Source organism: Bos grunniens, chromosome 6 (genome assembly GCF_055505025.1).
Source record: "Bos grunniens cultivar Pamir isolate PY7600 chromosome 6, Bosgru_T2T1.0, whole genome shotgun sequence".
Classification (NCBI taxonomy): domain Eukaryota; kingdom Metazoa; phylum Chordata; class Mammalia; order Artiodactyla; family Bovidae; genus Bos; species Bos grunniens.
Genome location: NC_141170.1, coordinates 7,765,131 through 7,909,309, shown reverse-complemented (window position 1 = coordinate 7,909,309; position 144,179 = coordinate 7,765,131).

Below are 144,179 nucleotides of genomic sequence, written 5' to 3'. Positions count from 1 at the left end.
CATGGCTGTGCTGTGTCTTATTTGGATTCCGTCATCCTCATACTATCCCATAACACAGGGAAAATCAGCTGTGTCTACAGATAAAGAAATTGAAGGTCAGAGAGGTTAGGAAACTGCCTGAGAACAGACAGTGAGCAGAATTTTGCTTCCTACAATAAAATGGGACATAATAATATCAATATGATTCTTAAAATATTTAAATAAGATCATATCTCTAATGTTTTAAGGGCCATATAAATGTTATCTGGATTTGTTTTGTCAATAACTTTTCTCTAAAGGTTGACTTAACCAAAATAAACAAAATTTTAATGATAGGCACCTTTTTTCTTATACAAAAAATAGAGGTTATCATTCCTTAAATGGATTTGATACCCAAAGTAAAAGCTCTTTGGGTTTAATTTCATGATCTTTCATCAGAACTTTTAATTTAAAAAATGAATATGATGCAGAGTTCAGAAATCTTTTAATTTTCCATCAATTATGCATGCATAGAACCATGCATATGAGCAAATATTGCAGGACCAAAATAATATTTTATCCCCATTTTTCTAAAGAATGTCAAGAATGATAAATTTGAATATTTGCAGTAAACACTCAGTGAAATGTCAGAAACATTACTTCTGCAAGACATTGTCTCACTGTCAGCTCTTTGTAATCTGTTTAATTTTTATTGAGAAAAAGCAACAATCACAAATCAGCCTTCTTGTGTCCTTTGAATTCTTATAGCTGCAAATGAGGCTTCCAGCCGCTTCAGTTTCATTTTGCAAAGGCCCCATGTTGAATCATTAATTACCTAAGAAGGTACTGCATTCTCATCTCCTTCTGGTAGGAAAAAAATATAAATCAGATTAGAACCTGGGGCTGTGAAGTCATTTTTTTCTTAAAATGCCATCTGCCAGGTTCCACTTCAGAACATCCAGAAATCATTAAAGGTGAGGAAAGGAGGGAAGGGGGAGGGTGATGATACACTACAGCATTGGGGTTTTTGTCTTGGCAGTCTGTGTTGTCCCAGCTTTTCAGCCTGTCCCACCCCTCACTCCCAACCTTGGATTAACGACACAGCCTCCTTACTCATCTCCCTGTGATCAGTTCTACCCATCAATCAGTCTGGGTGGTCACTCTGTAATGCCCATCTGATCATGCTTATTTCCTGTTCCTAGTCTTTCAAAAGTCTTCCCATCCCTGTGATAAAGTCAGGGCTTTCTGTAAGATCTGCAAAGCCATTGATTTCCAACCCTGTTTGTCCTTCTATGTCCTGATCTTGCAACATTATCCATCTGATACACCATACTACCTTGTTGACCTTTTGAAGTCACCTTAATCTGATTTTGTTGTTTTGGTAACCTCTAATGGAGGCAAAGTTTGGAACTTAGTTTGCGTTCTACATCCTCTAAGTCTTCTCTCTGACCACCAGTCACCATGACTCAATCGCCATATCCAGCAGACTGGAAATGATACCTTATAAATGTAACCTTTGATAATTATCTCATGTTAGAGTTGTCTTTTGCCTTGTTTTCATCTTCTAACAGATTAAAGATGCTTAAGAGCAAAGATCATGTTATGATTGCCAGCACAGGTGTAGTCCCAATATGGGGACTGGCAGGAAATAGATGTCATATGGCTGGCAGGAAAGAAGTGTCATCTATGAAGGTATTTGAAATGAAAAAAAAGGGAGAGAGAGAGAAGGAGAAAGAAAGGAAAGGTAGAAGGAAAAAAGGTCTAAATAGAGGAGTGTGGTGTGAAGTGGAGTGGACTAGATGACCAATTAGTAAACTCTTTGTGCATACATTTCTGCATCTGTAACATAAGAGCTTAAAGAAGCCCTAGGGTGTATTTTAATTTGAAAATACTGATTCCATGACTCCATGTCATCAGTCCCAGGGTGATTTTAACAACAGGAAAAGTCAGGACTTCTGCTGAAACTGGACATACCTATCCCAGTCTGCAAGCCCAGGAACTGCCTTGACACACAGACTTCATTTAAGTTTTCAAAGAATCTTTGTGAAAATCTGTGAGCTAATGCTAGCATCCTGAATATTCCACATTTGTCAGTGTTGTCAAACACAATCCAAGCACTTCTAGGTCCTTAAATACTATGACAGTCTGAGCAACTGAACTCACACCTGGGAAAGATTGGGACCCCCTTGGAGCTTGACACAATGCCATATTTATGCATTCAACAAATATGTATTAAGAATCTATTTGATGACTAGTATTATTCTGGGTCTCCAGTATTCCTGCCTGGACAATCCTATGGACAGAGGAGTCTGGTGGGCTACAGTTCATAGGGTTGCAAAGAGTTGGGCATGACTGAAGCAACTTAATATGTGATCATGCATGCACACTATTCTAGGCACTAATGGAATAATTAAGGATAAGGCCTTATCCCTTCACTCCTAAAGCTTTAGTTTAGTATCAAACACAGACACTAAACAAATGTATCTATCTTGATGATTTTTATAACATCACAGGAAAACCAACTCAAACCAGATAAGCAAAATAAACATATTGGATATATAACTAAAGATCCTGTCAGAGATCTAGTTCAGGTATAGATTGATCCAAGTACTTACATGATAATTATGTAGAAGACACATGCATGAATACACACACACACACACACACACACACAACACACTCCCCTTTCTCTTTCTTCACTGTAAGCTGGCTACTTTAGTTCCAGCCTCTATATCTTTCATGATTTATGTCCACAAGAAAAACTACTTGCCCGATTGCATTATCTATGGCCCAGAACTGAGTTTCATTTGTCTACACTATCCTGATTCGAGTCTGCTAGAGGATAGGGGTAGGGTTCAATGATTCTCTCAGTCTATCTGAGTCATGCAGTCCTGCCCTGAAACGCTGGGATGAATGAAGTCAGCTTTGCGTAAAGCTCACAAGCCCTCAAAAAACCAGTCACAGTTCTCCTGAACCAAGAAAATGCTGGTCAGAAAACCCTATAATATGTGCTGCTAATATGTAAATGTTAATCAGTAAGATGAAAGAAAGGAATTAATATGGAACAGAAAATTGGAGAAAATGCCTAACTTAGCGAGCCTAGCCTTGGAAAATCTCCCAAAGGGAGGACATCTTTGAGGATCTTTTGAAGGACAAGAAGGAATCAGCCATATGGAAATTCCTGAGAACAACATTTCAGGCCAAAGAAAGAACACAAATGCCTTGAGTCTGAGAGTTTGGCCACTTCTGGATACAAGGAGACAGGTGTGACTATACTGCAGACAGGCAGGAAGAGGCCAAGCAGGAGGTGAGAGGTCGGCAAGGACTCAAACGAGGAGGGAATTTTAATTAGATTCTAAATAATAGAGGGAGCCACCCGTGGGTTTATTCCTCTAACTTCCTAGAATTGCTGAGCTAATTATTCAGCATATCATTACATTTGACTTGAAGTGAATTCACTCAGTCATGTCTGACTCTTTGTGACCCCATGGACTCTGTAGCTTATCAGGCTCCTCAGTCCATGGAATTTTTCAGGCAAGAGTACTGGAGTGGGTTGCCATTTCCTTCTCCAGGAGGCAGGGGGTGGGGGTGGGGGGTTCTTCCTGATCCCCTGGGATCGAACCCTGATCTCCTGCATTGCAGGCAGATGATTTACCATCTGAGCCAGCAGGGAAGCCCTATATTTGACTTACTCACTAAATAAATGTATTGAAGATGCCCAGAAGCAAGCGTGCTTCTGGCCTTCAAGGAGTCATTACAGTCTTTTTACAGTTTAATGAGTAGGAGAGACACAAGGCAACAATGTAGAGAAATAAAAAGAAGAGTCATATCTGAGCATCTTTCAGATACCAGAAACTGGGCTAGATATTGCATCAAGTTTTCCATGGATTCTTACAACCAATTTGCAAGATAAACATCATTTTTCAGAAAGAAGAGAGTTAAGTATCTAAAAGTTAAGGAACTGGGCTAAAGTCTTACCCAGATTAAGTGGTAGAGGTGAGGTTTGAATTTACGTCTGGCTGACCCTTAATAATACAAGTCTACGTGAACCGTGAACTTCCAGATGTTCAAGCTGGTTTTAGAAAAGGCAGAGGAACCAGAGATCAAATTGCCAACATCTGCTGGATCATCAAAAAAGCAAGAGAGTTCCAGAAAAACATCTATTTCTGCTTTATTTTTTTATTTTATTTTATTTTTTTTATTTCTGCTTTATTGACTATGCCAAAGCCTTGACTGTGTGGATCACAACACACTGTGGAAAATTCTGAAAGAGATGGGAATACCAGACCACCTGACCTGCCTCTTGAGAAATCTATATGCAGGCCAGGAAGCAACAGTTAGAACTGGACATGGAACAACAGACTGGTTCCAAATAGGAAAAGGAGTACATCAAGGCTGTATATTGTCACCCTGCTTATTTAACTTATATGCAGAGCACATCATGAGAAACGCTGGGCTGGATGAATCACAAGCTGGAATCAAGATTGCCAGGAGAAATATCAGTAACCTCAGATATGCAGATGACACCACCCTTATGGCAGAAAGTGAAGAGGAACTAAAAAGCCTCTTGTTGAAAGTGAAAGAGGAGAGTGAAAAAGTTGGCTTAAAGCTCAACATTCAGAAAACTAAGATCATGGCATCTGGTCCCATCACTTCATGGGAAATAGATAGGGAAACAGTGGAAACAGTTACTGACTTTATTTTTTTGGGCTCCAAAATCACTGCAGATGGTGACTGCAGCCATGAAATTAAAATACGCTTACTCCTTGGAAGGAAAATTATGACCAACCTAGACAGCATATTAAAAAGCAGAGATATTACTTTGCCAACAAAGGTCCATCTAGTCAAGGCTATGGTTTTTCCAGTGGTCATGTATGGATGTGAGAGTTGCACTATAAAGAAAGCTGAGCACTGAAGAATTAATGCTTTTGAACTGTGGTGTTGGAGAAGACTCTTGAGAGTCCCTTGGACTGCAAGGAGATCCAACCAGTCCATCCTAAAGGAGACCAGTCCTGGGTGTTCATTGGAAGGACTGATGTTGAAGCTGAAACTCCAATACTTTGGCCACCTGATGCTAAGAGCTGACTGATTTGAAAAGACCCTGATGCTGGGAAAGATTGAGGGCAGGAGGAGAAGGGGACGACAGAGGATGAGATGGCTGGATGGCATCACCGACTCGATGCACATGAGTTTGGGTGGACTCCGGGAGTTGGTGATGGACAGGGAGGCCTGGCATGCTGTGGTTCATGGGGTTGCAAAGAGTCGGACACAACTGAGCAACTGAACTGAACTGAATTGAACTTCATATTATTATGAAATTAATTAAACAGTTATTTACATATAGCTTCTGCTAGTTCTGACAATAATTTCACAGTCTATGGTACCCTTTCTTTAATAAGAAAATCAATATGGGGTCAAATAATAAATATATTGCCAAGGTCACATAGCAAGCACATGAAACAGCAAGATACATCAAAAGCAAGGTTATCTGGGTCCAAAACCAGGGTCTCTCAAACTGTCTCTTCACATTGCTTCTAAGATCCCTAAATTAAAAGTACTTTGCTCTTTCAAAGTACTTTGAAAATGTGGGTGTGGATCCAGCTGAAGAATTAAGGGAGGTCATTACAGAGTAGTGAGTAGAGGTCCCTGTGCTATATAGTAGGTCCTTATTAGTTATCTATTTTATATAGTAGTGTGTATTCTGAATATTAATCTATTACTCAAGTAAATAATAGGCACTATTCCTGAAAATATTGTGGAGGATTTTATTTGCCACTCTTTTGTTTGTTTTGGTACATTTGAATCTCTATGTTCATCAGTGGAACTGGATTGGAATTTTATTTTCTGGACTGTTTTGCACAATTTCATAAGGCTGTGTTTGCTTCGTAAAATGCTCTGATTTGGGATAATTTCGATAAATGATTACTTACAGGCTCCTTAAAAGTGGGAAATTCACTGTAAAAATGCCCTGGGATTTTGACTTTGAATTTATTACTTTGAAAGCATTCAATGAATTTGCAATTTATTCTAAATGCACTAGGAAGAAAGAGAAGGTGTCTAAATAAGTGATATTGATCTCAGCGAGGCAGCAGTGAGCAGTGGCATGAAACAAGATCTTTATTTCCCGCCCAGGAATTGAACCTGGGTAGCCTGGATGAAAACCAGGAATCCTGGTCAGCAAACCAGCAAGGGCGAGAGGTTAGAAGCCAATTTTCCTTGGATCTTTGTGCCCAGGGGAAAAATGCACTTATCACAGAGGAAGAATCTGTAAACACAAGTACCAAGTTTATTATGAAAGACATAACACAACAAGTGGAACAGCACACAGAGAAAGTTTGTTTCATTGAGAGAGAAGCTGGGCAGAGATGCACACCACCCGGGGAGAAAGGGTGTGGCAGCCCTGCTAGTGAGGAGGAGCCCCGAAAAGAGAGAGTTAAGTTTCATTTGCATAGGTCAGTTCTTCCAGGTCTTTGTCTTCCTTCAAGCCTAATGCCTGGCTTCTTTTTCCAAACTTGACCTACCCAGGGACCCTTCTCTGGGATGCACACACACAGCTCAGCCAAGATGGATCTCAAAGTGAAGTCTTCTGGGAAGAGCAAGACTCACTATGGCCTGGAGTTATCTCCGGATTTTTGACCCCAGGAGTATTTCCAAGTGTTTGTAATCTCTCTCTTATCCTTTACTCAGACAGGGTTTTTGCCTTTCTTCCTCCTTGCCATGATTATCCCCTTGAGATGTTTACACGAGACAAAGACTGGCTATTTACCCTGCTTCTGTTTTTACTTCCATTTCTGAGAGCAAACAGGAGGCTGGTTGTAAATTCCTCAACTGGAGTTCACTATCACTTGCCTCAGGAAATGCAAAGAGGAAGCTGGCTGATTGTGAATTTCCAACCTGAAGCCAGTCTATCTCCTACCTCAGTATCAAGCTTGAACTTCCATTTAAAAGGTCTTTTGCCATGTGGCACCAAGGAAGAGAAACTGAGTAGCCACATGAAAGTTTTTGCCAGGGTGGGTATAGTCCTGCATGCTTACCTGCCTGAACCTAAGATCCTTGTTTCTTTATGCATCTCACTACGAATGTCACAAGGCCATGTCTAAGGATTCTAGTTATGACCCCATAACATTAATTTGATGGGTGAGACTCTGATTTGAACATTAGTTATTTAGCCTTATTTTAGTATTGCTTTCATTTCTCTTATTCTACATATCACTGATTTTCTCATTTGTCATGTTTTTATGATTTTCCTTGAGTAATGGAAATATATTTGAATCAACTTCTCAAATACCAATATATTTACTTCTGCCTGCTACATTGATAAAGAAAAGAGGATTGAGGTTGTTTTTTTTTTTTTTTTTTTTTCTTTTCCTTTCCTGAGAACAAAGAAAACAAAATAGAGAACAGTGAGCAGGCTTGAACATTCATTCCTACTTGTTTCTTTGTATGTTGTTTTGTTTGTTTGTTTGTTTTTACTTTAACTCCCCCTAACTCTTAAAGAGATGGGAATACCATTCCACCTGACCTGCCTCTTGAGAAACCTGTATGCAGGTCAGGAGGCAACAGTTAGAACTGGACACCGAACAACAGACTGGTTCCAAATAGGAAAAGGAGTACATCAAGGCTGTATATTGTCACCCTGCTTATTTAACTTCTATGCAGAGTACATCATGAGAAGCGCTGGGCTGGAAGAAGCACAAGCTGGAATCAAGATTACCGGGAGAAATATCAATAATCTCAGATATGCAGATGACACCACCCTTGTGGTAGAAAGTGAAGAGGAACTAAAAAGCCTCTTGTTGAAAGTGAAAGTGGAGAGTGAAAAAGTTGGCTTAAAGCTCAATATTCAGAAAACGAAGATCATGGCATCTGGTCCCATCACTTCATGGGAAATAGATGGGGAAACAGTGGAAACAGTATCAGACTTTATTTTTCGGGGCTCCAAAATCACTGCAGATGGTGACTGCAGCCATGAAATTAAAAGATGCTTAATCCTTGGAAGGAAAGTTATGACCCATCTAGATAGCATATTCAAAAGCAGAGACATTACTTTGCCAACAAAGGTCCATCTAGTCAAGGCTATGGTTTTTCCAGTGGTCATGTATGGATGTGAGAGTTGGCCTGTGAAGAAAGCTGAGTGCCGAAGAAATGATGCTTTTGAACTGTGGTGTTGGAGAAGACTCTTGAGAGTCCCTTGAACTGCAAGGAGAGCCAACCAGTCCATTAAAAAGGAGATCAGCCCTGGGTGTTCTTTGAAAGGAATGATGCTAAAGCTGAAACTCCAGTACTTTGGCCACCTCATGTGAAGAGTTGACTCATTGGAAAAGACTCTGATGCTGGGAGGGATTGGGAGCAGGAGGAAAAAGGGACGACAGAGGATGAGACGGTTCGATGGCATCACCGACTGGATGGACATGAGTCTGAGTGAACTCCAGGAGTTGGTGATGGACAGGGAGGCCTGGTGTGCTACAATTCATGGGGTCGCAAAGAGTCAGACACAACTGAGCGATTGAACTGAACTGAACTGAACTCTTCATATGGACATCACCAGATGGTCAACATCAAAATCAGATTGATTATATTCTTGCAGCCAAAGATGGAGAAGCTCTATACAGTCAGCAAAAACAAGACCAGGAGCTGACTGTGGCTCATATCATGAACTCCTTATTGCCAAATTCAGACTTAAATTGAAGAAAGTAGGGAGATTCACTAGACCATTCAGGAATGACCTAAATCAAATCCCTTATGATTATACAGTGGAAATGAGAAATAGATTTAAGGGACTAGATATGATAGAGTACCTGATGAACTGTGGACAAAGATTGGTGATATTGTACAGGAGAGGGGGATCAAGACCATCCCCATGGAAAAGAAATGCAAAAAAGCAAAATGGCTATCTGAGGAGGCCTTACAAATAGCTGTGAAAAGAACAGAAGTGAAAAGCAAAGAAGAAAAGGAAAGATATAAGCATCTGAATGCAGAGTTCCAAAGAATAGCAAGGAGAGATAAGAAAGCCTTCCTCAGTGATCAATGCAAAGAAATAGAGGAAAACATCAGAATGGGAAAGACTAGAGATCTCTTCAAGAAAACTAGAGATACCAAGGGAACATTTCATGCAAAGATGGGCTCGATAAAGGACAGAAATGGTATGGACCTAACAGAAGCAGAAGATATTAAGAAGAGGTGGCAAGAATACACAGAAGAACTGTACAAAAAAGATCTTCATGAGCCAGATAATCATGACGGTGTGATCATTCACCTAGAGCCAGATATCCTGGAATGTGAAGTCAAGTGGGCCTTAGAAACCATTACTATGAATAAAGCTATTGGAGGTGATGGAATTCCAGTTGAGCTATTTCAAATCCTGGAAGATGATGCTGTGAAAGTGCTGCCCTCAATATGCCAGCAAATTTGGAAAACTCAGCAGTCGCCACAGGACTGGAAAAGGTTAGTTTTCATTGCAATCCCAAAGAAAGGCAATGCCAAAGAATGCTCAAACTACCGCACAATTTCACTCATCTCACACGCTAGCAAAGTAATGCTCAAAATTCTCCAAGCCAGGCTTCAGCAATACACGAACCGTGAACTTCCAGATGTTCAATCTGGTTTTAGAAAGGGCTGAGGAACCAGAGATCAAATTGCCAACATCCCCTAGATCATGGAAAAAGCAAGAGAGTTCCAGAAAAACATCTATTTCTGCTTTATTAACTATGCCAAAGCCTTTGACTGTGTGGATCAAATAAACTGGAAAATTCTGAAAGAGATGGGTGCCGGGGTCCAGCCCCGGCTGATCCAGGGTATTCGAAGGAGAGACGGCGTAGGCGAAGATCAGGAAACAATTGCTTAATAAAATGTTAATTAAGGATATAAAGAGTAATAGAATGAGGATAGCTCAGTGAGGAAATTCAGTGGAGAAAAGAGGCTGAATAATTCAGCCAGAAGGTAAGAGAAAGAACGACATGGTGAGACCAAGTTTTGGTGAACAAGGCCCGCACTTTATTTTCCAAAGATGGGAATACCAGACCACCTGACCTGCCTCTTGAGAAACCTATATGCAGGTCAGGAAGCAACAGTTAGAACTGGACATGGAACTACAGACTGGTTCCAAATAGTAAAAGGAGTGTGTCAAGGCTGTATATTGTCACCCTGTTTATTTAACTTCTATGCAGAGTACATCATGAGAAACAGTGGGCTGGAAGAAGCACAAGCTGGAATCAAGATTGCCAGGAGAAATATCAGTAACCTCAGATATGCAGATGACACCATCCTTATGGCAGAAAGTGAAAAGGAACTAAAAAGCCTCTTGATGAAAGTGAAAGTGGAGAGTGAAAAAGTTGGCTTAAAGCTCAATATTCAGAAAACTAAGATCATGGCATCTGATCCAATCACTTGATTGGAAATAGATGGGGAAACAGTGGAAACAGTGGCTGACTTTTTTTGGGGGTGCTCCATAATCACTGCATATGGTGATTGCAGCCATGAAATTAAAAGACGCTTACTCTTGGAAGGAAAGTTATGACCAACCTAGACAGCATATTAAAAAGCAGAGATATTACTTTGCCAACAAAGGTCCATCTAGTCAAGGCTATGGTTTTTCCAGTGGTCATGTATGGATGTAAGAGTTGGACTGTGAAGAAAGCTGAGCACTGAAGAATTGATACTTTTGAACTGTGGTGTTGGTGAAGACTCTTGAGAGTCCCTTGGACTGCAAGGAGATCCAACCAGTCCATCCTAAAGGAGACCAGTCCTGGGTATTCATTGGAAGGACTTATACTGAGGCTGAAACTCCAATACTTTGGCCACCCGATACTAAGAGCTGGCTCATTTGAAAAGACCCTGATGCTGGGAGGAAATGGGGGCAGGAGGAGAATGGAACAACAGAGGATGAGATGGCTGGATGGCATCACCAACCCGATGGACATGAGTTTGGGTGAACTCTGGGAGTTGGTGGTGGACAGGGAGGCCTGGCGTGCTGTGATTCATGGGGTCGCAAAGAGTCAGACATGACTGAGTGACTGAACTGAACTGAACTCTTCATATCTGTAACTAAGTTTGTCTTTCTGCCCCTAACTCTGCAAGAGCTACATTTTACACCTATTATTCTTTGACTCCATAAATATATCCTACATCTGATGCCTACTTTTATAAAACTCTTTTCCTTATAGTTGAGTATAGGCTATAGTATTAGCTGCTCAGTTATGTCTGACTTCCCCTGTGGCTCAGCTGGTAAAGAATCTGCCTGAAATGTGGGAGGCCTGGGTTCAATCCGTGGGTTGGGAAAATACCTTGGAGAAGGGAAAGGCTACCCACTCCAGTATTCTGGACTGGAGAATTTCATGGACCGTATAGCCCATAGGCTATAGAGTTGCAAGGTTGGATACGACTGAGTTACTTTCACTTTCACTTCACTATGTCTGACTCTTTGCAGTCCCATGGACTGTAGCCCACCAGGCTCCTTTGTCTATGGAATTCTCCAGGCAAGAATATTGGAGTGGGTTGCCATTTCGTTCTCCAGGGTATCTTCCCAACCTAGAGATTGAACCCAGGTCTCCAGGATCACAGGTGAATCCTTACCACCTGAGCTACCAGGGAAGACTTCTTATGGCTTTTCTTTTTTATATATGAGAAAGAAGGCAGTGGAACCCCTGAACCACCAGACTCAATTACTAGGTTACTGACACTAGCCTATGACTGTTTTTGAAACACTGCAAGAAGAAAAGGACAAGATCCTAAATCACCAACTCTTGACTGCAAGCCCTTGCCTTGTATGAGCACCTGGACTCTTCATAGAGAGAGGCGCACAGTTCTTAATGTATGCGCCTACTGTGTACCCCTATAAACCAGCTGAAAATTAAAGCCACCTTTCTATTTTTTCCAAATTGGGCCTCCATATTTTTTATTCAGTTTCAGTGGGCAGAGAAAGACAAAATTTTGGCCAGCAAGAAAACCAATTCTATCTACTGGCTCCATCACTTTTTTCCTCAAGAAATCATCTCTCGCAACTTTCTAAAATTTTCTGGTTTTAAATCATCCCATTTCATAATCATCATTGTTTCTGTATTGCTTTGATGTCCCCTCAAATCTTTTTGAGAATATGAATGAGAGTATCCTAAAGAGATCTCATATTTTTTCTTTTGCTTTTTCAATCCAATTTCTTACCCCCTTCCACTCTTTTTAGTTCATTTCCCTCTATTTTCATAACCTTAATCCCAGAAGACAAATGTATTTAATATTGGAAGCTGATACTGCTTCTGTCAAAGATGGTAATTATCTCTGTACATAACATTCTGATCCTGACATTTGAGGTTAGAGACGATAAGAGAAAACCCACTGCCTGGGAATCTGAAGGCACGAATTTGTGACCTACAGTGCAGTTCACTTCTTTTTATTGACTTACAGGTTTCTCTTCCAGCTCAACCAGATTAGGGTAAATTTCAGAATGCCCCTCCTTCCTTCCGCACTGGCTGATTGATAAGATGGGTCAGACTGACTTGATTTTTTTTTTTTTTTCATTTTTAGATTTGGTATATTATTGAAACTTGAGACAAAGAGAAACAAATAAATGTTACTGCAGCAGGGAAATGTATGTTAAGGTGGCAATTCATCTTCCATGAGAACTTTAAGAGCTCTTTGTCAGTGGACATCACCATGCTTTCTCAACCTTTAGTACCAGCATTGACAGCACTCTCCCCATATACTGAGAACTACATCCTTGATACCTTTGGTCTCTGGAATCCAAGAATGTGAATGTAACACTGAAAAGCAGAGTCAGTTGAGTTCACTCAGTCATGTCTGACTCTTTGCGACCCCATGGGCTGCAGCACATCAGGCCTCCCTGTCTATCACCAACTCCCAGAGGTCGCTCAAACTCATGTCCATCGAGTTGGTGAACCCATCCAACCATCTCATCCTCTGCCGTCCCCTTCTCCTCCTCCCATCAATCTTTCCCAGCATCAGGGTCTCCTCCAATGAGTCAGTTCTTTCCATCAGTTGGCCAAAGTATTGGAGCTTCAGCTTCAGAATCAGTCCTTCTAATGAATATTCAGAAAAACAGAGTAGCCACTATCACAGGTGGCTATTTAAATTTAAATTAGCTAAAATTCAATACACACACAAAAAAGAATCCAGTCCTACAATCAAAACAGACACATTTCAAATGCTAAGCATCACACAGAGCTAGTGGCTACAATAGCCAAGATGTGAGACAACCCTTAAAATGCCCTTCAACAGATGAATGGGTAAAGGAAATGCAGTAAATACATATAATGGAATATTCCGTTCAGTTCTGTTGCTCAGTCATGTCCGACTCTTTCCAACTCCTTGGACTGCAGCACACCAGGCTTCCCTGGCTATCACCAACTCCCAGAGCCTACTCAAACTCATACCCATCACATCTGTGATGCCAGCCAACAATCTCATCCTCTGTCATCCCCTTCTCCTCCTGCCTTTGATCTTTCCCAGCATCAGGGTCTTTTCCAATGAGTTGTTCTTCGCATTAGGTGGCCAAAGTTTTGTAGTCTCAGCTTCAGCATCAGTCCTTCCAATTAAAATTCAGGACTGATTTCCTTTAGGAAGGTTTGATCTCCTTGCAGTCCAAGGAATTCTCAAGAGTCGTCCCCAACACCACAGTTCAAAAGCATCAATTCTTTGGTGCTCAGCTTTCTATATAGTCCAACTCTCACATCCATACATGACTACTGGAAAAACCAAAGCTCTGACTAGATACTTTGTTGTAAAGTAATGTCTTTGCTTTTTAATATGCTGTCTAGGTTGGGCATAACTTTCCTTACAAGGAGCAAATGTCTTTTAATTTCATGGCTGCAGTCACCATCTGCAGTGATTTTGGAGCCCTGCCACCCATCAATAAAGTCTCTCAGTTTCCATTGTTTCCCCATCTATTTGCCATGAAGTGATGGACTGGATTACATGATTTTAATTTTGCAAATGTTGAGTTTTAAGCCAGGTTTTTCACTCTCCTCTTTCACTTTCATCAAGAGGCTCTTTAGTTCTTCTGCACTTTCTGCCGTAAGGGTGGTGTCATCTGCATATCTGAGGTTATTGATATTTCTCCCAGCAATCTTGTTTCCAGCTGGTGATTCATCCAACCCAGGATTTAGCATGATGTACTCTGCATACAAGTTAAATAAGCAGAGTGACAATATACAGCCTTGATGTACTCTTTTCCCAATTTAGAACCAGTCTGTTGTTCCATGTCCAGTTCTAACTGTTGCTTCTTGACCTGCATACAGATTTCTCATGAGGTAGGTCAGGTGATCTGGTATTCCCATCTCTTCAAGAAATTTTCACAGTTTGTTGTGATCCACACAGTCAAGGCTTTGGCATAGTCAAAAAAGCAAAAATAGATGTTTTTCTGGAACTCTCTTGCTTTTTTGATGATCAGCAGATGTTGGGAATTTGATCTCTGGTTCCTCTGCCCTTTCTAAAACCAGCTTGAATATCTGGAAGTTCATGGTTTACATACTGTTGAAGCCTAGTTTGAAGAATTTTGAGCATTACTTTACTAGCATGTGAGATGAGTGCAATTGTGCCATAGTTTGATCATTCTTTAGCACTGCCTTTCTTTGGGATTGCAATGAAAACTGACCTTTTCCAGTCCTGTCGCCACTGCTGAGTTTTTTATATTTGCTGGCATATTGAGTGCAGCACTTTCACAGAATCATCTTTTAAGATTTGAAATAGTTCAACTGGAATTCCATCACCTCCAGTAACTTTGTTCATAGTGATGCTTTCTAAGGCCCAACTGACTTCACATTCCAGGATATCTGGCTCTAGGTGAGTGATCTCACCATCATGGTTATCTCTAATTTTCTTGAAGAGATCTCTAGTCTTTCCCATTCTATTGTTTTGTCTACTTCTTTGCATTGATCACTGAGGAAGGCTTTCTTATTTCTCCTTACTATTCTTTGGAACTCTACATGCAAATGAGTATGTTTTTCCCTTTATCCTTTGCCTTTATTTTCTCTTCTTTTGTCAGCTATTTGTAAGGCAACCATTTTGCCTTTTTACATTTCTTTTTCTTGGGGATGATCTTGATCACTACCTCTTGTATAATGTCATGAACCTCTGTCCATAGTTCTTCAGACACTTTGTCTATCAGATCTAATCCTTTGAATCTATTTCTCACTTTCACTGTATAATTGTAAGGGATTTGATTTAGGTCATACCTGAATGGTCTAGTGGTTTTCCCTACTTTCTTCAATTTAAGTCTGAATTTGGCAATATAGAGTTCATGATCTGAGCCACAGTCATTTCCCCATCTTGTTTTTGCTGACTGTATAGAATTTCTCCATCTTTGGCTGCAAAGAATATAATCAGTCTGATTTCAGTGTTGACCATCTGGTGATGTCCATGTGTAGAGTCTTCTCTTGTGTTACTGGAGGAGGGTATTTGCTATGACCAGTGCATTCTCTTGGCAAAACTCTGTTAGCCTTTGACCTGCTTCATTTTGTACTCCAAGGCCAAATTTGCCTGTTACTCCAGATGTTTCTTGACTTCCTACTTTTACATTCTAGTCCCCTATAATGAAGAGGACATCTTTTATGGGTGTTAGTTCTAGAAGGTCTTGTAGATATTCATAAAACCATTCAACTTCAGCTTCTTCAGCATTACTGGTTGGATCATAGACTTGGATTACTCTGATACCGAATGGTTTGTCTTGGAAACAAATAGAATGGAACATTAGCCTTAAAAAAGGAATGAAATCTACCATTTGCAACAACATGGTTGAATTTGGAATAATTATTCGAAGTGAAATAAGTCTATAACAAAACTGACAAATTCTGCAAGTGTTCACTTATATGAGTTACCTCAAAGAAGGCAATGGCACCCCACTCCAGCACTCTTGCCTGGAAAATCCCATGGATGGAGAAGCCTGGTAGGCTGCAGTCCATGGGGTCGCTGAGAGTCGGATATGACTGAGCGACTTCACTTTCACTTTTCACTTTCATGCATTGGAGAAGGAAATGGCAACCCACTCCAGTGTTCTTGCCTGGAGAATCCCAAGGATGGGGGAGCCTGGTGGGCTGCCTTCTATGGGGTCGCACAGAGTTGGACACGACTGAAGCGAATTAGAAGCAGCAGCAGCAGTAAACTAGCCAAGGGACTTCCCTAGTGGGTCAGTTGGTAAAGAACCCACCTGCCAATATGAGACACAAGAAATGTGAGTTCCCTCCCTGGGTTTTGAAGATCTCCTGGAGATCATCAAAGGGCAACCTGCTCCAGTTTTTCAAGGCAGCCTGCAAAGTTTCATGGGCAAAGGAGCCTGGGAGGCTACAGTCATTGGAGTCACAGTGCGTCAGACACATTTGAGTGAGCACACGCACGGGGCACACACAAACGAGCCAAACCCGTGGAATCAGACAACAGAATGAGGCTCTCTAGATGTCGAGAAGATAGAGAAACTGGGAGTTATTACTCAGTAGGTATAAACTTTTAGTTATGCAAGATGAATAAGTTCTAGATCTGATGCATAATATAGAGCCTATAGTTAACAATACGATGTCATATACTGAAACACTTCTTAAAAGTGTAGATCTTCTGTTGTGTTCTTACCACAAAGGTAAAAGGAGAGAGAGGGGGGAAAAAATGACACAGGAAACTTTTGGAGGTGATGGACGTGTTTAATAAATTGGTTGTTGTGTTGGTACCACAAACATATGCATATATCCAAGCTTATCAATTGCAAACATTAAATGTATACTTTTTAGTATATCAATTATGTATCAATAAAGTTTTTTAATGGAAAATGTCTATAGAATATTCCTATCATCCCAGAAAGTTCTTTAGGACAGTGCTACACTAGAGGATTAAGTTTTAAACTCTTACGACTAATCTGCCTTCAGCCCAGCTGGAACCCCAGCTCCTGTTCGTAAATCCTAAGGGTTTAGTGGGTTTATAATAGGCATAACTCCCACCTACTCTCCAGGAGAGCTTCTGTATATTGACAAGGTAATCTTCTAGAGACTCCTGAAAGCTTGTGCAAAGTGGTTGATCCACTTACAGTACTTGTTCACCTCAAAAATCTCATTGTATTTTAATGGGAACTAAAGTTAAAGAGGCCAGTTACCTTAAACTCTGTACCTAAGGGCCTCGGGGGTAATACTTCATCCTAAAAATCAGTCTGCAAAGGAGAAAGAGGGGTCATCAGGACAGCTAGTCAAATCCCCTGGCTGAGCTAAATGAGGAATCTAGAAGGGATGTGATCAAGATAGGGTCATGAAGGCAGACCTCCACACTCCCAGCCAGTGTCTTGGCAGTGCCATGTAAGACTGAAGAGATAGGCTGGGACCACAAGATAAGAAGCTCAGCTGTCTCATCTATAATTTAAATGATATGAGCCATCCATCATAATAATGATAATATTAATAAAAAAATGTCACTTTGTTCTTTGCAACAACTATGAACACTTAGTGGAGGTGATGGATTCCAGTTCAGCTATTTCAGTCCTAAAAGATGATGCTGTGAAAGTGCTGCACTCAATATGTCAGCAAATTTGGAAAACTCAACAGTGCCACAGGACTAAAAAAGGTCAGTTTTCATTCTAATCCCAAAGAAGGGCAACACCAAAGCATGTTCAAACTACCACACAATTGCACTCATTTCATACCCTAGCAAATAACGCTCAAAATTCTCCAAGCTCGGCTTCAACAGTATGTGAACCAAGAACTTCCAGACGTTCAAGCTGGATTTAGAAAAGGCAGAGGAACCAGAGATCAAATTGCCAACATTTGTTGGATCATGGAAAAAGCAAGAGAGTTTCAGGACAAAAAAAAAAAAAAACAAAACATATCTTGTGCTTCACTGACTATGCTAAAGCTTTTGACTGTGTGGATCACAACAAACTGTGAAAATTTTTTCAAAAGATGGGAATACCAGACTAGCTTATCTGCCTCCTGAGAAACCTGTAAGCAGGTCAAGAAGCAACAGTTAGAACTGGACATGGAACAACGGACTGGTTCCAAATTGGGAAAGGAGTACATCAATACTATATATTGTCATCCTGCTTATTTAACTTACATGTAGAGTACATCATGTAAAATACCAGGCCAGATGAAGCATAAGCTAGAATCAAGTTTGCAGGGAGAAATATCAACAACCTCAGATCTACAGATAACACCACCTTTATGGCAGAAAGTGACGGGGAACTAAAGAGACTTTTGATGAAAGTAACAGAGAAGAGTGAAAAATCTGGCTTAAAACTAAACATTCCAAAAACAAAGATTATGGCATCTTGTCCCATCACTTCATGGCAAATAGATGAGGAAACAATGGAAACAGTGACAGATTCTATTTTCTTGGGCTCCAAAACTGCTGCAGACAGTGACTGCCGCCATGAAATTAAAAGACACTTGATTCTTGGAAGAAAAGCTATGACAAACCTAGACAGAATATTTAAAAAAGCAGAAATAAAATAAAATAAAATAAAAAAACAGAGACATTACTCTGCTGACAAAGGTGCTATAGTCAAAGCTATGGGTTTTGGGTAGCTATGTATGGTTTTAAGAGTTGAAACACAAAGAATGCTGAGCACTGAAGAATTGATGTTTTTAAACTGTGGTGTTGGAAAACACTCTTGAGGATCCCTTGAATTGCAAGATCAAACCAGTCAATCCTAAAGGAAATCAGTCCTGAATATTCATTGGAAGGACTGATGCTGAAGCTGAAGCTCCAATACTTTGGACACCTGATGTGAAGAACGACTCACTGGAAAAAAAAAACCCTGATGCTGGGGAAGACTGAAGGCAGGAGGAGAAAGGGATGACAGAGGATGAAATGGTTTGATGGCATCACCAACTTGATGGACGTGAGTTGTGAGCAAGCTCCAGAAGATGGTGAAGGATGGGGAAGCCTGGCATGCTGCACTGCATGGGCAGCAAAGCCATGGGCTGTAAAAAGTCAGACTGACTGACTAAACAGCAAGGATACCACCTAACCCTTAATATAATCTAGTTACATAAGAGGCAGGCAAGATTCCCCAGCTTCACTGACAAGTAACTGAGTCTCAGAGAGACCGTGTGCATTGTTCAACACCATGTATTAACAGAAATTGATGGGGCTTACCAGGTGGCACTCCTGGTAAAGAACCCACCTCCAGTGCAGGAGACGTATGAGATGCTGGTGCTATCCCTGGGTTCAGTCTGGCAACCCAGTCCAGTATTCTCGCCTGGAGAATCCCATGGATGGAGGATCCTGGTAGGCCACAGTATGCACAGTCCTAAAGAGTCAGACATGACTGAAGTGACTTAGCACAGCTGCACACCAAAGGATCATGAGTCAAAGCCAACGTCTTGTATTTATCAAGAAGAATGACAAAGACTGCAATAAGAGAGGGAAAAGAACAACAGGTCAGAAAAACAGATCAGAAAGGATTGAAAGAAATCTAGGAATCAACGACTGGAAGAACTAAAAACACTAAACAAAGGAATTCCTGCATGTAAAAACTCAGAAATGAACAACAAAAAAATCAAGAGGCAGATGAATGGCTGGATGGGTAAAAACATTCTAAAAATGGAAAGGAGAGAGGGCCATCTTACTGAATCAGGTAAAATCTTTGTTTTTGTTGGCATTGTGCACATTGGAGGCAAAGATGGATCTAATTAGCATCTGGCCTCTCGCTCAGTTGGTAAAGAATTTGCTTGTAATTCAGGAGACCCGGGTTCAACCCCTAGGTTGGGAAGATCCCCTGTGGAAGAAAATGGCAACTCACTCCAGTATTCTTGCCTGGAGAATCCCAGGGACAGAGGAACCCATATAAAGTTCATGATACTAATTCATTGTGACTATTTATCTCCATGACTTTTTCACCCTCCTCTTTTACTGAATCAAAGTTTCCTTAATGATAAAGTAAAATTGTTTAGCTAATTCCTTTCCGAAATCCATTCTAGCTTGACAATTATAGAATATTATGAGGCCCTCCTTGAACAGCAGCTCCTGTTGCTGTTCAGTTGCTAAGTCATGCCCGATTCTTTGTAACCCCATGGTCTTCAGTATGCCAGGCTCCCCTTTCCTTCACTGTCTCCCGGAGTCTGCTCAGATTACTGTCCATTGACTCAGTGATGGTATCTATCCATCCCATCCTCTGTTGTCCCCTTCTGTCAATATTTTCCAGCATCAGGGTCTTTTCCAATGAGTCAGCTCTTCAATTAAGTGGCCAAAATATTGGGGCTTCAGATTCAGCTTCAGCATCAGTCCATGAAGAGTCCTTCAGATGAAGAGTTCATTTCCTTTAGGAATATCTGGTTTGATTTCCTTGTGGTTCAAAGGATTCTGATTTTTGACAGTCTTTCAAAGACTCAGAGCTCTCTGTCTCCTTAGGTGAAAGAGTTTTCTGTCAGCCTTGAAATTTTGTTGTTCTCCAATTTGCAGGCTCTGATGCCAGCCACCACACCTAACTCAGGCATGATCTATCCTTGATGGCTGTCTAGATCACTTGCAGCCCATCAGGTCTGGAGGGGGCACACACCACATCTTCCCTCCGTTATAACCGCATCGTATACTGCCTGCTGAGTACCTGGCATATTTCAAAGAGAAAGACCTTTTCTTACAGGAAAGAAATGGATAATTTATTATAGGAGAGTCATTCTAGTAGAATGAAGTTTTCACTTTGAAATTTAACACAAGTAATTATTTTTATTATAGAGAATGCACATAAGGAAAAAGAAGAAAATGAAACTGCCCATAATTCTACCATCTAGAGGTCACTAATATAATATTTATGTATAATTCATTTCCAGTGATAGATAGGTCACGCTGTACTGTTCTATAATCTGCAATTTCCCCTAACATAATATGAACATTTTCTATGTCAATTCCTAGAGCTCCTACCTTTTAAATGACTGCAGGGTGTGCTTTTCTAGAATGTGCAATAGTTAATGAATCTAATCTATATGGTGGCATTTGAGTTCTAATTTTAGCTATCTTCAACTGTATGAAAAAGTGCCCCATACTTATGTCTTTGTATGTTTGTCCAATCATCTACTCAAGATAAATTCTCATTAAAATGGAAGCTCCGTGTGAAGAAGAGTTTTTAAAATCTTGTTTGTTTTTATCTTCAGTGTTTAGCTATAATATCTGCATATTACACAAGGCAAATATTTACTTGCTGAGTAAATAAAATTTTTGAGGAGGAATCGTTGAATCAAAGGATATGCATGTTTTATATTTTAACATATGTTGTCAAATTGCATACAGAAAAATTATACAAATATAACCCCATCAACAATATCTGGAGATGTCTTTCTTTCTCTGCTCTTGCCAGTGTTGGAAATCATCAATATTTCAACCTTTGCCAAAATTACAGGCAAATGATTATCTCACTTTACTCATCTCTCAGATTTCTTGTGATATGAAATGTATCTGCTTGTGTTATATTATTTGTCTTGTGTGTATTTTATTTATCTGTTTATGTTGCTTGCCCATTATTTCACTGAGGTTGTCTTTTTCAAATTTATTTGTAATTACTCTTCATATATTCAGGGTATATTACATTCAGTTTGTCATTCATGTTAGAGATATTTTACTTAATGCTATCTTTTAACTTCATTTATCATGTTATTTTTATATATATACACACACTGTTTGAACTAAAATATCTTCATCTATTTCGTTGTGCTAGAGAAGAGGGCTGTATGAATGCAAATGCCTTCAGTACAAGGCAGGTACCAGAAATGTATAAAAGGACTATTTATAATACCACTCAATATTTTGTTATTGACACAAAGGAAGAATGGTTTGCCCTTGGGTCTTCTGTTTCAATTATTTTTTTTCCTTCCTTCCTCTGCCTCTCCCTCTCTCTTTTTCTGCGTTGAATGCATCCATGGGCAGAATTTGAGTCACGCACCATCAGTTTGTGACATCTGCTTTCATGACTCTTTGCATTTCTGCCCTGCTATGAAAAATCATAACCAATCCAGGACTGGGGAGATTAGATACAGATATTTACATACGTGTACATCCTCCTGATGTTCTCTTGATATTTATCTCCTTTTAGGTTCACATTTTAAATACATTTGCTGCTAAGTCACTTCAGTCATGTCTGACTCTGTGTAACCCCATAGACGGCAGCCCACCAGGCTCCCCCGTCCCTGGGATTCTCCAGGCAAAAACACTGGAGTGGGTTGCCATTTCCTTCTCCAATGATGAAAGTGAAAAGTGAAAGTGAAGCCGCTCAGTCCTGTCCGACTCACAACGACCCCAGGGACTGCAGCACCAGGCTCCTCCATCCATGGGATTTTCCAGGCAAGAGTACTGGAGTGGGGTGCCATTGCCTTCTCTGTAAATACATTTGAAATCCATTTAAAAGGACGATGTGATAGACAGACTTGACTTTGGTTGGTTTCTAAATGAGGAGTCATTTGCCTCATTGCCATTTTTTTTTTTTTTTACTTATCCCTCTTTCCCCAGGGGTTTCAAATACCTGCTTTTACCATATACCAATTTCTTATATACACAGGTTCTGTTCCTATGTATTCTGTCCTTTCCTGTCAATTTCTCTGTCTCTAAGTTTTTTCATGTCACCACATCTTTATTCTAGTTGCTATATCTCTGTAGTAGATCTTTAGTGTCGCGATCCCTAAGGTCATCGTACACAGCCAGTATTGCTCATATGAAAGAAAGCATCAGCTGGTTTAGCTGTGGGCTGGCTGGACTAAGACATCCTCAGCTAGGCTCGAGTCCAACAACGTGTCGCAGAGTCCAACAGAAAGGAAAATAAGCAAGTTTTCTGCAGGCTTGGGCTTGGAATTAGCAAGACATATCTATCACCACATTCTAGTGGTCAAAGCAAGTAAAAAGTATCTAGCCAAATTTCAAAAGGAAGAGAAAGTTCTCCTAGTTTGGTTAGAGGACCTGTAAAATCACAGTTGCAGGTAGAAGAACACAATTTCAGACATTTTAGCAATCAATCTATCATACTAAGTGATGAAGAAATGACTCGTTTCACACACATCTTATGCAGCCTTGAACAGCTGAGATTATCTCTAAATGCCTCCTGCTGCTGTTTTCCAACTCAGTTTAGAGCCATCCATGCTAGAAGTCCATTTATTGCTTTAATACATTGTTTTTTCAGTCTGATATGCTTCCTATATATTTTCTCAAATAGCACTACTTGGGGACTTCCACTCCTGGGAAGATGGAGTAGAAGTCATTTTTACTATTTTTTCAGCGAAGTACAATAAAAATATAATACTTAAGTGTAAATCTAGCAAAATATGCACAAGACTTGTATGCTGAACACTGAAAAATGCTGATGAAGAAAATTAAAGAAGTTTTATATAAATGAAAATGTATATTGTGCTTATGGATTAAAAGAAGATGTAGTTAAGATGTCATGCATGCATGCTCAGTCACTTCAGACTCTTTGTGACCCTGTGGACTGTAGCCCACCAGGCTCCTCTGTCCATGGGATTCTCCAGGCAAGACTACTGGAGTGGATTACCATGCCCTCCTCCAAGGGATCTTCCCAACCTAGGGATCGAACCCTCCTCTCTTACATCTCCTGAACTCGCCAGAATACTGGAGTAGGTAGCCTTTCCCTCCTCCAGCAGATCTTCCCAACCCAGAGATCAAACCCAGGTCTCCTCCATTGTGGGTGGATTCTTCACCAGCTGAACCACAAGTGTGGCCCCCTGAACTGGCAGGTGGATGCTTTACCACTAGCACCATTTGGGAAGCCCAGGAAAAATGTCAGTTCTCCCCAAGTTGATGTGCAGGTTTAACATAATCCTTATCAAGACAATAGCAAGATTTTTTATAGGTATAGGCAAGATTAGTTTTACATTTATGTGAAATGGTAAAAGAACTAGAGTAGCTACAACAATTCTGAAGAAAAATAAGCCAGGATTAATCACTCTATTCAATGTCAAGATATTATGTAACTACAGTAATCAAGATTGTGTGGTATTTATGGAGAGACAGACCCTTAGTTCAATAAAACAGAACAAAGAAACTAGAAATAGCCTCTCACAAGTACAACCAACCGACTTTTAATACTCATTTTGTGTGACAGACTATTAGTATCCCAAATATATAGAGTAATCACAAATGCAATATGCAAAAAGAAATTCAATGGAAGAGGGATAGGCTTTTTAACAGAAGAAACCTTCATAAGCAAAATAAATAAATAACATTGCACTATAATTCATATGTTTTATTAAGCCAACAAAAATGGACCATAGGTTTAAATGTAAAACAGCACAGACTTTAGAAGATATTATAGAAGAAAATCTGGGACGTAGTCTTTGGTGAAAGGTTCTCAGACATGACACCAAAAGCAGAATTTATCTTCAAAAATTTATAAATTGGTCTTCATCAACATTAGAAAATGTTTGCTCTGTAAAAAATTTATGAGAATAAAAAGACAAGCTACAGACTGGAAAAAAACATTTTCAAGCCACCTATCTCACAATGGATTATATCTAGAACAATAAATAATTCTCAAAGTTCAACTTAAGAAAATAAATTATTCAATCAGAAAAATGAGCAAAAGACATCAGAGAGCAAAGGTTTTCATCAGAGAAGATACACAAGAAAAATAAGCACATAAAGATGTTCAAAATCACTTCTGCTGCTGCTAAGCCGCTTCAGTCGTGTCCAACTCTGTGCGACCCCATAGACGGCAGCCCACCAGGATCCCCCATCCCTGGGATTCTCCAGGCAAGAACACTGGAGTGGGTTGCCATTTCCTTCTCCAATGCATGAAAGTGAAAAGTGAAAGTGAAGTCGCTTAGTCATGTCCGACCCTCAGCGACCCCATGAACTGCAGCCCACCAGGCTCCTCCATCCATGGGATTTTCCAGGCAAGAGGACTGGCCATTAGGAAAATGTAAACTAAGGTCATGAAATATCACTACATACTTACTAGAATGACTGAAATAAATAAAACATATAGTGACAATTCTAAGTGTTGGTGAGAAGTCAGAGAAAGCAGACCTTTCATTAATTTCTAGTGTAAATGTAAAGTGAGACAATAACTCTTGAAAATGGTTTACAATTTCTAAAAATTCTAAATGTACACCAACCTTATGATAGAGTAATAGCACACCCAGATATTTATCCTAAAAAAAAGAAAAAAGGAAACATATCTAAACAAAGATCTTTTACGAAATTGCCCATAACGTCTTTATTTATAATAGCCCCAGACAGGAAACAACCAAACTTTTCTTCAGCAGGTGAATGGTTAACTGTGGTACATCCATACCACGTGCTGTGGACTGACTATTTGAATCCCCGCCAAGTTCATATGTTGAAACCCTAATCCCCAGTATGATGATATTTGAAGATTCAGCCTTTGGCAAGTAATTAAACCAGGAGGGTAGATCTTTCCTGATGGCATCATCTCCCTTTTAAGAAGAGACCAGAAACTTATTTCTTCTCTCTGCACTAAGAAGATACAGCAAGAAGGAATGCATCTGTAAACCATGAAGAGGGCTCACACCAGACACCATATAGGCCAGTACCTTGATTTTGGACTCCTTAACTTACGTAACTATGAGAAATAGATTTCTGTTACTTAAGCCATCCAGTCTCTGGTATTATGTTATAGCAGCCTAAGCAGTCTAAGACACCATAAGTACTACTCAACATTAAAAAGGAAAGAACTTTTTAAATGATGGTTTTCTCAGGGTATATGCCCAGTAGTGGGATTGCTGGGTCATATGGTAGTTCTACTTTTAGTTTCGTTTCAGTTCAGTTCAGTCGCTCAGTCATGTCCGACTCTGTGACTCCGTGGACTGCAGCACGCCAGGTCTCCTTGTCGATCACCAACTCCCAGAGTTTACCCAAAGTCATGTCCATTGAGTCGGCAATGCCATCCAACTATCTCCTCCTCTGTTGTCCCCTTCTCCTCCTGCCCTCAATCTTTCCCAGCATCAGGGTCTTTTCAAATGAGTCAGCTCTTCACATCAGGTGGCCAAAGTATTGGAGTTTCAGCTGCAACATCAGTTCTTCCAATGAACACCCAGGACTGATATCCTTTAGGATGGACTGGTTGGATCTCCTTGCAGTCCAAGGGGCTCTCAAGAGTCTTCTCCAACACCACAGTTCAAAAGCATCAATTCTTCAGTGCTCAGCTTTCTTTATAGTCCAACTCTCACATCCATATATGACTACTGGAAAAACCATAGCCTTGACTATATGGACATTTGTTGGCAAAGTAATATCTCTGCTTTTTAATATGCTGTCTAGGTTGGTCATAACTTTCCTTCCAAGGAGTAAGTGTCTTTTAATTTCATGGCTGCAGTCACCATATGCAGTGATTTTCATTTATTTCAACATAAAATAGGAACAGAATTGGGTCATTTGGTGGCTCAGAGGTTAAAGCATCTGCCTCCAATGCAGGAGACCCGAGTTCAATCCCTGGGTCAGGAAGATCCCCTGGAGAAGGAAATGGCAACCCACTCCAGTGTTCTTACCTGGAGAATCCCAGGGATGGAGAAGCCTGGTGGGCTGAAGTCCACGGGGTTGCTAAGAGTCGGACACGACTGAGTGACTTCACTATAGATGCACCTAGAGTCTGTTATACAGAGTGAAGTCAGAAAGAGAAAAACAAATATCATGTATTAATACATGTATGTGGAATCTAGAAAAATGGTACAGATGAATCTATTTGCAGGGCAGGAATAGAGACACAGATGTAGAGAATGGAGATGTGGAACAGGGGTGGGGGAAGGGGAAGTGGGATGAACTGGGAGATTGGCATTGACACATATACACCACCACGTGTAAAATAGTTAGTGGGAAGCCACTTTATAATGCAAGGAGCTCAGCTCTCTCTGATGACTCAGGTGGGTGGGATGTGCGTGGAGGAGGTACATGAGGGAGGGGCTAGATATAAATATATCTAAATTCTTAAAGAGAGGGCACATCATCACTGATTGCCTTCTGTTGAATGCTCAGGCTTATTCCATCACACCCAAGTTGACAGTCTGAGTTTAAGGAAAATCTATAGGAGTATAGCATGCTTACAAAATATATGCAAAAGTATGAAGAATGGTTGTTTGGAATAAGAGTATATCTTTTTTAGAAACAGGTTATAGTGAATATATTTGCATCATAGAGTCAGCTTGCTCATTGTAAAGAGGAAATTTTAGATCTGGACAATCTTTTTGGCTGACCTAAGGTGACCAGTGCTTCCAGAAAAATCACTGCATTGTCGGTGGTGTTGGTAACAATTCAGACATCTATCCATGTGGGTCATTTAATTATTTTGCTCCCACAATGATTCCAGCCTTTGAGTTTTTGTTTTTTGGGGGGAAAAAAAGTTTCAAATGTATACCTTCCAATCAGTAACTGTTGTGTGAGTTGCTTTACAAAGTGTGTTAAACCTGTCTGCAACCTTCAGTCTTACCATGTCTCTGTAACATCTCCTGCAGCTGAACCAGCACTCAAAGGCCACAAGGGATTAATGATCAAAGTCTCTGTAGCTGAAAATGCCAGGATTTCCTCTGCATGAAGTCCTGGGCCCAGGTTCTTCAAGATAATTGGATTTCCCCATCTTCCTTTAGCATCTACTCCAGGAAAGAAAATTGATTGGATGACAGTGAAAACCAAAGAGAAGGTAAAGAAGCAATCAGCCCCTCACCTTTTTCCTCCAGTTTAACTCTGATCCTGTCCTTTGAACTTGATATATGATCTGGGTCTCCTCAGCTTCCGCCCTGGTACTCTGTAAAGACTCCAAGTAGGTTTGCAGTTTGATGCTCTCAATCTTGGTTGCCTTAGGTTTGAGAAATGATCTTCACTCTTGCTTGGGGACAAAAATGTAGTCTGGGCCCACCAAGGACAATATTTTAATAGAAAGGTAATTGGTGAGAAGCAAACAAGAAAGATGGTGAGAAGTTGCTAAGAACGGAGTTGAAGAGGTTCCATGCTGATGTCATTGGAGGTCATCTCTTAGGGAGTATATTGGTCAGGCTAGTTATGAGAATAGGCTTTAGTAGAAACTTAGCAGACAAATGTGAGAAGAAGCAATGACTTATTTTGCAGTATTTGTCTATATCACACTTCTTCTCTTATATTCTATCCTGTCTTCTTCAAGAGTTTGCTCACTGCCTCTCCCCTGGCATAAGCCATATTGTGTATTTAAGTGACTTTAGAGATAATTTTGGATTATGGCCAGATGTCCACTTTCTACATTTTGGAGTGAAAGGGTATGTGGGTCAGATTGTATGGTTTTCCTATTTGATTGAGGGCAGGAGGAGAAAGGGGTGACAGAGGATGAGATGGTTGGATGGCATCATCAACTCAATGGACATGAGTTTTAGCAAACTCCAGGTGATAGTGAGGGACAAGCAAGCTTGGAGTGCTTCAGTCCATGGGTTGAAAAAAGTCAGACATGACCGAGTGACTGAACAACAACGAAATCTGTATACAGCCTATCTGTAGCATGTGAAGTTTAGCCCCATACAGAGCTGGGGTTTGGTTCTTGGTGGTCAGACTGGATCAGGTAGCCAGGAATAAAATGAGTCAACCAAACAATGGAATAAAATGTGTCAACTGACCGAAGGGTCAGTTGGAGGTAAAGTCTTCAGAGGATGTCACAGAATCCAATGGCAGGTGTCTAGGCCAACCAAGAACATTGTTTTGATCATCTATTTCTAGAAAATATCCCATATCAAACTTAGTGGCTTAAAGCAACAATGATCATCTATTTTCCTTAGAAATCAGCAATTTGTGTGGAGCATATATGGTATAATGGGGGCTGGAGGAACCACTTCAAAGATAGCACATGTACATGACCGGCAAGTTAGTGCTGGTGTTATATGGTAAATCACCTCCACCCTAATTTCATGTGTGGAACCCTAACTGTGTACTTCAGAAAGTCATCTTATTTGAAAATAGCACCTTTACAGAGGTAACCAAGTTAAAACAAGGTCATAAGTCCAGGCTCAAATCCATTCTGAGTCTTTTATGAAGGGGAAATTTGGTCAGAGGAAAGACTATGAAGACACAGCGAGAAAAATGGTCATCTACCGAGCAAGAAAAGAGGCCTGGAACAGAGATTTCCCCTGAAATCCTAAGAATAAATCAGTGTTGTTTCTTTGTTGGTCTCAAGGTCAGGCCAACACCTTGGCCTCCAGAACTGTCAGACAATAAATTTATATTGTTTAAGCCATCCAGAAGCCCTGGGATACTTATATAGCTATTTCTTAGTTTCTCTGAAAATGGGTTTCTCCCTGAGGTGACTTGAGCTACTACTGGAAAAGACCTTGATGCTGAGAAAAGATTGAGGGCAGGCGGAGAAGGAGATGACAGAAGATGAGATGGTTAGATGGCATCCCTAACTCTATGCTCTTTTCATTGAGCAAAGAGCCATTTTCAAGAATGAGGATTATAAGAGCAAGGAAGCAGAAACAGTTTATTTTGGTCTATTTCAGTTTTGGTGCAGAAACTGGCACAGTGTCATTGCCTCTGCATTCTACTAGTCAAAAATCAAGAGGTTCGATTCAAAGAGAGGGAACATATTCTTCCCTTCTTATTGAAGCAAACATCAAATCATTTTGAGGTCATGTGAGAAAACCATCTCAAACATTGAGACTGACAAAAAGTCAAGAATGAAGCATCTCGAATATGCCTTGTAAAAGGTGGCAGCTAACACAACACTTACCGGGTCCAAGGTGGCATACTAAATGCTTACATGCGTTATTTCTTTCCACTCTCCTCATAATCCCATAATATAGATGCTGCCATTATTATTTCCAGTTTGGAATCAGAAAGATCAAGAAACATATCTACCTAGGGTCACACAGCTAATGATAGTCAGAATTGCCATATGAAATCAAAATGTCTTCTGAGCCTACACTTTTAGCCACTCAGATACTGCTTCAGGGATCTTCTGGATGACTAGACTAGGAGCTTCAATATCAGATCATTCTGACCTGAAACCTTCAAACACATGCCTGTGTGTTTCCAATCTTCTCTTCCAGAACATGCTACCCATATCTTCTGATTTAAAAAGAAAATGCAGTTCAGTTCACCTCCTTTCATTTTTACATAAAGAGTAAGAATGATACCTAGCAAGTTCTATAAAATGTTCAGAGATTTAAAGAGACAAATAAAAGCCAGATGAAAAGTTTGTCTTTACTCCAAGAATAAACACAAGTGCATTGAGTTTATAGGCGCTGGTAAGAGAATAAATCAATTTACCTCTGTATCTCATCATACTTTACAGGTTTGTAACAAGGTGTACTTTGTTAGATTTTAATCTGCCTACATTTGAGACAGCAAAGCTCTCCACAATCATCTTTTAATGGCATCGCCATTTATAGACAGTAACTAATTTCAAACTTCATAGCACTTGGCTTTTATGATTATTCCAAATCATTTAAATGCAAATGAATTTCCATAGAGAGAAAACATCAAATGCCCTTGAGTGGCAACATGTAACAGAGCCGCACACGGCAGCCACCGTAAGAATCTGAAGCGGTCGGATAGGGTTGGATGGTAAGGCTGTATGAAAGCATTTGCCTAAATCCAATTTACATTTAATTCCACATTATATTCTATTTACCCATTCTGTCATTTTAACATGACTTACTTAATCCTCCTCTGAAATCCCATCCACTCCTCAAGGCAAACCTAAGTTTGAGTTAGGAAGAGGAGGGATAGCAATGCAACCTCCCAAAACAAGCATTGAAAGCTCCTAGATGCCTCTTGCGCCTCTAAACCTCTTTGCAGTTAATAATCTTATTGCATGAGACAGCCCCAAACATCTGTGCTTGCATCAAACTATTGCTCTTTTTTTTTTTTTTTTCAAACTGAGTGTGTGCTTTCCTGCTTAATCAAGTAATATTCCTGCACAGAATTGTTAAGTAATAATGTGCGCATAGCTCTGGGATGCAGAAGGCTGGCCCCTATATGAATTCATCCTAGTGTGATTGCTCACAAAACCAGTGTTACAGTTGCCAGCACAGCAGAGTCCACTTAGAGATAAGCTGTGGATGGTGACGTGGTCTTCATTGTTGCTCAGTCGCTCAGTTGTGTCCGAAGCTTTGCAAACCCATGAGCTGCAGCACACCAGGATTCCCTGTCCTTCACTCTCTCCTGGAGTTTGCTCAAACTCATGTCCACTGAGTGGGTGATGCCATCCAACCATCTCATTCTCTGTCACCCCCTTCTCCTCCTGCCTTCAATCTTACCCAGCATCAGGGTCTTTTCCAATGAGTCAGTTCTTCGCATCAGGTGGCCAAAGTATTGGAGCTTCAGCTTCAACATCAGTCTTTCCAATGAATATTCCAGGTTGATTTCCTTTAGGATTGAACAGTTTTATCTCATTTCTGTCCATGGACAAGGGAAGATAATACTGCATTATGTCACTCGACCAAGTGTATACAAAGTTGTGGATTGGGCACTGGGAATACAAGCATAGGTAGTGTATGATCCCTACTCTCTACGATTTCATGATAAAGCAGAAGAAAGAGATGCCATTAAATAGCTGTATCTCAAGAGCTATGCAGGAATGCAAGACCTTGACTGTTTCTGAGTCTTGAAGAATATGGAGACAAAGAAGAGGGTGGATTATGTGGCAGATATTATGGAGAACAGCTTGATTAGGTCCCCATTTTTATGCTCAGGTTTGGGGGCTTTCCCTTCACAATGCTCATCACACCTAATTTTAATCATTTTTTTTAAATTATGGGACTTCCCTGGTGGCTCAGATGGTAAAGAATCTGTTAGCAAAAGGAGACTAGTTCATTCCCTGGGTCAGGAAGATCTTCTGGAGAAGGAAATGGCAACCTACTCCAGTATTCTCGCCTGGAGGATTCTATGGACAGAGGAGCCTGGCACAGTCCATGGGGTCACAAAGAGTCAGACATGACTGAGCAGCTAACACTTTCACTGTCCTCGTTCTGTGGTAGAAGTACCATAGAGATAAGGACTGTATCTATCTGCTCAAGGCCATCTTGCAGCTTGGCACAGGACCCCGCATGTGGTAAGAACTCCATAAAAATTTGCTAAATGTAAAGACCAAAGTCAATGTTAATTTCCAAACAATCATTTTCACGCCCATCCCAGGCTCTCCTGTCCATCGCTTTCTTGCCCAAGCTCAATCCCTCTTCTCCACATTTGCCTCTTCTGATCTTTGTGTTGGACCAAAGTCCTCACTCTTTTCCATGTGGTCCTTCAAAGGCTATCAATGAATTGCATTTTTCATAAGAATTGGACTGACAATGCCACCTCTCATAATCTTTACACCTTTGAATTCATACAACATGAGTTATCATATGATAATGATGCCTTTCAGCATAAAATTAATGCTGTGTTTGGCTTCACAAAGTATGTATGTGTGTTCAACATGAAACTTCTCAAAAGTAAAAGCTATTAATTCTTTTATGGTTTGTTCTCCACTTCATAGAATATAGTGCCAACCTTAGTAAACAGAACAGCCAGCCTGATAAACTTTAATGGGCCACCTCAACACTAAACGTTACTGTCTATTTTCTAGAAAAGTCGAATGGCCACCAGACCATGATGTGCCTTGCCCAGCATCAAATATCAGGTGGGGAAAGCAGGATCAAGTATCTGTTTTTCCCATTGTCACCAAATTGTGACATTTTTCCCTACTTGTGACATTTTTTTGTGACATCTAATGTGACCATTCTTAGAGTCACAATGATGAATCATATTAATGATGAGAATTTGAACCATTCAAAATCCATAGCTCTTTTACATCAGATCCTTCCCTGATCTGAGCCTTTATCAGCTTACATCCAAAATGCAAACTCTGGGTTAGGGAAGTTTCTAAATTCCCTCACCACCCAGAAGCTCTAGTTTCCATCTTCTGAGTCAATGGTTCCTGTTGCCAAGGAGAAATAATAAAAAGATTCTGACTTACAAAATTCAACATGGTGACATATGACGTATAAACTAATTCTCATATTGCAACATAGTCACCTTTTTACATGAACCTGTGCCCCCAAAATGCAAAAGGTGTAGAATACAGTATGTGGATATCACTTCTAATCTTTTCTAAGGAGCTTATAATTCAATTAGATAGATGACATGTGACACAAAACTTGCGGGGAGAAATGTGTGTGTGTCAGTCGCTCAGTCATGTCTGACTCTTTGCAAAGCCATGGACTATAGCCTGCCAGGCTCCTCTGTCCATGGGATTTCCCAGGCAAGAACACTGGAGTGGGTGGCCATCCCCTTCTCCAGAGGATCTTCCTGACCCAGAAATCGAGCCCAGATCTCCTGCATGGCAGGCAGATTCTTTAATGTCTGATCTATCAAGGAAGCACAGCCTATGGGCAGGTCCATTGAGTGTTATCTGCCTCTTAGCACATATCTCAACCACTGTTTTGGCAAGAATTTCAAAAGCTCTACTATTATAATGTTCGGAAACGATTGTAAAAGGCAATTAGTTGGACACTGAAAGTGTTTTGTTTGGGGTCACAGAACATGAAGGGTGGTGGAGGTCATTGGTGGTAGGTTAATTGCTAAGTCTTGTCCAACTCTTGCAACTGATGGCCTGTAGTCCACCAGGCTCCTCTGTCCATGGGATTTCCCAGGCAAGAATACTGGAGTGGATTGCTATTTCCTTCTCCAAGAACATGAAGGGTGGTATAGAATAAAAGTTAAGAGCATAGACTTTGAAGTCATCGAGATCTGAGTTAAATATGGCCTCCAACCTGGATCAAGGTGTTTAACATCCATAAGCCTCAATGCATACATCTTCAGGCAAAGGTAAATAAAAATATCCCCCTCAAGTGCTTTGTGTGTCGTTTCAGTGATATGATTTGTGCAACTCCCAGGACATAACAAGTGCTCAATAAAGTTAATATAACAGGAGATAAATATTTATTAAATTGAATTCACACAGTTTTAGAAAGGTATATTGCTGAGACAATTCCCTCAAATCCTTTCCTGAAGTCATATATTGTAAATAACCACAAAGATTAGAGATGGAATGGAATGAGAAAAGGAAGCTGAATAATCATTGCTATGAATACTTACAAAGTGTTTCAAAAACTCTCTTCTGTGCTTATCTCTTTGGAGAATCTCAGCATTCCCTGAAATGCGCAGAAAAAAACAGTGCAATTATCATTTTAACCATTTTCTTTCTTTTTTTAGCAGTGCCACACAGAACACGGGATCTTAGTTCCCAGGCCAGGAATTGAGCCAGTGTCCCCAGTGGCACCCCAGTCCAGTACTCTTGCCTGGAAAATCCCATGGACGGAGGAGCCTGGTAGGCTGCAGTCCATGGGGTTGCTAAGGGTCAGACACGACTGAGCGACTTCACTTTCACTTTTCACTTTCATGCATTGGAGAAGGAAATGGCAACCCACTCCAGTGTTCTTGCCTGGAGAATCCCAGGGATGGGGGAGCCTGGTGGGCTGCCTTCTATGGGGTCGCACAGAGTTGGACACGACTGAAGCGACTTAGCAGCAGCAGCAGCCCCTGTGTTGGAAGCAGAGTCTTAACCACTGGACCACCAGGGAAGTCTTGTAAGTCTCATTTTAGAGATGAGGAAATTAGGTGACATGGTTGCAATATCACCTAGTTACAGAGCAATGGTGCTTATTCTATTACTCGCTAATCTAAGTCTCCAACTCCTCCAAGGTAAGCAGCCTCAAAGTTTATGTTAGGAGACTGTCAGGTAAAGGGCAAGGACTGAATTTCAACCGAAGTCAATAGGGATTATACATAAAACTTAAAAGGCAAGGGATAATGAACTATAAAAAGTAATAATTATACCACAAGTTAACACAAAATGTGGGTCTAAATGAGACATAAGAAAAGTGGCAAAAGAAGAATTTCAAGAAAGCCCAATCCATAGAAAGGAACACCTGTTTGTGGTTCCAATGTGTGGACTGGGACTCTTACTTCTTGTTCCAAAGGGTGGTTATACAGATGTGAGCATGAATTTAACACCTGCTCTAGGAAAAGCATCTTTATCCCGACTTGAGATGAAAGAAGGAGTCTCAATTTCCTGCCCTCATCTTATAGGGCATCCTAATACAGGCCAGACTTTTTCAGGGACTAGACGTGTAGACATGAGAAGCTAACTTTATTAGTGTTGTTGAGACCTAGTGGGGAAACCAAATAAAGAACAGGAGAGGTCTAACAATAAATGATAAGACTGCAATAGAAAAAGGCATATGGTTCTCTGAGATCAGAGTGGAAGAGGAGTCTGCACAGGAAGACATCAAGGAAACTTTTCTTGACAAGTGATGAGTTGGACTGGTACCCAGATGAGCACAAGATCAGCAGGGGAGGAAACTGGAAAAAAAGATCTGCAGAAAGAAAGGGAACTCCAATTTCCAGGCAGAGAGCACAGTTCATGCCAGAGCATCACGGTATTGAGTAGGTTAATCAGGGTTCTATATGCCTATTTCTAGACTATATCAGGAAGTCCACTTAAAGAGATATCATTGTTCCTACTCTGCACTTTGTCCTTCTAAAGATACCCTCTTCATACATGGTGAAAAAAAAAATAGCTACTATATTTTGTCCCACGCAGGCTGACCTCAGCTAACTGCAGCCAATAGACCATGGTGGGCACATGACCCATAGTCAGAAGAGTCAGTAACATCTGAAGTACGACATATGGGCTAGAATGAAAAGACTGTTCAGTTTGATGCCTCACTCAATAACTTAAAATAGGAGAGCAGGGGGACCCGAGTAGTGAGTGATAAGAGTAAAAGAATGAACTTACTTACAAAACAGAAGTAGACTCACAGACTTAGAGAACAAACTAATGGTTATCAGTTGGGGGAGAAGGTGGACAGAGGGATAGTTAGGGAGTTTGGGATTGACATACACATTGCTGTATTGAAAATGGATAACCAACAAGGACTTACTGAATACTGCAGGGAACTCTTGCTCACTATTATGTAATAATCTAACTGGGGGAATAATTTGAAAAAGATAAGGGTGTGTGTATATATATATATATATATCTCGAAATCATTTTGTTGTACCCCTGAAACTAACACAGCATTATTAACCAACTATACTCTAATATCAAATAAAAAGTTAAAAGAAAAAGAGTCATCAGAAGAAAGAGTCAGAGATGGAAGGATATAGCAAGAGAAAGCCATATGGAAGACAAAGTTAACAGGGATTGGAGAATATCAAACCAATCAAAGAAACTCAGCTGCTAGAGATATATAAAAAAAAGTTATAAACAAAAAAAGATGTCAAGTCTTCATGTGAGAGAAAAAAGGAATTTGTTCTTTCTTAGTCCCTGGCATTATTACCACATCACATGCAATTGGAGACACGGTAAAACAAAGTGAAAATTGCTGAGAAAATTCTGAGTCATCCTTCCTGACAATTTTCTAAGCAGAGCCTATGTTTGGGGGACAGACAAACTTAACCACAAAAAAAAGAACATTCCCGAGGCAATGTTAATGAAGTATAGGACTGATGCTGAAGCTGAAGCTCCAATATTTGGGCACTTGATGCAACTGACTCATTGGAAAAGACCCTGATGCTTGGAAAAATTGAAGGCAGGAGAAGGGGACGACAGAGGATGAGATGGCTGAATGGCATCACTGACTCAATGGACATGAGTTTGAGCAAGCTCCAGGAGTTGGTGATGGACAGGGAAGCCTCGTGTGCTGTAGTCCCCATGGGCTCACAAAGAGTTGGACATGACTGAGCTACTGAACTGAAGTATAAAACAAGTAAATGGTAAGCAAAAATTTGAAACACAAAGATTGATAACTAATTCGTATGTGTGCTCCGTCATGTCCAACCCTTTGCAGCCCATGGGCTCCTCAGCCCATGGAATTTTCAAGGCAAGAATACTGGAGTTGGGTGCCATATCCTACTCCAGATAACTAATTTACCCCTGAGCCTTCTGACAGCCAGAGCAAAAACCAAAGCATGCTAAGGTACTAAACTTTATTAGTCTAAGAAGGAAAGTCCCAGGTACTGAAAGGAAACAAAATTCTCCCATCTCAGACTTCCAAATGAGTTTCCACGTGATTGCTTTATGGGTGCTGCTCACTTGTGCAGTGGGAAGCATCTTCCAGGAAAAGTCGGAGCAAATGAAGAAATGGTTATGAAATGATGTAGAGTCTTAAAGCACAACCCATCAAAAGAAATCCTGGGAGGACGGGGCTCTGTTACTATCTGTAGTTACAGATAGTAACTTAAACTAGAACTCAGCACACTCTGAACTCCTGCCAAACTCCAACCCCACCCTTATTCTCTACCACATCCCAGGCAGGTGTGCAACAGAATGCAATCTTCCAGAGGGCAGTACTTTTTTTCTTTAAAAATAAAAGTATTGGGGTTCAGTTCAGTCGTTCAGTTGTGTCTGACTGTTTGTGACCCCATGAACTGCAGCACGCCAGGCCTCCCTGTCCATCACCAACTCCCAGAGTCCACCCAAACTCATGTGCATTGAGTCAGTGATGCCATCCAACCATCTCATCCTCTGTCGTCCCTTTCTCCTCCTGCCCTCAATCTTTCCCAGCATCAGGGTCTTTTCAAATGAGTCAGCTCTATTTAAAAAAGCTGTTAGTTTCTACTGTACAGCAAAGTAAACCATCCATGTGCATTTTGCTAAGTTGCTTCAGTTGTGTCCATCTCTATGAGACCCTATGAACTATAGGCTGGCAGGCTCCTCTGTCTATGGGATTCTCTGGGCAAGAATACTGGAGTGGGTTGTCATGCCCTCCTCCAGGGGATCTTTCCAACCCAGAGATTGAATCCATGTCTCTTACATCTCCTGCTGTGGCAGGGAGGTTTTTACTGCCAACACCAACTGGGAAGCCCAAGTCAGCTATACATATACCTGCATCCCCTCATTGTTGATTTCCTTCCCATTTAGGTCACCATAGAGCACTGAGTAGAGGTCCCTGTGCTGTACAGCAGGCTCTCATTAGTTATCTGTTTTATCCATACTATCAGTAGAGTACATATGTCAGTTCCAACCTCCCAATTCATCCCACTCCTCTGACCTCCTTAGTTCCCATGTGTCTGTTCTCTTTGTCTGTGTTTCTAACTGATAAATTACCTTGTGCCCAAAATTGGGCCTGGTACACAGCTAGAACTAAGTAAATAGGCATTGAATTGATGTGGAATGGATCATTCAGCTCTCAGCTTATAAACAACAACATATTCCATTGGCTAAATGACCTAGCAAATATTTTTGCTCATTGAAATTACACCCTGAAACTGTCCTTCCTAGAAGACTGTAAATTCTTTGTGTTACTTCCTGTTGTATCCCCAGAATTGGCCCCTCCCTGTATTTAGAAGATGTTCAGTATATAAATGATCATCCAGCAATAATAGGAATGAATGGTCAGTGAGTCACTATTGATTATGTGATGCAAGCTCTAGAGGCAGCGTTATTGCATCTAGATGGAAGAATTTCAGAAGCAAAGAGAAGGAATACAGAGATGATGAAGGAGGAGAAGGGTAACAAGGAGAGGTGAAAAGAGAACAAGAGCAAGAAGAGCCAGGACGAGGCTGTTGATGGTAAGAAGTTGGGTGAAACCCGTATCTATCACTTTAACTGATTTCCCCAATTCTGTGAAACCTGGTTAGCTCATCTTGTAGATAAAGATGCTCATAGTCAAAGGGCCTAAGTAAGATGTACTCAATGAATTAAAATATGAGGACTATAATTGTTGAAGTTTGTGCCAAAGAGCCACTGAATCGTATCAACAAGTCATTAATTTTCTTTCATGGGATCCTTGGGTAGGTTGCAGGACTCAAAGCTGGGGCCAAATAGGGGAAGAGAAGGGAGAGAGGGTTTGTCTTACAAAGGTCATGTATTCAATTTTCATGGCAGAACTATTTACAATAGCTGAGACATGGAAACAACAGAGGAATGGATTAAAAGAAGATGTGGCACATATATGCAATGGATCTGATACATTTATACAATGGAGTACTACTCAGCCATAAAAAAGAATGAAGTAGTGCCATTTGCAGCAACATGGGTGGGCCTAGAGAGTGCCATACTGAGTGAAGTAAGGCAGATGAGAAATACAAATATCATATGATAGCACATGTGAGGAATCGAAAAAAATTATATAAGTGAATTTATATATATATTTATATATAAATTTATATATATAAAATAGAAATAAAGTAATGGATGTAGAAAACAAACTTATAGTTGTCAGAGGGGAAAGGCGGGGGAGGTTTAAATGGGGAGATTGGGACTGACATGTACACACCTCTGTACATAAAGTAGATTACTAATAAGGACCTACGGAGGGAACTCTACTCAGCATTCTGTAACGGCCTATGTGGGAAAGGAACCCAAAGAAGAGTGCTTATATGTCTATGTGGGCTTCCCAGCTGGTGCTAGTGGTAAAGAACGCACCTGCCAATGCAGGAGATGGAAGAGACATGGATTCAGTCCCTGCTGAGGAAGATCCCCTGGGCAAGGGAAGAGCAACCCGCTCCAGTATTCTTGCCTGGAGAATCCCATGGACAGAAGAGCCTGGCAGGGTAAAGTTCTTAGGTTCACAGAGTCAGACACGACTGGAGCAACTTAGCACACGTGTGCACATGTATATGTATGATTGACTCACTTTGCTGTACACCTTAAACTAACACAACATTGTGAAGCAACCACACTCCAATAAAAATGAAAAGGTCAGCTGCCACATCAGAGCTGGGCAGGCTGGGCATCTGATGCCAAGTGAGAGCTGCAGGAGCCTTGACACGTAGTCTGTTTGGCTCTGGGTAGCCAGGTGCCATCCCACACTGACACCCAGCTGGAGTCACACTGGGCGTCTGAGAGAAGGCAGCCCATGCCTTGAGGGGTGCAGGAAAGTCTCCTGGCTCGATACAGCAGCACTGAAGAAGATAAACACAGGAGCGTTTCACTACAAACAACGGCACCCCATGAAAAATACAATTCTTTTATCAAGTAGCATGTTGCCCACCCTCCTAAATGTTGCATTCAGGGGTCCTTGGCATTTTGTGTGCAACAAAGTGTTTTACTTAAGCAAGAGCTTGCACCGAACAGCGGCAGGTGAAACAAATTCCGAGTGCTGCTAGCTGAGACGGAGAGGGGACCACAGCCTTCCCTTTGAACTCCCTCAACCCACAGGGGCTTCGGAAGCACTTCTGGTGGACTTAATTTTTGAAATAGTGGTGTAATAAAAATAATTTCAGTGTTAAGCTTGCTGTGTGATTATCTGCTTAATGTGTCTCAGCCCCACGGTACTGTCGCCCTCTCCGAGGCATCGGTCACGTCTGCTTTAGCTCCAGCATCGCCAGCCCCTGACACTGCTCGAAACAGTGCCTGAGACAGTGTGTGGGAAAACTCTTTTCAAATCGTAAAAGGAAAAATTTCTGAAAGGCGACAGCTAGAAGGGAGTCGTCTCATTTCACTCATCAGAATCTACTTTCAGGAAGCAATTATGTTCAGTTGAGTTGAAAGTATGTTCACTGGCTCCCAACAAGCAAACAGAGAACTATTGTTTGACTGATGCCTTCCAGACCCTTGAAATGACTCCTAAGCCTATTGTTGCTTGTCGTCATGTAGAAAATACCCATCCTCTCACTAGCTTCATGATCCACATCTCATTGTTTGTGAAGTGTCCCTTGCCTCCCAGTTCTTTGTCTCAAACACCTGCTTTAACTTCTTTCAAACTGCCACCCAGCAGCAGAACGTAATTGCACTTTCATCTTCCTTAGGTATCATGTCTAAAGAAAAATCTACGATGGGCCTATTCTCCTGACTAGGTGAGCACTCCAGCTGAAAAATAAATCGAGCCTCTGTCTTTCTGTGAAATCCAATATTTCACAAAGTTTTATTTGACACAGCCCGGGTTGCATTGATTTGTTATCAGAGCATTGTAGCTCTTTTATTCTGTGACATAGATAAAGAGAGGGTTGAAAGCCCAAGGCATAAACAAAATCTGGAACCCTCATCACAGGCTCATTGACACACTTGGTGTTAATTAAAACTTTGGAAAATGTTTTGCTTGATGCATGAGCTGAAGTTACATAATGATAATGCCCTGGGTGGGGGGGGGGGGGCATTTTATAGTGTCATGTGGCATAAGACTTGAATTGGAAATATATCAGGCATGACTCTCTGCCTGATGGGGAAACACACCCCACAAATTCAGTCTCTGGTCATCCCTTCCATAGAGGCACCTTCTGCCTGGAGATGACAAACGAGGAAATATTTGGAGAGTAGAAGGGCCAGATTACTTTACTCGGTGGCATCAAGGGTTAAAAACTACTTCAATCAGAGGGACCTGAATATGAAAATTAGCAAGCAAAGCATCGGCTCCAGAGTGTCCATATTTTTCCAAAAGGAGCACAAAAATGGAATATTCCACCTGGGATTGTCCACCATGAAGAAATGAGGGGCTGTAGCAGTCCGACTTTACACTTTCAATCCGCTATTTCTGCTGGTGTACACAAAGCTTGCTACTCAGCTAAATCTTCAGCACTTTCTCAGTGAATAGCTGCCTGCCCAGGCTGCTTCATTCCTTCTTGCAGTTATGAAACACATTTTTAACCTTTTCTCATGAGCGGTTTCACCTTTACTGTTTTTTCGGAGCATTTGTGCCTCTGGAGATTATTTTATCTCTTTCGTTAATCATTTGAACTAAGATACCTTCCCTCTTTTGTTTGTATTAGCAACCTTCACGAGCAGCTTGTCTTGTCTTTGTCTCTGTGTGCATCCTTTATACAAGTGTTGTTCAGAATGGGATCAGAAGAGTCCTGTGCCCCAGGGAAGTGCTGACTTGAGGGTTGCAAAGAATTGCTCCTCAGCAGTCGCTATGTTGTACTGACCCACATCTTGACTGTGACTTCCTATGTCACTCTTTAAAAAATATTTTATTCATTTATTTATTTGGCAGCACAGGGTCTTATCTGTGGCACAAAAGATCTTTGCTGTGTCACGAGGGATCTTTCGCTGTGGTGAACTCTCTAGTTGTGGCATGCAGGCTTACTTGCTCCGCAGCATAGGGGGTCTTAATTTCCCCAATCAGGGATCGAACCTGCATCCCTTGCATTGTAAGGTGGGCTCTTCACCACTGGACCAGTAGGGAAGTCCCCCAGTGTTACTCTTTAATCACGTGATATCTACCAATACAGTGCAAAGCCGTGAAAAAGCGCTTAGTGAAACAGGACTTAGGTGTGTGTTCTAATTCTGTCACTCTCAGAAGTGAGAGTGACAAGGGCAAGGGATTTTATTTTCTGAACCTCAGTTTCTTAATTTATAAAGTGAGGACAAGATATATTTTCCTCCAATGAAGAGTTTTAAAAGGTAATTCACTGATGCTCAAAATCAGGAGTATACAGACCCACAAACACACATGACTGTGGGTGCTCATCCTGACGCTGATACCAGGCATGCCTAGAAAATAAACTCTTGATGATGTTGCTGTTCAGTTACTAAGGTGTGCCCGACTCTTTGCGACCCCATGGACTGCAGCCACACCAGGCTTCCCTGTCCTTCACTATCTTCTGAAATTTGCTCAAATTCATGTCCATTGAATCGGTGATGCCACTCAACCATCTCATCCTCTATTGCCTCCTTCTCCTTCTGCCCTCAATCTTTCCCAACATCAGTCTTTTCCAGTGAGTCAGCTCTTTGCATCAGGTGGCCAAAGTATTGGCATTTCGGTTTCAGTATCAGTCCTTCCAATGAATATTCAGGACTGATCTCCTTTAGGACTGATTGGTTTGATCTCCTTGCTGTCCAAGGGACTCTCAAGAGTCTTCTCCAACACCACAGTTCAAAAACATCGATTCTTTAGCACTCAGACTTCTTTATGGTCCAACTCTCACACCCATACATGACTACTAGAAAAACCACAAGTTTGACTCTATGGACCTCTGTTAGCCAAGTGATGTCTCTGTTTTTTAATACACTGTCTAGATTTGTCATAGCTTTTTTTTCAAGGAGCAAGCATCTTTCAATTTCATGGTTACACTCACCATCTGCAGTGATTTTGGAGCTCAAGAAACTAAAATCTGCCACTGTTTCCATTTTTCCCATCTATTTTCCATTAAATAATGGGGCTGGTTGCCATGATCTTAGCTTTTTGAATATTGAGTTTCAAGCCAGCTCTTTCACCTTCATCAAGAAACCCTTTAGTTCCCAGTTATGTAAGCTAGTTTTTATTTTCCAGTGATAAAATATTTTCTTTTATCATGTATTGAAACTCTCTGGTACATTTTGTCAGTGACCCCTTTGAAAACATCTTCCATTTTGCAATAATGACTTACTTTATTATGGAAAAATGAGGGCTAACAAAACTGATTATGCCTGTTCTTTTGTCAGAAACAAATTGCTGTTCGTGAACATCCTGTTGGTTGGTTGATTGCAGAATTAAGGGAATCAATACTTGCAGACCAGACAAGAAAAGAGCCTCTTCACTTACCAACCTCTTCCTCCTTTGAATGTCCAGGAATTGCAGTCGTGATTGAGACAGAACAAACCTCTTGTAAGGCAACTTTCCAGCCATGTCAAAATCAGAAAACAAGTTTTATAGGCAGAAGAACTATTCCATTGTAGATTCACTTCTGAATCAGTGTGAAATCTTGGACAAATTATTCCACCTCTACAAACATCCCTTTTCTTACTGGCAGATAATTACCTACCTTCCAGCATGCTAAAGAGAATAGTAGGAGACAGCACAAGGATATACTTTAAGATGGTAGTTGTTATTGATAATAACTTCTGAACAAACATCCTTTTCAGTATCTCCTGTCTAGTTAGGGATGCTCTTTTATAATATTAGTTAATAAGATAAACTATTGTTTTTGAGCATTTGCTGTGTGCAAGTATCCTATGAAGTGATATGGAGAATTCAAAAAATCAATTGGGTCTTAAATGAGCTACTGTTCTCATACAAATGCCATTCATCATACATAAATAGACTTCAGACAAGGTATGCACATTGGTTAACCCAAGAAAGATGAAGGCAAAGGACTTTGAGATTTGAGTATGAAGAAATCTGCTACTTGCATGAGGCCATGAAGCTTCCCTGAAGAGAAAGAGTTTGACTTAAATGGCTGGCAAGGATAGATGTAGGGAGATGGAGTTTAAGGTGGCTGACGTTGCTTGGTTGCGTGCACCAGAAAGCAAAGGAAACACAATTCTCAATTACTCTCTTAGGAAAAAGGAATAATTAGTGAGAAAGATGCATAAAGGAAGAATTGAAATACCAAACTTGAAGAAAGCCAGGAAACAGGGCCTGTGTAGAGATGGCAGTAGCATGCATGCATGCTAAGTCCCTTCAGTCGTACCTGACTCTTTGCTACCCTATGGACTGTAGCCCACCAGGCTCCTCTGTCCATGAGATTCTCAAGGCAAGAATAGTGGAGTGAGTTGCCATGCCCTCCCCCAGGAGATCTTCCTGACCCAGGGATTGAACCTGTGTTCCCTGCAGTTTCTGCATTGCAGGTAGATTCTTTACTACTGAGCCACCAGGGGAGCCCCAGATGTCAGTAGCAGAAGCACATAATTCTGGCTAGCTTTCAGCTGCATTTCAGAGCTAAATATCTCTGCTACTCTTTTCAACTTCTCAAGAGAGAAAATCCAACTGACACAGAGTATATTGATCAACAATGACCAATATAGGGAGGGCATAGTCACTGGAAATAGCTTTGTTAGCTGGGCAACTACCCCAGTTTTTTTTGGATCATGGATCAGAATGAATGAGTGCATTTCTGGGAGATGTGAACAGTAGCAATGGAGTTAGAAAGCTCAGTAATAGAAAACTGAGTGAAGCTTGGCCAGATTGAAGAGCTTGTGAAAGAAAGGACATGAGATATAACCCAGAGTCTGCATCTATTTCAACAGTCTCTGAGATCTTATGAATAAAATGTGAGCAAAAGATGAGGTCAAAAAGGAACAGTTGCATTTAGCCAGATTACTGGGAAAAAACAAAAAACCAAAAAACAATTGTTCTTGGTGGAATCTTCTGGGCGTGGTTAGCTGATTACTGTGACAAAAATTACTCTGGGAACACTGTATGGCAAAAACAGAATGTGTTCCTTTTCATTTCACTTGTGGATGGCATGCCTGCTCAAAGAACAAAGTTTTTTAAGTCAAAGATTTTTTTAAACATCTCTCGAAGTTATCATAACTCGAAAAATCTTGTTCTGATTTTGTTGTCTAAGTTGATTATACTCTTTATTGGGAAATTTGACTTGTTTCCAAATTCTGTCCCATTCTCACTCATTTGCTTCGTGTGTTCTTCTGGCAATCTGAGCGCTTATTCATTCACTCAATAGATAAGGACTGTCTGGTTCAAGCTCCATTCCTACATGTACCTATTATCTTTCCTGTTCTTGTTTAGTGGCTAACTTGTGTCCAACTTTTTGTGAACTCTAATTTGATAGTTTTGCAATGTATCAAATAATAAGGTTTTTCTGTCCTTCACCATCTCCTGGAGCTTGTTCAGACTCAGGTCCATTGAGTCAGTGATGCCATCCAACCTTCTCATTCTCTGTCATCCCCTTCTCCTCCTGCCTTCTGTCTTTCCCAGCATCAAGGTCTTTCCCAATGAGTCAGTTCTTCAAAATAGAACTCAAGAAATACAAAAAGGAATACTTTCATATTGGAAAACAAAGGACTGATTTAGGATGGGTCATTACTCATGGCAGTAAAGAAATTTTATTAAATTACCAAATAGAAGATGGATGGATGGATATCTAGATGAAGTGACAATCCAGGATATACTGTTAGGAGGTTATAGTGGAGGCAAGAGCTGATTGTCTCATAGAGTCCCAGAAAATCACTGTCTCAAGGTCAAAAATGACACATGGAAGATAAGAATGAGAAGTGGGGATAAAAATAGGGGAAATAATCAAGGCATTTAACTGTGCCTCTCCTCTTGCACAGAAAAGACTTAGAATGATGTCTGTCAATAGTTATGAAGTGGGGTCTGTTGTCTGAAGAGATTTATGTAGTTCTCCTGCACAAACCGTAAACAGTAAATTTCTTATTGCAGGCTTCTTTTTTCCGGTATTGTTGGCCTCTAGAGAGGTTGAACAATGGCTATTCCTAGATTTCCCATTACTCCACTACCATTTGGGATCTCGTTCTCTAAGATTCCACATCATCTTACTTGTTGCTTTATCTCTTGTTTTCCTGGAGTTTATTTTCAAAAGATAAGAAAAGATGCCCCCCATTTTTTTCAGAATTCTTGCCTGTAAATTCTATTCTAATTTGATAGTTTGCAATGTATCAAATAATAAGCTAAATTATTTTTAATAGAAAACAAAATGAAATTATAGAACTGGGAATCAAATAACAAGACAGCACTAATTAATTTGCTAAGAAAGAAAAGAAAGTGAAGTCTCTCAGTCGTGTCCAACTCTTTGCAACCCCATGGACTGTAGCCTGCCAAGCTCCTCTGTCCCTGGGATTCTCCAAGCAAGAACACTGGAGTGGGTTGCCATTTCCTTATCCAGGGGATCTTGCCAACCCAGGGATTGAACCCAGATCTCCTGCATTGCAGTCAGACTTTTTACTGCTTGAGCCATTGGGGAAGGTCAATGAATTAATTTGCTAAAACTGTCTTAAATGCATTTATTAGAAAGCTAGAAAGAGAGAATAAACAGCTAAATTATTCCATTTGATGTAGTAAATGAATAAGGAAGTAAATAGCAAAACTAGAAACTAAGGATAAAAACATGATCCATTTTTTTAAAAAAATACATAAAATCAAAAAGGAAATAAAACATAATAATACTATAGTTGAATTTTTGAAAAGACAAAATGAAAGTCTGATCAAATAAGAAAGAGATAAACACCAAATAAGGAATATTGACAAGGGTTTTTATAGGCAAGGGTTTCTAATTACCAACAGAAATTTTTTTTAAATACTTAACAAATAAGTAAATTTGTTACAAAAACTTTATAAAAGTTAACATCCAAATCTAGAAAATTGTACAGATCACCTTCCCTAATGACTATACTATAAACTTGACTATATATATATATATATATATTTCCCATAGAAAATTTGAAATTCTTTTAAATAACTCACCTAAAATTATATGCAATGTTATATGAAATAATTCAAAAATCTAGATGACATGTACAGAATTCCTAAAATTGAAAATTTCTTGAAATCCTTAGAAAAACTGAGCTCATATATGGCAGAGCTCAAAAAATTAGCAGCATCAAAAGTTTTACATTTCTTGCTGTTACAGTCCCAGGTCTGCAGAATTTGGAATCCTTACGAGATAATAAAATGAAATTACTTTGCATGTTTCAAAGTGACTCTTTTACTTTTAAGGATTAATTTTATAAATATCTAATCCTTTTTAATCTTTCCTGACCAAAGATATGAGTTTTTCTCATCTCCTTGATTTTTTTCTGAGTTTGGAAACAAATTTTTCCCCACTTCTTAAATTTCTTAATTTTTGCATAACAGAATAGGCAAGTCTATAATTTTTGAGTTCAGTGTAATGATCCCACTTGCAGATATAAGCCATTATCTCCAACATCAACTTCTCAGTAATAAAAGTGATATCTAGATTACTTATCTCCCTTCCTTTTTCTTTTATTTTTAATAGGTTCAAAACTTAAGTAGAGGAGACAGACATTGTTTATTGAGTCTTTTTGAATCCTCAACTACTGCTTCGACCATGAAAACAATAGAGGAAGGACCTTCCAAGCCACTCTGTCTTAAAGAGGCAATTGCATTCACTGGGTTTTAAAGAGCCAGTTCACAAGGCATCTGACCACACAGAATCCACTTAGCGGGGAAGAAAGCTGAGATGAAACCGGATGCCCTGTTACAAGAACGTGAAGGTGAAAGTATTAGTTGCTCAGTCCTGTCCAGTTCTTTGCAACCCTATGGATTGTAGCCTGCTAGGGTCCTCTGTCCGTAAAATTCTCCAGTTAAGAATACTGGGATGGGTTGCCATTTCCTCCTCCAGGGGATCTTCCCGATCAGGGATCAAACCCTGGTCTCCTGCATTGCAGGCAGATTCTTTACCATCTGAGCCAAAAAGCAGGATAATTTTCTATTTATTTAAGCTACTAGACTTTTAGGACTTTATGCATCAGAAGCTACATTCTGGCTATAACCAATGAGCCCCATGAATTAAATTATTTTTCAGTGAGATTTATAACTAGATAGAGGTGCAAAGAACTACCAGAATTCTTTGTAGGAATCCAAGGAGGCAATTGTGTAATTATTTCATGATAGGTGTGTGGAAAACTATTTGATTATATATATTTGCTTTTCAAAAAATGTGAAAAGTAGAAAAGAAATGTTGGAAAACAGAGCAATTTTCAAGGTGAAACTTGGTCCAGCAAATGGTGCATTATGCCATGTCTCTAAAGGAGACAATGGAAAAGTAGTTTAACAACGGATAGTTTCCATTTCTGAATTTAATTAGCACTTCCCAAAGTCAGGTTTGCTCATCTTATGAATGGTTCCTTTATTAATATACAGAGAGCTATTATAAAAAGCACATTCTTATGCTAATTACCTAATTAATTCAGGCATAATTAAGCCACTAAATTCACCTAGTGTTAATTTTTCTTAATTTTGTATCATAGATATTAAATTTCTTTATAAGTTAACATTTGTATGGGCTTTCCCACCATTTTGATATTGGACTTCTCAAAATGCAAAAACTCAGAAATCTTGAAGAGTTAGAGACCTTTCAGAGAGTTTTGTAGATCTCATTTTGATCTTCCTGACCCAGGGATCGAACAAACGCTTCTTATGTCTCCTGCATTGGCAGCTGAATTCTTTACCACTAATGCCACCTGGGAAGCCACATTTACCATAAGAACTAAACAAATAATAACATCATCCAGCAAGGAATATTTGGCACCACAAGTGAAAGTACTAATCCCTTCCTTTTGGGACAACTAATCCCATGACAGAGAAGATGGGAGTATAAGGTGTTGTGTAAGTGAGGACATGAAGAAACACCCCTCGAAACTTGGAAATTTGAAAACAAAAAAGATAGGTGTTCTCTTTCCCTTCCTGGGGCTACTGACAGGAGTTACACTAGTAATGATTTGACCCCACGTATCAGCAACAAGACAGTGGGCATGGTATCATAGCCTGACTGGGCAGAAGCATTTCTTGAGGCAGACTCCACCAACTTTCTGTGTCTCCATAGAAGATCCCCTGGAGAAAGTCAGGAAGATCCCCTGGAGAAGGAAATGGCAACCCAGTCCAGTATATTTGCCTGGAAAATCCCATGGACAGAGGAGCCTGGCCAACTACAGCCCATGGGTCACAAAGAGTCGGACATGACTGAGTGACTTCACTTTCACTTTCATAGAAGAATGGAGGAGATTTGATTAGTTTCCATGAGCCCTGTTCCAGGGGTGACCATGGCTAAGCATAAGAGTTGGTATATTATGATAATATAATCAGTATTATAAAACAATGTAATAGTGTATGCTCTATTATAGTATATATAAGGTACATAACATGCCTCATATTATTATACTCATTTGCCAGGAAGTTACCAAAGAAAGAACTGGAGACTGAGTCAGCAAAGGAAAATGATCCAATTCTCCAGGAGACATTATGGTGAATATTATAATATCATGATGTCAGGGGACAAAATTGTGCTCTTTGATGGGGATTTCTCTTTGGTTATCTCTGCTGCTGTAACTCATGGACTTTAATTGCATAGTACGCAATACACCATGATGCCTCCTAGGAATTTGACTCAAAATTAAGTTTTCAACTAGCAAATAATTGAACTAGAGTCTCACACTGTCTTGAAGAATAAATAGATTGAGGCAAGAGTCTCACAGAATTCAGTTAGTCAATCACTCAGTCGTGTCCAACTCTTTTGACCCCATGGACTACAGCACACCAGGCTTCCCTGTCCATCACCAAGTCCCAGAGGTTGCTCAAACTCAAGTACATCAAATCAGTGATGCCATCCAACCGTCTCATCCTCTGTCATCCCTTTCTCCTTCTTCCTTCAATCTTTCCCAGCATCAGGGTCTTTTCTAATGAGTCAGTTCTTCTCATCAGGTGGCCAAAGTATTGGAGTTTCGTCTTCAGCATCAGTTTTCCAGTGAATATTCAGGACTGATTTGCTTTAGGATTTACTGGTTTGATCTCCTAGCAAAATTGGGGAAGTTAAATTGTCTGCTTCCCAGGTGGCACAGTGGTAAACCATCCGCCTGCCAGTGGAGGAGACTTAGATGCTGGTTCAGTCTCTGGGTCAGGAAGATCCCCTGGAGAAGGGCATAGCAACCCACTCCAGTATTCTTGCCTGGAGAATCTCATGGACAGAGGTGCCTGGAGGGCTATAGTCTATGAGGTCACAAAGAGTCGGACGTGACTAAAGTGACTTAGCACACATGCATATGCTGGAAATAATAAGCAACGTAAACGTTGGTTCATTGAAGAATGAATGAGTGAATATCATTATAGAGTAAGAACTTAGAAAGTACCATAAATGAGGATAGTCACCATAAAAAGAAATTAAATTAAAGGAGAAGATGCGCTTAATAATCTTTATATGCCTTGTAAATACCTTGATTTTTTTTTTTTTTTTTACTTTTGTGTCCATTCTCACCAGTAGCTTGTGGGCTCCCTGGGGAGACAGATGACATATTACTCAAGTGATATACTCTGTAACTAGAAATGGACTTTAATTCTGGAGATAATAATACATTTTCATTCCCCTAATTGTCAGTGGGTACCCAATTGTCCACTGAAATTTTCCAAAATAGTCAGTCAATTGGATGTTATTCTTGTCTTGTCAAAAGGAGGACTCACACTGACTATTTTTAGAAACATTCATTGCTTAAAGTGAGATCCACCTGTATGCTTCCATTAAAAAAAAAAATTTCACTGAGTCATTTTCTGTTTTCAAGTCTCAATTACTTTTAAAGGGCAACACACTTCCTGTGGTTCAAAAAAATGCTTTATTAATGAAGCTCTACATAAAGAGGACAATGATCAGGTTTCATTCCATTTTAAGTAGCGTGTGATATATAAAACCCATGGTGCCATTACAAGTGAAAATTGTCACATCTCTGCAAGGAAACTCTATATCCTGACTTGACAACACAAGACATTGGAAATGCAACTAGCCCATGGTTCTTTCATGCACAGGAGCCTCTCAAGAGAAGAGAGAAATCAAAAGATTTAAAAGCCAAAGTCTCAAAACTAGCCAACCATCAACCCACAGAGATGATGAATGAGCTGTCAAGGAGATGAATAAACAGTAACTCTGCCATAACATTTATTTTGATCAAATAAGTGTCATTATAGAGATACTTTATTTGAGAATTATTGAGTTGGAGGGAACTTTAGAGATGTTATTAATAAGAGTAGCTAATATTCATTCAATATTATCTAGGGGCTTGGAAACTTACGTGGACAATCAACTACAATTCTCACAACAACCCTATGAGATAAATTGATTCCATTGTTAGAGACAGAGTCACTGATGCGAAGAGGAGAAGCAACTTGCTCAAAATCTCATAACTATAAAACAGCAGAACAAAGATCTAAACGTAGACAGTATAGTTTCAGAACCCATGCTCCATACTAAAATTAATCCCTTTACCATAGAGATAAAGACCGCAATGTAAGCATGGTTACAACTGAGAAGTCTCATCTCTAGTTTCTATATGAGCAGTATGCGTTCATCATGTTGTTGACTTTCGAAAATAATACAGTGGAGGTAAACCTAAACACCTGGCAGTGAAATCATCATGAAACATATTATTAAAAAGTAAGTCTGTCAAACTTATCCCTAGCCTCTGGTAACCACCACTCTATGTATTCTCTGATTTTACAAGTTTGGATTTTTTAGATTCTGCATATAAGTTACGTCATACAGTACTTTTATTCCTCTTTCTGGCATATCTCACTTAGCATAAAGTCCTCAAATTTCTTCCATGTTTTTGCAAAATAGCAGGGTTTCCTTCTTTCTGATGATAGAATAATATTCCACAGGATAACTATACTACATCTTCTTTATCCATTGATTTGTTGATGGATGTTTAGGCCTTTTTCCATATCTTTGCTATAGTGAACATGAGACTCTGTATATCTTTTCACTATCTTGTTTTCATTTTCTTTGGATATACAGTCAAAAGTGGAATTGCTGGATTACATGGCAATTCTTTTTTTTTAATTTTTGGAGGAATCACCATACTGGTTTCCATGGTGACTTCACTAATTTACATTTCCACCAAGTGTACAAGTGTTCCCTTCTGACTGAATTCTCACGAACAATTATATTTCTTGTTGTCATGATGTCAGCTATCATAAGATGTGTGAGCTGAAACCTCACTGTGGCTTTGCTTTGTGCAACCCTGACGCTACTGATGTTCAGCGTTGTTCTGTACACATGCTGGCCACTTGGATGTCTTCTTTGAAAAAATGTCTATTTAATACCTATAGTTATTCATTTCCAAATAGAGGTGAGGAAGAAAATGGTAAACAGTAGACCCGAAGAGTACAGTGTCTGAAAAATGTTATGATTTTTCATTAAAAGGTAAGAACAGCAACATCAAAACAAGTAAATATATCCTACATTAGTAAAAGCACTAATAATAACAGTTATTGTTTACAGAAACACTGCAAGGAAAGAACTATCATTTTTTCCTATTTAATAAACAGAAGTTCAAAGAGATTGAATAATTGACGAAGAACACACAGCTAACCTGTAGCAGTGCAGAATTCAAAGCAGGTTCCTGAGAACTCCGAGACCCATGGTCTTCCACAGGTTGTGGAGGAACTTGTTGGGTAAGAAGAGCTGGGCATTTCAGGCTTTGGAATCAAACTGCTTAAAATGGCATTTAGGGATAACTGTTTCTCTAGTTGTGAGAATTTGAGCATGTTGCTGAATTTCTGTGTCTTGCTTTCCACATCCGTAAAATAGGGATAATGATAATAATGACGATGATGATCATGATCATGATAAGACATTGGACAAAGGGTAGAAATCTTCAGTTATGCGGGATGAATACATTCTGGAAATTTAATGTACAACATGACAACTACAGTTAATAATACTATATGTATACAATTGGCCTTTGAATAATGTGGGGGTAAGGGGTGCCAATGCCCCCAAGGTAAAAAAGAAACACATATAACTTTATAGTCATTCCTTCCTATACACAGTTCTGCACCCATGGATTCAACCACAGAGCATGTACTACTGTAGTAGATGTTTACTGAAAAAACTTTTCATATAAATGGCCCTGTGCAGTTCAACCCTGTGTTGCTTAAGAGTCAACTGTAGCTGACATTTACTGAAAGAGTAGATCTTAAGTGTTCTCATCATACACGAACACATAGTAAATATGTGGGGTGATGGGTATGTTAATTATCTTGATCATAGTGAGCATTTTATAATGTATATCAAAACATCACATTGTAAACCTTAAACCAATGTCTTGGAACTGTCTCAGTAGTAAAGACAAAAAAGTAAGTAAATAATAATAATAATCGTGCTTCTAGAGTTCTTATAAATATAAAACGTTATCCATAGTGAGCACTTGGCAGGTCATCTGATGAATAGCAAACCCATTAATGTTCAAGCCATTGTTGCTATTGTTCATATGGTGGACATGCTATCTTTATGAATGAACTCCAAAATACTATCCTGGTGTGGTGAGAGGCTATTTGTATGGTGCAGTGCCTTTTATAAATGATTTTTCTATACACATTTTTATTTGCAATGAAAGCCTTCCTCTAAGTTTCACACATCCAGACTTACATATCTCATCCCCCCTCCCTGGAAAATGTGTCTCACATTAGACTTTGGATCTTATATTACTTATAAAACTTCGACTGTCATGTATCTTAGGCCTGGTGTTTCCATCTTTTTCTCCTTTCCTGTATGTGGCAGAATTCTGAAAGATGTTACCATGAAGGATAATAGCCATCATTTGTTGTGAGCCAGCTCTGCGACAGCACCTTACATACAGTATCTCAGACACTCTTACAATAACACTTGTGGTTGTCTTCACTACTACCTGGAGATAAGGAATTTGGGGTGTAGAGAGGTGAAGGAACTTGCTCACTTTTACAAATTTTGGAATGAGGTGAGGCCAGGATTCACATCCACTTCCACATGGCTCTGCAATCCACAGCCTCAGTGTCACACTCTGCTCACTTTTGATTCAACAGTGACTTGATATCCTGGTGGCCTTGGACTTTCTTAGGGTTCGTTCAGGAGCTGTTGAGTTTGTTTACAGTTGATTCCCATAACACCCCTATCCTTTTACCAGGACATTCTTAGGTTGGGGCTCTAGGAACATTCCTTCCATCTTTAAACATAACTCTGACAAAACATTCTCTTAGCTTATCATCTGAGCAGAAGTAAATGTTTTGCTTGCTGGGTTTCAAAGTGCCTTTTTTCCCCAGATAAATCTACAAACCCTTTGACTAATTTGATGTCTTCTAAGTCAGACTTAGATTTTGGGCTCCAAAATCAATGCTGATGGTGACTGCAGCCATGAAATTAAAAGACGCTCACTCCTTGGAAGGAAAGTTATGACCAACCTAGATAGCATATTGAAAAGCAGAAACATCACTTTGCCAACAAAGGTCGGTCTAGTCAAGGCTATGGTTTTTCCTGTGGCCATGTATGGATGCGAGTGTTGGACTGTGACGACAGCTGAGTGCCCAAGAATTGATGCTTTTGAACTGTGGTGTTGGAGAAGACTCTTGAGAGTCCCTTGGACTGCAAGGAGATCCAACCAGTCCATTCTGCAGGAGATCAGCCCTGGGATTTCTTTGGAAGGAATGATGCTAAAGCTGAAACTCCAGTACTTTGGCCACCTCATGCAAAGAACCGACTCATTGGAAAAGACTCTGATGCTGGGAGGGATTGGGGGCAGGAGGAGAAGGGGATGACAGAGGATGAAATGTCTGGATGGCATCACCCAACTCAATGGACGTGAATTTGAGTGAACTCCGGGAGTTGGTGATGGACAGGGAGGCCTGGCGTGCTGCGATTCATGGGCTCACAAAGAGTCAGACATGACTGAGTGATTGAATTGAACTGAACTGAAGTCAGACTTGGTGTCTGTCATCCTTTTATTATATACCAGGTTTTTGTGATGATCACAAATTGTCAGCAAGTATACAAAACTGAGTCTTAGTCCACAGTAGTCAACTCGGTCAAATCCTCTAATATTGCAGGAAGATTCACTTTAATAGGGACCAAGACTCCCAATTATAGTGTTAAGATTTTAACTCCCAGCCTTATGCTGTTAAAGCTGTCAAAGAAACCTGGAATACTGGGGTAGCATCAATTTCTACAAAAAAAATTCTGACCTGATATGTTTTTTCTCATAATTCAGCTCAGTGAAGAAAGCTACTGGGAAGAAAATTCTGAATTATATTTCTGTTCTGTTATAATTTTGCTGATAATTTAGGTTTTTCAGCTTGCAAAATGGCCAATGGCATTGATGACCATTTTAATGTATACTGATCGCTATTTTGAAAATCCTTCTTCCAAGACAGTTGACCTTAACGGATCAGCTGTTATAATAATTAATACATTTGAGCTATGGTATCTTACAGTATAGGAACTATCATCAAACAACACCAACCAGAGAGCTTAACACCTTTTTTCCTCTTTCGCTACTGTGAACTTCTCTCTGGTGCTCTATGTGTACATGAACATCCAATGATATTTGCCATGAGGAAAGGAGAATGTAATAGAATAAACCAAAATATGGGTATAGGAAAAGAGCGGACAGAGAGGAATTTGGAGGAGTTATCACTTATGTATAGTCGAGGCCATGGTCTTCCCAGTGGTCATGTGCGGTTGTGAGAGCTGGGCCATTAAGAAGGAAGAACAGCAAAGAATTGATGCCATAGAATTGTGGTGCTGGAGAAGACTTCTGAAAGTCCCTTGGGCAGCAAGGAGATCAAACCAGTCAATCTTAAGGGAGATCAACCCTGAATAGTACTGGAAGGACTGATGCCGAAGCTGAAGCTCCAGAATTTTGGTCATCTGATGAGAACAGATGACTTGTTAGCAAAGTCCCTGATACTGGGAAAGATTGAGGGCAGAAGGAGAAAAGGGCATTAGAGGATGAGATGGTTGGGCAGCATCAATGATGCAATGAATATGAACTTGGGCAAACTCTGGGAGATGGTAAGGGACGGGGAGGCCTGGCATGCTGCAGCCCATAGAGTCACAAAGAGTCAAACACTACTTGGCAACTGAACAACAGCAACAACAACATCACTTATGTGCCTGGTACTGAATCCTTGTATGGATTCAATATGTGACATAATTTAGTCACATAACTATTTATCTCTATCAGTGTCTATTTCTCTATCAAACCATCAGATTCTCACATCTGCACACGAGCACAGATGGAAACCTGAGATAAGTTTTAATTAATGCAAATATTGACACTTGCCAGGTATGAAGATTTGGGTGTTTTTATTCTATAACAAACCTAGACAGCATATTAAAAAAAAGAGACATCACTTTGCCAACAAAGGTCCTTTGAGTCAAATCTATGCTTTTTCCAGTAGTCATATACAGATGTGAAAGTTAGACCATAAAGAAGGCTGAGTGTCAAAGAATTGATGCTTTCAAATTGTGGTACTGAAGAAGACTCTTGAGAGTCCCTTGGAGAAGATCTGGACCTGAAATCATCCATTAAAGTTGTTTTGCATGAGGCTAAAATGAGCAGCCTTTTCTATCCCTGTCTGTCAGCTGGATATGGTCAGCTCCTGGAAGTGGTGTTATCTTTTGGGAGGCAGCCCACTGCCTCAAAGGCCATCTTTGTCGGGAATGACAGTGGAAGGTTTACCTCCCTGTCAGCATGCTTTGCAGCTAGAGTAATAAGTCCTTCCTAAAGTGAGAGCTGGGTACCACCATGGCCTGAGTAATGGGTGTAGGACCACTGTAGTCACTCAAAGGCCTGTTTTCAGAGGAGCCTATGTTTGGTTCAAAGCTCTGTGTTGTTGTCCTGAAATTCTTAATAATTTTAAACTGAGTTCTTGCATTTTCATTTTGCATTAAATGGTGGCTCAGATGGTGAAGAATCGGCCCACTGTGCTGGAGACCCAGGTTTGATCCCTGGATTAGAAAGATCCCCTGGAGAAGGGGATGACAGTATGGTAAGATGGAACACTGTTGTATTCTCACTTAGAGAATTCCACGGACAGAGGAGCCTGGCGTGCTACAATCCACGGGATCGGGGAGAGTCAGACATGACTGAGTGGCTAACACTTTCACTTTCACTTTGTACATTATGCAGCCAGTCCTGGGTGGTACATCTCTGTCAGCTGAAATGCCTACTCCGTGAGATTCTAATGGAAACAGATGGAAGGGTCCAGCCATCAAAGATGCATTTCCGGAGTGAAACAGGGTTATAACCTGTTAACCCACTGCTGTGTTGATGCAGAAAACAAACCTTGAGATCCTCTGAAATGGAATTAAACTTCCATATAATTTAGCTCATTAGGTCTGAATAATGTAATTAGAGGTTATTCAATGAAATTAGGCAACTGAGTCAAAATAAAGGATAATGAAAAATTTTCCTCTTAAAAAAAGGAACTGTTTTTGTAATTTTTTTTTAGTGGCAAATGTTCACTAAATGCAGGGTTGTTTTGTTTATATCTTTCCTTATATTCTCTTTTTCCCCCCTAGCCTATTGGCAACTGAAGCAGAAACAGAATAGATTATTAAAACTGAAATCTCTCCAACTTCAGCCTTTAATTGTATAAGTTAAGAAAATGAAGTCCCACAAGGATCTTCCCCAAGGTCACAAGCTGCTCAAGGGCAACCCATGAGCTAGAACTCAATTCTCTGGATTTTTAAATAGGGTACTTTTTAAACTATATTTGTGATACAATGTTTTTCATTATGTTTTATCACCAGTGATTCTGACATTAATTACCTGACAGGAGGCAATTCAGTCCATGTTTAATTTCTCAGTAGCTTAGAAAATTTCTAATCGAGTCTAAATTAAAATCTGTATACCAAGAGTGGGATGGCTGATCTGTGAGATGACTCTCCAAGCCGCAAATGCTGTCATTTTCTCTGTGAGTTAGAGTTGTCAGGAGCTGCACCTGGTAGGTTTCGTTCCAAATGGTTGGAGCGAATTCACTTCAAGATGCTACCTGTTCCTCTTCCTAAGAGCAGAGTTGTCAAAACAGGAAGTCTGGTTATAATGGGGTCACAGAATTAGCCTGCAGCTGTATTTGCACATCTGGTAACTAAATGTAATATCCCTGGAGATGAGAACCTTCATAAAAATTTAGAAGGCAGGACTTCCCTGGTGGTACAGCGAATAAGATTCTATCTGCCAATGCAGGGGACACGGGTTTGATCCCTGATCCTAGAAGATCCCATATGCCCTGGAACAACTAAGCCTGTGCACCATACTACTAAGCCCATGCTCAAGAGCCCACTAGCTGCCACTGCTGAAGCCCGTGTGCCTAGAACTGTTCTCTGCAACAAGAGAAGCCACCACAACGAGATACCCACACACTGAAACGAAGAGTATCCTCTGTTCACTGCAACTAACGAAAGCCCGTGTGCAGCAGTAAAGACCTAATGCAACCAAAAGAAAATAAATGATTTTTTTTTAATTTAGAGGGCAGAAACTGATTTGGCCTTCATAGATAAAATATGTTGATGGAAGACTGATGGTTTGAAACAAAACCAAGATGCAAATTTATGCCAAATATCATTGATCTTGGCATTGGTTGGAAATGGAGGATTCAGGCCAATGATTCTTCCCTAGAAGCTGAAAGAAATCTGGACAGATAGAATATGATATTGGGTACAGACCAGAAGAGCAAACAGAGCCTTGGATAGCCAATAAGAAGTTTCAATAAACTTTGTCTCCAGCATTTCTAGTCACCAACAGTCTTAGGTGAGGTTGGTATATTGTTTTCCTGTTGTCTTAAGGTTGAGTTTTGCCTACGTATTTTGCTTTGACTTTTCCTGCAGCTACACGTGTTGCTTTCATCTCCAATGAGGGGGAATAAAAGAAAATAAGGTAAATTCTGCCGACCAGTAGCCTTCTTGCAAACTCAAAAAGATTTAGATGGATGGGTTATGGTGGACACGTCTTGGCAGCCTCCACTTTTTCCATTCATTTTATTTTGGAAATTTAGGCCCACCCAATTTTAGGTAATACATGTAAAGTGGATTAGACCTACTTCCAGAAGTGAAAGTCGCTCAGTCGTGTCCAACTCTTTGCGACCCCATGGACTATACAGTCCATGGAGTTCTCCAGGCCAAAATACTGGAGTGGGTAGCCTTTCCCTTCTCCAGGGGATCTTCCCAACTCAGGGATGGAATCCAGGTCTCCCACATTGCAGGTGGATTCTTTACCAGCTGAGCCACAAGGGAAGCCCAACTTCCAGAAGCAAGGCTCTATTGACCTGTCAGCATATCCCATGCCTGGGGCACAATGATGGGCTCAGACCTGGGCTCAGCATAGAGCCTCTGACCCACTGTGACTTCTGTAGGACAGCCGTTCTCCTATCTCTTCTAGCCCAGGTGGTGAAAAGTACAAGACTTAGGGCCATTTTGTCACAATCAGATGACCCAGATTGGTGACTAAACCAATATAGAAGGAAGATATGGGGGTAGGGGGGAACTCTAATGACCTAGCTTGGACCATCTAGATGAAGTAATATTTCTGCACTTTCCAGTTACTTGACCCCCATTTTTGTTTTGCCAACTTGAGTACTTGTTTGTCCCTCATAGCATAAAGTAAAGGCCATTAAATCATCCATCACACACCAGACCCTTTAAGCAGACCCAAGCTTCCCACCAGAGCATCCCACTAGGAACTGAGAATACTCTAGTCTCAGTACTTGACCCTGCCTTGGGGTACTTGTCAGACTTTACCTACACAACCTTTACCTACCTAGTGAGGTGAAGGATGTGTTAACTAATCTTATTGTGCTAAACATTTCCCAATATATATGTACACCAAGTCATCACATTGTGCACCTTAAACTTACACATTACATGTCTATTATATCTCAGTAAAGCTGGGGGAAAAAATCAGACAAATCAAACATATATATAGGCACACAGCAACTCTCAGACCCATGAGAAATACAGGCACACCTCTCAAAACTCAGAGACAATTATAGTACACAAACAGGAATATGCCAGGAGTGACAGACAGGCAGACCTAAGTATATTCAGTTTCAATTTTTTTTTTCTTAGAAAGAGAAGAAGGTTTGAAAAGTTTAAAGCCAAGTGAAAAGGACACAGAAGAATTAGATACAGATGGCAACCCACTCCAGTACTCTTGCCAGGAGACTCCCATGGACAGAGGAACCTGGTGGGCTGCAGTCCATGGGTCGTGGAGAATCAGACACGACTGAGCGACTTCACTTTCACTTTCATGCATTGGGGAAGGAAATGGCAACCCACTCCAGTGTTCTTGCCTGGAGAATCCCAGGGACGGCGGAGCCTGGTGGGCTGCTGTCTATGGGGTCGCACAGAGTCGGACACGACTGAAGCGACTTAGCAGCATAGATGATATAGATATAGACCATATACATATACATATACATACACATGCCACCTCATGTGAAGAGCTGACTCATTGGAAAAGACCCTGATGCTGGGAGGGATTGGGGGCAGGAGGAGAAGGGGACGACAGAGGATGAGATGGCTGGATGGCATCACTGACTGGATGGACGTGAGTTTGAGTGAACTCTGGGAGTTGGTGATGGACAGGGAGGCCTGGCGTGCTGCAATTCATGGGGTCGGAAAGAATCAGACACGACTGAGTGACTGAACTGAACTGAATTCATGCACATGATAGGGGCTTTCCTGGTGGCTCAGATGGTGAAGAATCTGCCTGAATGCAGGAATCCCAGGTTCTATTCCTGGGTTGGGAAGATCCCCTGGAAAAGGGAATGGCTACCCACTCCAATATTCTTGTCTGAAGAATCCCATGGACAGAGGACCCTGACGGGCTACTTTTTTTTTTTTTTTTTTCCTGACGGGCTATTGTCCATAGGGCTGCAAAGAGTTGGACACAACTGAACAACTGAGCATGATGACGATGATAGAAATAGGGACAGAAGAAGTACATTGATTCTTTAGAGATCAAAAGACACACTATTGGATTGGAAATTTAAAAGTACACCATGCATTACTTAGTTTGTTGTAAAATTTTCATGGTTGAAGTCTTTAGAATTTTTAAGGCTTTAAAAATGGAAACATTTCTGAGAAATAATGCTAAGGGATTTTCAAAGAATTTTTATATCTTTTCTCCCCAGAAATGACCTAGAAGTCCTCAAGAAATATTTTCAAAATAATCCAAAATTTATTATTTTTTCCTTCAGGGCTTTCACATCTGTAGGATGAGATTACCACCAAGGTCTAATCAGGCAATAAAAGTTTTATGGTTATAATAAAGTACAGAATGGAATATCAAGAGCCAAAAATGTATGCTCCAGAGACCAAGTATGAAGAAAAGTCAGGAAGGAAAAGATAATTATTGCCTGAAGTCATAGAGGCAGGGCTCATGGAGGACGTGGGACGTGAGCCATATCATTATGGTGGATATCTGAGCTGGGTTTTTGTTTCATTTTCTTTTTGCCTGTCTAGTCTGTGTCCTTTTCCCAATTCTCTTTTTCTTTTGGGAAACTTCCCCAACCCTACTTCATTCATTTGATATGGATGGGGACGAACCCCACCAAGTGTCTCCAATCCGTGTAATAGATTCTGCCCTGGGGCTTGGCCAATGCATAGATTTGTTCAGGACGTATAAAAAATTTAGGGCAATAGAGTGAAACATGTGACTTTTGCTAGATCATTGAGGAAAGAGAAGTTTTTCCTATCGGAGTTGCTAAGTTGGTTAGGATGAAGTCTGGAACTGTGGATGATCAAACTGGCAACTCACGGGAGAAACTTAAAGATAGACCCAAGACAGAAATTCCTAGCATGGTGTCATGAGCTCTTAGATCAGTTCATGCCTGAAGGAACTAGACCTCCCCCGGACTTCTCACTAACATTATTCACAAATTCATTTTATGTTTCAAGCTAGTTTGAGGTTTTTGTGTTCCTTGTAACCAAAAGAATCCAGACTAACACAAGTACAAATGTGAAACTGAGTTAGAATAGGTGGAGAAAAACAATGAAGCCACTAAAAGAAGCCACAAAATCAAGATGTAGGAGCAGGAGAGGCTTCCCTTGTAGCTCAGTTGGTAAAGAATCTGCCTGCAGTGCAGGAGACCTGGGCTCGATCCCTGGGTTGGGAAGATCCCCTGGAGAAGAAAATGGCAACCCACTCCAATATCCTTGCCTGAAAGTCTCATGGACAGAGGAACCTGGTGGGCTGCAGTCCATGTGGTTGCAAAGAGTCAGGCACAATGGAGCGACTAACACTTACTAGGAGCAGGAGATACAATGGTGAGAAGACTGGAAATATTCTCTTGAGTCAGAAAATGAGATAAATCCTCACATTGGTCAGATGGGGCCAACAGATGGAAGACTTTAAAACACACTGATGGAAAACCTTATGCCATTGATGTCAGGAACTCATTGAAGATTTTTGAGCCATAGCCATAATGATAAGATTAATTTATATCTCTGTAGTATTTTACAACTTCCATCGTGATGACTCATACATCATCTTTTTTAATGATCTTTGAAGACATGAATATTATTATACCTATTCTAAAGATAGGAAACTGGGATTTAGAAAGATGACATAAAACACACATAAATCACTTCTCTGTCGCCTAAACCTTTCAACAGCTTTTCACTGTTCTTAGAATAAACTCACACTCCGTACTAGAGACTACATGCTCCTGTGTGATCTGACCCCTCACTTCCGCTCTGGTTTTATTTTACACCCTGTCTTTCATACAGCCTTTTAAACATCCTTGTCAGAGTGCTCCAACACGCTGTCTTTCATTCCCTCAAAAGTACCAAGTCTTTCAGGACTCAGAACCTTAACCCATGCTGTTCCTCTACCAGGAGGAACACAAAAATAGTGGACACATGCCTAGCTTCTTTTTGAGGGGGTGGGTATAGTTGTTTTACCATGTTAGGTTAGTTTCTGCTGTACGATGAAATGAATCAGTTGTTTGCATCATATATTTCCTCCCTCTTGTACCTCCCTCCACCCAACCCCCATCCCAGCCCTCTAGGTCATCACAAGCACTGGCCTGAGCTCCCTTCACTCTACGGCAGGTTCCCACTAGCTGTTTTACACATGGTGGTGTATTTATGGCAAAACTAATCTTCCAGTTCATCCCACCCCCAGCCCGCCCTGAGTCCACCCTTCTGTTCCCTATGTCTGTATCTCTGTTCCTGCCCCACAAATAGTTCATCTGTACCATTTTTCTAGATTTCACATAAATGTGTAACCTAGTTTTAAACTTTGTAGTAGCCACATTAAAGAAAAAGAAGCAATGAAGTTAATTTGAACAATTTAAGTATTTTAAATTATTAAATAGATGTACATTCTTGTGGCTCAGATGGTCAAGAATCCACCTGCAATGTGGGAGACCTGGGTTCAATCCTGGGTTGGGAAGATCCCCTGGAGAAGGAAATGGCAACCCACTCCCATATTCTTGCCTGGGGAATCCCCATGGACAGAGAAGCCTGGCGGGCTGCAGTCCGTAAGGTTGCAGAGAGTCAGACACGGTTGAGCAACTAAGTACAGCACATTCTTTATCGTTCATACAAAATAATTGAAAGCTGATGTGTATTTTACACTTACAAGCCATATCAATCTGGACTAGTCAAATTTCATGTACTCAAATAAGAATATGTAGATAGTGACTACCATATTGAACAGCCCAAGTTAAAGTATCTATTTGACTAAACTTGGATTAAGAAGCCCGGTGGGCTGCAATCCATGGGGTCGCTAAGAGTCGGACACGACGGAGTGACTTCACTTTCACTTTTCACTTTGATGCATTGGAGAAGGAAATGGCAACCCACTCCAGTGTTCTTGCCTGGAGAACCCCAGGGATGGGGGAGCCTGGTGGGCTGCCGTCTGTGGGGTCCATAGAGTCGGACACGACTGAAGCAACTTAGCAGCAGCAGCAGCAGCAGCAGCAGATTGGACCAAATCTAATTTATTCTCCTGGACACCAGTGCGTGAAACAGCAGGAAAAGTAGTTCAAACATGGAACAAATAAAGGAACTGCATTCTGTCTGCACACTTGAGTTACAATATGAGTTAGTGTTTCAACCCCATCAACCTTCCCATACTTTTAAATCACTTAAAATATTGTCTTGCATAAAGTGAGAACTCAAGGAGTGTGAACTATTTTTCTTATCACTATTTTTATAGAGGGAATAGAATAGGGGTCCAAGTCTGATTTCTAGCCCAAAGCCCTTTCCAGAATCCCAGGAGGCCTCCCAAGGTGAGCAATATATGCTAAGAATACAATATCACAGGTAGCTTCCAGCATTATGAAAACTTGCACACCGGGAGCCTGGTATTATAAGACGTGAGATGCTTCAAATTATCTGCTTGCAAAACCAAATACTGAAAAAGAAAACAATTTCATTTTCCCGACTGACCTTTAAGTTCTTGCTTGCCACTTCAACTCCTCAGCCCTGGCCACTAAGCACCCTGATGTTCTTATTAAAGATGCAAGACCAAATTTGTGAGCAGGAAGTCCCGGACGCCTGTCATGGATGAAAGTCAGTGTTGAGAGGCTGGGTTTGTATGTGAATGTACTCCTATCAATGAAAAGACTTAATGAAGCCACACTTGAGCGACATCCCACTAATGAATCAACTGAGAAAATGAAGACTGAGGACTTCATAACCATCTTTTAGTAGCATCCTCAGAACTGACAATTAGGAGAAAACATGCATTTTCTTAAAACAATGGCATCTTGGGAACAGCCATAGTAACCAAATCAAAGCCAGGTTACATGGAAGGGAGCAAAAAAATAGTGAATGGTTAAATGCCTAATTAAGTCTATTTTCTAGACATGAATTCCCAAGATACACTTGTTCTTATTCACTAAATATTTTTTAAAGATTATTTAGTCTCTCGGGAAACCTGTGCTCATATTAATAATTCTCTGAAAGATGGAGACAGACACAGATGCTTATGACATCTGATACGAAAGAATCATCTGTAGCCAATGTAGGACCTTCACCTACACCCCCTCCACAGGTAACAGGCAAAATTCACACTCTCTCACTCTGAGCAGAAAGCACGCCATAGGTTGGGTGTGTGTGGATCATATGGCCATTGTCAGCAGCAGAAATGGTGATTTGATTTTTTCCTTTATCACAACGCAGTTGCTTCTCTACCATGGGTCAGGGACTATGCTAGATCCTTAGGAGAGAAAACAAAAAATCATCCTGCCTTCAAGGCACTTCCAGTCTACTGGAGGAGAAAATGACACAAGAGTTCCATAATAATAAACAAACTTAATACTTTAGGAAAACACTTTGCTTCAAAACCTGTCGTTGGTACTTAAGATACACTCTTTCAATGAATCTTTTCACTTCAAATGAACACTGAATTGCCACTAAAATAAATGCTACCAAGAGGGGAGCTCGGTTTTGATAGGAGGCTTTAAATAATCTGAGGTCTAAGAAAGCGTCAAATGAGCAGGGACATTTGGGTAAAGGTTTAATAACCAACTCTCTAGGGGGAGAACTGTGATGTATAATATTTGTCCATTACTACAGTAATAAACACCCCCATTGTATGTTATTTTAAGCTACTGATGTGCTGTCACTGAAGGGGAATTGGGACAACCATGTGCAATCAGCCCTCCTTCCTCTTCATGAGCAGAAGCAGTCTAGCTCACTCACGTCACTGCAATGAGCTAAGGTCTACTCAGAGACGACAGGCAGTGAGGTGAAGGGGCCCCATCCTCCCAACCTCTCCCTTTGTCAGTGACCACATACATCATTTCTTTGACTCAGGGTCTTAGATGCAGCTGGGGGTATCTGTAGAGTCCCTAGGAGGGATCCAGCCAGGCATAAATGCATACCTAGAGTCTACCTGGAAAGTAGTAGATGCCTTTCTTATGTAAATAGGGCTTCCAGGTGGCACTAGTGGTGAAGAGTCTGCCTGCCAGAGCAGGAGATGCAAGACTGATGGGTTTGATCCCTGGGTCAGGAGAATACCCTGGAGAAGGACATGGCAACCCACTTCACGATTCTTGCCTAGAAAACTCCATGGACAGAGGAGCCTGGTGGGCTACAGTCCATGGGGGTCACAAAGAGTGGGATATGACTGCCCACACATACACATCAATACTATATATGAATAAACTGCAAATTTTCATAAGCAATTATATAATATTATAATTAATAAAGTAACAATGCATTCAAGACACGGATAAGTGCATTGTAGCCTCTGTACATAGAGTTTTCTATTCACAAGGAAATGCAATTTACCTAATCTAGAAAATGAGACACTGACACTACATCTCAAAAACGAGTAAAAGTTTTCTCAGTCCTGAAAGGGAGATAAGGACATTGAACAGGAGGATCCTATTTACAAGTGACTGAAGAATCTATTCATTTCAGTAATTTATGCCAGAGAGCTCCAGCTTAAGGATTTTGGTTTAAAGAACAACAGGGGAGAAAATCCTGTTTGCAAATGAAAGATTTGCAATGCAAGGTCTTTGTTGTGACTGCAAGCTAAATAATGCTTCACTTTCTCATTTTTAAAAGTTTATAATTAGTTTTTCTTAACATTTGAGATTTACTTCTGCATGTGACTGCAAGAAATAAATAAAGTCAAAGAGTGGAATATATTCAAATGGCTGAGATACGAATTGATTTCTGCATTCGATTTCTGCATAATGTTTAGCAAACCTAGACAAGTCAAGCTTAGTTTAGAAGGAACTCTTAAAGCACTCTGCTTATACAATTTTGTCCTCTTCAGGTACTGTGGGTCACTTCTCTCCTTAAGCCCATCTCTTTTAACTTAGAACGTTATAAAAATGATGGGAGGTTTCTCTGAGAATGATTGAGCCCACAGACTGGAAAGAAAATGTTATGTAGTTTCCATTTCATACTATTAAAAATGGCTCCTGTCAACATGGATGTCCTTCAGTAGGTGACTGGATAGATACACTGTGGTACAACCAGACAATGGAATATTACTCAGTGCTAAAAAGAAGTCAGCTATCAAGCCATGAAAAGACATGGAGGAAACTTAAATGTGTTAATATGGAATCTAGAAAAATGGTAGAGATGGACCTATTTGCAGGGCAGGAATAGAGATGTGGACACAGTGAATGAACATGTGGACGTGGAGCAGGGGTAGGATGAATTGGGAGATTAAGACTGTTGTGTGTACGATGTCATGTGTAAAACAGATAGCTAGTCAGAACATACTGTATAATGCAGGGAGCTCAGCTGGGTGCTTTGTGGTGACCTAGATGGATGAATTTGGGGGGTAGGTGTGGGAAGACCTCCCTGTTCTAGAGGTAAGGGATATATGTATATATATACCTGATTCATTTCATTGTACAGCAGAAACTAATACAACATTGTAAAGCAATCATATTCCAATTTAAAAAGCATATACTAAATGAAACAAGCAGTCTGAGAGGTCTATGGACTGTATGAGTCCAACTCTACGACACTCTGGAAAAGGCAAAACTATGGAGACAACAGAGAGTTCAGTGGTTGCCCAGAGTGCCAGAAGGCAGAGCTGAATAGGCAGAGTACAGAGAATAATAGGACAGTGAAAATACACTGTATGATATCATAAAGATGGATATGGGCCATTATACATTTGTCTAAACCCATTGGATGTATAAGACCAAGAATAAGCCCTTAGAAAGACTATAAATTCTGGGTGATTGTGATGTGCTAGTATGTCCTTGGTTAAATATATGTGTATATATATCCACATACATACACCACTCTGGTGGTTAATGTTGATAATGTGGGAGACTGTATGTGTAGAGCAGGGCATATATAGACACCATCTTATATGATACCACCCTTATGGCAGAAAGTGAACAAGAACTAAAAAGCCTTTTGATGAAAGTGAAGTAGGAGAGTGAAAAAGTTGGCTTAAAGCTCAACATTCAGAAAACTAAGATCATGGCATCTGGTCCCATCACTTCATGGGAAATAGATGGGGAAACAGTGGAAACAGTGTCAAACTTTATTTTTGGGGCTCCAAAATCACTGCAGATGTTGATTGCAGCCATGAAATTAAAAGACACTTACTCCTTGCAAGGAAGTTATGACCAACCTAGATAGTATATTAAAAAGCAGAGACATTACTTTGCCAACAAAAGTCCATCTAGTCAAGGTTATGGTTTTTCCAGTGGTCATGTAAGGACGTGAGAATTGGACTGTGAAGAAAGCTGAGCACCGAAGAATTGATGCTTTTGAACTGTGGTGTTGGAGAAGACTCTTGAGAGTCCCTTGGACTGCAAGGAGATCCAACCAGTCCATCCTAAAGGAGACTAGTCCTGGGTGTTCATTGGAAGGACTGATGCTGAGGCTGAAACTCCAATACTTTGGCCACCTCATGCAAAGACTTGACTCACTGGAAAAGACCCTGATTCTGGGAGGGATTGAGGGCAGGAGGAGAAGGGAATGACAGAGGATGAGATGGCTGGATGGCATCACTGACTTGATGCACATGAGTTTGGGTGAACTCCAGGAGTTGGTGATGGACAGGGAGGCCTGGCGTGCTGCGATTCATGGGGTCGCAAAGAGTTGGACACGACTGAGCGACTAAACTGAACTGAAGAGGAAAGAGTCACAGGTCTCATTTTGTTCTACCATTTGTTTTATAATATGGTTTCTGGATCCTATATTCCTCAGTTACATCTTCTCAAAATCTTGTACCATCACCCATCCATAAATTCATTCATATAATGACTTAGCATAAAAACATACAGGCACACCCTCAATCACATATCATTTATCATCTGCAATGTCAGCTTTCATTTTCTCTTAAATTCTAGAGTCTAGTCTGTATTTTTCAGACACCAGTCATGACCTGCTAATGTTTAACAACCTGCAATTTGAAAATCACTGTTCCAGAGAAATCCTATCTTAACTATGTACCTCTTAATACATAGACTCAGGAACTAAACCAAAGATTCCATCAGACTGTATCCCTAATCACAACTCAGTGACTCTCACATGATCCAGCATCAACAGGAAAATTCTAAAGCATTTCAGGTTTCTAACCCTGGCATGCTGCGATTCATGGAGTCGCAAAGAGTTGGACATGACTGAGTGACTGAACTGAACTGAACTGATCCTACCGTAAGTCAGCAGGACACGAGACGAGGTATGGGCTCCCCGAGAGGCAGGAAACAAAATAAGCAAATCTGAGATCAAGCCCACATTTGCTCATTTTCTTTTTTTTTTAAAATATAAATTTATTTATTTTAATTGGAGGCTAATTACTTTTCAATATTGTATTGGTTTTGCCGTACATTGACATGAATCTACCATGGGTGTACATGTGTACATTTTCTAGGCTCAGTTCTCTCCTTTGTAAAGTAGACAGTTGTCCCAACCTTAGGAAATAGTTACAGATAAAATAAGGGAATATAAACAGTGTCTTTTGCATAACCCTAGGGCTGTGTGTGTGTGTGTGTGTGGCTTTTGATAAATGCAAGCATTCTTATCCACTTACTCTATTAAATAACTGAGCCTGTTTAAAGATATAAGTGAAAGTGAGCTCTATTTTTTGCTCCTTCACAAAGTTTACAATACATTTTCCTTCCTGCCCCAATAAAGGAAAACAAAACTTTGAGAGGATGCTGAAGTAAGGATAAAATGACATCGTGCTCTGGAATGTTTCACATAGAATGAAAAATCAAGGTAAAGTAAATGTGACAGACTCACAGAAACTGTAGAATCTACATGAGTCTTTATTGTACCCATAGTTCTAAATCATTATTACTATCATACTACTCACTTTTCTACTTCTTGTATTTTTGAAATTTTTCATAACAAAAAGTTTTTCTTAATTATCCAGCAATAAAATAATAAAATCTTGACCATGTCATGGTTACATAAGTAGACAACATGTAAGCAAAACTAGTTTTAAGAGAATCCAGGAAGTTTATAGAAGAGTTGGAAGAGGGCTTTGTGCACAAAGTTCACAGCAAGAACAAACATTAGAAAGAAGTCACATAGTAAATCGAGTTTTTTAAATCTGTTTTGTTATTCAGTTTGCAATTTCTTGAGAAAGCACCTAAGACAAAGCATCTGATTTGTAGGCATGTTATACAGTATGATGTAAAGTGTGACTGAAGAATCCCCACCTTGTGGAAATGACTTTGCTTGGAAATACATGAGGTCCTGGACATGAAGGAGTATATGCAGAAATCGCTGCTTTGATCTGAACTCTTATAAGAAGTTTCAGTTTCTTGAAAACATGGCTTCTTGGAACCACAGGATCAATCCAGTGGTCGATCAAATGATGTCTGTACTGTGTTCTACAGAGCTCCAAGGAATCCATAAGGAGACATATTCATGTAACAAGCATTTAATAAGTACCTACCATGTGCCAGACCCTGACTGGAACTCGTGAACAAAACAGACATTATTCCCTAACCACCTTTGAGTGAAAGTTTCCCTGTGCCCTAATTATTAACTGTCTGCTGTAAGATTTTGCTGTCTGAGTCAGAGGCCCACTGTATGATTTCTTTTACAGAAAGGGCTTTGGTAAACATAAGCCAATGCTATTTAAAAATAACTGGCTTATTCAAAACCCTTACTTTAACATTGAAAACTTTTGGCACAAACAGAGAAAGCAGATTGCCCAAGGTTGCAAAAAGCTAGCCCAGAGCCAGGACTAAACTCAATGATGCTGGTTCTCAACTGATGGCCTTTCTCACCTCCCCTGTATTTCCCTGCTCCCTCTTTCTTTGGCCAAATGGCCTAATGGAAACTCACAGACTTGGAGTGAGAAGTTTGGAGCGCGAGTTCCAGACAAAAGAATTACATTTTCCTGGCAATGGGTTTCCTCATTCATGAGATGAGGATCTATATGGTTTGGGAAATTGAATCCATCGAAGTATTTTGTACACAACCTGTAAACTGTAAAATGCTATACAAATGTTAACAGTGACAGTCTGAGCCCTAAACCTTTTTATTGATATTCCTCAAAGCAAAATAACTGAAGAATGGAGTAATAGAAGCAAAATGAAAGGAATATAAGACATATCAATTGGTCAAATTGTTATAGTTGAAGCTATACACACACACACACACACACACATATATATATACACACATATATATGTATATATGACATGAAAAGTGAAAGTGTTAATAGCTCAGTAACTGTCCGAATTTTTGTGAATCCATGGACTATAGCCTACCAGGCTCTTCTGTTCATGGGATTCTCCGGGCAAGAATATTTGAATGGGTTGCCATTCCCTTATCCTGGGAATCTTCCTGATCCAGGGATCGAACCCAGGTCTCCTGCATTGCAGGCAGATTCATTACCATCTGAGCCACCAAGTATATGCCATAAATGAGAAATGAATGAGATAAATGTAATATATATGAGATATATCTATCTTGAATTGTGTCCTGTCCTTGCTGTTTACTAACTGACTTCAGTTGAAAGAAGCCCCATATGCTGTAGGTGAGGCTTGAAGTCTAGAGGGTCAGATAGACTCTAGATAGGTTTAACTCTCTAGTGTTCTATTATTCCAACTGGAAAACTGAGATGAAACAACAGAGCCTATGACACCCAGTTGCTCTTTGAGATGGTGGTTTTAAAAAGTTTAGTGTGATATCTGAAACATAGGTTCAATAATGATCATCATCCTTAAATTTAAAATAGTAACAATAAATCTCCACCACATAGGATATTCATTATGATTATATGAACTAAGGTTAATTGCACATCCCATAAGCGACTGATGTGTGTACAGACTGACAACATATTCTTTCCTTTCCTTTTTCCTGCTTTGTAAAACCAAATGTAAAACCTATCCTTACTGAAGAGTTGCAAAGGGCCATGTTGTAAGTTTATTTTTCTAAGTCAGTGGCTCCAAATATTTAGCATATGCAGTAGTATTCTTTAGATCTATTAAAGAATATATGAGCAGCACCCCTGGCCCCACCTCCTCTGGATGGGAAGCCCAGAAATATGATATTTAATAAATAATCAAGAGAGCAGGAGGAGAAGGGGATGACAGAGGATGAGATGGTTGGATGGCGTCACCGACTCAATAGATATGGGTTTGGGTAGACTCTGGCAGTTGGTGATGGACAGGGAGGCCTGGCGTCTTGTGGTTCATGGGGTCACAAAGAGTCTGACACGACTGACCAACTGAACTGAACTGAACTGAACCAAAAAATACAAATAGTATTAATTATGAGCAAACACTTCCAGAGTGGCCTAACTCCTTGTAATACAAAGTGCAGTCCTTGATTCAAATGCAACAGCATGACCTGAGGATTTGCTAGAAACAGAATCTTGACCCCATTCCTGACCTGCTTACTCCACATCACAGATTATCAAGATCCCCAGGTGATTCCTGGGTATGTCCCAGTAAATATGTGTTGGTCTAAGTTCAGTTTCTGAGAATTTAGCAACTGAAGAACCTGGACCTCAGTTGCATCTTCTCCTCTAAGAAAATATCTTCACTGTATTTCATGAGAAATATCAGTTTTACAAAAAGTGGCATTATAAGACACCTTAACACAGCAGGCTTCCCAGGCGGCACTAGTGGCAAAGAACCTGCCATCAGTACAAGAGACATGAGAGGCGTGGGTTTGGTCCCTGGGTCAGGAAGATCCCCGGGAGGAGGAAATGACAACCCACTCCAATATTCTAGCTTGGAGAATCCCATGGAAAGAGGAGCCTGACAGGCTACAGTCCATGAGGTCACAAAGAGTCGGACATGACTGAGGCAACTTAGCATGCATGCACAACATTTCCAATGAATTCTTTCAGAGATTTTGTCCAACATACTGTTACGGTTGGCAGATATACAACACTATGCATAAAATAGATAAATAATGAGCACAGACTGTATAACTCTACTCAGTGCTCTCTGGTGACCTAAATGAGAAGGAAATCCAAGGAAGAGGGGATATTTGTATAGGTAGGGCTGAATCACTTTATTGTGCAACAGAAACACAACATTGTAAAGCAATTGCTGTTTTTGTTGTTCAATCATTAAGTTGTGTCTGACTCTTTGCGACCCCATGGACTGCAGCATGCCAGGTTTCCCTGTTATTCACTATTTCCTGGAGTTTGCTCAAGCTCATGTCCATTGAGTTAGTGATGCCATCCAACAATGTCATCCCCGGTCACCCCCTTCTCCTCCTACCCTCAATCTTTCCCAGCCTCAAGATCATTACCAATGAGTCAGCTCTTTGTATCAGGTGGCCTAAGTATTGGAGCTTCAGCTTCAGCATCAGTCCTTTCAATGAATATTCAAGGTTGATTTCCTTTAGGATCTCCTTGCAGTCCAAGGGACTCTCAAGTGTCTTCTCCAACACCACAATTCAAAAGCATCAAACTTTTGGTGCTCTGCCTTCTTTATGGTCCAGCTCTCCTATCTGTACATGAGTACTAGAAAAAATATAGCTTTAACTATATGGATCTTTGTTGGCAAAGTGATGTCTCTGCTTTTTAATACACTGTTTATGTTGGCCCTAGCTTTCCTTCCAAGGAGCAAGCAAATTTTAGTTTCATGACTGCAGTCACCATCTGCAGTGATTTTGGAGCCCTTGAAAATAAAATCTGTCCCTGTTTCCACTTTTTACCCACCTATTTGCCATGAAGTGATGGGACCTGATGCCTTGATCTTAGTTTTTTGAATGTTGACTTTAAGCCAGCTTTTTCACTCTTCTCTTTCACCCCTAAGTCCCCTAAATCTATCAGGTTGTCATTTATAGTCTCAAGATTTGCATCTAAGTCCAGGTGATGAAAGCAGACCACTCAACCTCATTGAATCATTTGTTGTAAGACTGTCATGAAAACATTCACTTTCCCTTTACCATTCATCACCCATTGTCACAGCAACTTAGCTCTGCCACTGCAGCATAAGTGAAGCCTTAGGCAATATGGAAATGAATGGGCATGGTTGTGCTGCAATAAAACTTTATTTACAGTACAAGCATTTCAAATAGCATTTCAAAAAGAAGAAAAAGCAATTACAGCAAGCTCAAGTCATTAATGTGAGAGGTGCATCCAAGGGAAGGAAAGGTCAGCTGGTCAGAAATTATTAAGCAAGAAGGATAGCTGTGTGACAACAGGCCCAAGAAGTATTAGAGGCCAGATCAGGCAGGAAGACTAGGCAAGAATAAGGTTCTAAGTCTGTGTGCTTCCGATGGATTAGATGTGCAGTGATGAAAAGAGAGAAATCAAACAGATTACTGAATACTTAATAAACAAAGTCACCCACCCATAGTGGGAGACTGAGAAAGTGTGGAGAACAGAACTCAAAAAATCTATTTTTTGCCAGCACATGATTTACAAATCATTCTTTCCTACAAAAAGCTGAAACGACAGTGATCCATTTGTTCAGTCTTCAACTCTGGTTCTCATAATTCTGCATCACCATTTGGCATCCTTGAGGAAGGGGAGACTTCAGTGTAGTCAGAAGCAGTTTGAAATGCTAACTCTCACACTGTCTAATGCATGAATCAGTAAATCCCTTCTTTCTGATTATCTCTGAGCCTCTGTTTTCTCATCTGGGAAATAAGTTAATTACTATTCATCTTACAAAGTTGTTTTGAAGAAAAGTTCTTAATGATGGATCTGACATAAAGTAGATTCTCCATAAATGTTGTTTCTGTTCCTTCTCATGTATGAATTCATTCAATAAATATTTATTGCATTTTGTGCCAAGTATGTGTCAAGCACTGTTCCAAGCACTGAGATAGAGATGTGAGTGAGACTGATAATTCTCAGCCCTCATGAACCACATGTGAATTCTTATTGGTATGTGGATTTTCATATAAATACAAATCAGTTATTTTCAACCAGAAATGATTTTGTCTCTAAGAAGACAGTTTGCAGTAGCACAATTGTTGTCATGCCAGGGGTAGATGTTATGAGTATCTACTGGGCAGAGGTTAGGGATGTTGCTAATATTCTTACAATACGTAAGACGGCCTCACCCAGCACAAAGAATTATTCAACCCAAAATGCCAATAGCATGTTGAGAAACTGATTTCGGGATGCGTGTGTTAGTAGGTTTAAAAAAAAAAAACAAACTGTGAAGAGTACAGAAAGAAAAGTAATAGAATGTTTTAAAGTTCTAATTGAAGAGTTGAACCTGAGTAAAATTAAAGCTTTGTCCTGGTAATTTATGAGAGAGTAATTTCCCAAACGGAAGGATCAGAACTTACAGCTGACCACTGGCATAAATTTAAGAAACCTGACTCCAGCCGTAAATGTGAATTCAAAGTCAGTCAATAGGTTTACTTTAATCTTCAAGGCTTTCTGCACTTTCTTATTTCATCCTATTGTGAACTCTATTGAGAAAGACAGTTGGGGAAATTGAATAAACTTTGGACCAAATCTTGAATTTATAACTCATTGTATAATACTGAAAAATCTCAATAGCATAGCCATGGTTTCCTTACCTATAAAATAGTGTCAATAATAGAAAATACATAAAACAGAGATCTTTTGAAAGCAAAACAAATCAGTCCATTTAAAATACCTATGTCAGTGTATGACGAATCAGTTCAGTCGTTCAGTCGTGTTTGACTCTTTGCGACCCCATGGAATGAAGTACGCCAGGTCTCCCTGTCCATCACCAACTCCTGGAGCTTACTCAAACTCATGTCCATTGAGTCGGTGATGCCATCCAACATTGTCATCCTCTGTCGTCCCCTTCTCCTCCTGACTTCAATCTTTTCCAGCATCAGGGTCTTTTCAAATGAGTCAGTTCTTCACATCAGGTAGCCAAAGTATTGGAGTTTCAGCTTCAGCATTAGTCCTTCCAATGAATATTGAGGACTGATCATGAATGGTAAGAATTTAATAAACAACCATCCTCCTCCTACTCAATTGTCATGGGAATGAGAAAGGGATAATCCAATGTCTTCTGCCTTTTTCTGTCTCTGGTAATTATCACTAATAAGCCCATGGCTAAAAATTTCAGACTTTTTTTTTTTTTTTTTGCTTTTCTCTGTCTTTCCCTCTCCTATACCATTATCCTTCTGATGACTCAGGAGGAGTATATTCTCTCAAAGTCATACAGATTCAGTGTTTTTAGTAGAAGTGGGTGAGTTTTGTATATAAAGTTTAGGAGCAAACCAAGGGAGCTGTCCAGCAAGTTAGAAATTCAGGACCCGAAGATACTAATACAAGAGAAGTGAACTCTTTTGTTGGAATTAGGGATCACCTTTTATAGCAATAGCATAGAGGAAGAGATCCTCAAGGGAGAGCAGAGATGGAACCTTAGGGAAGAATTTGATGTAAAGGAGAAAAGTCCTCAAGTTGGCAGGATGGCCCAGAGAAAGTGATTTCACAAAAATCTGAAGAGTGGAGGTAGTCAGCAAAATCAGACATGCTGGAGGAAAATGAGGACAGAACAAACTTGGTAATTGTAAAGGCGTTGTCAGCCCACCAATTCAGGGTAATTATGTGAATGGAATTCAGATCACAAGGGGATCCACTGGGATATAATGACATTGAGGTAGTTTATGTACAGGATACTTTCAAGATGCTCTTAGCAAAAGTGAATCAAGAGGCGGTATGGCTTCCTTAAAAAGAGGTATGTATGGTGATCTAGTGTAGAAATTAAATTATTAATTTGGGCAAACAGTGGAGGAGGACCAATGGAGAGGAGTTGTGTGAATGTACAGAATAGCTACAAAGAACAGCAAGAATACCTCTTCCCGTATCTCACCAATTTTTCCAGTGAGGCAGGAAGTGAGTCAGTGGTGAGTGAGTGGGTAGAGTTTGGGTGACATTGAAAAAGGGTTGCAGCTGTTGCTTTGGGATTATGTCAGATCCCTTTGGAGGAAGTCAAGTGCTTCTAGGCTGTGGGAAGTTCCAAACTGAGATTAAATGGAATCAACTAGAAATGGACTCAACCATCACACTTCTGTGGTTTTCTTCATCAACAGCGGCTGGCATGGAACATGTATTCTTTTTGTCAGTTACTCGTCAAATATGTACATCTATCATATAGAGCTGTGAGACATTGGAGAAACTGTTATGAGCAAAATACAACTTTAGCTTTTAAAGACCTCCATCCAGTGGGTAAAAGTATTATTCATTACCTCAATTGTTTTAGAGACCATTTGATTCCAAGGGAAATAAAATCACTGAAATGAATTTAAGCTTAGCAGGGAATTTACTATAAGGACATAGGTATATCTCACAGACACAAATGGCAGGAAGCACAGACATAGGAAAACTCCAAGAAAAAGAATAAGAAAAGCCTACCTTCTCACTTCCAATTTTTATTGTGTGTTCTCATCTCTCTTCTTTATCTTCAGACTGGCTTTCTCTACTCTCTTGTATCTTCTTCTTGTTGATACTTTAGCACCTTCAGTTAAGAATCCAACCAAATAAATTAGTATCACCATCCTGATATCAAATTATAAGGAGCTAACATGATCAGCTCAGCCCTGTCAAGGGATCAATTCACTCTAGGTCAGAAGTCCACCCTTCAATCAATGAGCTATAACCAAGCATTGCAGGGTTATGTCATTCAAAACACAAGGATATGTGATTGGAGCAGAGAGTGAAGAAGAAGAAAATAAAACGTTTTCAACAGAACGGTCTCAGAGGGAAAATACCGGCGAGTATTTTGCCTGTTCTCACTCTAAAGCAGTGGGTACTAAACAATCGCACTATGTACCAGTCACTACAACATGCTTTAGTGGGTGAGGGGGCTTAGCCTGAGTTTCCTGAAAATAGACACTGAGGCGAAGACTTGCATGCAGAGAGTTTAGTTAAGAATATGATCTCAGGGAAGAGGAAAGAAGGTTTAGGACACGAAAAAAGGAAGGGAAAGACAACTGTTCCTCCATCCAGAGAGATTTTCCAAAGAGCTTCATGAAATATTTCTCAAGATTCTCTCCCCAGGGAATAGGTGGGCAAAAACACTTTTTTATCAGTTTCTGGCTCCATTGGTCAAAAACAGGCCGCCGGTCATTACTTCCTCCACACTTTCAGATGTGTGCACAGAGCATCCCACTCTTCAGTGTCAGAGAGTCTTCAGGACAGGACACTTCTTGTCCAGAGGCATTCAGTGTGGGTTTAGGTGAGATGTCAGATTATACCTGGTGAACCAGTGGTTGCATAAAAGATGGGGCTGAGAGAATGTGAAGAAGTGCACAAGGCAAGTCCAGGACAAGAAATGCCAAAAGGTAAATAGACTGTGACATCAGGCTGCAGAGATCTTTCGCTTTCATCAGCACTTACCATGAATGAAGTAGGATGCAGATAAATAAGGTAGGAGACACACACACACACAGTGTACTAGAAACAAGAATCCAAAAGTGAAGAAGAGAAATCCTTTCTGGGCTTCCGTTTGCTACTGTGCACATTATGTGAAGAATCCCTAAATTTCCGCAAGAACACTGGTTTGAATATCCGTGTTTCCAGTCAAACAATAACAAAGTAAAGTTCAGGCTGTGTGCGTGTGTGGTAAGTTGCTTCAGTCATGTCTGATTCTTTGCGACCCTGTGGACTGTAGCCCACCAGGCTCCTCTGTCCATGGGATATCGGAGTGGGTTTTCATACCCTCATCCAGAGGATCTTCTCATCGCAGGGATCAAATCCAAGTCTCTTATTATACATCTGCTGTATTGTAGGCAGGTGCTTTACCACTAGTGCCACCTGAGAAGTTCAAAGTTCAGATTAGCAAATAATATATAGAAATATACCCGACTAGAATTAAAATTCAAATTCACCTCTCCAATTTTTTCTTCAGATGTTAATTAGACACAGCTCCTACCTTCAATAAGCTTACTGTCTGCAAAGAGAAAAAAATGTAATATGTTAGTGATCATGATATCTTATGGGAATCATCTCACCACTGATGAGGAAAAAGCCAATAACTGGACTTAGATTTCTAAATGTTGGGTAGATATGCTTCAAAATATTGATTACACTTTGCCATTAGATAACTTTAGGAAATCTATGGTACAAAGCACACAAATGAATATTTTTTTGTTTGCCATGAAATACAACATTTATTAACATTTTGATGGTTTCTGCTATCATGAATTATAGGAGGAAGAGTGAGAAAGAAGCCCTCATTCAACGTGATGAGCCCTGTTGATTTGTTGCTAGGCTGGAGAAAAGGCCAAATATCCAGACTAGGCCCCTGTAGTCAATAAACATAGTCAGAGAGGTTTATGTGTGTAAATGAGGAACTCTGTCATTTACAGGGTTAAGATTTGCTTCCTAGGCCTCTTTTTTTCATACAGAAGATTAATATTTGAAACATGCTTTGGATGTTAATGAAATCACTTCCCCTTATCTTTGGGGATATGCAAACAAGGACCGCTGGGGTTGCTCAGGACTGTAACTACTGGTTTCTCAAGTGGAGTTGTTCCAAAGCAGCAGGGATAATGATAAAACTCAGGGATGCTATGCTGTGGGCAGAGCTCACAACTGAGGTTAAGAGTATGGCCTTGTCACGGCTTTTTCCACGTAGCCTTCTCCAGCAATAGTGGCTGGCAAGAAGCAAGGCAGACAGCAGTAAACTTGAGGGTGGATTATGCTGGGCAAGATGTTGGGAGGATAGGCTGAAGATGCCAACCTGAGTGTTTCTGGCCACATGCAGTTCCAAAGTGAAAACTTTTGATCGAGCATTTTTGTCTCCATTTTCCCCAGCCTATAGTCATACACACACACACACACACACACACACGCATTTAAAAAAAGAAAGAATTTTGATAAATGTAGAATAACAGAATGCTTTGGAGATGAAAACTCTCAGTTGACAGGCCCTGATTGCTTCTGAGACAATTCCTTGAGGCTGACAGTGAGAGCTACCATTCAGTCAGTACTGATGATAAACCAGGCTTTTCTTCCACTTACTGTTCAAAACAAGTCTTCTAGGTGAGTATTTATTACGCTCATATAATAGATGAGGAAGCTACAGCTCAGGGAGATTAAATAACTTGCCTGAAGTCTTCAACTGGTGAATGATTAGACAGAGATTCAATTGTCACTCTCATTGAGAGCTTAGATCTTCCCAATGTATACAACTGCAGTCCCCATTCTAACTCTGCCTCACATTCCTGTACTGGAGAGATTTAAAATTATCTCTCTGTTTTCTTGTTCTGTTTCACCAGACATTGGTAAAACCCATTAACTTCAATCATGAGATCAAAACTGAAAACTGACAAATCTCTGTATATCTTTCACCTAATTTCTTATTTCCTCCCATTGCTATGTTTATCTTGGTTATTCTTTTTAAACTGATTTTTTTTTGGGGGGGGTGGTCATGATACCATTGCCCTCAATTATTTATTTATTTATCCCAGAAACATTTATTTTATTGAGCACTGGGCCAAATGCCTAGAAAGGATCCCTGGCTTCAAGGAGTTGACAGTACAAATGAGCAGGAATGCAAAGAAGACATAGGAAAAGGTGCAAACTAGAAAGAGTGTGATTTGAAAGTCTATACAGTGTATTGTGAGAGCTCAAAAATCTTTGCCAAAACCAAATAAGATACCCAATGGGGTGGAGTAAGAAAGATTTCTGGACTTAGCAAAAGGAAGGAATGATCGCTCATCACCTGAGATGGGGAAGTGGCAGACTAGAGTGGGTTGTGACAGGTGAATGAGGTAGGCAGAAAATAGGCATGTTGAGTTTGAGTTGTCTATTAGACTTCCAAATTGAGATGTTAGACAAACAGTTGAATATTGTATCTGAGGGTTGGGACAGAGATCCTGACCTCTCCAGCACATAAATGCTGTTTAAAGCCTGATATTGAGTGAAATCAGTAAGGACAAAGATGTATAAGGAAAGAGAAGAAAGGATAAGCCCTGGACCCTGGGCAGCCTCAGATGAAGAAGCATGAAGACAAGACACTGACAAAGGAAACTGAAAAGGAACCACCAGAAAAGCAGGAGGAAAACAGCAGACTTCAGAGCGCTGAGAGTCCTGAAGAAAGCCTAGCGCAGAGAAGAAAATCGCCTGTGTCACATGCTGCTGATAAGTCAAGTCAGAGGAAAATTGAGAACTGACCACTGGATTTAGCAGTTTGGAGGTCAGTGGTGACCTTGAAGTGAGAAATTTCCATACAGCAGTGAGGAAAAAGCCTGCTTAGGGGGGTTTTAAAGAAAAAGAGGAGAGAAATTGAAAACATTGAGAACAAGCAAATTTTTCAAGATTTGCAGTAAAAGGGAACATAGAAATGGAGTGAAGACTAATGGGAGAAGTAGAATCAATTAATTAATTTTAATATAGAAAAAATCACCATAATACCATGCTGATTAGAATGACCCAGTAAAGAGGAATGTTTATTGAAGCTGTGACTTATAGAGGGAAGAATTGGTAAAGCAAGGTCCTTAATAGGGGATATGTATACAGGGACACGATGTGGGGAGGTTTTATTTGCTTTATTAAATAAACCTGGAGAAGGTATCCAGTTCATTTGGCCCCTGACATATGATAGACACCATGCGAATGCACCAGTCACTCTTAGGAACATGTTTTTTTTATTTATTTTTTTTACAGCAGCTCTTTTAGACTGTCCCTGAGGCTCAAAAAGATTAAACATCTCGAGCTAGTGAACAGCAGAGTCAGAGCTTGACTCCTCACCTATCTTAGTCCAAAAACCATTCTCTTACCTTGACACAGGCTACATCCTCTGAAAAGGAAAATGAACAAGCAAATAAGTAAAAAGGAGCTTCTGGCAGGTGTAAGAGATGGAGCAAATTAGGAAGCAGGAAACCAATTAGGAGGCTATTTTAATCATTGGCATGAGCAGCGGTGACCACAAGGACTCACTATAAGTCCAAGCAAGAGACCTATCTGAGCTGGACCTTCCTGGATCTGGGATGAGGAGAAATAAGGAGTACCAGGCGAGTCAGCACAGGGGAGGGAAGGGATCTGAGACACCGGACAGCTTGCCCATGAAGGCATTTGGTTTTAGATGGTTTCGGCCTATCCTGTAGGCGATGAATTAGAATGAGAGGAAGCGTTCTTGAAGGAAAATATTAATGTGTGAATTCATGATCTTCTTTTTCTCCCACCTTCATTGCTGTAGTTATCTTCTCCTCCACCATTTGCTCTCACCTCTCACTCACTGAGGAATGGTCAGTTCTTGGCAAAAAGATAATCTTGGGAAGAGAAAAGTGGTTACAGAAAAACAATAGTATAGTGTTGAAAGGGCTTTCCTGGTGGCACTAGTAGTAAAGAACCCACCTGCCAATGCAGGAGACATAGGACATGGGTTCAATCCCTGAGTCAGGAAGATCCCCTGGTGGAGGAAATGGCAACACACTCCAGTGTTCTTGCCTGGAGCATCCCATGGACAGAGGAGCCTGGAGGGCTACAGGCCATTGAGTTGCAAAGAACCAGACAGAAGTTAAGAGAATTACCATGCTCGTTGTGTTGATAAAAGGAGCAATCGGGAAAACAGGATAGCAGGAGCAGGAAGGACTAGAGTGGAAGAAGAAAGGGGACAAGAGAGACAGTTGTTTTACAAAATAGCTGTTATTGTTATAATATTTATTGACCAGTCCCATATGGCAGACATGTGTGTGTGTGTGTGTGTGTGTATGTGAGAGACTGAGAGAGAGGGGGCATAGGGAGGGGGCTACACCTACCCAACCAGTGAGGTCCACTGGAGAAGGGAATGGCAAACCACTTCAGTATTCTTGCCTTGAGAACCCCATGAACAGTAGGAAAAGGCAAAATGATAGGATACTGAAAGAGAAACTCCCCAGGTCGGTAGGTGCCCAATATGCTACTAGAGATCAGTGGAGAAATAACTCCAAAAAGAAGGAAGAGATGGAGCCAAAGCAAAAACAATACCCAGTTGTGTATGTGACTGGTGATAGAAGCAAGGTCCAATGCTGTAAAGAGCAATATTGCATAGGAACCTGGAATGTCAGGTCCCTGAATCAAGGCAAATTGGAAGTGGTCAAACAGGAGATGGTAAGAGTGAACATCGACATTCTGGGAATCAGTGAACTAAAATGGACTGGAATGGGTGAATTTAACTCAGATGACCGACCATTATATCTACTACTGTGGGCAGGTGGAGTAGCCATCATGGTCAACAAAAGAGTCCAAAATGCAGTACTTGGATGCAATCTCAAAAACAGCAGAATGATCTCTGTTCATTTCCAAGGCAAACCATTCAATATCACAGTAATCCAAGCCTATGCCCCAACCAGTAACGCTGAAGAAGCTGAAGTTGAACGGTTCTATAAAGACCTACAAGACCTTTTAGAACACCCAAAAAAGATATCTTTTTCATTATAGGGGACTGGAATGCAAAAGTAGGAAGTCAAGAAACACCTGGGGTAACAGACAAATTTGGCCTTGGAATATGGAATGAAGCAGGGCAAAGGCTAATAGAGAATGCACTGATCATAGCAAACACCCTCTTCCAACAACACAAGAGAAAACTCTACACATGGACATCACCAGATGGTCAACACCAAAATCAGATTGATTATATGCTTTGCAGCCAAAGATGGAGAAGCTCTATACAGTCAGCAAAAACAAGACCGGGAGCTGACTGTGGCTCAGATCTTTAACTCCTTACTGCCAAATTCAGACTTAAATCGAAAAAAGTGGGGAAAACCACTAGACCACTCAGGTATGACCTAAATCAAACCCCTTATGATTATACAGTGGAAGTAAGAAATAGATTTAAGGGACTAGATCTGATAGACAGAGTGCCTGATGAACTACGGATGGAGCTTCATGTCATTGTACAGGAGACAGGGATCAAGATCACCCCCATGGAAAAGAAATGCAAAAAAGCAAAAAGGCTGTCTGAGGAGGCCTTAAAAATAGCTGTGAAAAGAAGAGAAGCAAAAAGCAAAGGAGAAAAGGAAAGATATAAGCATCTGAATGCAGAGTTCCAAAGAATAGCAAGGAGAGATAAGAAAGCCTTCCTCAGTGATCAATGCAAAGAAATAGAGGAAAACAACAGAATGGGAAAGACTAGAGATCTCTTCAAGAAAATTAGAGATACCAAGGGAACATTTCATGCAAAGATGGGCTCGATAAAGGACACAAATAATATGGACCTAAGAGAAGCAGAAGATATTAAGAAGAGGTGGCAAGTATACACAGAAGAACTATACAAAAAAAGATCTTCACGACCCAGATAATCACGATGGTGTGATCACTCACCTAGAGCCAGACATCCTGGAATGTGACGTCAAGTGGGCCTTAGAAAGCATCACTACGAACAAAGCTAGCAGTAGTGATGGAATTCCAGTTGAGCTATTTCAAACCCTGAAAGATGATGCTGTGAAAGTGTTGCACTCAATATGCCAGGAAATTTGGAAAACTCAGCAGTGGCCACAGGACTGGAAAAGGTCAGTTTTCATTCCAATCCCAAAGAAAGGCAATGCCAAAGAATGCTCGAACTACCACACAATTTCACTCATCTCACACGCTAGTAAAGTAATGCTCAAAATTCTCCAAGCCAGGCTTCAGCAATACGTGAACCATGAACTTCCAGATGTTCAAGCTGGTTTTAGAAAAGGCAGAGGAACCAGAGATCAAATTGCCAACATCTGCTGGATCATCAAAAAAGCAAAAGAGTTCCAGAAAAACATCTATTTCTGCTTTTATTGACTATGCCAAAGCCTTTGACTGTGTGGATCACGATAAACTGTGAAAAATTCTGAAAGAGATGGGAATACCAGACCACCTGACCTGCCTCTTGAGAAACCTATATGCAGGTCAGGAAGCAACAGTTAGAACTGGACATGGAACAACAGACTGGCTCCAAATAGGAAAAGGAGTATGTCAAGGCTGTATATTGTCCCCCTGCTTATTTAACTTATATCCAGAGTACATCATGAGAAATGCTGGGCTGGAAGAAGCACAAGCTGGAATCAAGATTGCTGGAAGAAATATCAAGAACCTCAGATATGCAGATGACACCACCCTTATGGCAGAAAGTGAAGAGGAACTCAAAAGCCTCTTGTTGAAAGTGAAAGAGGAGAGTGAAAAAGTTGGCTTAAAGCTCAACATTCAGAAAACGAAGATCGTGGCATCTGGTCCCCTCACTTCATGGGAAATAGGTGGGGAAACAGTGGAAACAGTGTCAGACTTAATGTTTTGAGGCTCCAAAATCACTGCAGATGGTGACTGCAGCCATGAAATTAAAAGACGCTTACTCCTTGGAAGGAAAGTTATGACCAACCTAGATAGCATATTCAAAAGCAGAGACGTTACTTTGCCAGCAAAGGTCCGTCTAGTCAAGGCTATGGTTTTTCCTGTGGTCATGTATGGATGTGAGAGTTGGACTGTGAAGAAGGCTGAGCGCTGAAGAATTGATGCTTTTGAACTGTGGTGCTGGAGAAGACTCTTGAGAGTCCCTTGGACTGCAAGGAGATCCAACCAGTCCATTCTAAAGGAGATCAGCCCTGGGTGTTCTTTGGAAAGAATGATGCTAAAGCTGAAACTCCAGTACTTTGGCCACCTCATGCGAACAGTTGATTCATTGGAAAAGACTCTGATGCTGGGAGGGATTGGGGGCAGGAGGAAAAGGGCACGATAGAGGACGAGATGGCTGGATGGCATCACTGACTCGATGGACGTGAGTCTGAGTAAACTCCGGGAGTTGGTGATGGACAGGGAGGCCTGGCGTGCTGCAATTCATGGGGTCACAAAGAGTCAGACACGACTGAGAGACTGAGCTGACTGACTGAACTAACTGATTCACAATGTTGTGTTAAGTTTCTGCTGTACAACAACCTGAATTGTCTACAAGTATAACACGTATTGTAACCCAGGGGGCACTAGTGGTAAAGAGCCTGCCTGCCAAAGCAAGAGACGTAAGAGATGTGGGTTTGATCCCTGGGTAAGGAAGATCCCCTGGAGGAGGGCATGGCAAACCACTCCAGTATTCTTGCCTGGAGAATCCCATGGACAAAGGAGCCTGGTGGGCTAGAGTCCATGGGGTTGCAAAGAGTCCAACACGACTGAGCGACTGACACTTCTACACATTCATACATATATCACTTTCTCTTGAGCCTTCCTCCCAACCCCCCACCTTACACTTCTAGGTCATCAAAGAGCACTGAGTGATTTCAGTTGTCTTAAATGACCAAGTTTTGGGAATTTTTTTATAGAAATCAGAAGTAACTAATCAAGACAACAATGGTCTGAGAGTTTAAGTAACTGGTCCAATAAAAGGTCAAGCCCTCGTACATGTAGGCAATCTGACTTGAGTGGGCTTGAACTACTGCAGTCCCAGTCAGTAACTGGGACCCTTTAAATGTTTATGTGAGACAAGAATAAAAACTGGAATCATGCTTGGATCTTCAAAATAGTTACTGCAGAGTAATACCATTCTGCCACTGATCTTGGGGACACTGATTGATAAGCATATCAAGAGAAACTCAATGAAGTTGGTAAATAATCAAAGAACATCTCTAGGAATCCCTTGGAACAGCTTTGGACAGAGTGTCTTAAGAGTCTGGGTAAATAATGTCTATGCTGTCTGGAACCTTCCATTTGGGACAGCCTCAGACCTCCTCCAAACAGCCCCCAGAGCAGGCAAGCCCACTTCCACTTTCTCCAAAGTGACTGTAGCTTTCTCTTCGCAGAAAGGCTTCGATCTTTCCACCAGGCTTTCACAGTACCCTGTGTATTTTCTTGGGCATTTCATAGTAACCAATGGAACCACACTTCCGGAATGAGTCGTGGGGCAGGGAAAGTATTTGGTGACAAAAATTTCCTTATCCTGTCCTCTCTCCTTCTCTGAACTGGGGGCCTTATTCAGTTAGGCTTTTGAATAAACTTTAAAAGTCACTCTAAAAAGATTTTATATTTCTATGAAACATCAGTCTCTAGAGGTTTACAAAGTCTGAGTCCTGTGCTCCTCAGTACCATGGACAGCCCCTCATCTGATGCGTGGTACTGGAGAGGGGAAGAGCTGAAGTCCATTTACTCAGTTTTACCCCTGCTGTACCTTCTTCCACATTTTATTCCAGTCACAATACTTCATCACTTCCTTCTCTACACAGGATACCTCTTCTTCCCCAAACAATCTTCTCTGCACCTCCTATGGCATACACAGCACTTTTGCCCTCCTTGACTTGACTTGGTCACATTCTCAGGGGTCACTCTGCTGCTGTTTCCTCTAGGAAGCCCTCCTTAATCAACCTCCCATTAGGTCTTGGGACTCCCCAGACCCCTGTTCATATTCTTGCCACAACCTGTAACACTGACAGTATAATCACCTATTTCATTGTCTGACTTCCATGGGCAAGGATATCATTTCACTTTCTCATTTTATCCAGAATCCTAACACATCTTCAGTTCAGTTCAGTTCAGTTCAGTTGCTCAGTCGTGTCCGACTCCTTGCGACCCCATGAATCGCAGCACACCAGGCCTCCCTGTCCATCACCAACTCCCAGAGTTCACTCAGACCCACGTCCATCAAGTCAGTGATGCCATCCAGCCACCTCATCCTCTGTCGTCCCCTTCTCCTCTTCCCCCAATCCCTCCCAGCATCAGAGTCTTTTCCAATGAGTCAACTCTTCACATGAGGTGGCCAAAGTACTGGAGTTTCAGCTTTAGCATCATTCTTTCCAAAGAAATCCCAGGGCTGATCTCCTTCAGAATGGACTGGTTGGATCTCCTTGCAGTCCAAGGGACTCTCAAGAGTCTTCTCCAACACCACAGTTCTTTACTGCAAACCAAAGAAACCAATGATGTTGAACTCCCTTTGGTTTTTGCACCAGTTGTCCCTTAGAAAAAAAAAAAAAAGCATCAATTCTTCGGTGCTCAGCCTTCTTCACAGTCCAACTCTTACATCCATACATGACCACAGGAAAAACCATAGCCTTGACTAGACGGACCTTTATTGGCAAAGTAATGTCTCTGCTTTTGAATATGCTATCTAGGTTGGACATAACTTTCCTTCCAAGGAGTAAGCATCTTTTAATTTCATGGCTGCAGTCACCGTCTGCAGTGATTTTATCTTAGGGGTTCATAAATGACTGGAGGAATATATGAACAAATAAATGGGAAGTTTGGGGTTTCCTGTGTCTACAGTCTCTTTGCTCTTCAGCAAAGAATCATACAGAAAGATAATGCATCTTGCTCTTCTTCCTGTTCTTCACAAGGCCTTGCCCAGAGCAAGTGCTCAATACTGCATTATTGATTGATTCCCAATAAAAGTAATCTTGATTGGAGAAATTTCAGATGTTTCTGATGGTATTAACCTGAGGGCTCTGAGTCCTAATAACCTAGATCTGTAATCCATTTTCAAGCTTTATCCCTCACAGTTCCAGCCCCCAAATCCTTTAACATACTGTACTGCCTAGTTTTCTGATAAGATCTACACTTAAGTATCTCTGAGGTTTTATTTTTGCTGCTATCTCTACCTAGAATGCCTTTTCCCTCTTTTGTCCAGTTAGAAAATACTGTTCAGGTCCTAAGTTTCAACTTAATACCCCTGCACCAGTCAGACACCTACTGGACTTGACACTCACTGCTATCAAGGCATTCTCTACATGTAAATCTCTGTACGTGTTCGAGTGTTGATCCCAGTGTGCTGTGAAGTCCTTGAAAACAGAACAATATCTCATTGAACTGTTCCTCTGTGTCTAGACCTTATTCCAGACCTGGAACATTGAAAGTATCAGTAGGAATGAACATATGACACTCAGCAGGACAAAATCAGATCTGAGGGGGTCACCCACAATGACTACAGCTTAGATTCTTTACCTTCAAAGCCACTTTCCAGAAAAATTAGCCAACTCACACATAGAAAGCAAATGATCAAGTTCAAGAGTAAGTTTGTAGTGAAGAAAGAACAAGAACAAGAAAGAACAAGAGCCTTTGCACTTGTAAGTCCCAGGAGGGTCATTTATCTACCTTCCTTGATCACTGGGACTCAGGTCTCCAGGGGCTGAGTGAAGGGTCTGGCTACCTAAGATTCCTTGCACTCCTTTAACTCCAGGAAACAAGTGGCTCCTCATCTCATCCAGATGTGTCTTCTGGGGCTGCTGAAGACAAACTTGATTTGCTTCCTCTCAGTCATCTACAGGCTTCCCAGGTGACGCCAGTGGTGAAGAATCCTCCTGCCAATGCAGGAGACACAAGAGATGCGGGTTCTATCCTGGGTCAGGAAGGTCCCCTGGAGAAAGGCATGACCATCTACTCTAGTATTCTTGCCTGGAGAATCCCCTGGACAGAAGAACCTGGTGGGCTACAGTCCATAGCGTCACAAAGAGTCGGATGCAACTGAAGTGACTTAGTACGCAGGCACAATGGTCTGTGAAATGCAAATGTGCTTCACTGGCACACCAACAACATCCATTGTCTGCCTCTGTGCAGAGGCCGATAATGTCAATTAGATGCCAGAACTTACTAACAGGTGTGCTGATTGCCTCTGCAAAATGATGTACTGGAGCAGCACGCCAAGTGGGAAACAGACAAGAAAGAACATTTGGTCCTTCCCCTCATCCCCAGCTCCGTTATTAGCTTTTCCATTCGGTCGTTGGCTGCCATAAATTAACTCCCCCCACCCCCAATAAAAACAAAATCACAGTTGTGCTTCATCTGTGCATTCTACACCAGTCACATTTCTGATATCAAAAGCCCTTCTCACTATTGCACCACTGCAGTGCTGACCCTGAATTTTTTCTCTAACTTCCCTTCCCCGAGTCCAACCACCCCACTCACAGCTCAATGGGTGAGCTTCCTAAGGGGGAAAAGCTCTCAGTCCGTCACTTTCCTACTCAAAAGCCTTCAATGACGTCCCACTGTCTGTTCAATCAAGTGCATATTCTTCAGATGGGCACTCAGAATCTTCTCTCTATAGGCCCCATACTATCTTGTGAAATCACGTCTCCCTGCACATCAGCCTACCATGAACTTTGTACTCTTCTTTTCATGTCTGCTTCCTCCAGCGAGCTTCTGTCCAGAATGTCTTTTCCTACAAACTCAGTCCAGTGAAAAGCCCTTCCTCCAGAGCCACTTCTGCCAAAAATGCCCATGGAGAGCACCTTAATCAGAATTGTTTCTTCTTCCCCCAAATCACAAAGTTATCAGTGTAGAATTACCAGTTCTTGAACATTTACAGCACAGGCCAGACACAGGTCAATTGCCTTATTTGCACAATTCCGTTTCATTCTTACTCTCATTTCACAGATGGGGAAACTGAGTCTCTAAGAAGTGAAGCAACTGGTCCAAAGTCAGAGATTGTTAAGAGGCAGAATCAAGTATTAAACCCAGTGTGAAAAGGGAAAGTGTTAGTCTGTCAGTCATATCCAACTCTTTGAGACCTCATGGACTGTAACCCACCAGGCTCCTCTGTCCATGGAATTCTCCAGGCAAGAGTATTGGAATGGGTAATCATTCCCTTCTCCAGGGAATCTTCTGACCCAGGGATCAAACCCCAGCCTTCTGCACTGCAGGCAGTTTCTTTACCATCTAAGCCACCAGGGAAGCCCCATTAAAGCCAGAGAGGGAATGATCCCAGTGCCTAGGCTTTGATCATACATAGTACATAGAGCATGCTGACATCTTCAGGAGACTGCTACTGATCAACATGTGCATGAGGATTCATTTCTGTGACTCTCTAATTATCTCTAATATCTAATTCTGGGAGAACATGCTATTTTCACCTGTGTATGCATCCTGTTCAAAAACAGAAGTTCAAAAATGCACGTTGTTAAAATTTTTGAAGCCGTCCAATCTATCCTGGGGGGAGCATGTCTATCCCTGGATCTATTTTTTACTTGAAGAGTGTCTTTAGACTTTTTACATGAAAATGTAGATTTAAATCCTCCTGGCATATAAGCTGGGATCAGTGATCATTTATGTCTAAGGTCTATGACTGGGAGCTGCAGGGGTGATTTAGTTAATGTTTCCAGCCTGTGAAATCAAACGGTGTCAGCCCATACTCATTAGGGCACCATCGCCTTTGGTTTCTGCCCTCCAGGATCCTACTTGGAAAAAAAAAAAAGAAAACTTTGTGCTTCCTTGCTGCCTTCTGAGGTCTGACTTCCTTCCCCAAGCCCATAGTCACTCTGACAGGCCCTGCTGCTCACAGATGGAGCTGCAGAGAAGCCTGCCCAAAGATAATTTTCATTTCAAAGCTCAAACATGAAAAGCGCTTCCTTGCTGGGTAAATGAACCCACTGTTTTCCTGTTAAGTCAAGCTCTTTTGAAGGGAAGCTGGAGAAAGAAACTGGCAGAGGAATTGGGGAGAGAGGAAGTAGAAAATAAAACTTAGGTAGCTTTTATGTTTTTATCAACTTCAATATTTCAGCTAAGCTCAACTTGATTGAGTGAATGGACCACGTTTTCCTAAGATGCATTGAGAAGGGTGAATAGTGGAAAGGGCTTGTTTAACCATAAGGTCTGGTGTCTGGGACCTTTGATCTAATTGAAATGTCTAATTAAACTGCTTAATCCAGCACCTAGACAACTGCAGTTGTTATTACTGTTTAGTCACTCATTCGTGTCTGACTCTGTGACCCCATGGGCTGCGACACAATAGGTTTCCCTGTCCTTCACTATCTCCTGAAGTTTACTAAAACTCATGTCCATCGAGTCGGTGATGCCATTCAACCATCTCATTCTCTGTTGTCCCCTTCTCTTCCTGCCTTCTATCTTTCCAAGCATGAGGGTCTTTTCCAATTAATAGTTTGGATTGTAATCACTGGGGAGGTTCATAAACATCCATCTTCTTTCTGCCAAAAATGGCACAAGTCACACTTCCTGGAGCCCCAGTTCCATGAAGTAGTAATTTTTGTAGTAGCTTTTCTACTTCTAGAAAACTGCAAATGAGAAAAAAAAAAAAAAAACCTCTCGAAGTTTTTCATAGTGGGCAAGGGTCACATTCTCCCTCCCTTGAATTCCTTAGTCTCCCTTAGGTCTGGGCCATGTCTTCTACAACAAGCAGAAATGATTCTAATGTTTGAATGATTCATAGAACTCAGCTACTCAGTTACCTGGCTCTGAACAGCATTTTTTGTTTTTTCTGAAAATATCTGCAAGTTTTAAGAAGACTCTTTGTAAAGTCCGGAGAAATGCAGGACAGCAGGAGTGAAGTAAAGAACAATTTTCAGACCATGCAGCTGGTCATCCTCAGGCCCAGAAAACAGAAAGAGGAATCATCTTCACTATTACAGATGGTCTCTGAGACTCTACTCTGGTTTAAGTTCTGTGATTCTAGGATGTACACTTCAAATCCTCAGATCAACAACAAACTCCTTCCACTATCATTTGACTCTTTTCCTTGGTCTTATTATTTTTTTTTTTTTAATTTGTGCATGCTCAGTTGCTCTGCAGTGTCCACCTGTTTGTGATTCTGCCAGGCTCCTCTGTCTATGGAATCTTCCAGGCAAGAATATTAGATTGGATTGCCATTTTCTACTCCAGGGGATCTTCCCAACCCAGGGGATCAAACCCCCATCTCCTGTGTCTCCTGCACTAGTAGGTGAGTTCTTTACCACTGGGTAAACTGGGAAACTGGGGCTTATTAACAGGAGAGTCTAATCAGTTAAGAACTTTAGAGAATGCTCTTGCTTTGAATGTTCTGATGTAGTCACTGTTACCTATCTACCCCTTTATGGGTTCAGCTGATTGAACCCATTCTTCCAATGGCAGATACGAGGGTGCACATACAAACAACACACACACACACACAGGCTGGCTAGAGTTGGACCATTGCCAAGAGTTAAGGTGGAGCTAGGATTAAACTCCTAATACCCAGTGCATTTGGTATTATGCATGAGTGGTCAAATCACTCATGGTCATAACCACTCCACCCTGGACTGAACCACTGGGAAACTCAAGACTCCACTAGTTGTCCAGCTCTATTTTACTTCCTTTGATACCTAAATCTTAGTCTTGAGTGTTAAAAACAATGTGGATGATTGCAAACAAGAGCAAGACAGCGATGGTAAGACTTTCTTCTCTCCAGGAATAAATCCAGATCTCTGCACTTCAATTCCACAGAAAAAGGTAAGAAAATGGAAGAAGACAGTCAGAGAAAGAGATGTTCCTACTCTAGATCAGTGGACTAGTTCCCACTATAGTCTCTCTCAGTAGTTAGTGTGTTAGCGTTAGTTGCTCAGTCTGGTCTGACTTTTTCTGACCCCATGGACTGTAGCCTGCCAAGCTCTTCTATCTGTGGGATTCCCCAGGCAAGAATACTGGAGTGGGTTGCCATTTCCTTCTCCAGGGGATCTTCCTTACCTAGTGATCAAACCTGTGTCTCCTGCATTGCAGGCAGATTCTTTACCAGGGAAGCATCAATTATCAATGAGGCCTGATGTACCCAAGAGGAAGAAGGAAGACAAGTAGAGGTAGGGAGTTCACCTTCCTCCTGGATTGTTCATTAGATCTTCAGGCTTGGAAAGTACAGAAAAGAATGCTTCCTTCATGTGCCTTCCTGATGCTACACTACGATTCCATTCACTAGGGAGCTAGTTAGATCAGGGACTTGAAGACATGTGGTGACAGCAGTGTCCCCCTCTTTAGGGGCGTGATATGAGTGGAGATGGAAGAGTCACAGAGAAGAGGCAAAATATATTGGCTGAAACTGTGACATAATGTTATATAGGAGAAAATAGGAGAACTGGAGGGACAAAAAGAATAATGGAAACAATGTGTCTGAAGGCTCAGGATACAGTTTTCAAATGGGCAGGACACATACTGCTGGTTCAAATATCACAGCCTCAGAGACAATTTGAAATAGTGGAAAAATCATAGGTTTTAGAGCAAAGCAGGACTGGTGGTTCTGAATGTGTGGGAAACATATTCCATTTTCCTTTATCAGCTAATCAAAAAAAAAAAAACTGGACATTATGTATAAGTCATTCAGTAGGAAACTCTGGAAGGTGGAGAAAGAAGGATGACGGGGTAGGGACCTCAAGCACAAAGCTCTACTCTTGGGTGGAGCCTCTGACCATGGTTCTGATTTCCACTCCTGCAATAACTGGATTGTGTCTTCCTCCTCATAGGCAGAACCATGGACACCAGGGGGTGGAGCTCTGTCATCTAGGTAACACACAAGTTAAGCAGACCAGAATAGCCCTTTATAGACTGTAAGCACTAAATTTGATATTTAAACCACAAAAGGGAGCCTGGAAGTGAATTCTAAACCCAAACAAGTTTCCTACTCATTATGGACTAAGTATTTGTGTATGCCAAAATTCATATGTTGAAACACGACCCCCCAGTGTGATGGTATTAGAAGGTGGAGCAACTGTAAAGTAACTAGGCTTAGATGAGGTCATAAGGATGGAGTCCTCCTGAATGTAATTAGTGCCCTTTGTTCAGTCGTGTCTGACTATTTGAGACCCCGTGGACTGCAGCACACCAGGCTTCCCCGTCCTTCACTATCTCCCAGAGCTTGTTCAAACTCATGTCCACTAAGAAGGTGATGTAATCTAGCCATCTCATCCTGGGATGAGATGGTTACATGCTGCTCCCTTCTCCTCTAACTCTCAATCTTTCCCAGCATTAGGGTCTTAGAAAAGCTGAAAGAGAGCTTGCTTCCTTTCTTTGTGCTCTGCCATGTTGAAGTTGGCAGTTTGCAACTCGGAAGAGGATTCTTGCCAGAATCCAGCTATGCTGACATCCTGATCTCAGACTTCCAGTCTCCAGAACTCTGAGAAATAAATTCTTGTTAATTTTAAGCAACTCAATTTATGGTATTTTGGTATAAAAGCCCAAGCTGATTAAGAGTCTAATATAATAGAAGATTGAGATAGGAATTAGAGTCTTAAGATACTCAAAATGTGTCTATGATAGATTTGAAAATATTCATTAAACCAAGAAACAGAAAAAATTCAACTTAAATGTGAAAAGATAATCAATAGATGCTAATACCAAGGTAACATAGATGCTGCAATTTCCATAGAAGGATTTAAGGACAGCTATAATCAAAACTGAGCTATTAGAAGCACTCCTTGAAACAACAAAAGCAAATTTCTGCAAAGAAATAGAGTGAAATGTTCCTGGGACATCAGGCTCTCAATTAATATCAGTGGAACTGAGAAAACATGTCAGTTTTGTCTCAACATACTCCTGAGTGCTCAGAAGAGTACAAGGTGCATATCATGTACAGTACAAGTGTCTTCCAAGTACATGACCACACGGCAAGGTTCTTAGAGTCTGTACCACAGTGAATTCTAAGGAATGTTCCAGTTGTCTCCGGCTATTTTCTGAGCTTAACTTGTGTCCTCCTTCTGTCATCAGCTGTTTGAGGACAGAGATTGTATATTTACCTCTCTGTTGTCATCATCACTGTCAGCATTTCTATACGCACCCAGTTTTTCTCAACTATAAAATACAGGGTCAAGGGTGAGAATGAGTGAGGACAGGAGAGTCAGGACAAGGACGATGGGTTATAACATGAAACTTATGGAGTTCAAGCGCCCTACTTGGAATTGTTTTGAGATTTACCCTGAGCAAAGATACAGCCAGCAAACAATTTTTAGTAGCCCCAAGGAGATGCAGAAGACAAACTTCTCATTGTTCATTTTGCTGTAATTCTTTATGAAAATAGTATCAAAATGTTTGCACAAGACCAACAATTCAGATTTCATCAATGTGGAAGATGGTGGGTTAGTTGGATGACACACACAAGCCTGGTTTTAAATCTTGGGTTTCGTTAATTTACTAGTCATGTGACTTTAAAAAAGTTGCTTCAACAGTCTAACCCCAGTTTTGGTATCTATTAAATGGAGCTGATATTAGTTCCCACTTCCTAGGACTAGTGTGAGGAGTAGATGAATGTAAGCCAAACAATGTTGATTCTTGATCACATTCATTTAGCAGCTGGGAAGTATCTTAAGAAATGTTCTGCAGATAGCAAGCAGTGCAAATAAACTGAATAAGGAGTGTGTATCTAGTGTTCCACCTGGTATAAATCATATACCCAGTAGGAATACATCTGGTATTTTTATATTCAGATGACAAGAATGCAAAACAGTTATTTGGCAAGAAAGAAGAAAGTAATTTGAAAGGGACCAGCTCTTTTAAATAGAGAAAAAATGATAAATAATCATCAGAAAAGGAAAAAGATGAGTTTTTTTTTTATCTGTCTTAAGTGAAAATTAGAAGAAAGACCCCCAGTTTTCAGAATGAATCTATTTCTCATCTCCTGTGTTAGAGAAAGAGAACTCAACTGGCAGGATTGTAATTCAGACTACATAATTAGATGTTGAATGATAATTAATCTTGGACCCAGAATCAGATCCCTGCCAGCATGTTTCCTTTCTCTGTTCCAGTTCTCCACAGCCCAGACTCCCTCCCAACCTCAAACCCAAAACCACTAATTTTAGTTTGGCTTAATTAATTTCCCCTCCAAAGTCTCACCTATTGCCTTTCTCTTTGTTAAGCTTCTATTGAATTTCCCCACTGATTATGTTTGTTTCCTGAGAGCCTCAAGGAAGGACAATAACTGTGTAATTTCTCACCCTTTGCAACAATCTTCAAGGACATGGAAGAGAGCCCCTCCCCCTTTTCATTATTGCTAAAAATCCACACAAAATTGACATCAGGCACATGTACAGTTTGTAAAGGACTGCCAAGAACAAAACCCAAAGGGATGAATATGGTTTTATAAGTTCTATTTTGGGTGAACAAGGCTAAACATACTTCACTGGTTCCCACCATCACCAATGACACCTAAATTATTCTTGGTCAAGCACTTGCCGATCAATCCTCAAGTGCATCATGTAAAGGAGATAGAAATAACCAGATTTGGAGACTGATTGGAAATGAGTTGAGAGTTACCACAGTCTTTTGCTTTTGTGCCAGGATGAATACTGTAGGCATTCTCTGAGAAGGGTAACACTGGAAGGGAGGCTAATTTGAGGGGGAAATAATAGTAATGCATTTAGTTTTGGAAATGTTGAGTTTGAATTGCCTTTGGGATTTTAATCATCTTATCCTCAATTTCTTTTCTTTACAGCAAAACTCCTTGAAAGAGATATTTATATGCACTGTCTTTGGTTAGGGTTCACTGAAGGAGACTGTGGGGAGTTGGGAGGTATTTGTGTGGAAACGATTTATTAGGAAGTATTTATCAGCCAGATTGCCACAGAGGGTACTTTGGCTCAGTCCCCCAAGGAGCTACAGAGATGATATAAGGCACCACGGTCACCCAGAGTGTCCAAAGTGGGAGATGGGCAATGAAACCCCAACTTTTACTTTATCACTTTCCCTATTTGAAATGCTCTCCTCTTAGAGTTTTTGTAAGGCTGTGTATTCGTGCATGCTGTCACTTCAGTCACATCCAACTTTTTTCAACCCTATGAACTGTAGCCCACCAGGCTCCTCTGTCCATGGGATTCTGCAGGCAGCAGTGCTGGAGTGAGTTGCCATGCCCTCCTCCAGGGGATCTTCCCGACCCAGAGGTTGAACCGGCGTGGTGCCTTACAATCAGATCTCTACTTATATATCATTTTCTCATTGACTCCCAAACCTAAGACTTCTACCACTGCAACCACCATCAGCACCACCTCCACGTCCACCCTCGTAGCCATCACCTCTTCGCCTGATCACTGTACCCTTGCCACTCCTGTTGCCCCCACTGCCACCAGCATCACCACCAGTGCTATTACCACCCTCGTCGCCATGCTCACCATCATCACCCCCATGCTCCTGGCACCCCATCATTGCCACCGACACATGCATCATCACCGCTACCAGAAGACCCTGGTGCTGGTCCCCCCAGCTCTTTCAATCTTCCTCCTGGCACTTTGCACTACGTGTTGATAGATTCCATATCAGAGATTTGTTTCAAGCTGCCCATCCCTTCATTATTAAATACAGCCTCCTTGAGAACAGGTACTCCTTTGCAGCCATATCACCCATGTTTTCAACAAGCCTACTGCATGGTAGGCATAAAAATGGATAGACTGGTTTGTGATTTAAAGAATCCCCAGTTAGGAACTGGAAAAAGATGAAATCACTATGGAGGAGCAACCTGGGAGAAGTGAGGAGGAAGTTGAAGTAAGAGCCCAGGGGAAAATCCAAGTTACCCAGTGCAAGGGAAACCTCTCATCATGCTGCTGAAGATGTGGGTAGGTCTGCAGACCTGACAGCCTTCATCTTCTCTGTGAAATAAGAGGTACCTTAATTTTTTTGTCTATTCTTGCCCCACAAAAGCTCATTAAATACAATCTAGGGTAATTTTTACAGTCTCTATTGGCTTCATTTAAAAATCTCATTATATGAGCTTATCAATTAATCCAGTGTGCTTCTTTCATGTTTGACATAAAATATCTTTATGCCATTTTATGTGCTTGAAACTGGGAATTTAATGGGAGAATCAGATCCCAAATGGAGTCCTGGGGTTGCCAGTGTCCTGGTCTAATTAGCTATAGAAAGCCCTCCCAGAAGACAGTGGAAGAGAAGCAGGTAAGGAAACTTCTCTAAAGGCCTCACACCCTGACTCTGGCATCAGTACAGACATTTATTGTTATTATAAGAAATTAAAAGACACTTGCTTCTTGGAAGGGAAGCTATGACTGACCTAGAAAGCATATTAAAAAGCAAAGACATCATTTTGCCAATAAATTCATTGAGTCAAAGCCATGTTTTTTTTCCCATAGTTGTGTATGGATGTGAGAGTTGGACCATAAAGAAGGCTGACTGCCAAAGAACTGATGCTTTTGAATTGTGGTCCTGGAGAAGACTCTTGGGAGCCCCTCAGACTGCAAGATCAAACCAGTCAATCCTAAGGAAATCAATGCTGAATATTCATTAGAAGGACTGATGCTGAAGCTGAAGCTCCAATACTTTGGCCACCTGATGGGAAGAGCTGACTCATTAGAAAAGACCGTGATGCTTGGAAAGATTGAGGGCAGGAGGAGAAGGGGCAACAGAGGATGAGATGGTTGGGTGGTATCACTAACTCAATGGACGTGAGTTTAAGCAGACTCTGGGAGATAGTGAAGGACAAGGAAGCCTTCGGTGCTGCAGTCAAACACGACTTAGCAATTGAACAACAATAACAATATTTGATCCCAAGAAGTTACGTATTTTGGAGGGAAGAATTTTAGTCGTTCACCTGAATGCCCCCTCCTAGTGGCCAAGTGGTCTCACACCAATGACTCCTTGCTTCTGAGCCTCAGTTTCTTTGGGTCTAAATGCCTGGTGGGGTAAGCTGGCCTCTATGGCTCCTTCTGGCTGTTGGATCCTTATAGCTCTACACACTCTACAAAAGAGAAAACGTGTTCAGGAACATGACATAACTTGCCCAGAGCCACACAGCTCCTGAGCAGTGTTAGAGTTTAAAGTCCAGATGTGCACAGTTCTGACACCAGCCTCCAACCCTCCTGGCCATGCTGCCTTCCATCCACCCAGCCACCACTAGGGAACGTCCACAGACTGACAGCTCCAGGTATTCATTTTCAGGCTGAGCCTGCAGTCCAGATGGAGGATAGTCCCCTGGACTGGGTCTCTGCACCGATGTGCTCAAGCCTCTCTCCCAAGCTCCGCAGATTCTGCATTCCACCAAGATTTACCTGGCTCTCCATTCCAGGCCCTGGGGCCAGTGCTTATACGTAAGTGACAGTGAAAGTCGCTCAGTCATGACTGACTCTTTGCAACCCCATGGACCATAGGTGGTGGTTTAGTAGCTAAGTTGTGTCCACCTCTTGTGACCCCATGGACTGTAGCCTGGCAGCTCCTCTATTCATGGGATTCTCCAGGCAAGAATACTGGAGTGGGTTGCCATTTCCTTGTCCAGGGGATCTTCCCAACCCAGGAATTGGACCTGGGTCTCCTGCGCTGCAGGCAGATTCTTTACCAACTAAGTGAGAGGGAAGCCCACGAATACTGGAATGGGTAACCTATCCCTTTTCCAGCGGTGCTTGTATACAAACTGTCAAATGATTCAGTGACCCAGGAAGAGAAAGGCAGGGGAAGTGGCAAAGGGATAAAGGAAATTATTGAATGAGCATAGCACTGGATTAGACTTGGTTTCAGAGCACACCAGACTTCACTCCAACCTGCTGCTTTGTGGGTGGATGCATAAGGCCATTCCCCTCCCCTTGCCTCAGTGTTCTTCCTATAAATGGGAAGAGCATTATCAACCTCACAAAATTATAATATGAGTTAGAGGGGGAAAATGCTTACATTTAACATAGGTGTTTGATAAATAGTAATCATTTTTATTTTCCTCTGAACTGAGCAAGAGGTGCTCATTTTAAATGGTAGGAGTGCAATGAGCTATTTGCTGTTCTGACCAGATGGATATCTTTAGACAGATGGCAGCATCTTCCTGGGGTACAACATTCTCCTTGACACCCAGGATCTACAGGATACGGCAGCACCACACAGGCTGGTGATACTGTTGCCATGGTGGTGGAGTTCCATGCTCAGTCTAGCTCTGGTCATCCTGAACACAGAGGATGCAGGTCAACAGCTCCTTGTTTGGAATGGAAATGAAGCTGCTCATGATGAGGGAAGCATGGGATAATCAACAACCTCAGGACTGTCACAAGTCAGAGGTATGTCTAAAAGCGTGCCTCAGTGTGTCTAAAAGCAACTCACTTGACTTTAGTAGAACTTGGTTTCTTCCTTTGTAAGACAAAAATACTAAACATTTCCTCAAAGTGTTGTTGACAAATTTAATGAGGTTGTGCATTTGATATCAGCAAGGATGATACCTATTATACCAGTTCGGTTCAGTCCAGTCACTCAGTCGTGTCCTACTCTTTGCGACCCCATGGACTGCAGCTCACCAGGCCTGCCTGTCCATCACCAACTCACCCAAACTCATGTCCATTGAGTCGGTGATGTCATCCAGCCATCTCATCCTCTGTCGTTCCCTTCTCCTCCTGCCCTCAATCTTTCCCAGCATCAGGGTCTTTTCCAATGAGTCAGCTCTTCACATCAGGTGGCCAAAGTATTGGAGTTTCAGCTTCAGTATCAGTCCCTGCAATGAACACTCAGGACTGATCTCCTTTAGGTAACCCTAATTGAATGCCAGTTCTCTTCTTCCTCTCCTATTACTTTCAGGGAGATGAGAAGGGAAAAGAATGATGAGACTGAAGTAACTTGGAAAGAAAGATGAAGGAGGAGAGAGGAAGAAGGTGAGGAACCTGAACAGAAAGGTCAATAACCATACCCATAGCAAAAGCATAGCCCCTAATGTGTGCACCTGAAGTGCTGTTGTTCCAGCTCATTTGCATTCATAGTTACCAATCTCCATTCTATTTGTTTACCATCCCTGCAGTAACAAATCACAAAGGTGCTAGCTTAGAAGACCACAAATTTATTCTGTTTCTTTTCTGAAGGTCAGATCAGATCAGATCAGATCAGTCACTCAGTCGTGTCCAACTCTTTGGGACCCCATGAATCGCAGCACGCCAGGCCTCCCTGTCCATCACCAACTCCCGGAGTTCACTCAGACTCATGTTCATTGAGTCAGTGATGCCATCCAGCCATCTCATCCTCTGTCGTCCCCTTCTCCTCCTGCCCCCAATCCCTCCCAGCATCAGAGTCTTTTCCAATGAGTCAACTCTTCGCATGAGGTGGTCAAAGTACTGGAGTTTCAGCTTTAGCATCATTCCTTCCAAAGAAATCCCAGGGCTGATCTCCTTCAGAATGGACTGGTTGGATCTCCTTGCAGTCCAAGGGACTCTCAAGAGTCTTCTCCAACACCACAGTTCAAAAGCATCAATTCTTCAGTGCTCAGCCTTCTTCACAGTCCAACTCTCACTAAAAATGTGTCAACATAGCACATTCCTTCTGAGGCTATAGGAGAGAATCCATTTCCTAGGCTTTCCAGCTCTTAGAGGCCATCTTTATTCTCTGGTTTGCAACCTGCTGTACCACCCCACCCCTAAAGCCTCACTCCAAAATCTCTTTCCTCTGCTGGCCGTATCTCCTTCTCTGACTCCAACTCTCTCACTCTCCTTTTCCTATTTTTTTTAATTTAATTTTTATCTTATATTGGAGTATGAAAGGGAAAGTGTTAGTTGCTCAGTCATGTCTGACTCTGTGCAACTCAATGGACTGTAGCCCACCAGGCTCCTCAGTTCATGGGATTCTCCAGGCAAGAATACTGGAGAGGGTAGCCATTCCTTCTCCAGGGGATATTCCCAACCCAGAGATCAAACCCAGGTCTCCTGCATCGCAGGCAGATTCTTTACCAGACACTAGGGAAGCCTCTGATTTATAATGTTGTGTTGGCTTCAGGTGTACAGGAAAGTGATTCATTTGTACATATATACATACCCATTCTTTTGTCAGAGATTTTTCCCAAGTAGTTCATTACAGAATACTGAGCTGAGTTCCCTATGCTATACAGTAGGCTCTTGTTAATTATCTATCTTATATGTAGTAGTGTGTATTTGCCAGTCCCAGTCTCCCAATTTATCCCACCCCTCACATACATTTTCCCTTTGGTTACCAACAAAGAAATTGAAGTTACATGTCCTGTGCTATGCTTAGTCACTCAGTCGTGTCTGACTTTGAGACCTCATGGACTCTAGCCCACCAGGCTCTTCTGGCCATGGGGATTCTCCAGGCAAGAATACTGGAGTGGGTTGCCATTCCCTCCTCCAGGGAATCTTCTCAACCCAGAGATCGAGCCCAGGTGTCCCACATCGCAAGCACATTTTTTACCATCTGAGCCACAAGGGAAACCCAAGAATACTGGATTGGGTAGCCTATGCTTTCTCCAGGGGAACTTTCTGAACCAGGAATCGAACTGGGGTCTTCTGCATTGAAGACGGATTCTTTACCAACGAAGCTAAAACCACCAAGTAAGAAGTTGCAGAGCCAACAGAGATGCCCACATTTTGAAATTCTGAGTCAGGGCTCCTCCCTAACTACAACCACAGTGTGATGCCTCCCTAGGGGTGCATTGCTCTTCTCTTATAAAAGTCCTCAGAAACACATTGGGTCTACCTGGATAAACCACAATTATCTCTCATCTCAAAATCTTTAACTCAGTTTCATCTGCAAAGTCTTTTTGACAATGTAGGGTTATATGCTCACAGGTTTTCAGCAATCAGGACGTAGATTCTTTTTTTTTTTGCAATGAGATCATTATTCTATCTACAACATCCACACAGACTGTAAGGTGAGTATTATCATTGTTCCCTTTTAAATGTTAAACAATTACAGTAATGAAAATATAGCTCAGAAAAATTAAGAAATTCTCCAAAGATCACACATTTGTAAGTGAAAGAGCAAGTGTTCAAACAACACTGTGTTTGACTCTGCAGCATTTGTACTTTCTGTAGAATATGCTGAAGAGACTCAGTTTCCTCTAAATCCAAGACAACTGTATTCGATGATCTCTGATGGCTACCCTCTGTCTGATAGTCCATGATCCTCTGCTCAGGAATAAACAAAAAAACAAAAGCTTAGTTCCAGACTGATGACCTGTTGATGTCTCTTTTCTGGTTCTAAAGGGGGAAAGTGAGATCTTGGAGCTCCCATAACAGAAAGTGATGCAAGACTTTAGAAAAATGCAGAACAAGTTCGGCTCCTATCTATGCAACCTTGGAATAATAAACACAAAATCTGCTTAAGATGCTGAAATAATCTCCCATAGGGCTTCTGTCCTGGCAGCCCAACCGTCAAAATCAATGACAATCATGTTGGCGTTTTGCTAATTGAACCAAACAGGAGGTAACTGGTCTTGGGAAATCCTATAATGAAGTAATTAGTTACTCCATCAGTAAACGGAAATAATAATCACAGATTATTAAAGCTGAAAATAAACTTTCTGATGATAGATGGGGGACCTACAGCCCAGAAAGGCCCGACACCTGACACAGCTCTTAGCAAAGGAGCTGGAACAGACACCCAGGTTTTTGGGCTGCTGGTCTAGGATTCTTTCCACAGGACCATCAACTCCTGCAAGTCTGAACAAGAGGTGGTTTCCATGTAGACTGGAGCATCAGGGAGGAAGTGATACATTGCAAATGCATAACAGCCCTTACCGCTGCTGAGGGCCAGATGGCTGAAAAACCTAGAGTCTGTGTGCAGCTAGGGAGAGTCTTTGAGTCACATGCACCCATTCATGTGCCAGCTGAAGAGCTCACCAGCCCACTCAGCTCTCAAGGACTATTTATTTCTTTTATTTTTTAATTATAAAAATAATGGATCACAGTTGTTGTTCAGTCATTCAGTCATGTCCCACTCTTTGTGACCCCATGGACTGCAGCATATCAGGCTTCCTTGTCCTTCACCATCTCCTGGAGCTTGCTCAAACTCATCCCATTGAGTCAGTGATGTCATCCAACCATCTCATCCTCTGTCGTCCCCTTCTCCTCCTGCCATCAATCTTTCCCAGCATCAAGGTCTTTTCCAATGAGTCAGCACTTCACATCAGTTAGTCAAAGTATTGGAGTGTCATCTTCAATATCAGTCCTTCTAATGAATATTTAGGACTGATTTCCTTTAGGATGGACTGGTTGGATCTCCTTGCAGTCCAAGGGACTCTCAAGAGTCTTCTCCAACACCACAGTTCAAAAATATCAGTTCGGTGCTCAGCTTTTTTAATGGTCCAACTCTCACATTCATACATGACTACTGGAAAAAACACAGCTTGGACTATATGGACTTCTGTCAGCAAAGGTCTCTGCTTTTTAATATGCTGTCTAGGTTGGTCATTGCTTTTCTTCCAAAGAGCAAGAGTCTTTTAATTTCATGGCTGCAGTCACCATCTGCAGTGATTTTGGAGCCCCCCAAAATAGTCTGTCACTGTTTCCATTATTTCCCCATCTATTTGCCATGAAGTGATGGGACCTGATACCATGATCTTTGTTTTTTGAATGTTGAGTTTTAAGCCAGCTTTCTCATTCTCCTTGTTCACCTTCATCAAAAGGCTCTTTAGTTCTTCTTCACTTTCTGCCATAAGGCTGGTGTCGTCTGCATATCTGAGGTTACTGATATTTTTCCCAACAATCTTGATTCCAGTTTCTACTTCATCCAGCTTGCCATTTCACATGTTATACTCTGAGTATAAGTTAAATAAGCAGGGTAACAACATACAGCCTTGTCATACTTCCCGATTTGGAACCAGTCTGTTTCACGTCCAGTTCTAACTGTTGCTTCTTGTCCTGCATACAGATTTCTCAGTTGGCAGGTAAGGTGGTCTGGTATTCTCATCTCTTGAAGAATTTTCCACAGTTTGTTGCGATCCACACAGTCAAAGCCTTTGGCATGGTCAGTGAAGCAGAAGTATATGTTTTTGTCTAGAATTCTCTTGCTTTTTCTGTGATCCAGTGGATGTAAGCAATTTGATCTCTGGCTCCTCTGCCTTTTCTAAATCCAGCTTGAACATCTGGAAGTTCTCAGTTCTCATACTGTTGAAGCCTAGCTTGAAGAATGTTGAGCATTACTTTACTAGCGTGTAAGATGAATGTAATTGTGTGGTAGTTTGAACATTCTTTGGCACTGCCTTTCTTTGGGTTTGGAATAAAACTGACCTTTTCCAGTTCTGTGGCCACTGCTGAGTTTTCCAAATTTGCTGGAATATTGAGTGCAGCACTTCAACAGCATCATATTTTAGGATTTGAAATAGCTCAACTGGAATTCCATCATCTCCACTACCTTTGTTTGTAGTTATGCCTCCTAAGACACATTTGACTTCACACTCCAGGATGTCTGGCTCTAGGTAAGTGACCTCACCATCATGGTTACCTGTGTCATGAATATCTTTTTTGCTCTGTGTATTCTTGCCACCTCTTCTTAATATCTTCTGCTTCTGTTAGGTCCATACCATTTTTTCCCTTTATTGTGTCCTTCTTTGCAGGAAATGTTCCCTTGGTATCTCTAATTTTCTTGAAGAGATTTCTAGTCTTTTCCATTCTATTGTTTTCCTCTATTTCTTTGCATTGATCATTGAGGAAAGATTTCTTATCTCTCCTTGTTATTCTTTGGAACTCTGCATTCAGATGGATATATCATTACTTTTCTCCTTTGCCTTTTGCTTCTCTCCTTTGCTCTGCTATTTGTAAGGCTCAGACAACCATTTTGGCCTTTTGTGTTGCTTCTTCTTGGGGATGGTTTTGATCACCGCCTCCCGTGCAATGTTATGAACCCTCATCTATAGTTCTTTAGGCACTCTATCTATCAGATCTAATCCCTTGAATCTACTTGTCACTTCCATTGTATATTCATAAGGGATTTGATTTATGTCGTATCTCAATGGCCTAGTAATTTTCCCTACTTTCTTCAATTTAAGTCTGAATTTGACAATAAGGAGTTCATGATCTGAGCCACAGTCAGCTCACCGTCTTGTTTTTGCTGACTGTACAGAACTTTTCCATCTTAGTCTGCCAAGAATATAATCAATCAGATTTTGGTATTGACCATCTGGTGGTGTCCATGTGTAGAGTTTTTTCTTGTGTTGTTAGAAGAGGGTGTTTGCTATGACCAGTGTGTTCTCTAGGCAAAACTCGCTTAGCATTTGCCCTGCTTCATCTTGTACTCCAAGGCCAAACTTGCTTGTTCCTCCAGGTATCTCTTTACTTTCTACTTTGCATTCCATTCCCCTATAATGAAAAGGACATCTTTTTTTGATGTTAGTTCTAGAAGGTCTTGTAGGTCTTCATAAAAGCATTCAACTTCAGCTTCTTCCGCATTAGTGATTGGGGCATAGACTTGGATTACTGTCATATTGAATGGTTTGCCTTGGAAATGAACAGAGATAATTCTGTCATTTTTGAGATTGCACCCAGGTACTGCACTTGGGCAGCTTCCCTTGTGGCTCAGCTGGTGAGGAATGCAATGCAGGAGTCCTGGGTTCAATCCCTGAGTTGGGACAATTCCTTGGAGAAGGGAAAGGCTACCCACCCCAGTATTCTTGCCTGGAGAATTCCATGGACTGTATAGTCCATGGGGTCGCAAAGAGTTGGACATGACTGAGTGACTTTACTCACTCATTCACTCATTGCATTTTGGACTCTTTTGTAGAACTATGAGGGCTACTTGGAACATTTTTAAGTAAAAGTGGAAATAAATCACCTGTCATGAATTATACATGTTAATCACATTTCATCCACAAATATTATGGAGAATTTCCTTTCAACTTTTTCCTTCTCTATGTCTACTCAACAATTCTTTGCAGAAACACACTCCCTCTCTTTGTGTAACAATAATAAACATCCTTGTGGCCCAATGGGCCTCTCCGTGCTCCCTGCCCCCCACCTCCACCTTAAGTGAACATAAAGAACCCAAGTGATCTTTGCCTGGGCCACTGTGATTAGTTCAAGCGTGGCCATGTGAACCAAGGGCACCCACAGAAGACCTCTCTAGGACTTCTGTTAGAGCTGTTGGGGAGGGGCTTCTATAAGTATGAGGTGATGCAGAGCATCAGGTTGGCCCTGGAGTCTCATTTTATTATGGGTAAAAATTACCTGCCTGACAGTAAGTCCAAGCTGAAACAGAGTTTGGGAGAGAGAGAGAAAGGAGAGATGGAGAGAGAAGGACAGAGGAGGGAAGGAAGAAAGGAGGGAGGGAAGGGTGAAGGAGAGAAAGAATCCTGAGGCCTTCATTTCATTCAGATGTCTCAGTGTAAACGTGTGTAAAACTAGCTTTGCCCAGTAAATTTCCTAGTTTTTATGATCCAGTAAATTCTCTTTAAGTCGGTTTGGATGTCACTCACTTGCAGTTAAAAGAAAGCTGAAGGAGACCACAGTTGGCATCTGGTTGCTGTGTTCAAGGGGCACGTGCACAAATGAAACTGGCCACTTGAGGGTGAGCGCCCCCAAGCCGCAGAGCAAAGATGGAACATCCTTGTGCGAACACGGGCTTTGTGCAGATGCGTCATGACACATACAACTTTGTGCCCTGCTCTTCTTATTTAGCACAATTACAGTGATAACAACAATAGCTTTTAATTATTGCACATTGAGAATTGTAGATCCTGTATTTTCCAGACATTCTTTCTTTTATCACCTAGCTCTATTAGGTATGTGCCATTATAGTCAGCATTTGCAGGTCTAAAGAAGCTGAAAAACATGCTTAAATGAAAATAGTTAAAGAAGCTTTAAACCCTGTTGCTCTGGTCCAGAATAAGAATTTTTCACGACTGTTTATGTTTTTTTCTGTTTCATCACCCTGTTCCTATGGATTACTTTTTCCTTGTGTTGTTGTTGTTATTTAATCACTAAGTCATGTCCAGCTCTTTTGGAACCCCATGGACTGTAGCCCACCAGACTCCTCTATCCATGAAATTTCCCAGGCAAGAATACTGAGTGGGTTGTCACTTCCTTCTCTAGGAGAATTTTCTTGACCCAGGGATAGAAACTGCATCTTCTGCATTAGCAGCGAGTTCCTTACTGCTGGACCACTAAGGAATCCCAGTGTAAACTTTTTTAATAGCAGCATACTGTTCAACTGAAAACAGGTAACTATTTTCCTTTTGGGCAAAGGACATGAATGAAGACGTAACAAATGACCTGTCCACACGAAGACATAACAAGAGATCTGTCCAGGCTGCTGAGACACGGTTTGAGTTTTGGTAGCAAAAATGCTGATCTTACCAGGGAAAGCTGGTAACCTGTTCCTTCCATCTCACTGGAAATGTGTACCAGTTCCCTCCACCCTCACTCCCAGGGGCCCTGCATGGATAATAAAACTCATTGTAACAGAAGAGAGGAGCTTTACTGTTGGAGATACAGAAGGAAGCTTGTCACTCAACAAAGGTGTGTTTATACCTACTCTGTATGACTGTGGCTATAACAGTGAAATAAAAATTCTTGTCTTCTTAAAGCGTTCATTCTGCTTGGGGGAGAGTACTTCAATCAGTAAATTAAACAAAACAGGGTCTTCCCTGATGGTCCAGTGGTTAACACTTTGCACCCCTAAACCTGGGGTCACAGGTTCTATCCCTGGTCGGGGAACTAGAATCCTGCATACTGCTGGGCATGCCCAAACTCTATACCCATTAAACGATATGTCCTCTCTCCCAACCCTGGTAACACTTGCTAACTTAATTTAAAAAAAAAAAAAAAAAACTTTCAAAAAAAAATCAAACATATAATATAAAAGAGGTTGATAAGTGTGAAAGGGAAACCTGATAATAAAGTAGGAAAGTTTGCCACTGATCGGAATCATCAGGGGAAGCCTTCAGTGTGGAGGTAACAGTGGAGCAAGGACTTGAAGGTTTCGAGGGACTAAGTCATGCAGAAAAGAGCATTCCTGGAATGTGCGAAAGCAAGTACAATGGCTCAGAAGCTAGAGAATATCTCATGTACTGAAGGAAGACTCAGGAGCCCAGGGTGGCAGGAATAGAGCAGATGAGGAGAAGGTTCGCGAATATATGAGGTCAGAGCAGGTGGGGTCAAGAGCAGACATTGTAGAGCACTGTACGCTGTGCTATGTTAGCACTTCGGTGTTCATTTTGAACCAGATGAAAGGCCATTTTAACAGAGGAGCAGAATAATCTGACCTCAAGTTTGATGGCGTCCCCCTGGTCCGTGTGTGAGGAATAGATTGTAACAGGCAAACCAGAAGCAAAGGGACCAATTAAGAGAGATGAACGACAGTGGCTTGTACTGGAGTGATAAGTGCAAATGTGTTGAGAAGTGATCTAGCCCTGGATGTGTTAAATACAGAAGAGAAAGGATCTGCTGATGGGTTTTATGTGGGCTGAGGTAGCCAAGGAGCCAAGGATGCTCCAAGTACACAAACATCCCCCCAGATCATCTCTGTTTGGATGGTTGGAAAGTTGAAGTTGACCTTGTCGCTGGAAGAAAGAGATGGGTGGCTACAGATGGTCCATGCCACTCCCCTGCTACCTTTAATGAAATGTGAGGTTTTTTGTTTTTTATTTAATCCAGGGACATGGGAGATTAGGATTGACGCATATACACTGTTGACACTATGCATCAAACAGATAACTAATGAGAACCTACTGTATAGCATAGGAAACTCTACGTAATGCTTGTGCTGACTTAAATGGGAAGGAAGTCCAAAATGGAAGGGATATACATATGTGTGTGGCTGCTTCATTTTGTTGTACAGTAGAAATTAAGACAACATTGTCAAGCAACTATGCTCCAATAAAGATTAATTTAAAATAAGGAAACAAACAAAGCAATGGTAATTGGCATTTCCAATACAGAATTGGTCATTTCAAATCATTGTAGGATTACTGATCTTTAAAAATGTGCCTTTTCTCAGAATGTTCTGGGTGAGTTCTACTTTTTTGCCAGTTCATTTCTCAATCATCTTCTGCTAAGTATTCTTCTGTTCTATGTACTTTGTGGTAGTGAACAGTAGAATAACTAAAGTATCAAAGAATTATTTTAAGAGATGTCATAAACTGCAGAAGATAGAGAAAAAGTGTTTATATTAAATCTTAATGTGATAGTGAACTAATATATAATGGGATCTCTGGGAAGACCTTACATGCATACAATGATTTTAATAGTAGATGTCAAAGTGGGGGAGATAATGAATGCTATCTTTAATTTTTCTTTAATGAGCCTCTGTTACTTTTTTATTAAGAAAAAATAAAAGAAATATAATAAAAGATGCAATAATAAAGGCATTAAAATAATTCTATTGCAGTTTATTTGGGCTGTTCCTAGTAATCTCTTGCTATTGGATGTTAAGACTGACTTTATTATTCTTAGTAAGTAGAGAATCAATCTGTGTCTGGTTGGTTTTAAAATTGAAAATGAAAGAGTTAAAAACTAAAAATTCTGAAAAAGAAAAAAAATTCTGAATAACATATAAGTGTTTTTAGCATATTTCATAGGACTTGAAAATTATCAGTACTGCATGTGAAAATGAGAGGTTAGGATTTTAATTTTAATCAAACCTTCATTTTAGCCAAGCAGTAGTAATGCCCCATTTTTTTTAAACCAAGTTGTCATTCATAATCCATATGAAAAGCAAACAGGCAGGCATCTGTGGCCTCAAGGAGACCACTGGTGCCGTACACAGACCCTTAATTTTTAACTCTGACATAACTGATCATTATTCTTTGACCTTGGAAGTGTATGTTAAATACAAACAAGCATTGGTTTCCAAGTGCTGACAATGAATGTTTCTTCCTCATTAGAGGGTTGTGGTGAGGGAAGAAAGATGCATTGGAAGTTCCTAGTCTTGACGTGTCATAGAGTTACTCAGGAAATGACAACTGTTAGTACCTTCTCGGATTGCTCTGGGACATCTTGACTTTCCCACATGTCAATCTTCCAGCTTCCAGCTGGGTGGTCACAGCTGCCTGCTGAAACACTGGGTCTCTGTAGGGGACTTCATATGTGGTTAGCACATTTCTCATGTTCTTCGTGTGTTCTAAGGAGGCAAAACAGAGTTGGAACCAGGAAACACCTATTTGCTCATCACCCCAGACTCACTGAAGCATTCAGCCACTCTTCCAATGAGGCATCGCAGTCTTGTTGCCCAAAGAACACTGTGTTTGGAGTTGTTACATATTTAGCATACAGCATATTGTGCTATTGTTGTGTGTGCAAAGGGCTTCTCATTTCAATTCGGTGGCTTCTCCTGTTGCAGCAGGCAGGCTTCAGTAGTGCTCATGGGCTTAGTATTTATGGCGCACAGACTTAGTTGCTCTTTGGCATGTGGATTCTTCCTTGACCAAGGATCAAACTGATGTCCCTTGCATTGTAAGGCAGATTTCTTAACTACTGATCCACCAGGGAAGCCCAGGAATATAGTTTTAAGTCTCTTGAATTTGAGGAACGCTTGGAATGTTCAAGTGGAGATATTTAATAGGAAGTTGGTTACATGGCTAGAGCTCAGGCATATAGAGGGATAAGAGCATATATAGATGATAGCTGAATCCCAGATTGTGCCCATGAGCAAGTGAGAAGAGTCCTGAGGAATTGTGTTTAGAGGAACACTGATATTTAGAAGCAGGTGAAGTAAAGGAGAAGACTGGCAAGGAGGTTGGAGGAGAAATAGGTCTTGGAGTTTAAAGAGTCAAGGAAAGAGAGAAGTTCAAAGACAAGAGAAGAATTGGTCAGAGAGAAGGCAGTAGCTTTAGAAACTGAATTTTTTTTTTAATGTATTTAAATGCTTCTATGAGAGGAAACAGGAGATGTAGGTTTGATCCCTGGGTTGGGAAGATCTCCTGGAGGAGGAAATGGCAACCCACTCCAGTATTCTTGCCTGGGAAATCCTATGGACAGAGGAGCCTAGCAGGCTACAGTCCATGGGGTCACAAAGAGTATGTCATGACTGAAGTGACTGAGCATATTGCGCTATGGGCTTCCCTGCTGGCTCAGCTGGTAAAGAATCTGCCTGCAATGCAGGAGACCTGGGTTCGTGCCAGGGTCCAGCCCCGGTGGATCCAGGGAATTCGAAGTGGGGATGGCGTCGGCGAGAATCAGGAAACAACTGCTTAATAAAACGTTAATTAAGGATATAAAGAGTGGTGAAATAAGGATAGCTCAGCAAAGAAATTCAGTGAAGAAAAGAGGCTGAATAATTCAGCCAGAAGGAGAAAGAAAGAACGACATGAGGAGACCAAGTTTCAGTGAACAAGGCCCGCACTTTATTTTCCAAAGTAGTTTTTATACCTTAAGTTATGCATAGAGGATAATGGGGGAAGGGGTAGAGTCATGCAGTAAGCCAGGCTTTCTTCCTGCAAACTTATCATATGCAAAAGTTTAGGTGATTTGCATCATCTTCTGGCCCGGAGGCCTGTTAACATTTTAAGACCCTTTCTTCAGAAAACTTATTTTTCTCTAAAGGTGATTAGTCAAGCACCACTCTCCAAAAGCATTAGATAAAGTTGCATTCCTACAGAGCAAAGGTGTGGTGGGCTATAACAAGACAAAGAATTAACTCAAGGGTCCCAGGTTACAAACACAGCAGGTAAGGGATATGGAGGCTTAGCAGCAAACATTGGCCCAACAAGTGAAAAACCCTTCACCAATACAATTTCTAATCAATCTTTTAACTGCTCAAAGGAATCTGTATTTAGACAGTTTAGAACATCTCATGCCTCTCACAGTTGGGAGGCTCTGAGCAATCACATGTGGCCGGAAAAACCTATTCAGGCAGGCTAGAGGACTTCCAAAGGAATTTGTAGGTTGAAACACTATCACACCCAGGAACTTTATTAACTGGAGCTGTAAGTTAACTCTTTTTTTCAGAGAGAGGTAGTGGGGGACAGCCCCCCATAAAGTCAGAGGTGTAGGTGAGAGCACAAAGCAGAAAGTAGGCAGACTCTTGTTTTGGGGGTAGATGCTCGAGAATTTCCAGGGGGACTCCTGAGGCTTGATCCCGCCTTTGCGTATGCCGAGCCTCCTTCCTCATGACCTTTGTCATGGGTGGAGCTCCTGCTCCCAGCATCTCCCCCTTTTTTATTTCTTAAAACAGCCAGATGCAACTCATCATTCAGATGCGAGCTTCTGAATGTTCTGCCGAAGAATCCTGACAATACAAGGAAGAATGATTATGAGAAGATTAGACAGAATGTTTTTTCCAGAAATAAAGTTAGAGAATGTGTGAAAAAAGTCATTAACTGCTCCAGCAGCAGTAAAATCCAGTTGAGAGTGTTCCAAGGTCTGTATTTGATTTTGAAGTTTCCCTAAGTCCAGGCCAATGTCGGAGCTGTTCCAAACACCTGAGATATGATTTTTTATTTTTTCCCATTCAAAGCCTGGCTTACTGCAGGTTTGATCCCTGGGTTGGGAAGATCCGCTAGAGAAGGGAACAGCTACCCACTCCAGTATTCTGGCCTGGAGAATTCCATGGGATCGCAAAGAGTCGGACATGACTGAGTGACTTTCACTCACTCATACTGTGTTATAATTGGTTGTGATATTTCCCCATTTACTCTGGGGCTTCCCAGGTGGCACCAGTGGTAGAGAACTAGCCTGCCAATGCAGGAGACATAAGAGTCTTGGGTGCAGTCTCTGGGTCAGGAAGATCCCCTAGAGAACAAAATGGCAACCTGTTTCAGTTTTCTCACCTGGAGAATCCCAGAGACAGAGAAGCCTGAAGTGCTACAGTCCATGGCGTCGCAGAGGCAGACATGAGTAAAGCGACTTAGCGTGTACACCCCATTTATTCTATTTCCCCAACTAGACTGAAAGTTCTTGAAATAGGAACTATGGCTGATGTATGTGGCCTTCTTAATGTTGGGACAGTCCCTCTGACACAGAGATGCTTATTAAACGATGAATGAATGGGCAAATGGATATACAAGATCAGGCTTTCTCAGTGACATATGTATGTTTCTGGCCTATTTGTATTTTTAATGTAAAAAAAAAAAGCAAGTCATAGCAACAGTGTAAATATAGTCATTTTAATATCTTTCCAGCTCTATTAATGGAGAAGATTTAGCTTCCTCTGGGCAGTAACCAATAGTAATAAAAAGGCATAGAATTGATTTCCCAATTCTCTGACATAATGTTTAAGTTCAGTAGATGAAATATGCTCAGTAATGAAAATAGAGTCTAAATGTCCAAAAATGTATTAAACTTTATATTGTTGTTGTTAAAATGCTAAGAGTGTTAATAATACTAACTGTCTAATGAGAAAGAAGAAAGGAAGAAAACCAAGAAGGAAAATTTAATAAACTCTTAAGGAAGAAAAGTTACTGGGCTTAGAAATACATACTGCATGTGTGCTCGGTCATGTATGACTCTACGTTACCCCAAGGTCGGTAGCCCTCCAGGCTCCTCTGTCCATGGTATTTTCCAGGCAAGAATACTAGAGTGGGTTGCCATTTTCTACTCCAGGGGATCTTCCTGGCCCAAGGATCAAACCCACATCTCCTGTATCTCCTGCACTGGCAGGTAGATTCTTTACCACTGTGCCACCCGGGAAGCCTATCTTTGCTACATATTCATGTAAACTTTATAAAGTTCAACTTAACGTTTAATTTCAACTATTGTCAAATGACTACTCATTATCTTTTCTAAGCAGATGATCTCGCCTTCTATCTCATGAAGGCAATATCATACCCAGTTGCTCAGTTGTGTCTGACTGCTTGCAAACCCATGGACTCTATGGACTGTAGCCCGCCAGGCTCCCTGTCCATGGAATTCTCCAGGGAGGGATACTGAAGTGAGTTGCATTTTCTTCTCCAGGGGGTCTTCCTGATCCAGGGATGGAACCCAGGTCTTCTGCACTGTAGACAGATTCTTTACCCTCTGAGCCACCAGGGAAGTCAACAATCAAAACCCTGGAAACTCACCTTTCTCGACCACAAGTTTTCCTTTCTACAAAGTAGAATCATTATCTCTTCTCCCACCTAAAGTGCAATTCCATTATTTTTAACTTTTCTAAGGGATTATCTATCAGTTATCTGTTTCTTTAACATATTTTCTAATCTCCTTTGCTGTTTATTTCTCTCATCAAAAGATAAACATTCTCAAGTGTGCCCAATTGAGATAAAAGGCATACTTTGTTCCTTATCCCTTTCCAGCTAACACTTTCTACACACTACCTATCTCTTCTTATCCAAAGTCTGAAGAGAATTGTCTACTCTTACTGTCTCCTATACATTTACATGCCCATCATATCATACATGACCATGTATGAATGCATTTTGAAATTAACAGACATTTTCTGTCTTGTTTTACTGATCATTCAGCAATCTACTTACAGTAAAACTACATACATCTATAGCTACAGTTCCAGAGCTCCCCAGAGAAACCCAGCTCCAAAATGATTCCACTTCTTCCCTCTTCAGCCAAGAGGTCCAGACTAGGTCAGCACCACAATAGCTCCTTAATGTCTACGTGCTTTCATAATGGTTCGAATTCCCTCTGACTAATCGTCTATATACAGAAAGTGAAAACCGTGTGTTAGTCACTCAGCCGTGTACAATTCTTTGTGACTCCAGAGACTGTAGCCCTCCAGGCTCCTCTGCGCATGGGAATTCTCCAGGCAAGAATACTGGAATGGGTTGTCACACCCTCCTCAAGGGAATCTTCCCAAACCAGGGATTGAACCCGGGTCTGCTGCATTGCAGGCAGATTCTTTACCATCTGAGCCACCCAGTGCACAAATCTGATCATAGTTTATACAACTTATAACATCTAAGGACTCTCAGTTGCTCATTTGATAAAGTCAGTGTCTCATTTGGCATAAATAGATCTATAAATTTTGCTCCCTGCATTCCCTGCAGACTTCATTTAACATCCATTGTTGCTGTTCAGTCACTAAGTCACGTCCAACTCTTTGAGATCTCATGGTCTACAGCATGTCAAGCTTCCCAGTCCTTCACCATTTCCCAGAGTTTGCTCAAACTCACGTCCATCGAGTCGGTGATGCCATCCAACCATCTCATTCTCTGTTGTCCTCTTCTCCTCCTGCCTTCAATCTTCCCCAGCATCAGGGTCTTCTCAATGAGTCAGCTCTTCACATCTGGTGGCCAATATATTGGAGCTTCAGCTTCAGCATCAGTCCTTCCAATGAATATTCAGGGTTGATTTCCTTTAGGATTGACTGGTTTAATCTCCTTGCTGTCCAAGGGGCTCTCAAGAGTATTCTCTAAAACCACAAATTGAAAGCATCATAGTCCAGTCAAAATAGACTTCTTTCAAGTTCCCAAAACTCTAAGCTCTCACCAAACTCCAAACCTCACACATCCCGCTACTTTTGCCAGAAACACTTTCTCAGTCACCTTTCTTTGATGAACTTTTATTAAATCTTTCAGTTCAGTTCAGTTCAGTTCAGTCGCTCAGTCATGTCTGACTCTTTGTGACCCCGTGAATTGCAGCATGCCAGGCCTCCCTGTCCATCACCAACTCCCAGAGTTCACTCAAACTCATGTCCATCGACTTGGTAATGCCATCCAGCCATCTCATCCTCTGTCATCCCTTTCTCCTCCTGCCTGCAACCCCTCCCAGCATCAGAGTCTTTTCCAGTGAGTCAAATCTCTGCATGAGGTGGCCAAAGTATTAGAGTTTCAGCTTTAGCATCAGTCCTTCCAAAGAACATCCAGGACTGATCTCCTTTAGGATGGACTGGTTGGATCTCCTTGCGGTCCAAGGGACTCTCAAGAGTCTTCTCCAACATCACAGTTCAAAAGCATCAGTTCTTCAGTGCTCAGCTTTCTTCACAATCCAACTCTCACATCCATACATGATCACTGGAAAAACCATAGCCTTGACTAGACGGACTTTTGTTGGCAAAGTAACGTCTCTGCTTTTGAATATGCTATCTAGGCTGGTCATAACTTTCCTTCCAAGCAGTAAATGTCTTTTAATTTCATGGCTGCAATCACCATCTGCAGTGATTTTGGAGCCCCCAAATATTAAGTCTGACACTGTTTCCACTGTTTCCCCATCTATTTCCCATGAAGTGATGGGACCAGATGCTATGATCTTCGTTTTCTGAATGTTGAGCTTTAAGCCAACTTTTTCACTCTCCTCTTTCACTTTCATCAAGAGGCTTTTTAGTTCCTCTTCACTTTCTGCCATAAGGGTGGTGTCATCTGCATATAAATCTTTAGGTCTAAGTTAATGTCACCATTTCTAGGAGACTTCCCTGAACATCTAGGTTATTTTTAGTATTGTTACTTATGCACTCCCAAAGCACATCTTTCTTACTCTGAAATAATACCCATCGCTGAAATACTAATTACTTCCCTGAAATACTGTATGTAATAATTTGTATCTGGTGCTGGGCTATAAGCTCAAAGAGAAAAAGATCTTGTTGACTGTTATAACTCTCAAATTTGTAACAGGGATCCACGAATTGTAAATCAGAAGAAATATTTCTGGAGTGAATGAATGATGGATAGTCATCAATTGATTAAGCCCATCACTATTTTAGATGGTTATTAGAAATGAGTGGATATGGGGAGCTCTTGATTAGGACAGTGGCAATTTTATATGTATATATATATATATATATATATATAAAACATGTGTGTGTGTGTGTGTGTGTGTGTGTGTGTGTGCTCAGTCACTTCAGTCAGGTCTGACTCACTGAGACTCTACAGACTGTAGCTTGCCAGGCTCCTCTTGTCCTTGGGGCTCTCAAGGCAAGAATACTGGAGTGGGTTGCCTTGCCTCCTCCAGGGGATCTTCCTGACCCAGGGATTGAAGCCACATCTGCATTGACAGATGGATTCTTTACCACTAGTTTCACCTGGGAAGTCCCAGCAGTTGTATAGGGGAGAACAGAATATTCTTTAATAACACTAAGATTCTGCAGAAGAGCAGCTAAGTAAGCAAAGTGCGAATGTGAGCTCTGGAAAGAAAAATTAATTTCATATTCTTGGAATGACTTTGGCAGCCAATAGAAAGAGACGCAAGTGAAAGATATGAGATCTTGGAAAAATAAAATGTTTACATTATATAAGCTATGCATCTCCATTTAAAAAAAATAGCAATTTATGTAAGAGAGTGGAGTGCAATTCCGTTCTTTCTAAACTGTCTTTTATACTCAAGGTCTAAAGAATTCCCATCCTGGCTCCAAGATGATCTAAAATGTTCAGTCATTCCTTATTCTCCCTGAGTGACTTCTACCCCCAAATCAAGCTCATATTAAGTTCAGTTCAGTTCAGTTGCTCAGTCGTGTCTGACTCTTTGTGACCCCATGAATCACAGCACGCCAGGCCTCCCTGTCCATCACCAACTCCTGAAGTTCACCCAAACTCATGTGCATTGAGTTGGTGATGCCATCCAGCCCTCTCATCCTCTGTTGTCCACTTCTCCTCCTGCCCCCAATCCCTCCCAGCATCAGACTCTTTTCCAATGAGGCAAATCTTCACATGAGGTGGCCAAAGTACTGGAGTTTCAGCTTTAGCATCATTCCTTCCAAAGAAATCCCAGGGCTGATCTCCTTCAGAATGGACTGGTTGGATCTCCTTGCAGTCCAAGGGACTCTCAAGAGTCTTCTCCAGCACCACAGTTTAAAAGCATCAATTCTTCGGCACTCAGCTTTCTTCACAGTCTAACTCTCACATCCATACATGACCACAGGAAAAACCATAGCCTTGACTAGATGGACCTTTGTTGGCAAAGTAATATCTCTGCTTTTCAATATGCTATCTAGGTTGGTCATAACTTTCCTTCCAAGGAGTAAGCGTCTTTTAATTTCATGGCTGCAATCACCATCTGCAGTGATTTTGGAGCCCCCCAAAATAAAGTCTGACACTGTTTCCACTGTTTCCCCATCTATTTCCCATGAAGTGAGGGGACCAGATGCCATGATCTTCGTTTTCTGAATGTTGAGCTTTAAGCCAAATTTTTCACCCTCTTCTTTCACTTTCATCAAGAGGCTTTTTAGTTCCTCTTCACTTTCTGCCATAAGGGTGGTGTCATCTGCATATCTGAGGTTATTGATATTTCTCCCAGCAATCTTGATTCCAGCTTGTGCTTCTTCCAGCCCAGCATTTCTCATAATGTACTCTGCCTAGAAGTTAAATAAGCAGGGTGACAATATACAGCCTTCACATATTCCTTTTCCTATTTGGAACCAGTCTGTTGTTCCATGTCCAGTTCTAACTGTTGCTTCCTGACCTGCATTTAGGCTTCTCAAGAGGCAGGTCAGGTGGTCTGGTATTCCCATCTCTTTCAGAATTTTCCACAGTTGATTGTAATCCACACAGTCAAAGGCTTTGGCATAGTCAATAAAGCAGAAATAGATGTTTTTCTGGAACTCTCTTGCTTTTTTGATGATCCAGCGGATGTTGGCAATTTGATCTCTGGTTTCTCTGCCTTTTTTAAAACCAGCTTGAATATCTGGAAGTTCACAGGTCATGTATTGCTGAAGCCTGGCTTGGAGAATTTTGAGCATTCGTTTACTAGTGTGTGAGATGAGTGTAATTATGCGGTAGCTTGAGCATTCTTTGGCATTGCCTTTATTAAGTTGCATTAATTCATCAAACAATCCATGAGTTAAACACAGATAAGAATAAAACAGAATCGACTTCTTTCTTTCATTAACCCAAGTTGATCTTCAGTTTAGAAAGGTGAGTATTTCCATGGTTTTCCCATTGAGAGGAATTATGAATCTTCATTTTCTCTGCTTGAATATGAATTATTCCATTTTCTATATATGAGTGTTGTTGCTGTTCAGTCGCTAATTGCTAAGAGTGCTGAGAGTGGAGGAAATAATTTCAGCAAAATGATTTTTTCTTTTTGGTATTTGTCACAAAAAGTGGAAGAAAATGTTATCTGTGGATAAAGTAAACAATGACAGTATGTGATGAAAAGTTCTATGAAACCAGAACCAACCATAGAGTCTGATCAGATTTTTTTTTTTGTACAGGACTAAAACAAAACAAAGTATGCCTCCTTGGTGATTCAGACAGGAAAGAATGTGGGAGACCTGGGTTCTATTCCCAGTTGGGAAGATTCCCTGGAGGAGAGCATGGCAACTGACTCCAGTATTCTTGCCCGGAGAATCCCATGGACAGAGAAGCCTGGCAGGCTATAGTCCAAGGGGCCACAAGGAATCGGACATGACTGAGCAACTAAGCACAGCAAAGCAAAACTAAATAAAATACATGTTTGCCCCACCTGTCATTGGCCCACCGAAAACAGTGTGGAATTTTCCCAAATTAAATTTGTTAACATGATAACCTGTTAAGTAAAATCAGTTTAATTTTGTCTCCAAAATCAAGTAAAGTTGTCCCGTACTGGAATGCTTTCATAAATTGCATTATTATTTTCCATGATTTTAACTACTCACAAGGGTCTTTCTTCTCAGGGTGAACATTCTATCATGGGCTGTTGCAATTGTTTAAATAGGAGACGCTTAAAACATTTTCTGTCTTCTTAGAATGCCAATGACTCTCCTAACACAGACTCAGATATGAATAACCTCAGCTGAAGCTATAAATGGGAAGTATAAATTATGTCTCCAGATGTAGGGGGTGTTTCCCACTACACAATGTTCTCCTAATCTAAGAAATGGTACTAATGAGATGGTTCCTGGTTTCAAGGCAAGCTTTTCCACCCTTGGAAATCATATAAATATGTTATGATCTTAATTTTTAAGTATGATCTATAATTTACTTTGAAAAAGAGAATAAAAGATAATGAAGTGATAATTGCTTTGGATAAAATATAAATGCCACAGATTTTTCCAAGGTCAAGATTTTCCCAATTGTTTTTCTGCAATTTATTTCAGTCCTGTATCTTAATTCCCATTTGCAGAGCATCTTTCACTTCCCATGTGGCTCAGTGGTAAAGAATCCCCAGCCAAAGCAGGAGACTCAAGAGACATAGGTTCGATCCCTGAGTTGGGAGGATGCCCTGGAATAGGAAATGGCAACCTGATCCAGTATTCTTGTCTGGAAAATTCCATGGCCAGAGGAGCTCAATAAGCTCACAAAAGAGTCAGACAAGATTGAGCATCTTTTAATTTTGGTGTACTCTCACTGTACCGTGTCATCATTTAGGCATCATAGTGACGTATGAGGAAAATGTTACTATTATTCCTGTATTATGGGTGAGGAAACCAAAGCCCATCAATTAAGCCAAAAGCCCATAGATAAAGTGATTCCTTGACCAAGGTCATACAGCTAGTAAGAGGCAGAACTGAGATCGGAGCCCAGGCTGACCTGGTGCCAAAACTAATGCCTTTTCTAGAAATCTTTGTTTTCACCAGTCTTTGATCTCCATCTCGTTACTGGATCTCCATCCAGTAACCCTGAGGTTACTGGAGAATTTTCTATGCATAAAAAGGTTTTCTAGTTTCACCATCAGTAGATTTAGAACACAGAGGCCAGATCTTATTACTCACTACATCCACAGAGCCCAGTAAAGGACTGAAAACAGAGAATCAATCCTTTAGAAAACCTCTGACCTAGGGACTGAATTCCATACTTAACCTATGCTCATTAAGTCCTATTAGAGGGGGAAGAAGAAAATGGAGGTAAGGACCTTCAGTCCAATCCCTGGACCCCAGGATGGAAGCAAAGGAGGGAAAGGAAGTGGGAAGGCATGGAGGATGGGTGAGGAAAATCCCCAAGCTCCCCAGAGGAACTCTCGTGTTATGTGGTGCCCATAAAACCCACTCAAGTTTTGGTCAGCTTCAGAGGGGACTTAGCGGGACCAGGATAAGAAGAGTAGGTCTGAAATAAAAAGCCCAGGAGCAGAATAGCTGTACAGAATTTTATGAAAATCAGCAGAAGCAACTAGAGGCAGAGGAGACACAGTTTCTTAAAGCTAACTTGTTCTGCTCTCAGGCTGTCAAAGTTTTACATCTTGAAAGATACTTACGAGAAATTCATCAGTCTTAAAATCAAAACTAATTAGCATCCATTGAGTGTCTGGCAGACACTCAGCTAAATATTTTGCATGTGTTGTCTCCTTTAATCCTCACAACAATCCTAGGTAATAGTTATCATCATTGTCCCTTTTTTAGGTGAGTAGGAAGATGATCAGAGAGGCAAGTAACTTGTCCAAAGTCACAAAGCGATAACTTTCTAAGCATAAACTTTCTCTTTTGTATAACAGAGATTATTGCAGCTCCCTATTGGGGGTGATGTCAGGATGAAGAGAAAATGTATGTATTGAAACAGAGTCCTACGTACAACAAATAACAGGAGTTTGCTCTACTATTTAAAGCAAAAAAAAAAAAAAATTATAAGGTATGAGTGTGGGTGGCTGAAGTCCCAGTTTTTCCATCCAAATATAAGATTCAAACACTTGCTCTGACATCTTCATTTGTGTGCATTATCTTGACTCTAAATTGCCCCTACTTCCTTGTCTCTGCTGCTGCTAAGTTGCGTCAGTCGTGTCCAACTCTATGCGGCCCCACAGACTCTAGGTGCTGAGAAAAGTAATGAAATATGCCTTGTGGAGCAATTATGAGAATTAAAAGAGGTTATGCATTTTGGTAGAATTCCATCAATGCACCCGTGATCTCTGCCTCCTGGGTTATGCCCTGTGTAACCTCCTGAGTGTGACTGGGACGTGTGACTTGATTCTAACCAATAGAATATGTCAAAGGTGATAGGCTATCACCCCCAAGATTAGGTTCCCTTCTATAAGACTTTATTTTAGCAGAAGAGAGAAAGAGATCTCCCTGCTGGCCTTGCAGAGACAAATAGCCATATTGAGACCTGCATCCAGAGGGGGCAATAAGTTGGGAAACTGCGGGCAGCCTCTGGGACCTGAGCGTGGCCAAGTCACAAAGCTGCAGGGAAATAACCTAAGTGAATTTGAAAGCAGATTCCTTCCTAGTTGAGCCTCCAGTTGAGAACACAGCCCAGGAATCACCTTGGTTGTGGCCTCATGAGTCCCTAAGCAGCACCCAGCCTGAATTCCTGACCCACAGAAACTAACAGATAGATGAATATGTGTTGTTTTAAGCTGACAACTTGTGCTAATTTCATAATCAAAGGACAACTCATGTTTGCAAATAAAACATCTGGCACAGAGCTCTGCACGTGCTAAGGCTTCAAAAATATTAGCACTGTTTTCTACATATACCAAAAAACAAATGTTTATAAAGATTTGTAACAAACCTAGATAGCATATTAAAATGCAGAGACATCATTTTGCTGACAAATGTCTGTATACTCAAAGCTATGATTTTTTCCAGTAGTCATGTATGGATGTGAGAGTTGGACTATAAAGAAAGCTGAGCGCAGAAGAATTGATGCTTTTGAACTGTGGTGTTGGAGAAGACTCTTGAGAGTCCCTTGGACAACAACAAGATAAAACCAGTCAATCCTAAAGGAGATCAATCCTGAATATTCTTTGAAAGGACTGATGCTGAAGCTGAAGCTACAAAATTTTGGCCACCTGATGTGAAGAACTGACTAATTGTAAAAGACTCTGATGCTGAGAGAGATTGAAGGCAAGAGGAGAAGGGGGCAACAGAGGATGAGATGGTTGGATGGCATCATTAAATCAATGAACATGAGTTTGAGCAAACTCCAGGAGATGGTGAAGGACAGGGAAGCCTGGCATGCTGTGTTGGAGTCTCAAAGCATCAGACACAACTTAGCACCTAACAACAGCAATAAAGATTTTTACTCATGTATAGTTTATCTTTACAAATGACTACTTGGATACAGTTACTGGATACATGCCTTCTATATACTTAAGGAGAATATCTTCTTAGAATTTCCACAGTTAACTTCTCCTGAATAAGGCCTAGAATTACAGAATTCTACTAGTAACCCTGTTCCACTGAATTGTAACAAGGCCTCAGAGAGATTGTGGGTGTGTAAGATTCAACTATAAAGTATTAAGGGCTTTCAACAAAGAGGGATTCTATGGAGTAAGTGGGTGGAAAGAGACTATATAATAAGCCATGTTATTTTTTTTTTTTAGGTTTTCATCATATTATTAAATGTCAATTTTAGGCAGATTGAATAACAGTAGCAAACATTTTGTTTAACAATCATGAAACAATATGCATATGCTTTTTAGAGCCTCTCTAACAGCTGGTTGGAATTCAGCCTGAGACAAATTCATAAACATGTTATTTTATAATCTGCTTAGTGGGTCATTAAAGAATGAGGCTGGATTTATCTAGCAATTATTCAATGAGTGAAAATAGAATACCTTCAAAATGAAGGCTTCTCTAGGGCTGTTTGAGAGCTTCTTTTAAGACCCCTGGACTCTTTAGAGATGCTGTTGACATGACAATGACCACATTGATAGAAGCACTAGATGACAGGCCAAAAGGAAGCTGTTTTTCTTTTTTTAATTAATTTTTATTGGAATATAGTTGCTTTACAATGTTGTGTGAGTTTCTACTGTACATCAAAATGAATCAGCTATATGTGTATATCCCCTCCCTTTTGGACTTCTCTCCCATTCATGTCACCACAGTGCCTTAAGTAGAATTCCTTGTGCTATCCAGTATGTTCCATTAGGTATCTATTTTACACATGGTATCAATAGTGTACGCGTGTGAGTCCCAATCTCCTACTTTCTCCTACTCCCCTTCCCCCTCGGTATCATATATTTGTTCTTTAATCTGTGTCTCTATTTATACTTTGAAAATAAGATCATCTGCTTTACCCTGTCTAGAAGTTAACTTTTTAAAAATTAACTCATCCATCCTTTCAATAAATAAGCTTTAGTACTTCCCATAAGTCAGGAAAAACAAGCACAGAGAAGTCAAAGAAGTTTAGTGACTCAACTAACATTCTGCATTTGCAAAGAAGAAGAGTTAGGACTCAAATCCAAGGCTCAACTCTGCTAAGTTGGTTCAAAAGTGTCTTCTGACCACAAAAGAATCTACTCATTTCTGTCATAATGATGTAGTTGCAACTCCAAGGGGAACAGAATTTGGTAAGAAAGAATTCGTTCCAAAAGACCAATGATGACCATCATTTGGGATGCTCCAATCCCCATACTTAAGCTGATGAGCCCAAAAAGAAGCATCTCATCATTTACTGTCCAATGATTTTCAATTGACCAGTCACTCACGTTGAGGTTTTTGTTTATAATTGTATCACTTTATACACCTTGCCCTGAAGTGTGCTCTCAAAATATACTTTCTTAGAAAGCTATCAGGGACCAAGAACAGCAACAAAAGTCCCACACCACTTATTTCAACATCTTTACTATAGTTGATTCTTCATACTAGCTACACCAAACATTCATTTAGTCAACAAATGTCAATAGATCACCTCCTATTAGGAGGCAGAGTCAGAAAGGAATTAATTTCCATTCACAAGAATAACTCTCAGTTGCTTCCCCTTGTGCTATGCGCATCTCCCATCTCTTGCCTTCAAGTCTTTGCTGTAAACGGCTTCTAATTTTTGTTGCAGTACCCTAGCAAAAGCATTCTGTTATTTCCAGATGTTGTACACAGATTGATATACTTGGCTTCACTGATCAACTAAACAGGCATGGAGAAGAATAACAGAAAAAAGTAGAGACTTTTGAACCTTTGTCATGTAAAGGTGGTCATGTAGTTGAGTGACTAATAGGTCCGGCTCTGCAGCCAGATTACATGGATTCAGGCTCCACTCAATAGCATGCATGATCCCAGGCAAGCTACCTCACTTAACCTTGTATCTAAAAGGAAAATATTTACAGTAATAATAGTAATAGTCAGCTCATCGGGCTACTGGAAGAGTAACATAAATGAAAAGCTTAGAATAGTAATTGACATTTGGTAAGCACTCAATAAGTGCTGAAGCTGAAGCTCCAATACTTTGCCCACCTGAGGCAAAGAGCCAACTCACTGGAAAAGACCCTGATGCTGGGAAAGATTGAAGGTATAAGAAGAAGGAAAAGAGAAGTTGTTCCATCTCTCTGTAAGAGATGGTTAGAGAGCATCACTGACTCAATGGACATGAGTTTGAGGCAACTCCAGGAGACAGTGAAATACAGGGGAGCCTGGTGTGCTGCAGTCCATGAGGTAACAGAGTTGGAACCTTGTGATTTAGTAACTGAACAACAACAATAAATGTTAGCTATTGTTATTACAAAGAATATTAAATATTTCTGTCCAAACTCTCCATCTCTTTGTACAGCATGTACATTAACTTTCCCTAGCACAGTTGAAAGAATTAGCTATAAAACCTTTTATATTTGGTATTTTTTGTAGGAGTAATTCCAAACTCATTATCATAAACATGGATTACTATTTTACTATCAGGGTAATAAGAAACAAATGTTATTTTTAACCGAAGATTTAAAACATGCATTGTTTTTTTTTTCTCTTTTCCTTCTGACTCCTTCCCATCCTCACCATCACTGTTAAAATTGATTGATTCTTCTCTAAGTCCCAGCCATTTCTGCTAAGTTCCCTTTCTACTCTAAGTCCTGGCTCTCCAGCCCCACTGTGTAGTTTTGTATTCTGGCTCTTCTACATCCAGTCTATGAGAACTTGGAGATGAAATTAACTCTGTGCCTCAGTATTCTCATCTGTCAAATGGGGGTAAATATCTGAACCTAGTGTTTTCAGGCCAATAGAATACTTTGCACATATAAGTTCCCATTAAATCCTAGCTGCTATTTTCATCCTCGGAGCAGGACAGTTTCTGACATCTTAGCTGTTCGGTTAAGACACGTTGAATTTACTTTTCACAAACAACAGGAATGCATGAAAGCTAAGTTGCTTCAGCAGTGCCTGACTCTTTATGACCCCGTAGAAGGTAGCCCCCAGGCTCCCCTGTCCATGGCATTCTTCAGGCAAGACTACTGGAGTGGGTTTCCATTTCCTTCTCCAGGGAATCTTCCCAACCCAGAGACTGAACCCACAGCAGGATGCGTTGCAAAAAATGCAGAGTTCCGTGAAGCCTAAGCATATGTGGCTTCAGCCGCGGTGGCCAAAACTCTCTCCCAGATGTCAAAGCTCTTCTGCTCCCAGGCGGAACCTGAAAGCCAGGCTCCACAGTTCACTTGACAACTGAGGCCAGTAAGCCGCCTTAATTTGGAAAATTCCACTCACGTTCCTCGTCTCTGGCTCTCCACATGTCCCCAGGGCTTTTATGCCAACCTTGAATCCCAAATATTGAAGAAGAAGAAAGGAGGGAATGGAAAAAAAAAAAAAAAAAAGGTAGAAGAAAGGTCGGAAATTTAAACTGAATTGTTTGGTAATGGAAAGTCCCTTTCAAGTCTCTTTAATTCTTTATTTGGATTCCATTGAGTGTGTGCCAAGAGGGAAAAAGGAAAGGTTAAATCCTTCTATCAGATCTGGCAAAGTTTCTCAGCCAAGCAGCTTAAGAGAGGGATTAGCTTGCCTGCAATGCCGAAGTGTTAATACACAAGGTGCCTGTGAGCCACGCAGACCCCCTCCTTGTGGGCCTTGGCATCCTTTGCAGGAAGAAATTGGCCCACAAAGTGACAGACCCCCAAGGAAGTGCAAAATGGTCCCTCTGTACAGGGCCGAATGGGGCCCTGGGTACATTCACCCTTTCAGAATGTGATAAATATCATATCCTCCCAGAAAAATATTCATACAGGATTTTGCCCCAAAACTCAAGGGAGTTAAGGACCTCATGTGTCCCACTCACAAACTCCTGGCTTAAAACTTTGAGAACATTTTTTTGTTGTTGTTAAAAGTCTGACTGTTTTTCACACGTTTCCTCCTGGCAGGCTTTTCTGGAGTCAAAACACCCTTTTTAACTAAGATCAGATCTTGAATTCAAAACCTGCTTGTCAGTGGCCCAACGTGTCTGTGTTTAATTCAGCAAAAGAGTTGAGTTTAGTGAAAGAAAAAGCAACGTTAAAAATCCTAGTCTTTGGGAGACATACAGGACTTTCACATTCACGCGATTCACTCGCAGGGTGACCTCACACATTCAGTTGCCCAGGACAGCCCGAGTTCCTGCCCTTTGCCCTGACATCCTTTCTACATAACCCACTTCCACACTCCAAACATCCCGGCTTGAATAATAAATGATATTGTCATCTTATACAGGGCAGAGTTTTAAAATACCCATTCTCTCCTCCTTTTGTTACAGTCCAGATAAAATATGCAAGCCACATACGTGACTTAAAATTTTCTAGTAACTGCACTCAAAAAGGTAAAAGGAAAGAAATAACATCAATTTAATCTATTTTAATCTAAAATATGATCTTTTCAAAAATCAGTGTGAAAATATTAATGAGATACTTGACCTTCCTCTACTCATACTGTCTTCAAAACTTACTCATGGCATGTACTGAATTGGATCAGCCATATTTTGAGTAGTCAACAGCCACACAGTAAATGTCCCCTGTACTAGATCATGCAGTTCCTGATCAGAGCAGACGGTCATAGAGTCCTTTCCAAGGGGTAGCTGACAAGTCTGTGTCTGGATAAACTTGATATAAGACGGAACACGCTGAAGTCTCCACTTTTGCAGTCCCCAGTCAAAACCTGAAATTCATCATCACCTTCACCCATAACCCATCACCCATTCTAATTTCCTGGGAAATTATAGTTTGGCTTCATTAACAGATCCTCAGCCTTTGAATTAACTCACAATTTTAAAAGTGAATGAGAAACCACAATTTTCTATTGTAAGAAGGAATGAAGAAAGGGGAAAAAAGGAAGGAAGGGAGGGTGGAAGGGTGGAAGGAAGGGGAGGGGGTAGAAAAGACATGAATTATCATCCACCTGGCCTCTTGCATCAACATACTCTGGTACATTAACCATTGAATTTATTGTACGCTCTGCTGTTAGTCAAGGTATTCTGATTGCCACCCTGACTTGGCTGTCCCTATGGTAACTATGTTCCGTTTGCTTCAACTGTTCAATGCTGCCACCTGGACTTAACTATTTCAGAAACCCATCAGTCTGTTTGACACTGGAGAACTCCCGTCCATGGCAGAGTCTGTCATGTTCAACGATGGCTCACAAGGGGCTGTCCTTAACCACACATTTGAAACTGTAGTTAATTCTCTTAAACATCGCACATTGTTAAAAGACCAAATGTATATAGAATTCTTAAGACAAAAAAAAAATATACTAGTTTAGAATAACTAATTTAGTAATTTGATTCTCCCAAACATTTCTCTAATTTTGAGCTGAGACATTCTCAGTCTTGCCTGTGGAGTGCAATGGTGCTTCATAACTTAAAGAAGGGTTAGTCTCAATGCCCTTGTTCCCAACAGAACACCACTCCGGGGTCTGACCTACTCTCCTATACCTTCCAGCTAATCTCATGATTGTATTTTGTCTTCAGGAATCTCGGTTCAGTTCAGTTCAGTCGCTCAGTCCTGTCCGACTCTTTGTCCCATTCTATTTCTAAAGATAAGAAAATGCCTTTTCCTGCTAATCTGTAGACCTTTGAACTTGATGAGCTTCTGCATTCTTTTCATGCACAGCCTATATCTTATTGAAATTATAGTAAACTGAAAGTCAGTTTGCCCTCATGGCTTTAATCTAGGAGAAATGAATATTTCCTGCCATGACAGTAAACAAGGATGTCACAGTCAGCAGCAAAGATTTCAGTCCTAAGGGCACTTAGGAAGATGAAGAATACCAGCCCTCAGACTGCAGCCACTCCCCACAGTGAGCCCTGAGGAAAGGAAGCTCAGGATGTGAAAACGCAGGATACTGGCCCAGGATAGCAGAGATGCATATGAAAGGATTGATTTCAGTGAACCCAGCCTCCTGCATCATCCCATACAAGGAAAAGCACTGAATTCCTTCACGTGGAATATCTAATTCAGTAGTCAAGACTCTTGAGAGTCCCTTGGACAGCAAGGAGATCAAGCCAGTCAATCCTAAAGGAAATCAGTCCTGAATATTCATTGGGAGGACTGTTGCTGAACCTGAAGCTTCAATAATTTGGACACCTGATGTAATGAGCCAACTCATTGGAAAAGACCCTGATGTTGGGAAAGACTGAGGGCAGTAGAAGGGGGTGACAAAAGATGAGACGGTTACATAGCATCACTGACGACGGATGTGAATTTGAGCAAACTCCAGGAGACAGTGAAGGGCAAGGGAGCCTGGCGTGCTGCAGTCCACGAGGTTGCAAGGAGTCAGATATGACTTAGTGACTGAACAACAACAAATACAAAGAAAAGCGCTAAAATACTTAACCTGGGATATCTGGTTTTCTTTAATTAAAAAAAAAATCTTTTGATGTTCAGCCTACCTGCCCTTTATTACGAAACTTCTATAGAACCAGGTTCCTTCCTTTGCTTCCTCAGAGCAGTTCTCTCAGGGTTATTTAAGATGCTGTCTCCTGGGTTTGAAGTCCTACAAATTCCCACCAAATAAAACATAAGTCTCAGCTTCAAGCTGTGAATATTTTTTTAAGTCGGCACCTATTTACAACATCAAAGGTTCTCCACGGCCACTGTAAATGATACACTTTCTCCACAATTGCTCTATTTGATTAGCAGTAAGTTGAATTCTCATTTATTAACACTTTCTCATCAAAGCAGTTTCCTACATGGTCATGTTCACCTATGCATGCGTGTATGTAACACACACATGTACATATTAATACACGCACATATTCTATTATAGATTCACCCACTCTCTTGTGAATTCTGATGTTCTTAAAGTATGGATTTTGTATGAATTTTTTTTCTCCTTCCTCTCTTTCTATACTCTTTTCTTTCTTCTTCGCCCTTTACCACTGAGTTTAGTCTTCCTGATAGCTCAGTTGGGAAAGAATCCTCCTGCAATGCAGGAGACCCTGGTTCCATTCCTGGGTTGGGAAGATCCACTGGAGAAACATTAGGTTACCCACTCCAGTATTCTGGCCTGAAGAATTCAATGGATTGTGTAGTCCATAGGTTGCAAAGGGTAGGACATGACTGAGTGACTTTCACTTTCACTGAAATTTGCACATAATAGATACCCAATAAATCATTCTTGGCTAACTGATGCAATGAACAAATTATAATAGGGAAAAAGATTTTTTTTAATCCCTTAAAAAAAAAACACCTCACAGCCAAATATTTAAACATCTAAGAGTATTTTTTTAATTCTGCTAAGCTGCTGCTGCTAAGTTGCTTCAGTTGTGTCCGACTCTGTGCGACCCCATAGACGGCAGCCCACCAGGCTTCCCCGTCCCTGGGATTCTCCAGGCAAGAACACTGGAGTGGGTTGCCATTTCCTTCTCCAATACATGAAAGTGAAAAGTGAAAGTGAAGTCGCTCAGTCGTGTCCGACTCTTCGAGATCCCATGGACTGTAGCCTACCAGGCTCCTCCGTCCGTGGGATTTTCCAGGCAAGAGTACTGGAGTGGGGTGCCATTGCCTTCTCGTTTTTTAATTCTAGTTGTCACTAAAATTCCTACTCAACAACCTGACACCATTTTTTAAAATTTTATTTTTATTTTTTTAAAACTTTTTGTTTTATATTGGAGTATAGCCAATTAACAGTGTTGTGATAGTTTCAGGTGGACAGGAAAGGGACTCAGTATAGACACAGATGTATCCAGACTCCCCCAAATCCCCCTCCCATTCAGGCTGCCACATAACATTGAGCAGAGTTCCCTGTGCTATACAGTAGGACCTTGTTAGTTATCTATTTTAAATATATCGATGTGTATATGTCCAGCCTTTACTCACTATCTCTTCTTCCAATTCTTCCCCCCTGGGAATCATAAGTTTGTTCTCTAAATCTGTGAGCCTCATACCAATTATAATCTGGAAAACTCTATAACATAAAGCTAATTCTGTTAAATGGTTAACGGGACAAAAATTACAGTCTCTGAGAACTTTAACTTTGAATCCCCAGTTCTGAGGATAATTAAAGTCACAGCTTGAATGCTGCAGGAATAACTATTTGAATTTACTATTGTGTGCAATATAAGGGCCAATTACTTCCCCCCAGCATTTTGGACTTTGATATAATTCCTTATTCTGATTTAAATTTACTTAACTGTCAATATTTTGCAATCCAAATAGAAATGAGCTTTATGTGATTTTACCCTAATAAAACCAACATTCAACAAAATTGTAATTGCTCTCATTTTGCTTCTATCAAACACTTTGAGTTTGAGTTTTATTTTAGAAATATGTGTCTGTCAGTATCAGTAAACCCAAAGTGTTCCTACTTGTTGTTGTGTGACGAAGTCATGTCTGAATCTTTGCAATCCCATGGACTGCAGCACGCCAGACGCCCCTGTCCTTCACTGTCTCCCGGAGTTTGCTCAGATTCATGTCCATTGAGTCAATGATGCTATCTAACCATCTTATCCTCTGCCACCCCCTTCTCCTTTTGCTTTCAATATTTCCCAGCACCAGGATCTTTTCCAATGAGTCAGCTCTTCACATCAAGTGGCCAAAGTATTGGAGCTTCAGCTTTAGCATTAGTCCTCCCAATGAAAATTCAGGGTTGATTTCCTTTAGGATTGATTGTTTTGATTTCCTACATGTCCAAGAAACTCTCAAGGGTCTTCCGTACCACCACAATTCAAAAGCATTAATTCTTCAATTCTCAGCCTTCTTTATGGTTCAACTCTCACACCTGTAAATGACAACTGGAAAAATCATAGCTTTGATTATACAGACCTTTGTCAGCAAAGTGATGCTTCTGCTTTTTAATATGCTGTCTAGTTTTGTCATGGCTTTCCTTCCAAGGAGCAAACATCTTTTAATTTCATGGCTGCAATCACTGTCTGCCGTGATTTTGGAGCCCAAGAAAAGAAAATCTGTCACTGTTTCCATTTTTCACCTCCCATTTGCCATGACATGATGAGACTAGATGTCATGATCTTAATTTTTTGAATGTTTGGTTTTAAGCCAGCTTTTCACTCTCCCTTTCTACCCTCATCAAGAGGCTATTTAGTTCCTCTTCACTTTCTACCATTAAAGTGATATCATCTGCATATCTGAGGTTGTTGATATTTCTCACAACAGTCTTGATTCCAGCTTGTGATTCATCCAGCCTGGCATTTTGCAGACCAAAAGCCTTAATTATCAAGTGGATCCATCACAACTTGCTTTTACCCTTGGTTTCTTCCTTCCTTCTAACCTGAAAAGGCAACATAATATAATCGAAAGAATGCTGGGTCTTGAGAGCATTTGATTTGGAACCAAGCTCCATATGGGACATTGGATGCTTACCATGTATCGAGGGCTGTTCTAAGTACTTCTCAAACATGATCTCAATTAATACCTGTAAAAACTCATCTCCCCATTTTGCAAATAAGGAAGCTGAGGCCTAAAGAGATCAAATAATATGCTCAAGATCACACAGCTAGAGAGTAAAATGTTCATCCCAATTCATGCAACAGAGTTGCAGGTTCCACTGCTCTTAACCCCTACTCACTGGATGCTGTAAACTGGAAGTGGCACCTCTGATTCAGGGACCATACAACTGATTCAAGCCCATTGTTGTTAGTGGCTCATTATATCCCTGACCCCTAAACTTGTCTTCTTTCTGACCTGAGCAGAAATCACCTAAAACTAGTATGTCAGCACTTTCCAGAGATCCAACTCTCATAATCCTGCAAAATAAATATTGAACCAGCCATGAGGAGCAGTCTGCTTGCCAAGCTCACTCTCAAAAATTTGGCAGGCTAAGTGTCCCAGGACAGCTCTGTAGGCCCAAGTTCTGGAGCTCTTCACAGCCTCTGGTTGACCACACATGAGGTTCAAAGAGCCAGGGAATGTCCCAAGGGGCATCCCCATCAGGCCTGCAGGCAAAGGCTCCAAATGCTTAGCAATCCCTGATTCACGGGACAAAGCAGGAGCCCCTATTGCCTGGGTCTTAGGACAATATTGTTACTAGTCCAATGTCCAGCCATGAGGAGGAGGTTGACCTGAGAGCAGAGAAGAGTGATGGAAAGACCATACTGGCAACATGCACATTCCCACAGGTCAGATCATCCCCCTGTGCTTTTACATGACTTGAAAGACTTTGCTGTCCATCCACTAAAGCTTACCTATTCTTGCTTAGGCAATTTTGAGACAAGTACCTGTCTCTTGAAACAGAATTCTGAAGATTGCACCAATGAAAAGTTTCATACTACTGATTTTTCTAGGGTTTGGCTTTGTTTAAAAAAAAATTCATGATTTTTGATTGCTAGAGAAAAATCAAAATGTTAAAAAAAAAAAAAAAGAAAAAAAAATTCAGAGGGCTGAAGCCAATTAAGTTGAGAAGCTGAGAGTTTAAGATCATGAATCAGGACACATCATGAATGAGAACACATTCCCATCTGCAGCTTCCTAACTGCATGACTGTTAGCAAGTTATTTCACTTTTCTTGTTCAGTTTACTCACCCTGTTTAAAATCGCACACACACACACATACACTGACACTCCCTATCTTCCTTTCTTGTTCTATTTTTCCCATAGTACTTTTCATTTCCAATATACTAAATAATTTACTTATTCATTTTGTTAATTGCCCTTCCTACTAAAACATAAGCTCCATCCAGATGCAGCTGGATTTCCCTGGTTTAGAATGGAATTCAATACATAAGGATTCAATACATATTTGTGGCAGTTGCTGCTGGATGTATTATGTGAGTTGATTAGACCATATCAGTAGTTACCCTTTTGAGATTCTACCAGCACTGTGAATCCAGGATGACAGTATTAGAAAGGCCTTAGGCTAATTTAAATAGTACTAAAAGCATAATGGAGATGATACATTTCAACTATCATGATGCTCCTCTAACACATCTACTATTTCATTAAGCCAGAGACTTTAATGCTGATTAAAATTGCTACTTATAATCACTTTTCACTATCTTCATAACTTATATGTGTCTCTTATTTAGTGAAAATGACAATGTCATTAGTATGATCTAAAGTGCAATTTTTTGAGTAAGCAAAACAAGGGAGATGATGGAAGAAAAAAGCTGTTAAAGAATTTTTTGGTTTGTCACTTTTCTCAACTTAACTAATCTTCTCAAACCATATTCCACTACCTTAAAAATGGTCATGGCATAAGATAGCACACATATATAGCCTAATACGTGTTCAACAAATGTCAGATCCTTATCCCCTTTACATGGTGGAGAGCATCCTTTCCCAGCCTTAGAATCAAGGATTCTACGTTGCTGGAATTTTACAAGTATTCAGTTCAGTCAGTTCAGTTCAGTCACTCAGTCATGTCTGACTCTCTGCGACCCCATGAATCGCAGCACGCCAGGCCTCCCTGTCCATCACCAACTCCCGGAGTTCACTCAAACTCACGTCCATCGAGTCAGTGATGCCATCCAGCCATCTCATCCTCTGTCGTCCCCTTCTCCTCCTGCCCCCAATCCCTCCCAGCATCAGGGTCTTTTTCAATGAGTCAACTCTTCGCATGAGGTGGCCAAACTATTGGAGTTTCAGCTTTAGCATCAGTCCTTCCAATGAACACTCAGCACTACTCCCCTTTAGGATGGACTGGTTGGATCTCCTTGCAGTCCAAGAGACTCTCAAGAGTCTTCTCCAACACCACAGTTCAAAAGCATCAATTCTTCAGTGCTCAGCTTTCTTCACAGTCCAACTCTCACCTCCATACATGACCACTGGAAAACCATAGCTTTAACTAGACGGACCTTTGTTGGCAAAGTAATGTCTCTGCTTTTGAATATGTTATCTAGGTTGGTCATAACTTTCCTTCCAAGCAGTAAATGTCTTTTAATTTCATGGCTGCAATCACCATCTGCAGTGATTTTGGGGCCCCTCAAAATAAAGCCTGACACTGTTTCCACTGTTTCCCCATCTATTTCCCATGAAGTGATGGGACCAGATGCCATGATCTTAGTTTTCTGAATGTTGAGCTTTAAGCCAACTTTTTCACTCTCCTCTTTCACTTTCATCAAGAGTTAGACTTGTTTAAATACAGAATTTCTAAAATATTCTATTCTCAGCTTAAGAATTCATGTTTAAAAAACTTTCAACAGACATGTAAGATTCAATGAATTTCCACCAAACTAGCATGGGCTCAGTCCTCATAACAACACTGCAAAATAGGTTGAGGAGAGACCTCAGAAAGGAGAGTAAAGTTCCATGGCAACAACACAGAATCAGCTGAACTCTCTGATTCTAAGGATAAACAACCATTAAGGGGGCATTCATTTGATAGTTTATTACTGATTACAAAAGAGATAGTAGGCAGAGGTGGAGGAATGGGAAATGGTCTCAGAAGAAACAGAATAAGGGACAGTGGAAGAAAAAGTGACAGAGCAGGTAGGTATTACTGTTTTTGTTCAGTCACTAAATTGTATCTGACACTTTGCAACCTCATGGACTGCAGCACACCAGGCTCCCCTGTTTTTCACTATCTCCCAGAGTTTCCTCAGATTCGTGTCCACTGAGTTGGTGATGCTATCTAATCATCTCATCCTCTGCCACTCCCTTCTCCTTTTGCCTCCAGTCTTTCCCAGCATTAGGATCTGGGATACTAATACTTTGGCCACCTGATGCAAAGAGCACTTTTGCATCAGGTGGCCAAAATATTAGAGCTTCAGCTTCAACATCAGTCCTTCCAGTGAATATTCAGGGTTGATTTCCTTTAGAATTAATTGGTTTGATCTCCTTGCAGTCCAGAGGATACTCAAGGTTTTTCTCCAGCATCATTCCTTTTGGTCCAACTCTCACATCCATACATGACTACTGGAAAAACCATAGCTTTGACTAGATGGACCTTTGTTGGCATAGTGATGTCTCTACTTTTTAATATGGTGTCTATGTTTGTTATAGCTTTTCTTCCAAGGAACAAGGGTCTTTTAATTTCATGGCTGCAGTCACCATGTGCATTGATTTTGGAGCCCCAGAAAAGAAAATTTGTCACTGTTTCTACTTTTTTCTCTTCTATTTGCCATGAAGTGTTGGGACTGGATATCATGATCCTAGGTTTTGAATGTTGAGTTTTAAGCCAACTTTTTCACTTTCCTCTTTCACCCTCAAGAAGCTCTTTAGTTCTTCTTCCTTTCTATTAAAATGGTATCATCTGCATGTCTGAGGTTGCTAATATTTCTCCTGGCAGTCTTGACTCTAGCTTGTGATTCATCCAGCCAGGCATTTCACATGATGTGCTCTGCATAGAAGTTAAATAAACAGGGTGACAGTATACCGCTTTGACATACCCCTTTCCTAATTTTGGATCAGTCAGTTGTTCCAGGTCTGATTCTAACTGTTGCTTCTTGACCTGCATACAGGTTTCTCAGGAGTCAGGTAAGGTGTTCTGGTATTACTGTCTCTTTAAAATTTTTCCACAGTTTGTTGTGATCCACACAGTCAAAACTTTAGTGCAGTCAATGAAGCAGAAGTAGATGTTTTTCTGGAATTCCCTTGCTTTCTCTATGATCCAAAGAATGCTGGCAATTTAAATATTTTAGCTAATGATATTCATTTTTAGTACTGACTGAACACTTGCTACATGCAAGGCACTGAGTACTTTATATATATCATGTCAATCTTCTCAAAGCTTTTCATCTTTAACCCACCATGCCAATGAGAAAACTAAAACACAAAGAAGTTAAATACATTTCCAAGGTCTCATAGGTATTGAAACGGCTACTGCTAACTCCCTGGAGCTCACCAAGCCTTAACTTTCAATATTCCATGCAATACTTAGAGGTTTAATACCTATTAAGCAGTCAGTGGACTGGCAGTATTGTTCCTACTGCCAAGAATCTTGAAGAATCTAACTCAATGATCTTCTAAGATGAGGCTTATGAGTATGATCCATGCAAGTAGAGGCTGGTAACTAGTAAAAATCAACAGGAACCGTGTTAACAATCTTGGACACTGCAAAAAACAAAAAACAAATAGAAAACAGTAACGAATATAAAATAATACAGGAGACAAATACAAAAAGTGTATACAAAATAATACAGATTTGTTTTCTAATAGGATCATTAAAAAACAGAACACCAGACCTGCTGTTGCAGGGGGAAAGCAGAATGAATCCACAAGTACTGAATGATACTTCCAGGTAATAGCCACTCCTTTCTGCTAGGTCATTTTATTTTCAGCTGTCATGCCATGGGCATATACTATATTGCTTTTATAGATGAGAAAACTGAGGCACAGGTATGCTGTCTGCCTCACCCAAGGGCACTGGTCTAGCAAGGAAGACAGCCTCATTTGAATTCAGGTCTGTCTCCAAAGCCTTGTCTGTCTCTTTCCCTTTCAAGACTATATCAAGAAGGAAACACAATTTCACCTCTGCTACGAGTCAGGCTGTCCAGTGGGTACAAAATGGAGGCTAATATGATATGATGTCTTACGTATGGTGTGGCACCAAATTACATTTCAGGTTTGCATACAGAATTTACGTAAACCTTGATCTTTATAGTTATCATCTGTAAAATTTTAATAATAGTGATAATGATTATAATAACAAAACCAGCCTTACAAGATCATCACAGGGATTACAAAAGCTAGCACATATAAAATTCTCCACACCTAATCAGCATTTATACAGGTTTGTGCTCTCACTAAAATTAGTGAACTGGTCTTGGATTTTCCACTGAGCAGCTGAGAGGTCTTGGTGAGTGGATTCCTCTCCTCTAGGGCTCTGTTTCCCCATCCACACAGGGCAGTGGACAGATGCCTTTAGGAAGGGCCCACCCCCAAAGGCACAATGGAGATCTCAAACAGGAGCCAGCAAATACCCACTCTCATGAGAGGGTACTGAAGGGGGAGAAATAAACCTTGATCTACTCAGGAAGGGCCCACCCCCAAAAGGCACAATGGAGATCTCAAACAGGAGCTAGCAAATACCCACTCTCATGAGAGGGTACTGAAGGGGGAGAAATAAACCTTGATCTACTCTCTGATACAACAGGAGACCGAACCCTCACCACCCACCTCGCTGGGATCTGGGAAGGATTAATGAGACATAATGCTCAGCGTTCTGCCGAGAGCTATTACTGCCTTACAGAGGGAAAAATCCCATTGTTGCCAGCAAACAAGACTGACAATTTGATGAGGTGTGAATATTTTTAGTGTAACAGCATGTAAACACTGCTTTTTTTCATCCAAGTCGTCATTCTGTGCACACACCCTGATGCATTTTTATGAGGCCATTCTCTCCATGGCTGTAAATACTCTGTGCTTGCCCTTTTCCAGGAGCTCAAAGAATGTGCCGATCAGGGGCCCCTGCCGAACCTCTGAGCTGATTCCTGAGGCTCACCACATTCTCCGGGAGAAATGTTAATAGGCATATTCACATTTCATGCTGATGTGCTTGCCTTCCTTCTAGCCAATACAAATTGTACCAGGCAAGGCCAGGGGCAAAAGGAGTTCTCTGTGGGAGAAGGTTCAAGCTGTCTGGCAGTGATAAATAGGAAGCAGCATCGTGAGTACCAAGATGTAAAAGTGGGAAAAAGGCAGGAAGCCCGGTTCCAAGTTCTGTCCCTGGAGCACTTGCTTAAAAAAGCAGAAGACTAAATCCTCAAATGGATACCTTTTTTTTTTTTTCTTTTATATTTTTATGTAGACCATTTTTAAAGTCTTTATTGAGCTTGTTACAGTATTGTTTCTGTTTTATATTTTAGTATTTTGGGAAAGAGGAATATGGGATCTTAGGTCCCCAACCAGGGATCAAATCCAAACCCCCTGCATTGGAAGGTGGAGTCTTAACCACTAGACCACCAGGGAAGTCCCAAACCAATACCTTTTCGAGAAACAATTCCACCATTCATTCCTTTGACAGGCATTTACTGGGCACCAAGTGCCAGATCCTGCACCACTGACTAGGATACAAGAGTGAAAACAACTTAGCTCCAGCCTTTACAGGGATTGTATTTCAGTGAGGGACTTGACAAATAAACATGACGACATGTTAGGGCTAAGTGTTCAGTACATGAGCTCTCTTCCCTCCCATCCCTCTGTCCATAAAACCCCTGAAGTGTCATCTTCCTCTACAACATCTGTGAAGGAGGTGGTTTGTCTCATATCTTCCTTGGATGTGCATGCATAGCAACTGTCTCCGCACTTGATATCTGTGCCACAATCTCACATCTAAGACTCTAGGTCCTTGACAGTCTGGTACTCTGTTACCACTCTGATGAGGGCCTTGAGCCATGAGTGAACGAGGGGCAGGTCAGGCTCCCCCTCAGCACTGCTGCATTTCCTGCAAGACCACTACACAGAGATACATGCACAAATCTAAAGTCACTGAAGAGTGACAATCACAGAAAGTAAACATATAAAAACATACACTGGAGATCAAACCAGTCCATCCTCAAGGAAATCAACCCTGAATATTCATTGGAAGGACTGCTGCTGAAGCCGAAGCTTCAATACTTTGGCCACTTGATGCGAAGAGTCAACTCATTGGAAATGATCCTGGTGCTGGGAAAGATTGAGGGCAGGAAGAGAAGAGGGTGACAGAGGATAAGATGGTTGGATGGCATCACTGACACATGGACATGAGTTCAAGTCAACTCCAGGAGATGCTGAAGGACAGGGAAGCCTGGCCTGCCAAGGTGCGTGAGGTCAAAAAGAGTCAAACATGACTGAGTGACTGAACAACAACAACACCAAAAGCAGCAAATCCTGCCATGTCTACCTCCAGAACACCCCCAAACAGCCACTTCTCCTACAGCCAGTGAGATCACCTTAATCTCAGCAACTCACTATGATCTGCAATTTGATGAAATAGACTCATAACAGATTTTTCAGATTCTACATTTTACCCTCCTATCTCCTAAAACCTATTCTCCCTCAACAAACAGAACAAGTTTAATAAACATTATTCAGATCACATCTGTATTGCACAAACTCTCTTATATTTCCATAACAACTAAAACACAAAATCTTCACCATGGTTTTCAAGATCTGGCTCTTGCTGACCTCTGCCAATCTCTCTCTGGCCTCTCTCTCTTACCATCTGGATCCAAATCACCAGCCCTTTCAGTGCCCAGAAGTTGCTCAGTTTGTTTCTACCTTTGGGTCCATGCATTAGCTGTTATTTTGTCTGGAATCCACTGTTTCAAGATCTTCACATGACTGACGCCTTTATATCATGTCTCAGTTCTAATGTCCCCCTGCACCACTGACCATCCAATGAATCCTGCATCCCTTGAGATGCTCTCTAATAAACCCGCTTTTGCTTCTTGCACAGCTATTATCATGATCTTCACACACCTTGCACATTTCTTCGCTTTTGTATGTATGTATGTCTTGCCCTACCAGGTTTCTAAGCCCCATTAGGAAAAGCATCTTGCTGTCTATAGACTCTCTATCTCTAAGCACCTGGCAGGCTCCAAAAGACAGTGGCTTAATACATGAATAGGTATCTTCATAATACAAAGGAAAACTGCAAAAAAAAAAAAAAAGTTGAACTGTTCACATTTCTCGTACCGTTCACCAATCTATAGTTCAGAATGAAAGTGAAAGTGTTGGTCGCTCAGTCACGTCTGACTCTTTGCGACCCCATGGACTGCAGCCCACCAGGCTCTTCCATCCATGGGATTCTCCAGGCAAGAGTACTAGAATGGATAGCCATTCCCTTCTCCAGGGGATCTTCCCAACCCAGGGATTTAACCCAGGTCTCCTGTATTGCAGGCAGATTCTTTACCAACTGAGCCTGTACAGAAGTCCATAGACTAGAATACCACCTCTTAAAGCATTCGCTGCTGTTTCCTGGCCTTTACACACAAAGGGTGGTCTAGACATGGAATCTATGTCCTGCCAGTGCCTGACCCTTTTGCTCTCCCATCAGGCGCTCAAGGACAGGCAGCCAACATGCAACAGCGTATCTTCTAGAATCTGAATCTTTCACTCATAAGTTTCAGCAAGAAATTTCAAGATGACTGCTGACCCTAAACATTTATCATAACTCTGCAGCCCCTTCAAATTATATTCTCCTGAATAAGATGCAGAAATGCCTCCTCATTCTTCATCATCAAATGAAAGATATTACATAGAGAAAACATGCAAACACATAATTTCTGTGGATAAACATCAATTCTCAAACACAATGCTATCTAAATCCACCTTAAGTAAGGGGGATATTTTTCAACAGCAATGATATGTACAAGTTGTTATCATCCATATGTTACAATACATTTCAATATTGTGGACAACAGTGGCCACTTGCCTAAGACTGTGCCCTGGGTACTCAGTGACTTATGGGAAACCAGGCTCCAGGTGCTTCCTCGGGCTTCCCAGGTGGCACAGGGGTTAAGAATCTGCCTGTCAATGCAGGAGATGCAAGAGACGTGGGTTCAGTCCCTGGGTCAGGAAGATCCTCTGGAAAAGGAGACGGCAACCCACTTCAGTACTCTTGCCGGGAAAATCCCATGGACAGAGGAGCCTGGCCGGCTAGAGTCCATGAGGTCACAAAGAGTCAGACACGGCTGAGGGGTTGAGCACGCAGCAGGCTCTGTACAGAATCTTCTGCTCTATTGACCACCCATAACTATGGACTAGGCCAGGAAAAGATTTGAAATAATTTTATTTTTTTTACTCTTTGATCCAGACACTTCTTTTTTATTTTTTTAATTAACTTGAATTTCTTTTTGGTCTTTATTGAATTTGTTGCAATATTGCTTCTGTACTGTATTTTGGGTCGGGAAGTGGGGGGTAGGCCGTGCATGCATGTAGGATCTTAGCTCTCCAACTAAGAATCAAACCCACACTCCTTTCATTAGAAGGCAAATTCTTAACCACTAGACTGCCAGAGAGGACCTCAGGGCACTTCCTTGGTAGATTGTCTTTCTGCTCTCTTGAGACACAGAGCATTGTATGAGAATCCATCTGTCCAAACTAGGAAGGAGGAGTCTTTTCCTCAGGAGGAGTTACTTGTTCTCCAAGGTACAGTTGGCAGTGGTAAACATTGAATGCTTTTGTTCCAGGAAGGAGAGGCCATGGACACAGCCCAGGAGTGATAGCTGGGGATGGCAGAAATGAGTAAGAGGTTTGCAAAAGTTTCCCAGGCAGGTGATACTGGATCCAGCCCTGAATAGCAGATAGAATTACTAGCAAGAAAAGAAGAGAATTTCAGACAGAATCAGCCTGGGCAAAACCCTGAAGGCAGGTGAGAGCATGCAAGGCCCTGAGAATCCAGGAAATTTCGCAGCCTAAGCATAAGGAGGCAGAAGGCAGGAGTGGCAATAGATGTGTCAAAGAAGTAGGAAAAGTTCCTATCATAAATAACCTACAGTCTCATGATAAGAAGTCCAAACACTTCTCTGAAAGCAAAAGCAAAAGCATGAAATGTTTCAGACAGAGGAGGCTGGAGTTTAGATCTCAGGATTTCATTTTTTACTGAAGCTTTCAGAGCCAACACCCGTCTCTGTTGGTGGGCATCGTGTCCGGCTCTATTCTCCTCCCTGGCTGTCTATACCTGAGCACCACGTCATCATCAGGGACTAGGATTTCCAAGAATCAACCACAAGACCATAACCTGAGAAACAGGTTTGTGTTCTTCACTATGAGAGAGCCTAATTGAAGTTCCCAGTAATTAAAATAAGCAAATGTTACTTACATAATGGATTGTTAATTAGGCTGCTTGTGTTTCCGAATGTCTTATTTAAATAGACTGTGATATTTAGAGGGGATTTTTGGTGTCAGTGGTGTCTTTCTTCTGTCTTATGCGTGACTGTTGATCCTTATCCAAAACAAATTGAGGTCTGCTGGCTAATATTTATGTGATAGGTCTGACATTTTCATTCTTAAGGTTATTAATCAGCTGCTGTATACCAACTCAGGTTCACGTGGGAAAAAATAACTCTTACATATTATCCACGCCTACTCTTCAAGGCTTTTAAATATCACCCGTGTGTTGAACCATTGTCCTTCTGGATAATATTCCCAGAAAGTCAAGTGAAGAAAACATCGATGTTTAGTTGTGTTAACCTGTCTACCCTCACTGCACGTGTAAAATATACCTGCTGTATACATGGAAAAAATAAAGATAAAGGGTAATTAGACTATCAGTCACCCTGCCTTTAGAAGCCCTGCCAGGTATGAACATTGAAGGACAGATCAGAGGCTTCCATTTTCACCTAGTTCTTCTCCTGTGTGGTTCTGTTACCTTGAACATGCTTTTCAGCATTCCTGAATTCCTCCTTGTCCATAAA